This window comes from Lissotriton helveticus, chromosome 1_1 (assembly GCF_964261635.1).
Source record: "Lissotriton helveticus chromosome 1_1, aLisHel1.1, whole genome shotgun sequence".
Classification (NCBI taxonomy): Eukaryota; Metazoa; Chordata; class Amphibia; order Caudata; family Salamandridae; genus Lissotriton; species Lissotriton helveticus.
The window spans coordinates 851432795-851576973 of NC_136057.1; the positions used below are offsets into that span (position 1 = coordinate 851432795).

A 144179-nucleotide genomic window follows, 5' to 3' on the forward strand; every position below is an offset into this window, starting at 1 on the left:
GACCGATGGAGAGACTCCGCAGGGACGTCAATCCACACCACCACCACCACCACCGACATCAACACCATCACCACCACCACCACCACCACCACCACCACCACCACTGACAACACCACCAAGACGCAGGGCAAATGTCCCCTCCCTGTAGGTGATGGAGACGGAGCAGAGGCCAGCACCCACAAATGTTTTCCACCAGTCACATGTCACTCCGCCTGCTCCACACCAGCACGTGTCCGAGTGAGACAGCGGCGCAGGCCCCTGGGAAGACTTGCTGAGGGATCTGAAGAGCCTACACACGGCTATGGTGGGGAAGAGTCCCAGATGCTGTCTGTTCAGCGCCTGCAGGGGAGACACATGGGAGCAATGAACATGAACATAGCAAAATTGGCAAGCAACATGTGCACAATGACAGACGCCGTGCGTCAAATGACCACAGCCGTAGCAGAGGGCAACAGAGACATCAAACAGTGCCTACAGGAGCTAACCCGTGCTGTCCTAGCAGGGCAACACAGCGAGCGCAGGAGGCATCGCCAGAACTTGCTCCATTATAATGCATCTATTCGGGCCATCATCAAGCTCTGCAAAAGCACAGCTGTACTGTCACGAAGATCTGTGTCACTGCAGGTCGACCTGCGTCATTACTGTGGTGATGTGGCCAAGGCTTTGGGCCAAGTGACCACTGCAGTAGAACATCTGCAGTCTGGGACATTTAGTGCCAGCAGTTTGGGAGTGGAGGAGGGTCGTGAGGCTGCATCAAGCGTCAGCAGCGTCTCTGTACCGGAGACCAGCGATAAGAGGCGCAGTTCGCGCAGCACTACAGCCACCGACACACACCGTGGTGATGTAGAGGAGTCACGCGACAGGAGGCTGGCGGTACGTGGAAGGCGCAAACAGCCATGTACTACTGGCTATTAGGCCATGGTGATGTAACCATGGGCCACCTACATTTCGTCAAGATACTCCCGTGATGCCAACAGATATGTATCGCTCACAATGTTTTGAGTCAGCGTCATGTTGACGTATTATTCATATTCACTTGACAAGTGCTCATGTGTATTAAACATTTGCACATCAGAAGATGTAGTGATGGCTCATTCCTACCTGTCTCTAAAGTGATGTTGTGTGATGTATGTCTGCCTCCTTTGACTTTCAGCTGTGTTTGGCACGTGTGCCTGTCGGTGTTGTGGGGGGGGTTGCTCAGCATGAAAGTTGTCATCTCTGGTCACCTCTATTGGTATCCCCCTTCTTGTGGCAATGTTGTGCAGCATGGCACACACTGCTATTATCCGGCAGAAGGTTACAGCGTTATACTGAAATGCACCTCCTGTCTTGTGTAGGATCCGGAAGCGACTCTTGAGGATACCAAAGGTTTGCTCTACCACATTCCTGGTACTGATATGTGCTGCGTTGTAGCGCTGCTCCTGAGGTGTTGCTGGGTTGAGGTAGGGAGTGAGGAGATATTCACACAAGGCGTATGCGCTGTCACCTGCAGGGTGGGGAGCAAAGGGTTAGCGGCATGAATACAATTACAGATGTGATGATGGAGTTAATGATGTACCTAGTAGGTGTCCCTCTCCAAATTCACCGTTGAGCGGATGCCTGTGGATGCCACTGTGTCTGAATATGTAGGCGTTGTGTGTGCTGCCGGGAAATTGCGCTACAATGTCAATAATGATGTGCTTGGCATTGCACACGACCTGCACATTTATGGAGTGATAGGACTTCCGGTTACGGAATATGTATTCGTTGGCTGAGGGGGGACAGATGTGGATATGCGTGCAGTCAACGCATCCTATGACATGGGGAATTTGTGCCACCTGGTAGAACTCCTGTTTGGTCCAGTTCAACTGCTGTGGGGTTGTGGGGAAGGTGATGTGGGTATGTATCATTGTCAGAATGGCATCTAGGAATTTGCTGAAGAAGCGTGAAAGTGCGCTTTGCGATACGCCTCCGGCAACCGCTGCAACCCCCTGGAAACTTCCAGACGCCAGCAGGCTGCATAGGACCTGTATGTGGGCAGGGATGGCATTGGTCCTACGGGTCTGGTGCTGCGGTAGTGGTTCCAGGTCAGCAATGAGGTGCATGATCATGGCACGATTCAGTTTGTACTTGTTGAAGATTAGGTCCTCATTCTGGCCCAGCAATGTAATGCGCACCCTGAATACCCTCTCCTGGATCCTCCTCCTCCGCTGAGCTGCTGCATTGATTCTCATCCTCCTAGCAAGCACGTAGAGGGCAGCCATTTTGGACGACATACAGGGTCTCCAGTGGCATATTTGAAGGGTTTCTGATTGTATCCACCTGTAGGATTTTTTTTCCCTTTCACCAACTTTACCTCCTGGTTGAGATTCCCCTTATTTTGCTAAATAGCGATTTTGGGGATTTTCGGTATTTGCAATTTATGATGCATTCTGTTGCGATTTTTTAATTGCGATTCTGTATTTCCTGGGGCTAATGCTTTTCTCGGTAGTAACGAATCGGTATTTTGCGATTCGGTAATTTAGTGCATGGGTTTATTTGCGATTCTTTATTTTTTCGGTATTGGGGTTGATGCATTGGGATTTCAGGCTTCGTGTTCGGTAACAGCCGGAGGCAAGTTTTAATGATGCATGTGCCAGTAAGAGCTTTTAGGTGCCTTAGAATGTAGGTTTGTAAGTTAGTTGTAATGCTAAATTCTAAGGGTTCTACAAAGTACTATGCTGTTGGCAGGGATGACTACCCCTATAATGTCATAATAATCAGTAAGGAGTAGGGAAATGACCCTCAGCTATGCCCAGGAATTTGTTTATTAAAACATTTGAACATAACACTCTTAATTTTTTAATTCAGTAAAAGATAATCAGATGTGAGAAAGTGTATTGCGATATGAGTGTGAGTGCAATACAATGACTTTTTATAGGTATTCGCAAACATTTTCCCAGGGGCCACAATGTAAGGTCTGTGGTGTGACCGAGGGCTACATGGATGACAGAAGAGTGGCAGTGGGGCTCTATGTTATGCTGTATCTGTGTCACAATACCTGAACCTCACTTTGGGGTAAGCCTTCTCTCTGCGTACTATCACTACAGTGGAAAAGTAAAGTGTAAAAGGGAAGTAGCTCAATTATTGATTTGGAATGAATTAGAATTGCACAATGAATAAGAGAGCGGGGAGGTTTGGAGGCCCGCTAGGTTTCTTTCAATAGAGTGTGCAATACTGTGTTGCCTGATGTCATTTTAAAAGCCAGCACTGCCTTGCAGACTGCTTTTAAATATTAATTATATGCAAATTTGACTTTGGAATTAAAGGTACTTCCAAAGTAGTAAACTACCATAGTTTTACATATAAGTCACCCTACGTTCTTCCCTAGGTGCCCCAGGGGTAGGGTACCATGTAACAATAAACAGAGATATTATAAAAGATGTTTTGTAAACTCTGGTGAGGGAAAAACTGCCAATTTTGTTTTTCCCCATTGTAGATAATAAGCCCAATGGGCTGACATTGAGATGTTTTATTTATCTATATCTATTGATAGCAGCCTTTTAAAAATATACTTCAAGGTATCACATTAATATTTAAGATAAATCCAACAACCTGCTACAGTTAGAGTTATAATAACCATGACAGGAAAGAAGTTATTAAACGTTCTTTTCTGTGAGCCAAAATCCAGCTTTCAGCTGCTCTCTCCTGATTGGCCACTCTCTGCCCAGGCTGGCCAGGCTGCTCTAATGAGGCGTGAAAAGCCCTGCTAGTGAGACAATTGTTTCCTGTGGTCAGAGTAGTACAAGCTGACAAGCAGATGGTAGGAAAGGAGGGAAAGTATCCAAGCTGCTCTTTAAAATGGAGAGTGACACTTTAGGACAGCACAGGCTGACCCCCACATCCTGGCACCCAAGCCACACAGGAGCCCCTGTAATTAGATTAGATAGAAGGTTGGAAGGGGAGTGTTTAGGAAAAGCAACCACACCAGTAGGTTGGGTTAGCTTGATCCAGCTCAGCTCCTCTGGAGAGACTTTCTCCATTTTGAAAGAGAAGTGCTTTCTGGGACAAGAATATACAACACTTTGGAGGAAGTGGTCATACACCTGGTCAGGCGTGCCCCCGTGCTTGATGCCCAGGAACACTAGAAAAATATGGTAGGGCTGCATAGCTACTCAGATCTGCTGCCTGAAACTACAAGGAGAAAAAGGACTGCCCTGCTGGTACCCTGGCCTGTACCCAAAAGGAATGCACTCTGAAGAACTGCACCTGCTGCACACTTAGGACTACAGCCCTAAAGACTTTGCCTTGCTTCAAGAAGGATTAAGGAGTAGACTCCTTGCAAGATGGTTAATAGAGCCCAGCTGCATCACCTCCACCAAGAGTCCCCATCCTGGAATGCGTCCAGTGGACTTTTAAGGATTTGGCTAGGGTCATTGTTGGAATTGTAGTGCATACATCCCAGGGATCATCTAGGAGATGGATTTGTGTTTGGGACACCCTGAAACCCCAAAAGGAACTTCAGGAAGAAGCTCCATAAGGTAACCAGCTCTACGTCGAGCTTCAACCGCGACCCGACCTGGATTTTAGATGCATCCCACTGAAAGCTCCAAAGCTCTAGACTTCCAGAATTTGACCGGGGCCTTTTGGAGAAGCAATCCGGCCATGTTGCTTTGAAATCGGCTTGCTGGAGGGGACTGCTTAACATCAAGAGAAAAATCCTCCGGTAAAGTTTCTAAGTAAGAAGGTAACATTTTGACCAAGGCCTCCTACTTGGTGTATCTGACCAGGGCTCCAATCTTAACTTGGTCCCGGTCAAAGGCGACCAGATGTCCTAAAGTGGCGCTATATATTTCTAAACACTATAAAGTGTTTATTCTTTAAAAATTCATATCTCCAGTCCCCTACAGTGGATTTTTGTCATTTTGGTGTCTATTTGTGAGTAAAAATTTAAGCTCTTTTTATAAATTGGAGTTGGATTTTCATTGTGTATTGTGTCTTACTTATTTAATATATTAGTGTTTTGAAATGCTTTACAAAGCTGTCTTCTAAGTTACGCCTCCCTGCTAGTTGCCAGCACCCAAGTGTTGAGCATGGGAATAATTTATAGAGACCTTGACTGGCCCTTTTATTGTGTTTGTGGCCTTATTACTAGTGGTAAGTCACTACTTATCACTACTAAATATTCACTGTCCAACACTTCAGGGTCATTTGGATAGCGGCCGGATCGCCATCGCCCGTATGGCGGTGGCGATCCGTCTGCTAAAAACCTCCGCCCGTTTAGGATTTCCCCCCTGCCACATTACCATGGCGGTGGGGAACCCCGGTGGACGGAAAGAGTGTCTGCCGATTTTCAACCCAGTCGCAGAGTCGACCGGGTGGAAAAGCTGCTAACATGGTGGCGGTGTCTGGGAGACGCAGCCATCCATATTAGCATATATGCGGGGTTGTGCCTTTCCATGGCGGCGGCAGGTAGTTTTCACCATTGTGGGCCAGTAGCGGGCCCCCAGGGATTCTGGGGGGTGGGTGATGCACATGGGGGGTACCTATGGTACCCCCCTGCAGTTCCATGCACCACAGGTTCATGCCATGTTGTGCATGGAAGTGCATGACATGCCTTCTTGGCATTGCGGCAGGCAGTGCTGAGAGCACCGCCCGCCACAATGTCAAGAATGCAGGATTTGCCCGCCAGTGTGGCGGGCGCATCCTAATGTCAGCAACGGGACCTCCGCACCAATGGCGGGCAGTCCCATTCCACGAAAGGATTGCGGGTGGACAAAGTCCACCCGCCATCCTAATGACCCCCTTTCTCTCTTAAATCACCACATATCTAGTGTCAAAATTGGACTAATATAGCATAATATACACCAACCCTACGAGTAAAATGAGTAAACAGGTGCCAGTCTGTAGAGGATTGAGAATCGGGCTCAAACTGTACTTGCCTTTTTTGCATGGTCAGCCTGGATTTTTTACCTTTTCTTGGATCCTAATTATGCTGGTCTGTGTGCACTATGACACCACCATTTAGTGCCACAATGTGTGTGTTTTGCTCCTAAAACTAGCATTGTAGCATTGGTTTGACCCCACTCGGTTATTTAACTTTGCAGATATGTCATTTTAAGCAGGTGAAATGTTAATTATGCCTGCACAATTGGTGTAATTTTGTAGAGGAAAATATAAGTGTACCGTAACTACAAAGATTACACCATCACACTACTTTTAAAATAAAAATCCTGTTTTGGTCAGAAATCTTAAAGTGAGATGCATGGACACAATGCAATCAACACAAACGTAAGCAGAATCTTGCCAGCTGGAGGGGTAGTTCTTTTAACCTGGCGTATTAGCAAACATTTCCAGTTATTTTTTTTATCTGAGATGACCGCCCAATCATTTTTGGAGCATGAAAATACATTTCTGAACATGCGCAACTCTTCTTTTCATGCAAGCGATCAGAGAATTACATTTTTTTATTCAATTTACCCTCTTTTTTTTAACAGGAAGAAAGTGCCGTATTGATTGGGAGGCTATTGTGCATGCAGTAGCAACTTCCTCTTCCTGTCTTGAAAACTACTCCCTCTGTTTTGTTCAACCATTTGTCATTTTAGATTTTGGAGGGAAAGCATCACTCTCTTTTTGTCTGCAAATCTGTTGCATCCATATTCTTGAAATTGCTACCTTTTGAGTAAAATCATGTCAATTCAAGGCATTCGTTTGGCAAAAGTTTGTTGTTTGAGGGAGGCGAGGCAGGACTTTTTTGTTCCTTTTTTGCTTTTTTATTTTTTTTGTTTGTTTTAGATTGCCCCTAGATTTAGGGATAGGGGCATTTTTGGGATTAAGTTGGTTTAAGGGATAATGTTTTCACATTTTTCAGATGGTGGAGGCCTTGGGTTAGAACTACATTTTATCCATTTCCATTTTTTATTGTATACAGATTTGTTAAACATTTTAGTGTGCTGCTATGGTTTGGGACCTGGCCTGCCTGAAGTAGGCCTTGGTTGTAATTTTAATGCATTTTCCGCATTGTCGCTGCTGCTGTGCTGGTTGTTTTGTAATCCTTGTAGATGATTGTACATGGACTTTTATCAAATACAAAATGTAGGTTATTTTTGTCTGCATGTGCTTATTGGTGGATAGGGTTAGCATGGCTCCTGAGGTCCAGACCCACGCAACCAGATTTGTGCCTTTGTTCTTAGCCATCTTCATCCCCAAGTGCTGCCCACCATTGTTTGTGTATGTGTGAGCTGATTGGTATTGTGTTTTATATTTTTTTCTGCAGCATTTAAAATTATTTTGGAGGGGTAATTGACGTTGCTTTAGGCTAATTGTGGCTGGGGAATTTTGAAAGTTTATTTAATTTTGTTTTCTGACATTGCTGATTAACTGATTGTGGGTAACGTCATTCCCGTGTGTGGCACATCCGGTTAAATGATATATATATCAGCGCAATCATTCCCCAGCAATGATACAAGATTTTGTTTGGGTAACAGGAATGTGCTCAAGACAGGATAGTGGTACAAAACACAATTGGTTCCAATGGCAATATTTTTCTCTAGTACCCAAAAATGTATCACAAACACTCAAAAAATGCCAAAAATGCGAAAAAATCATAGTTTTATCATAAATTTAAATAGCAATACATGTTTATGCCGATATCTTACACAAAATGAATTTGCTCAATGGTGAGCGAGAAGAAGGGAAGTGATTAGAAAAAGTGCTCGTGAAGAGATCAAGAAGGGGCGAAGGTTGAGTAAAGATATACAATATATACAGCAGATGGATACAAATTAATACAAGAGCACCTGGCTGGAACTCTCTTGCAATACTATCATCCACGGTCTTATAAAGCACCTTATAGTTTTAGAAAAAGTGAAGACGTAAATAGTATCTCCAGTACAGGTAGCTATAGTTATAAATATCAGGATAGGGCATCCATTTTATCTGTTCTCCATGTCTCCTTGTTTGCTAGCCATGCCGCAGTGGCCATTCTGTGTAGCCAGTCTGTGTGTTTCTTTGTTCTCCTTGGTTACTTCTTTACTGGCCATGTGGGGATGACCATTTTATGTAGGTACAAAAGGGGGTGTAAGCAATGTGTGTGTGTATGTGGTTGACTTTCTGTTTTTGTTCTCTATGCCGCTGTCTTTGCTAGTCATGCGGCGACCACCATTTTGTGGAAAGAGACGGAGAGGAAGAAGAAGAAGAAGAGAGAGACAGAGAGAAAAACAAAGAGAGAGACAGAGAGAGAGAGAGTGAGTTGGTAATTTAGTCTTTGTTTTACATGCCTGCCGCTTTTCTGGCCAGGTGGTGGATGAGCTATCTACAGCCATTTTGTGCAGTCAGTCTGTGTTTCCATCCTTTTATTCACTTTTAAATGCCATTTTCTAGGTGCAGTGATAGAAGAAGCCCATGGCATTTTTGCTATTTGTTTCCTGATATGTTTATTTGTGCTTGTGGCTGATTGTAGTACAGTGCTTTTGTTTTTGATTTATTTATAAAATTTTTGCCTCCCCTCCTTCTGTAGGGTCTGAATGGGTCCTGGAAGGGCACCAGCTATTATTTAATTAATTTATTTTTTGCCTGCCTTCCATGAGGTCTCAATAGACCCTGGTAGGGTACAATCAATGACTAATTCATGTATCAAATTTTTGCTTGCCCCACCAAAATCCCAGAGGGTTCTCAATGTCCCTGGAGGGACGCCATCAATTATTTAATTCATTTATTTGGCTTTAATGTGCCCATTTTGCCTCCCATGGGCCCCAGATTATGAATAATTGCCATTAGTAATTATTTAATTTGTTTATTTGCAGTTGCTCTACCTGCCTCCCATAGGGTCACCAGGGGCCCGATAGGGGCACCAGCAATTATTTAATTCATTTATTTGATTTTTGTCTGTGGCCCCCTGCCACCATAGAGACCCATGAGCCCTAGATTGGCACTAGTAATTATTTAATGAATTTTTTGAATTTTTATCTGCCTCCCATTAGCCCCCAATGGGCCATGAAAGACACCAAGATAGCATGTTCTAGTGTAATGTCTAGCAAAAATAATTAGTTTATTCATGGGCACACTAAGCATTTATGATGATGATGATTTGTATTACACTGTCTAGATGGCCATAGCCTCACTGACTTTCCACTTTTCTTTAATTGCCGGCAGGTGCACAAAATGTTACAATTCTAAGATTTAAAGCAGTTTGTGAATCAGCTGACAACAATACCAGAGCCCTCTGTTAAGTGCTTAGTGTTAACCTATATAAAAAGTAATTTGATGGCCCAAAGAAGGAAGTTCCAGACAACCAAGAAAGTGCATAGTGAGGAGATGGAGAAGTCCACTGGCCTCAAGCTCTCCTCCTCGTTCAAGAAACGCAACTTAACTCCTGCACCCTTCTCTGGGCAGGAAGAGCCCTGGAGAGGATCACCTCTGAATCAACAATACTACCCCCAAAACCAAATCTCACGTCTCTCAATGGTGAGAACAGTGAGCCTGAAATCGAATTGTCCCAACAGCAAACCGAATCTTCATTGGAAAGTCGGCAACTGGAACCCCAGCCTGCAACACCTGTTTTTCTGGAATAGGAGCAGGACAGGAAGTTGAGCTTGCTGCAGAGGAGGATATTGTTGTGATTACTCTTTTACTGGGCTTCATGAACTGCAGGAAGGAAAAGTAAGAACTCTCCCCCATCTCCTCCGAGCACTCTTTTTTAATGCTCTGGATGTGGATTGGAACCCAGACGAGACTCACCATGAGAGATGAGGGAAAAAAAAGGTTCTTAAAAGTCTTGTAAGGGCGGATGATGAGCCACTGATTGCTAGTCATATAGTTCCACCAACACTGCCTGCTTCCATATTTTCAAAACCCAACACCTGCAGCACCCACCAACCCTAACAGCAGTTGCAGTTCACCCAACAGAAAGGCCAACACAACCACGCAGGTCCACCTGTTGTGTTATGATATGAGCTTTGTAGAGCGCACATCTGCCCCAGCAAAGGGGTGTCCCACTGCTGAATGTTGCAGATATTGAGAGGGCACTGAAAGAAGAAAACTAGGCCTGTACCATAGGGAAAAGATGAGTTTTAATGGCTTGCTGAAATGCAGTATGGTTGTTGATGCTATGGATGTGAACCGGGAGGGAGTTCCAAAGTTTTACAGTGAGAATGTGAAAAGAGCGTCCTCCCTTTCACATTTTACTCACCTGGAGGACAACCACCAGATGCTGGCCCATGGATCGTAGTTGACGTGTGGGTATGTAGGGTGAGAGCAGATTCCCCAGAGATTCATGATTTTGTGAACGATGAAGACTTAAACTCAATGCATTTTGCCACCAGCAGCCAATGTAGTCTGCGGATGGCGTTGGTCATGGGACACATTCGTGGAAGGCCAAGTAGGTTCAGCAGCCACATTTTGAGCCCTTTGCAGATGTAAGATTTCAGACTTATTAGCCCCTAGGTAAAGTAAACTGGCATAGTCTAGCCTCGATGAAATGGAGGCCTGGATGATGACTTGGCGGACTTTGGCACAATAAGAAAGCTCTCATTCCCAGTTTGGGACTTTTTAACACTTAGGTCACATGAGGAGCACATCACAGATTGCTAAATTTGATTGCAAAGGCTTGTTTTGCAAAGCCTGTTAGACGTTATTGTACTGGTGACCAAAAATCAACACGTAATTGTGACCATCTCCTAAACCTAGCTGGTGGTGCTGAGAGAGAAGAAGATGTTCAATTATTAGAAGGAGGTGGTCTTGTGGCAGAAAAAGAGGATTTTAGCATCAAGAGAAGCAGCCCTGTGATTGTCACTTGTAGTGGTCAGTCATCACCCCCAGCAGCCTCCGAATGGTACATGTTTAAGAAGTACAGGCCTATCAATACTTTTTTTTTTAAACTATATTTTTCAATTTTGCAAAATACAAAGGAAGGAACCAACCCCCCCCCCCCCCCCCCCCCCCCCAGGCATCATTAAAAACAGTTGTATACGGATCGACTGACTGACTCTTTATGGCACATCACGGAATAGGACGACTTCTGACAAACAAGGAAGTTCATATGGCACAGCAGCATAGTAAACAGTACATTACGGAACTTGTGAGGAAGACTGGCCAGGTCTCATGCCACGCACCCTGCAAGTAACCCCTCAGTGGTCTGCGCCCAGGCCTATCAATACTTATGTGATTAAAAGGAGAAGGGATGCAACTGCCAAAGCCATGACAATGGAAATGGACAAATGTGGTCTAGTGGTGTATCTGATCAAATTCTTCTGCGTTTTGAGATTATGACACTGTAAGTCAAAAAGAAGGGAAAGCAACAAGTGATCCCATTGTTGCGCCTGCTGCAGGAACATTTGCAAAGGATGGAACAAACATTTAGCAATGTCAATGAAGAAGTAGTTCCCTAGGTCCACTGCTTAATCATTTGCTTGAATGGCAAAGGCTACAAAAAGAGACTGCGTCCTTTCAAGAGTACATATTTGACATTATACTGGATCAACACAAAAAAAGAGCTGGCTACTTACATTCCTTTCTCAGAATTGGATGTTACAATTTACAAGACTTGGATCATCAGGGTAATAGGTAATCCAGAAGAAGAACTCCTTAAAATCAAAGCCAGTGTAGAACTGAAGTGCTTCCTTCAAACTCCAGAGAGGGTGGTGCTGTTGGCTTTCAGTCTATGCAGCAATGAAAAACACCATTGCCGGATTCTAAAAATATGGCAACAACAGCTTCAGGTTTACTGGCAATCTCTGCAATGGTTTGTTTTCAAGTGCACAGGTGCAGGCAATGCAGGCACAGCAAGTGGCAGCACCAATAACGATTAAGAAGATGTTCCAAGACTGTCTGGATGATCCAACCAAGGTGTACCTGGATGAAGATTCATTGACCTTTTCACATGGAAAGAAGGAATGACAAGAATGCAAAAGTCTGGAAATAAAGTATCTAGCATCTCTGGTACTAGTGTGTCTTTGCAGTGTGTGTTCAGTGCAGTTTGGGCAGTTGTCACAGTCAGGAAAACCAGTCTCTCTCTTCAAAAGTTGGAATGATTGACGATGATTAAAATGAACGAACACATCTTACCAAAAATGATAATGCTCCTGAAGACAGTCAGAGTTGACTGGGTGGCGAGAAAGACTAATTAAACTTTAGTTCAACCACAGACTTGAAGTGAACACTGGTATCAGTTATAATGTAAGTCTCCAACTCACAAAAAGAAGATTTTAATGCTTGGCTGGCAGTGATGATTTTTTTTATAAACTGAATTTTTTGTTTAATTTTATTGTTTTGGAAAAAATGATACAACATTGCATAGCCACGCACACATTGGTGATAAAACACATATACATGCATCACCAGATACTCTTCACAGTAGCATTGTTCTATAGCAATCATTTGTATTGTCACCATTTCCCCTATATTTTTTCATGTTTCTTGGAGCAGTCCCATGATACAGAAAGCATATCATCCTATTTGGTACACTAGACTATCACCTGATTCCAGCAAACCTAGAGAGAGGAGGAGGCGGAGTTCCATGTTTTTGCAATTTCTCTACTGGTCAGCCCGGTTCCAGTCCCACCAAGGTTCTGTCTCTCACTGTGTCACTCACTGCATCTAGGACCCTAAGAGAGCTATCTCTGGGGTTGGGTTTATCAGCTTTCACAATGCTCTAGATAAGTTGATGAAGATTACCTGCCAGTATTGCGAAATTTGAGGACAGTCCCATGCCAAGTGGGAAAGATTTGCTCATGGTTCTGGCCAGCTCCAAAAGCCAGGTGTAGCTAATCTGTATGTGTGCTAGAGTCTCAAGGGTTTCGGGTTAGGTGCAGGATGTTGAGTTGAATGAGTTGGAGCCTAGTGGTGGAAACTAACTCTCTCGGTGACATACATACAACCCTTCAGTCTGAGTTGTCTAGGGTGTCCCACCATCTCTCCCAGTCGGACTGCAATAGTTCAAACTGGTCTGAGTAATTAAGTATGAATGTTTTAAAAAGCTTCAAGATTCCCTTTTCCTCTGAGAAACCAATAAGATTTCATAATTCAACACAAAAAAAGTGCTGGCTACTTTCATTCCTTTCTTGGATCATCAGGGTAATAGGTAATTCAGAAGAAGAACTCCTTAAAATCAAGGCCAGTGTAGAACTGAAGTGCTTCCTTCAAACTCCAGAGAGTGTGGTGCTGTTGGCTGTTGATGAAGATTGCCTGCCAGTATTGCGAAATTTGAGGACAGTCCCATGCCAATTGGGAAAAATTTGCTCATGGTTCCGGACAGCTCCAAAAGCCAGGTGTAGCTAATTTGTATGTGTGCTAGAGTCTCAAGGGTTTCAGGTTGGGTGCGGAATGTTGAGTTGAATGATTGAGAGCCTTGTGGTGGCAACTAACTCTCTCGGTGACATACATACATCCCTTCAGTCTGAGTTGTCTTGGTGGTCCCACCATCTCTCCGAGTCAGACTGCAAAAGTTCAAACTGGTCTGGGGAATTAAGTATGAATGTTTTAAAAAGCTTCAAGATTCCCTTTTCCTCTGAGAAACCCATAAGATTTCATAATTTAAGGGGACTAAACTCTGGGACAGTACCAAAAGAATCATGGTGCTGCTCAAAATCATTACATTGTTGTAAGCATTTAAAGAAATTTGATTTGTGAAGGGACTGAAAGTACTTAATATGCGAACCTTGCCATATATCTCCAACTGTGGAGATCCACATTGTGTCCCATGCTCTAAAGCCGACCAAAGAGGACAACTGATGTAGCCATCAGCATGTCCATAGTGGGGTCTCCAGTGTGATCTTGAAGTAAAGTCTGACACGTTTTCTGTGGGTTTAGTGGTTTATTCAGAGTAGCTTCATGTCTCCTTTACAGGGGCCCAGAGACAACTGCCCATTCTGGAATCCCAGAGGGTCTGGAGTTTCACGACGGCACAGCGCTCCAGGCTCACATCACCACACTTATTCCCTTTTACAAAGAAAAGAAAACAAGTGAAAGAGCAATCAAGAACATAATAATAATGCAATATAAGAGGAAGAGGTTTCTAAACAGAACAGCAAATAACAAGTAATAACGTAATCTAAACAAAGATAAAAGTGTAACAAATACATAAGTAAAATACATAAACAAATGCAACGTGGAACCCTTTCCTACCCTTCCAAAACAAAACAACAACAAAAAATTGAAAAACACGTAGTCACAGATTAAGTCTTGCCATTTGCTTGGTGTAAATTTAGGGTGAACTCTTCTTCTCAAGATTCCATGCATATTTCCTTCATCAATGTGGTTGGGTGACTGATTGCAATCGCCTCTGACATCATTGCGAGCACTAGGATCTATTGCAATGCGAGAAGTGTTCCACAAATTTCAATCTGACAATTGGCAGCATTTCTTCTAAGTTCACAAATTTGTATTGGTTCTTTGAATTTGGAACAACCTTTCCCAACTGCTTATACTTTTTTCACTAATGTTTAACCTTTTTGCATTCGAAAGATTAGAATTGTACCTTGCTACATCCCAAGACTCAGTTGCATTAGTGTCCTTTGGAAAGAGCTTAGTCATCCAAAAAGGAAAGAGTTCCGTGGTTGCTTTTCGGCCATGCATAAGTTCAAAAGGAGACTTTGTTGTGACACTGTGAGGGGTTGTTCTATAAAACCATATCAACTCTTTTATTGCTTTCTCAACATCCATGTTACATCTCAGAGGAGATTGAATACATTCAACTAGGACTCTATTGAAGTGCTCTACTTTACCGTTACTTTGGGGATGGTATAACGGTGTTCTTATGTGTTTGATATTACACTTCTCCATAAAAGACCTCATGTCTAGGGAAGTAAACTGTACACCGGTATCGGTTAGAATTTCCCAAGGAATACCTTCTCTTGCAAACACATCCTTAAAAAAGGTAATCACACTATTAGTTGTAGGTTCCAATACACCTCTGACCTCCACCAACCTGGACAAGTGATCGACCATAACAATGAAGTATTTCATACAGTTAGGAAGAATATGATACGGTCTCAGAATATCCACTCCTACACGTTGCCATACTCTCCCTGGACAAGTTGTGAAAGATTCAACTGCTCCTTCAGTTTTCAGCACTTTGTCACTAACCTTGCATTTTTACAATTCTGAATGAAAATATAAATTTCGTTATCCATTTTTGGCCACCAAAAGTCTTCCCTTACTCCTTTTTTGGTAGCTGTTGAACCTAAGTGACCTGAGTGAGCCAGCTCAAATATGCGTTTATGGAAACAGGAAGGAGGAATTAATTTATCATCAGAAACTTTCCAGAATATCTGTAATTTATCAGACAGGCTCTTTTCTTTTGGCCAACCTGATTCAATCATCCGTAAAACATCTCTTAGTACAACATCATTGTTCACTTCTTATATCTATTCAGTCTCTTCCCTGCAAATATTAATATCACCAATATGGGCGACAAAGCATTCTTCAATTTCCGTCTCCCAATCAAACTCACTGGGATCCTCAATTGGTAGTCTGGAGAGGCAGTCTGCTCTCATGGTTTTCCCTCCAGGTATGTACTCCACAGAGAATGTGAACTCTAACAATCTAGCAGAGAGTCTAGCAATGCTGGCAGAAGTGTGTTTTAATTTTCTCCCAGATAAAATCTCTACTAAAGGGCGATGGTCAGTTCTCAAAGTGAATGGTCTTCACCACAAATAAGCTCTGAATTTTTCCACACAAGCCAAAATTTCCTTTTCTATGACAGAATACTTGCGTTCAGGTGGACGCAGTGTTCTGGATGCGAAACCCACTGCTGTTGAGTCAGTACTGCCCCTAAACCATACTCGGATGCATCTACAGTGACAACAGTCTTTCTTCCTTCTACAAAGGATTGCAAAACTGGTGCGGAAGTTATGTTTTTTTTTTAACTTTCTCAAAGGTACTTTGACATAATTCAGATCAAACACATTCTTCTCCTTTTTTAAGCAAGACTTTGAAACATTCAGTGATAGTAGCAAAGTTTCGCATGAATTTCGCGTAAAATTCACATATACCTAAGAATGACAATAATTGCTCTCTGTTTTGAGGAGCAGTGGCATCTACAATGCTTTTCACTAAGCTAGGTTTGGTTTCACGCCCTGTTCTGAAAATACATTTCCTAGAAACTTGATTTCTCTTGTTTTAAATATGCATTTGTTTTTTCGTAGTGTAGCACCTCTTTTTTCCAATATTTTCAATACATTAACGAAGGCACATTCATGTTCATGTTCTGTAAAAGCAAATATTAAAATAATATCTTGGAAGATGACAACATGTTACAAACCCTCAAACATTTCTGTCATAAGTCTCTGAAATACTGCTGCAGCAGAGGCTACACAGAACGGCATTCTGCAGAATTGAAAAACTCCATCAGGGGTTACAAAGGCTGTTAGGTGTTGAGAACTCTTAGCTAATTCGACTTGGTGGTAAACTGCTCTTAAGTCTAGTTTGCTAAACGAGCTAGACTGACCAACCTTGGTTATAAGATCAATTCTGGATAGAGGGTAGTTTTCAACCCATAGGGCTTCATTTACGCTCCTCATATCAACACAAATGTGAAGTTCACCAGTCTTTTTCTTTGCTAAAACTATGGGGTACAACCATACGGTTGCTTCTGTTTTATCAATGATGCCTTGTGCACACATATCTTTGAGCATCATAGAGAGATCTCCCCTTACACTCAATGGAATGTTATGCAGTTTGTGTTTGACTGGTGAAACATCATGTTTAACTTTGATGGAATAAACAAAGTCTGATATTTCTCCTAACTTGTCTTTAAAGACATTACACAATTTTCCATCCAATAAGTTTTTACTGTTGCACACAGATCCTAATCTCTTTTCCTCAAATGAAATAGGATGTTCCAAACCTGGTCTTATTGTAATACCAAACTCTGCTTGGTGAATTAGGCCTAAAACATTGATTCCCTTTCTTGCAACATATACTTTGCCTGTAATTGATTGATCTGAGATTTTGATATCAGCCCAAAAGAAACCAATAAGATCCACTCTGCTGCCTTCAAATGCTGCGGTTAGAATATCTGGTGCAATTAAGGATTTGCCATACCAATACTTCTCAAAAAGATTGTAGGAAATGATAGTTATGCATACGCCAGTGTCAACTAATAGTTGGATTGTGTGACCTTCAATGAAAACATTAAGATATGGTTTAACAATCAGTTTTTCATCATTGGTATTAACATAAAAGTAATTCTCTGCTCTCTTCATAGTTTTCTTCTTCAAAATCTCCATCATGTTCATTCAGGACATAGCGAACATTTGTTGCTCTCCCTGCTTTACACACTTTTAGGAAATTACCTAATTTTCCACATTGCTTACATTGTTGACCCAGTACTGGAGATAACTTGAAAGAAGAAACATGTGATGGAGAACCACACCTATAACAGTACACTCTATGAAACTGTTGTGGAAAATTATTTGGTCTAGAAAATGTTTTCAATCTTGTGTTTCCTGAGAAACCATTGGTGATTGGTTTATTAACTACTGCACTTGAAATTGTGGACTTTGCTTGGGATTCCTCAAGCAATTTTGCATCAATCGGGGAAACTTCGATACTTTTAGCTACATCTATAGCTTTATCTGGTCACTCCTTATAAGGCTCCCAGACTCCTGCGCTCTGACAATGAGCGTCTGGCCAATGTCCCGAGATTCAGGAAGGTGCGCACTGGTGGCCAACGCTTCGCAGTAAAGGCGTCCTCTGGCTGGAACTCACTTCCACGCTGTTTGCGTCTGGAACCCTGCCACCTTCGGTTCCGTAAAGAACTGAAAACTTTCCTTTTTCCCAAATAGGACTTCCTCTCCCCCCCTGGTCATTACAAGTCTTTCATAGCGCGGGGATGCCTTCGGGTCACCAGGCGCTTTATAAATCGCTAAATAAATAAATAATAAATAAATATCTAATGTTGGGTTTTTACATTCAGGCAACCTTTCTTGTATTTTTTAGAGTGGCATCTAGCCACTAATTGATCATGTATTAATTCTGCAGTAAAATGATCAAACTCACATTTGGAAGCTAACATTTTTAGTGCTGTAACATAAGTGTTTATACTTTCATTGGGTTGCTGCATTCTCGGGAAAAATTTGTACCTATGTACGACCATATTTTTAGTTTTTGAAAAGTACTTGTCAATTTGTGCAACTGCTGTCTCAAATTTGTCTAAATCTTCGTCTTCCGCAGGAACATGTTCAGGTAAGTGGTCATACACATTCTATCCTTCTATGCCTAAGTGGTAATACATTAAACTTTTACATCTTTCTGGTCTGAATTTCGGAGCATCAATTGCTACTAGGTAAGTTTTGAAAGACCTTAGCCACAAGTTCCACTCCAAAGGTGCTTCTCCAGGTTCTTTTAGAAACGGAGCTGGCACTTGAACGCTCTGCATATTGATATAATGTTAAAGAAAAATGTTGTCAATTTTATAAAAAAGAAAAGCTGTGAAGAATGTGTTGTAAAGAAAAATAAAGCGTGCAAATTGCTGTGATCTACACTTTATTGTGAACACACAAAATTAAGTAGCTTGAAAACCAGAAAGATAAAGCATGCAAATCACTGTGATCTGCACTTTATTGTGAAAACACTAAATTAAATAACTTGAAAACCAGGAGTAATAAGAATGTATTTGCAGGACACCTATGTGTTTTTATTGCACAGAAGTGTGCAGATTTCAGTTGAGGAAATTTCTTTGACAATGTAGAAAGGTATTGAGCTATGCTTTGAGTGAAACAATTTGGTTGTGAAAAGCATCAGTCCTCTTTCTCTGCTAATGGACTTTGCTTCGTCTCTTCATTTTTTCCCAGAATTCAATATGTCTCAAGAGTGTGAGACAGAAACATAAGGCTGAAAGGACTGAGCTCGTCAGCGCTGGAAGTTGCAGTCAGTATGGATGCCACCAAGCTTCAAACGGTAGGGGTTCCATTATAATTCACTTGAGTGCGCGAGTGAAAGTGAGCACGAGCAATTCAAAACATGAATCGCGTCAATAAAGTCAATCATGCGCTGCGCATGTGTACTGCTTGGTTGCTTGCGCCTGTTGCCTCGCGCTGTAGTCGTTGGTTCCGCCACAGGCCAAACAAGTAAATAAATTAAAGGAAAGTCTCTTACCTCTTAATGTGTAGCAATTTTTTCATTACCCTGGAGATTATCTCGAAGTTATGGTGCTTTCTTGTCTGTTGATTCTCTGGCCCCTGTCGTTTCCCATTTTGTTTCCATTTTCGTTTAGTTCTTTAATTCATTTTTCCATTTCACTTGTGTACATCTTCTCCTTTGCCCACTCGTCGCCAAGTTATTGAAGTAAACTCCGACACGTTTTCTGTGGGTTTAGTGGTTTATTCAGAGTAGCTTCATGTTTCCTTTACAGGGGTCCAGAGACAATTTCCCGTCCTGGAATCCCAGAGGGTCTGGAGTTCCATGACGGCACAGCTTTCCAGGCTCACATCACCACAGATCTGCTTGTCCCAGCCAGTCCACCATAATGCTGAATGCCATGAAAGAAGGACTAAACGGGTCGGCTCTGGAAGGTGCAAAGAGATGGGGTTTCCATAAAGCGTACCTCTAATATTTAAAAGGAAGACAAAATATATTTTGCAATGTACCTTTCCAGATGTCAAGTGAAAGAAGTCAAATATAAAGAGCATGTGTACACAGCAGAAAAAATTATGAAATATACACATGAAGTAATGAAACTTATAGCATATACACACAAAGTATTTTTTTTTAAAATACATCACCGAAAGAGTGTCTTTCAACATTCTGGCAAACCCGACTGGGTAGCCCTCACAGTCAGTCAGAAGTATCGATTGGGACAAATGTTCCCTGTGGAAACACGTCTGCTCCATAGCGTGCTCCTCTCTGAGAGCCAAGATTCCCTGTCTTTAATACATTTTCCTCAACCCATAGAGAGATTTTTAGAAACCTTTTCCTCTTGGTTCTGTTGCAAAATAAAGGCTTGCCGTACCTGTCTGCATCAAGGCCACCGTGATTACTTCGAGGCAGAGCTGTACATTCCTCACATTTCTCTGACAAAAACAATCTCAACCCTGTGATCATGCGTATCCCACACAGTATGTTCCAGTTTACATTGCACAGTGAAGAGCGATAACAGGTTGAGAGCAAAAACATCCCCTCTGCACCCTGCAACTGCGTGAGAGCACAGAAAATGAAGTAATTTATATAAAATGGAGTAGATGGTCAATGTATCTTTGCTCATAGTATCGCACGTATGTGATCCTGGAGGGACGGTTAAGCCAAAAGAAGGTGTTTATCTAGGCAATTAGGGTATGAATCCAGGCGTAAGGAATCAGTAGTGCTTAATTCTGTAGGGTGTACAAGAGATGGGGTAGCGCATTCATCTTGAATATGGTTAAATGACATATTGAAAGGGAGTCATGCCCATCTATGTCTGCTGTAAGCTGGGTCATAAGAGGCTTCAGATTAAGGTTCTAGATTAGTTTGGGTAAAAGAGGTATGCGGAACCCTAAGCAAAAGCTGAGTCTGCAGGTTTTGAGGTGTGGCCACCATGTTATCACTTTTTCCTCGTCTCTCCTCAGGGGGACGAGGACTTATTTGGTCCATTTAGTAGTCAACCCGATGCCTCTCTGTATAGTGTAAGTATCTGAAGCAGTACTGGAACCATCAGGGATGGTCATGAAATGAAGATAAGGCCATTGTTCGCATATAGAGTAATGGGGTCCTCTGTCACAACACCCAAATTGAATCCCAATGTCTGCACGTCGCAACGTATTCAGGCAGCCAAAGGTTCTATGGTCAGAGTACAGAGGATAGGGGATAGCGGGCAGCCTTGGAGGGGGCCGTGGCCTATTGCAAAGGGGGCAAAGAGGATGCCGTTAACTGAGGCTTGGGCTTGAGGATGTGAATATATTATACTTTGATGAACAATCCAAATTTTGGGTCCAACCCCATCTTTTACATCACTTCATTGAGAAATGATCAATTGACAGAGTCAATGGCCTTCTCAAAATTTAGGACGAGGAGTGCTGTGTGATCGCTAAGCAAGGAGAGGTGGATCAGGGCCACATGTAGCCTAAGGAGACATTGCCTGGTGCTACTGTTGAGCATAAATCCACAGTGATTTGGATGGATTGATGGTGGCAGGGTTTTAATCAGTTGGTTGGCCAATATTTTGGCATATATTTATTTTTGAGTTGATGATGGATATTGGGTGGTAAGACACACATTGTTCTGGTGGTCGGGCTCGTTTCAACAAGACCACTATGGTAACTAAATCAAGCTCTGGGGAAAATTATGATTTGCCATACACTTCTTGATATAAATAAAGGAGGTGTGGGATCAAGTGGGACTGGAAGTTTCAATATTATTCCATAGGGAAGCAGCCTGGGGTGTTCCCCAAGTTCATGTCGCGAAGTGCCATAGTGATCTCCTCTGTCGTAATGGTAACGTCCAGTTCGGCCTTGTCATCTCTGCTTATCCTCAGCATCGGGATGTCGGCTGCTAGTGCTCGAGAGGATGCTAAGGGGCAGCATACGTGGAGCACAAAGATTACAATAGTATGCCACAAATGGTGCCGCAATATCGGTGGCTGTCTCTGCTACTGTGCCGACCTCGGTCATAATCAAAGGCACTATCCAGGAGGTGAGGTCTTTTGTCGCCAGTTAGTAGAGCTGCTTCCTCAATTTATGTCCCCAATCGTAGACCCTGTTCGTCCATGCCAGCAAGCATTGGTGGGCCTCCTCGAGTGCCAGTTATCGAAGTGATTCTCTAAAGCCAGGTGTTTGTGCTTGGATTCAGTCATTTCAGCATAGCCAATTCTTTCTAGCGTAAGGATATTAAGTTCTAGATTGATCATTTGTTGCAGTTTGGTCCATTCCTTCCCTTTTAAATAGGAATGTGCAATTTCACATAAGGTGGCCTTAGCTGCTACCCACAACACTGGAGAATCAACTGTGTCTCAGTTTAGTTTGTAGGAATTGCCTGTTTCTTGAGCGAGAAAACCTCTAAATTCACGTTGCTGCAGGTGCCCTGCATTGAGCGGCCACATTGTTCCGGATCTCTCCCTCTGGTGACCAAAGACTAGGGTTACTTGGGCCTGGTCAGAAATTATGTGAGGTAGTATGTGGGAGCCTGCTGTGTGTGTGAAGTCAATTGAGAAGAGTAATATCAAATCAATGCAGGATAGTGAGTTGTGTGCTGTGGAGAGGTGAGTGCATGCCTGTACCCTCCAGGCATCACAGAGTCCCAGACTCTCTGTTCGGCACTGCAGACCTCTGACCACTCTACATTGGATAGTCCCAAGTCCCATGGAATCTAGTGTGGAGGTCCTGATGTTGTTAAAGTCTCCCCAATGGTTGTACGACAGTACAATGCTGGTGAATACATTGCATGCCTTTGCCTTGCATTTTTTTAGTGCAGATGTTTTTACCGCGATCATGCATTTACATCGCATGCCGATACCACGCATTGTTTTTACTTTTAAAATCAATCTATTTGTAGGGGGAGACCCCCCCTAACTTAACTTAACTGCGTGGTATTGGCATGCGATGTAAATGCATAATCGCTGTAAAAATATGCCTGCTAAGAAATCAGAGGCAAAGGTGATGTATTTACCTCATTTTAAAGGCTGTTCCCCACCCAATACATGTAATACTGTACAAAAAGTGAAGAAAGTCTACCTTCAGGTCATACATCGTAGAGCAAATCAAGGTGGGCGGGACATATTTGCTAATAAAAAGGAGTATACATCTTTCTAGGGTGTCCTCAACCACACCATACTGTCCTAAAGGTTCTAGCCTCAAGTGGGAGACAATCAGGGAAAGGGCCTTATGGAGGAGCACCACAGCTTCCCTAGATCCTCATTGGTATCCTGGATGGTAGACTCTATCATATCCATAGTGGGCCAGGAAAGGGCAATTAGTCCAACAGATGGATTTCCTGCAGTAGCAAAACAGCAAGCCGTGGCATTTAGCGAAATCGAGCACCACCCCTCAATTAATTTGGCTGTCAATGCTATTAATATTCTATGTCATTAAGATAACAAAGCCCATATCAGGGGGGAGGAAATGTTATGCAAGGCCAACATGGCCTGCACTGTGGGTCCTCTAATAGTGGTGTTGCGTCCTCTGAGCTTAAGGTGGGAAGACTGTAGGTACTGTGGCAGATGTTTTGGACATGTAGACCAAACAAAACTGCAACTCGATAAAGCGGAACTCAGCTAACATAACAATCATTCCCCTACAATTCCCCTTAGGCGCATGAGCCTCCTTAAACCCCCCCAAAAAACTAGTTTAAACTGAGAAGTAAGTCTAGGTGAGTGCTCCCCACTCAGGTCAGCAGTGACCAGCCATGCAAGAAGGTTACAGGTGTGCCGATAGGGACCTTGAACATGTTGGTCTCGAGAGACTTCAGGCAGTGTCTGTTATGCCCAGAGGAGGATTTGGTCTAGATTGTTAGTTGGTGAGTGCCTTTGGGGTCTTTCTGTGAGTGATGGAGCTTTTGGTCTGAGCGAGGGCCTTCAGAGTCAGAGCACGAGGTGGCTGTTGATGCTCAGCAACAGCATTTTTGTGATTTCTAGTGCCTAGTGGGGACCCGGTACAGTTCAGGGGGAGGAGGTCCCACACCATGATCAAACCCCAGGTGGGAGGTGGTTGCATAGCATGGGTTGACTTTCTGTTGCCCACTTTCACACAGACTCTGGGTGTCAAAGAAAACCGTCTTAGAGTTGTGGATTACCTTGAGTCTTGCTAGGAATTACAGCATGAATTGCAGTTTCCTTGTCCGAAAGTTCCAATTTAACCACTTCAAGTGATTTCCGGAGTCGTTGCACATAACAGGTGTAGTCTGGGAAAATCATGATATCCTGTGATTGGTAGGTAACCTCTTTTGCTTTCCAAGCTTTCTGAAGGATCTTGTCCTGGTCCCAGTAATTAAGGATTTTAGAAATGATCAGGCAGATGGCACCCCTGGGGGAAGGCCTCTGCACCAGGGATCTATCTGTTCACTCAACTACAAAGCAAGTGGATAGGTGAGATGATCAAACCCAGCAGGTAATTCAATTCTCCAGGAAGGTCTCTGGGGTTGAGCTTTCGGTGTCCTCCGGGAAGTCCATAAAGCGCAGGTTGCAAAGTCTGGGCCAGTTTTCAGCATCCTCAGTTTTCTCTTCTATGAGCTTTGATGTTGCAGACAGTGCAGAGACTGTGGATTGAAGTTTGCTCACGGTATCTTTCGTTGTTGAGAGTTGCCTTCAACCTCTGATTTTGCCACATTGCAGAGGTCGTGGCACAGAAGGGAGACCTCCACCCCTCCCTCCCCAAATTTGGATCCAAGAGCGGTGCAGTGAAGATTGAATTGCCAGCAGAATAGCTCCAGTTTCTTCTGAAGGAGAGAGGACATGTGGGGAGGTCCTTGGGCTCCAGACATGTATTTGTCGATCTTATGCTGTCCCTGTGCTGCAGTGGGCTTGTCGCAGCCCTTGATCTGGGGGGGGGGGGGAGGGAGGGGGGTCCAGGAGGGGAAGCCGTCCAGTTGGGCAGCCAAGTGAGACGTCAGGTCTACGTGGGCCACACTACCAGGACCTTCCACAAGCAACCTTCTGCAAGGTGTGGCCACTGTCAGCCCACATGCTCCACCAGGCTTACTTGGGAAGCACGAGCAGCTGCGCTTGAGTACTCACGATTTCTCCCCGGCAGTACCACAGATGGGTCCAGGCCCCGAATGGCAATCTCGTAGAGAGAGGGAGCAGTTCAGCCTTCTCCACCAGCTCCTGCTGGTCTGTCCCCAGTGCCCAGCAGTCATCCTCCATTCACAAGCTTCCCATCTGCAGAGCACTTCCTGGGCATCTGCCTATTAACTGGGAAGAGGATATGGTGTTGCGGGCTTCGGACAATAGAAGCAGCTGCTTCAGTATTTGGGCCGTATCATATCACAGTAGGCATGCGTTTTCTCGCTGCCCCCGGAGAGAGTCATGGACTAGAGCCCTCCCAAGTGTTTCTGTGACACCCCCCTCAGGATGAGGTGGAGAAGGTACTATCCCACCCAGGTCGAAATTCGGGCTGTGAGGGGGTCACTGAAAATGGCAGCGGTCCACCCCACCATCTGTGTCACTAGGCCTCAGGGTGGCAAAAACAGAGCAGATACAACTGTTAGGGCTGCAGGTCGGCCCCTCCCTCATTGCGCCTCAGGCTCTCCCACTGATCCTCTCTGCTGGGTACAGCTCCCACTGACCTTATTGGAGCTGTGCGGTCGTCACACCGGTTGATGTCACCAGTTCTGGACTGCAGGGGAAAGATACAGCCCGTATCCACTCAGGGGAGGCCTCCCAGGTTAAGTTGTACTCCAGCAGATGCTCCCACTGCAGAGGTGGGAGGGGCAACAGCATGCTTCACTTAAAGATGACTGCTGGTCGGTGGCCTGTCACCAAGTCCTGGGGTCCAGGAAGAAGAGTAGGATGAGTGAACACTTCGGGGTCACTGGGCCAGCCTCTTCTCTGGTGTATCTGTGGCTCAGAAACAGGGGTGAGGGACCATGGCAGGTTGTTCCTATTATACACGGCTCCATATTCTCAATGTAGCCACGTTAATCCGCAGTGCTATGTCAGGCCGGCGGCCACCATTGATGGTAGAAAGGGGTCAGAGTGGCAATGTCATATTCAGCGGACACCCTCGTCACAAAAAAAGGGGCGGGAAGGCAGTTTGTAGTGCCCTCACCCTGTCAGCACCAAGAGTGGGGCAGAAGCGAGCCCGACTTGTCAGGAGTTCTGGCAAGGAGTGACCACCATCTCAGCCCGTCAAGCCAAGCCCCTCACCAGTCAAGGTTTTAAAGACTGTACTGCACTGTATTTTGTATTGCTTCTATTGTAAAGAGAAACACATAGGTAAATGGAAATCACACTTGAAACAAGTAACTAGCACCAATGCATACCAAATAATGATGATCGGTGTATGTGGATCTTTACAGGTAAACTAAACTTGATATATTGATATATAATGTTTGCGTTATCATTCTGGATCAATGCTTACCATACACATGTCGCTGAGATAACTACTTTACTTAATTTTCCTTTCTGAAGGAGGTTACCAAAAATTGCACTTGCCACCCTTCAAGTTATACCAAAGCAAGAAGGGGAATAATACTGCAAGGAATAAATTAGAACAATGGTTGGGCAAGAATAGGTAGTGTACACAATATATGCTGAATAGATTCTACTGAAGTAACCTTCTTCTGAGTCCTCTGTGACTTGAAGACTTCTTAATGCTTACCTTAGTAAATAAATCTACAGTACATTGGAAGTTGTTGCTTTATCATGAGAGCTCACTCTCTGGTTTCTATTAGCCTAGTTGCCTGTGATGCAGAATGAGAATCTTTTGGCTAGTTCACCAGCATCCTTCATAACAGGTGAAACTTGTTTTTCCTGTCATGTATTTTCCTGTTAGCAGTTGGCTACTCAAAACCTTTGGAGAACCCTGCTTTCAAGTATTAGATCAATTGAGGGAGGTAGCAGTCATCACTTTTTCTAGTCAGGTAAGAAAAGAAGTTCTGAGGTAGGGAATGAGTGATTGTTGTTTTTTGGCTCTGTGTTGCTAGATGCCATTAGCGGGCAATAGTTACAGAGGGTAGGGAAAGGGCAGTAAGTATACAACTATTACTGATGGAAGGATGGGTTTTCCACTGCAATGGCCTCCATCTTGTGGAGGTGCAGCCAAGAGGCTATCTCCCTCTGGCCTTCCGGAGCATGGTCTCTGACAGAAGCAGCTGGATGTTCCAAGAAAAAAACATGAATTATAGTATTCAATGCAAACACTTGTTTATGTATTCATTCAGCAACATTGCTGGTCCCCTAGCACCACTGGAAATTTCTTTATGTGATTCTTTATCACAGGGCCTTTTTCCCCCATACAGAATTCATATAATGCAGTTCCTGGTATGAAGTATTTCATAACCATCGCCATATTCAAAAATAGATTTTTTTCATGAGGGGACAGTCACTTTTACCACACACCTAATGTGTTACAAAAAAGTGACTGAGCTGCAAAATATAAAAATATTGACTGTACAAAATATAGCACTTTAAATGTATGCTGCACAATTTATTTATATATATGTATATATATACCTACTGGCGATAGCCAGTAGGTATATATAGTTAGGATTTTTGAAAATTCTATGTCGAATAACTTTGGCGTTTGGGGACAGAATTGGCTGAAATTTTCAGGAAAATGGAACATTTTGTTTCTGAGCAGCCCCTGAAAATTTGGGGGGGTTTCGTCAAGGGGGGGCCGAGAAAAAAGGGGGGTCCCAAAACGTGTTTTTCCCATGCAATTTTCCATAGGGCGGTTGGCCTCACTTTTAGCCTGAACGGCTGAATGGATTTACACCAAACTTGGCAAAATTGTAGGGACTGGTAGCCTGATGTGCCTTTGCTATGTCTCAAGATATAGGCTCCAGTGGTTTTTACGAAAATTAACTTTGAAAAATATATATTGGGCTACATTGGGCTATATATATGTTGGAGCCCAAATGTAGCCCAATGTAGCCCAATGTAGCCCAATGTAGCCCAAAGATGGCCACCAGAGACAAAAAAAACAAATGTAGCCCAAATATCAGCCAGATGTAGCCCAACAATAGCCCAATGACAGAATGTCCCAGAGTGTTCTAAAGAACAACTAGAGTGCTAACAGTCCTACTTATTACAAAGGTATGGCACACCTGAAGCCATCTTGATTGGAATAAAGTGGTAACTCTTAAAACATTTAATTTAAAAAGGAACAAAATGAGGGGGTTCATTTTGCCATAGAAAGTATGATTAGCGAATATATGACGAAATCCCGCATACCATCAGTCCGCAAAAAAAATCCCGCATGTACTATTAGGCCGCAAATTAAAATAACGAAAACTTTTAGAACGAATATGCCTTTAGCATACACTAAACAACTAAACTACCCTAAACCCTAAAACACTACCCCCAGCATGACCCTACACTACACAAACAGTACAACACTACCCTAAACCCTAAAACACTACCCCCAGCATGACCCTACACTACACAAACACTACAACACTACCCTAAACCCTAAAACACTACCCCCAGCATGACCCTACACTATGCAAACACTACAACACTACCCAAAACCCTAAAACACTACACCCCAGCATGACCCTACACTATGCAAACACTACAACACTACCCTAAACCCTAAAACACTACCCCCAGCATGACCCTACACTACACAAACACTACAACACAACCCTAAACCCTAAAACACTACCCCCAGCATGACCCTACACTACGCAAACACTACAACACAACCCTAAACCCTAAAACACTACCCCCAGCATGACCCTACACTACGCAAACACTACAACACTACCCTAAACCCTAAAACACTACCCCCAGCATGACCCTACACTACGCAAACACTACAACACTACCCAAAACCCTAAAACACTACACCCCAGCATGACCCTACACTACGCAAACACTACAACACTACCCTAAACCCTAAAACACTACCCCCAGCATGACCCTACACTACGCAAACACTACAACACTACCCAAAACCCTAAAACACTACACCCCAGCATGACCCTACACTACGCAAACACTACAACACTACCCTAAACCCTAAAACACTACCCCCAGCATGACCCTACACTACGCAAACACTACAACACTACCCTAAACCCTAAAACACTACCCCCAGCATGACCCTACACTACGCAAACACTACAACACTACCCAAACCCTAAAACACTACCCCCAGCATGACCCACACTACGCAAACACTACAACACTACCCTAAACCCTAAAACACTACCCCCAGCATGACCCTACACTACGCAAACACTACAACACTACCCTAAACCCTAAAACACTACCCCCAGCATGACCCTACACTACGCAAACACTACAACACTACCCAAAACCCTAAAACACTACCCCCAGCATGACCCTACACTACGCAAACACTACAACACTACCCAAAACCCTAAAACACTACCCCCCAGCATGACCCTACACTACGCAAACACTACAACACTACCCAAAACCGTAAAAAACACTACCCCCAGCATGACCCTACACTACGCAAACACTACAACACTACCCAAAACCCTAAAACACTACCCCCAGCATGACCCTACACTACGCAAACACTACAACACTACCCAAAACCCTAAAACACTACACCCCAGCATGACTCTACACTACGCAAACACTACAACACTACCCAAAACCCTAAAACACTACCCCCCAGCATGACCCTACACTACGCAAACACTACAACACTACCCAAAACCCTAAAACACTACCCCCAGCATGACCCTACACTACGCAAACACTACAACACTACCCTAAACCCTAAAACACTACCCCCAGCATGACCCTACACTACGCAAACACTACAACACTACCCTAAACCCTAAAATACTACACCCCAGCATGACCCTACACTACGCAAACACTACAACGCTACCCAAAACCCTAAAACACTACCCCCAGCATGACCCTACTCTACGCAAACACTACAACACTATCCTAAACCCTAAAACACTACGCCCAGCATGACCCTACACTACGCAAACACTACAACACTACCCTAAACCCTAAAACACTAGCCCCAGCATGACCCTACACTACGCAAACAATACAACACAACCCTAAACCCTAAAACACTACCCCCAGCATGACCCTACACTACGCAAACACTACAACACTACCCTAAACCCTAAAACACTACCCCCAGCATGACCCTACACTACGCAAACACTACAACACAACCCTAAACCCTAAAACACTACCCCCAGCATGACCCTACACTAAACAACCACCACAACTCTACACTACACTAACACAACACTACACTACAAATCACTACACTATCACTAACCCACGAAAAAATTAACACAAACCCACTTACCTCTCTCGTCATCGTGGTTTTCACAACGCAAATGCATTTACCATACATGCCTTTAAAACGTAATTCTTTGTAAAGGCATGCGCGATAAATGCACATGCGTTTTGAAAAAATGCGGGATAATGGTATGCGAGGTCAATGACCTTGCGGGATAATGGTATGCGGACTGAAAGTCTGCGGGATAAAAAATGCAGGAAAATGGCTGCAAACCATGATTAGCAGCAGACTTCCCTGGTGAGCACTAGCTTTACTACAGTGATCTAATGAGCAACTAGAGTGCTAACATTCAGAATTTATGGCAAATGTGTGACACATCTGAATGCCTTCTTGATAGAACCAAAGTAAACAAGCATTGAAAATGCAATAGATCTCGCCCTCGTTTAAGTTAAAGCCATTCTGTTTGTAATGAGGTGGCTTTTTAGTGTTTTTAAAAATTTCATGTAAATAACATGCATATGTATGCATATATGTATATGTATGCATGCATTTATATTTATATAGATATGCAGACTATATATGTTTATATATGTATATTACCTACTGGCGATAGCCAGTGGGTATATATAGTTAGGATTTTTTCTCTATGGGATTTCTGAAAATTCTATGTCTAATAACTTTGGCGTTTGTGGACGGAATTGGCTGAAAGTTTCAGGAAAATGGCACATTTTGTTTCTGAGCAGCCCCTGAAAATTTGGGGGGGTTTCGTCAAGGGGGGGCTGAGAAAAAAGGGGGTCCCAAAACGTGTTTTTCCCATTCATTTTTCCATAGGGCGGTTGGACTCACTTTTAGCTCGAACGGCTGAATAGATTTACATGAAACTTGGCAAAATTGTAGATATGGTATGCCCGACGTGCCTTTGCTATGTCTCAATATATGTGCTCCAGTGGATTTTGAGAATTTAACGTTTAAAAAAATATATATATCTGTGACAGCGCTCCGGTTAGCGCCCCGGTTCGCGTACCTGACGCGTAACGGAACTTCGCGAAGCGAAGCTGATTGGCTCTCCGGTGTCTGTCAACATTCTAAACAGTCCGGAGCGGCCGCAATCTTGTCTCTCGGTACGATCGAGAGACAAGATGTGGTGAAAAATGAAGGGGGAAATGAAGGAAAGGGGGCAAGGTAGACCACTCCTGACCCCCTAGGATTGATGAGGGGGATATTAAAGTGCCCCCTGCGATTTTACGCCGTAGAGGTGCGTCCCGGTACGCGAACCGGGCAGCTCACCGGGCAGCTCACCGGGCAGCTAACCGGCAGCGTAGCTGTCAACATTGTAAACAGTCCGGAGCGGCCGCCATCTTGTCTCTCGGTAGGTTCGAGAGACAAGATGTGGTGAAAAAAGAAGGGGGAAATGAAGGAAAGGGGGCAAGGTAAACCCCTCCTGACCCCCTAGGATTGATGAGGGGGATATTAAAGACCCCGCGATTTTTCGCGGTAGAGGCGCCTCCCGGTACGAGAACCGGGCAGCTAACCGGCAGCGTAACGGGAGTCCGCCATCTTGTGTTTTTGGAGCGTCCGGTTCGCGTACCGGGTAGCGTCCCGGTAAGCGTAACAAGGGGAAAACCAAGAGAAACAGTAAAAAAAAAATTAAGGGAATAGATTTCCAGCAAACTTGGCAAAATTGTAGGGACTGTTTGTTTGATGTGCCTTTGCAAGGCCTCAAGATATGTGCACGTGTGGATTTTGTCTAATTAAGGTTAAAAAAAATATATATATCTGTAAGCGTGCTCCGGCACGCTTACGTTACGGGTTTTGTTTGCGCTGCTGAGCCGATACGTCACGGTTATGCGACGCGGCATGAGGCGTCTCATGTGGCTACGTGATACGTCACGTAATAAAGAATATATTTTACAGCTATAGATATTAGCTTTTAAAAAATCAATGAAATTCACTGAAAAAACCATAGGTTATAGACCATATATAGTTAGGAATTTGCATTTACAAAACCTTCAAAATTCACTGAAAAAACCATAGGTTAGAGACCATATATAGTTAGCTGGACATTTTATTGACATAAAACCAATGAAATTCCATATATAGTTAGTTGCACTAACTATATATCGCGCACCCGCAATCCACTGCTGATGATGTCACATATTACATCATTCATGACATGGTCAGTGACATCACTGATGACATCACTGATGACATCTCAAATGACATCACTGATGACATCACTGATGACATCTCAAATGACATCACTGATGACATCATGACACACCAATACCAGTTACTACATACGCACTCACTGATTCCTACGTCTACACACACATTCACTTATTCACCCATACAATCACTCATACATACAGTCACTAATTATTACAACACTATCATATGCACTCATACACCTATGCAGACACTCACACACTGCCACTCATCCATGGAGTTACTCACACACCTAGTCAGTCCTGTAAAGAATCAATCACACTTCCATTTCCTCATCTATACAGTTAAACACAGAACACCATACTTCAGTGACATCACTGATGACATCACTGATGACTTTTCAAATGACATCACTGATGACATCTCAAATGACATCACTGATGACATCATGACACACCAATACCAGTTACTACATACGCACTCACTGATTCCTACGTCTACACGCACATTCACTCATTCACCCATACAATCACTCATACATACAGTCACTCATTATTACAACACTATCATATGCACTCATACACCTAGTCAGTCCTGTGAAGAATCAATCACACTTCGATTTCCTCATCTATACAGTTAAACACAGAACACCATACTTTTCACACATATACTAACACATACTTACTCTCTTATACAATCACTGATACAAGTACACATTGATATGCACAGAGTCACACACCTCCCAGCCAGCCACACACACACTCAGTCTTCCATACATCCACTCATTCTTCAATATGTAAAACATATTTAAACTTTACAAAAACACACAGACACTAGATGATGTCATCAGTGATGTCATTTGAGATGTCATCAGTGATGTCATTTGAGATGTCATCAGTGATGTCATCAGTGATGTCACTGACCATGTCATGAATGATGTAATATGTGACATCATCAGCAGTGGATTGCGGGTGCGCGATATATAGTTAGTGCAACTAACTATATATGGAATTTCATTGGTTTTATGTCAATAAAATGTCCAGCTAACTATATATGGTCTCTAACCTATGGTTTTTTCAGTGAATATATATATATATACCTCGTAAAGCATTAACTGAGCCAACCTGGTAGGGCAGCATGTTTTTTGGGACAACTACTGCCATGTCTTAACTTCCAAAGGCCCTGCTAGTACTCTACTCACCCCAGAGCAACCCTACACTTACAGTCTTTGTCCATAGCAGGAGAGAAAATCAATTCTCACATTCTAACACTGACAGAGGAGAGAACGCCTTAACTCTGTTGGGGAGTGTCTAGAAGGAAGGATTAGGCTTCTGCAGCTGAGAGAATGCAAGGGTCATTTTAGTTGAGGGATTATACAAGAACGTAGACAGGATTGGGTGTAGGAAATCCTCCAGTTACTCCATAGTGCATAGAATAATGCTGGCACTTCACCACAACATTTTGAGTACATTCTTGGACCCAGGAAGAAATAATTTTGGGCAAAGATGACTCTGCTTGAAAGCTGAAAGAAAGAAGACCCAAGGACTCTTGACTTCTGCCCCAAAGGAATGGAACTGCTCTTCAAGAGTTAAGTGGTCTGCTACAGGGACACATAAATTAGAAGAAGGCTCAGCTGACCATTGTGGGCAGGACCCTTCTAGACTGATTAGGTTGAGTTTTACAGCAGTTGGAGAAATCTGGTGCTTAGTGATTTTTTCCATCTCTAAGGACCGTGGAAAAGTGCTGAGGCTTCTCTAGAAAGGGTGAGTCCTCGGTTGGCGAGGTTCGCTCAGCTCAGAGCTCTTTACTGCAAAAAAAAAATTTTGTGAGATCACATAACAAGTTATTTGACTTCGTGAAGGTCAGCCTTGCCTCACTAATGCACTTTGAGAAAGAAAAAAGTTACCAAGTCTGACCCAGGCAATGTTTCAAATCTACCCTACCAGTGAAGCACCATTGGTGGGTGCTCAAGAATGACATATTTGAGTTTGAGAGACCCTCGCCAGATTAAGCCCCTTGCATTGCCGTCCTGGAGGACTGGAAGGCCAAAAATAGAATAAGTCAAAAAGTAAAAACTTTGACTGTCAGTGTCAAACCGGCATTTTTGCCTTAAAATGCATATCTTCCGTTCCCCTTATCATATTTTGATTGGTTGGTGTCTGTTTGCTTATTAAATTGTTCCTGACTTTTTCAAAATTGGTTTGGAAATTGTATCGTGTTGATTTCTTGAAACAGCTTGGTATTGGTTTAACGTGGGCATATAGAAACATGCCTGCTGCTTGTGCCAGTGGCAGAACAGAGATTCTCTTCAAACTGTGCTGTGTCATAATCAGAGTGTATATATTGCGTTGGTAGGGGTATTCCCTTCCCAAATTGATAAACAAGTTTCTGGCAAGCATTCATCAAGCTAACAATACATATGAGCAAGTATCACCATATCACACCAGGAAGGAATTTTCTTTATTCATTCTTCGCTGAACACAACTTCACATCAAACTGACACTCCTGAATTGGTATCTGAAGATGTGTTTTAAAAACGACAGCACTTTTGGGGTGATGTTAGCCTGAGACTAAATTGCAAAAGCAGTGGTAAGAGTTTTTTGCGCTAGCACCTACTTTTAAATGACAAAACAGGTTCTACTTGATGCCAGAGGAGAAAACACAACGGATTCTAGCAGGACTAGTCTGGTGATCCAATTTCCCCCTGATGTTGCTGATAGTGAGCATGATGAATGCAATGGTGTTCTAACTGCTTCAAGCTGAAGAAAGAGAATGTAGCCAAAATAGCTACTAAATGCTGCATTATTGACCACGTAAGAGCGTATCTCCTACCTCTCCTCAGGTAGTATCATTGGTCTTGGGAATCAGGGTCCCAGTAATTGAATATCACTGTCCCATCTTCCTTTACTTGCAAGAAACTTTGAATTGCATTCACCGACATGGATGGGGACCCTAGGGGTAGATTTATTGGCACTGCAGCTTCCTTTTAAACGATTTGTGTTGATGTTGTCAGTTGAATAATACATATTTAGGATAGAAACCAGGTTGCACAATGTTGAGGTCTAGTCAAAAAAATATAAATAAAAAGAACTATTACAGTGGATGCTCATTTGCTTGCTAATGATCCTAATGAGCTGCAGATAGGCCAAACGTCTAAAAGTATACAGCACTGGCTGGATTGGTCCATCATATATAAAATGAGATCTCACACTCCCAAATCAAGAAAAAAGACAACTGCATAATTGTCATCCATCATCTGCCCATCTCAGTCCTCAGCGTCCTGCCACCATGTTCTCCAGTTCACAACCTGCTCCTGACTGAAATGTGCACTTTGCCCCATAACTCAAAGTATACCGTGTGCAGCTTTGTCGTTCGCAGCTATTGTCCAGGCTAAAGTTACAAATGTTCTCACCCATCCTGGACCTCTACATTCTAAAATAAGTTTCCGGAAAAAGAGTTCCAGGTAAGGGTAAGAATCCATGTGCATGTTTAGATGAGCGGGAGCATGCCTTCCGCAGGGTGAAGAAAGAGCACCGTTAATTAATGCTCTGGTTGAGCTCATATTCAATGCCACACATGCAATTGCAGTTCGTGCTCCAGTTGTCTGTCATGCAGTCCACCTGGAGGTACTGACAGCACACAGACTCTTTTCCTAAGCAACAAGCAGGGGAGAGTCTTTGCAGAACTGTCGCGTTGAACTGGTAGGTGAGCTTCCTTCTGATCTTCATGATCTCCCCCGTCCGACCGTAATTCCTCAGGGCGCGAGCCATTTTCTGATAGGTCATGGGCTTGCGGTTGCCTTTCCGCTTCCCCCAGATCTCAGCCAGCGTCTCCTTGTTCTTGGATATGAACTGGAAGACTCCGTTGCGTTGATCCACCCACTGGATACAGTGGCACATGCAAGGGTCGTACAGAGACTCGTGGAGGTACTCAAAAAGGCGAAGCTTTTTTCTACCTAGAGAACAAAAAAAATGGTCAAAATTAGAAAACAACCAAGATATAATCCAAATACACACAAAGGGGTATATTTACAAGCCCCTATCGCCACCATAATGTCACTTTTAGTGGCGTTGTTTTGGCGATAGCGTCTTCGCCTTATTTACAAGGCGGTGTTAACGCTGCCTTGTAAATAAGGCCCCTTTCATGCTGTACTTAGCGTGAAAGGGGAGGGCAATGGGTGTTGCGGTGGGTGTTCCAAGGCAACACTCAGTGATTTTGATGCTGCCTCCTATTTACAAGGGTGGCGTAAATAGGAGGCAGCACACATAGAAGCAGCAAATTGCCCATATTGAACAATCACAAAAAAAAAAATGTTTTGCAACTGCTACGTGTGCTGCACTAAGCAGCAGAAATACAATTTACAAAACGTCATTTTGAGGAGAGAGACCTTCCTGTACATAAACAATCTTCCCTTCAACGCAGACACCCTTGCACTACGGTGCAAGGGGCAAGGGTGCCTGCGTTGGCACTAGGCTGCTAGGTTTAGCTCCAGCACAGGGGGAAACGCAGGGCTGCACTATATTGTTGTAAATATGGTGTAGCCCTGCGTGTCTGAAGTGACGGAGCAGGGGCGTTAAGCCAAGAAGGATAACGACGCACTCCGTCACCATGTTGTAAATATGCCCCCATGTTTAGCCACTTACTTTGAGTTGTGTGTAGAGGTAGTCGATCAGATCACCCTACACAAATGTGGTATCAGTGTAAAGTGAAAGGAGATAAATTGAAGATACCTCCTATTATCTGTGTGCAATCAACTCCTTTCATATAGACACCTGTCCTTAATCTATACTCTTAAGCACATTTGGGTACATAAAATTTATTTTATTCCGAGTGATTATTTTCCTGCAATATTCATGATCTTGCACAATTACTACATACATTATTAAATGCATTTTTAAGTTTGCAGGCAAGGAACCTTTCGATGTTTGCAGACAAAACAAGATGGTGATTGAACGCTACGAATTGTTTTTCGAAAAAATCTTTTTTGTTGTTTATAATGGCAGAGTACATCATGACATTGATCTTCACTAAGTGACTTAAAATAAGAAAAGCTAAAAGTGCATTCTTAGTAGTGATAGGGAGTCAGTATAGCTCTATTGCACAATACGGGCATATGGATCTGTTTCGTGACCATACTTTATAATTAGATCGCCTGATGTAATGTGCTTGTCAGTAGTAGTGGTAGGGTGATATTGGATGGAATGGGGGAAAGGGATGATGAACGGTGTCGCTCAGCACACACGATGTCCCATAATGCAAGGGTCAGCTCAACGGTGAAACATCATGGAACATCAAGGATACAGGAGGGACACTAAAGTGTATACTGAAAGAGGAAGGTGCAGGAGGATGTAGGAGGGAAGGAATAGCCAGCAACCTGTCAGCAACCTGTCATGTGGGTCATTTAGGATTAGCCCAACTACTTTTGTTCCTCCAGCCATGACCAATTACCAAGTCTCCAGCCTGAGGTTATTGTGTTTGGGGGCATTTTCAAGTGTGAACTAATGTGGGATATTCCTCATAGCTTTAGGTATAGTAATCACTACAATGGGGAAACAACCTTTACAACGCAACTTTTACAACGCACTACCATTACAACGAAACTTTTACAACGCAAAATCCATTACAACGCATGAATTTACAACGCAACCATTACAACGCATGACACTACAACGCACACTACTACAACGCATACCATTACAATGCAGTCATTACAACGCATACCATTACAACGCATAACTTACCATCCAACACTTACCCTACTGTTGCACCCCCTGGAGTTAGAATAGTAATTTTAACCCCTACACTATCCAACACTTACCCTACTGTTGCACCCCCTGGAGTTAGAATAGTAATTTTAACCCCTACACTATCCAACACTTACCTTATATGCAATGTAATGTAATGCATTGTAATGGTATGTGTTGTAAATGTAGTATGCGTTGTAGTGGAATGCGTTGTAAAGGTAGTTTCAAAGTATTCGTTGTAATGTCATGCGTTGTAATGGTGTGCGTTGTAATGGATGTTGCTGTGTAAAAAATGCGTTGTAAAGGTATGCGTTGTAAAAGTGTGCGTTGTAACGTCATACATCCCTACAATGTCCAGGCAGAGACTCCAAATAAGGTCCAACAGCACTATCGAATCACTAAATCTGTATATTATGTGATCACATATTGCTAGGCGCAATAATTTAGATAACCATTCCACCTATGTTGGTGTGACAGGCGTCTAATGTCTGAGGATACAGATCTTGATTTTATTTTTTTAATCAATTTATTGTTTTTTGGGGGCATTTACATATATGATACCGATTTGCTTAATTTTTGCATTGTTGTAGTTACATGTCTTTTAACCATACATATCACTAATACAGATTACATCATATGAGTAGTCTTTCATATTACAGTTGTATGTACTGCAGTTTTGTTGCAATGGTACAGTGCATGTGTCAGCACCCACAATTATCAATGCACATTTGTGGGGCTAGCAATGGCGTAGTCTGTTTAGTTTTTAAGCGCCGTTTACGCATTGTCTGCATTGCAACGTGCACTTTCTGATATGCTAGCTGTGGGTATGGGTTGTAACTGAACGGGGACAACAGACAACATAGTGGGTGGCTTGCTTTTTCAATCCCAGCGTTCTCCTGGTGGATCCAGATCTTGATGACAGACTGTAATGTGGCAAGCCATTGGTGCCAATAGGAGGTTGTGCTATCTCAGTCAGAAATGTCCTGAAGTCGTGCAAGCTTGGCAGACAGTTGGAAGGGACAGACACTCATAGTCCTCAGACATTTCCATATCTCGTGTCAGAATGATGACAGCGCTGGGCAGAACCAAAACAAATAAAAGGAAGATCACAGTTTTGTGATCTAGATCTTCAACAGAGGCTATTCAGAGGCAGTACCAGTCATGTAGCATATTAAAGTATGTGTATTTAACACCTGCTTTATTCAAAGCCCTATTGTGTGGGTCATGTTGGGAGGTCCAGTTGTTATGTGTATTGTATAACTTTAATATGTTCTGTCATCCTAATCTGCCTTCATGTTCCACTGGAATATGCTTCACTGATTAGAACAATGTTAATCCCACAAATCTTTCCTTTGTAATATGGGAAAAATTGGGTATTCTTGGAGGATAAATGATACATTCCCTCTCAGAGAATGCATAAGTTACTGATATTCCATCCCTGGGTGGGGTACGGTGGTATTCCTGACTAAGGCCTTCAAATGATTTAAGAGATTGTCCCTATAGGTTGTCCATAGTGTGTATGCCCTGTAACTTTCCTTTCTTGCCACCTAAACTTGGAACCTCCGGTCACTAACCCTGCATTGTTCCGTATGGAAGAACCATAGTGGATCTGATAGAGTACTTTCAGTTATTATAAGTGCTGTCTGCTAAGAGGCCAGCAGTGCGCCATCCGTCGGGGGAAGAGAAAGGTCTCTTTCTTTAATGCTAGAGGTAAGTATAGCCAGGAAGATACCCAATATATGTCCATTGTATGGCCTCCAGATGGGATGATCTCTACAGTCAGATGTGCTATTTGGGATAATAGGTTTGCTAAGTGGTATGAGAACATTTAAAGGAGTCTCAAGCCACTTGACGTGGTGACAGCACATAATTTGGACAGGCAAAGTTTTGGTTTCCTACCTGTCCACACAAAATTCCTTATTCATCATCATCATCATTATTCTTTATTTCATCATTATTTTGCCATAAAAGATTTTAGCAATAAACATTTCATTTAAAACAATCCAAATCCATTTAACACACTATGATATAGATGATATTTAACATATTTAAAATTAATACATTTAAAAATTATAAAATATTACAGCATGGCTGTCTAATTCAACCAACTCAATCAGTTCTTAACAACATGCAACGTCCCATAGCTTTACAACTTTAGGCCTTTTTTCTTACGAATAAAAAAAATAGAGTGGAGGTATCTGCTGGCACTGAATACAATAATCTGTGATGTATCGGATTTGATTATTCTAAGTGCCGTCATACATGACCTGATTCCTAAAAGATTGCACAAGGATTTAATCCACTTTCTTCTGGCCAGAGTATATGCTGGGCAGAAGAAAAGGACATGCATATCGTCCTCCTTATGATTGCCCTCACACAAGGTACATAGATCTCCTACAGTTGGAATATCGTTAACATTTTTCCTAGACCAGCGTGCAAGAGTTGAATTAGTCATAAGGTTGCCATACCTGAATTTCATAAAAAGGGTTTTTGCAAGTGGGGGCTCAATTTCATCAAGAAAACTCTCAAATATGGGTGCGTCCTTAAAGGCTAGAAAAGTACTAACCAATGACCCACTATTATTGCTGTTAAATACTTGATTATTTATAAAGCCCCAAAAAGCCTTTTTTACCACATTTTTACAATTCGGCGGCAACCCTTCAGGACTTTTCCAAAAATGGGGAAGGCCTATTTTAATAAACCACATTCTGATGTGTGTTAGCCAAACGTTGGAATTAGATACATCTAAGCACAATAACTCTTTTAGCCCATTCCTATGATCAAGCAATTCTGGGGTCTGCCATAGTCTGACCCAGAACATCAGCGGCCGTACAATAGTATAATGGTCGGTCCTCCTGAAGTCCAAATCTAGTTGGAGTGGAACCAACGGCGTACCTTTCGGGGCCCTTACTATGCTAAGCATGAATTTATTGTCCAAAATGTCAAAAGCATCCTTTAACATTGGCCCCCAAATTTCGGCGCCATAAAGAGCTGCTGGTTGTACTTTATGTTTAAAAAGCTCAACAGCTGGTGATACCGCTTTACTAGTACTCGAATTGTGCTTAAGGAGAATGGGTTTTGTATTCTGTGCAAATATTACCATGCTTTTCTCGATCTGTGGGTTCCACGTGAATTAGGAATCAAGCGAGACCCCCAGATAGGAAAACGATTCAACCAATTCCAGCCTTTGGCCTTTCAAAAATAAAGATCCTTTATCAGATTTAATAGGATTCAGAGTCATGCATTTTGTTTTTGTTACATTAATTTCTAACCCTTTTTTGTTACAGTAGTCACCGAATGAATGGAGTAGTGCCTGGAGACCTTTCTTAGTTTGCGAAACAAGGATGGTATCGTCCACAAAGAGTAACGCAGGCACCCTCTCTCCATTCAATTTCGGAGAGTCATTCGAGCAGCCATCTAGGTATTCAGGAATATCGTTCACAAACAGCGAAAATAGGGTCGGGGCCAAGACGCAGCCTTGACGCACGCTGCGCTCGATTGGTATGTTCTTAGTGAGTTCACCATTCGGGCCCCACCTAACTTTGGCAAAGTTCCTAGCATGCAACTCGACTATGTGGGTTAACAGACAATTGGGTAGTCCAGCATTATGAAGGGACCTCCAAAGATGTTCTCGCGGTACTAAGTCGAATACCGCCTTGAGGTCTACAAAGGCGACATACAAATGGCCCTTTTTAATGTGAACGTATTTCCAATAAAGGCAGCAGAACCTAAAGACCTGATCGATGGTACTCACTTTGCTCCTAAACCCAGCCTGGAACTTAGTGAGGACCATCTTGTCATCTAGCCACTCATTTACGCGGGTTAAAATATGCCTTGAATAGATTTTCTGGAGAATGTCCATTAGGCTGATAGGTCGATAATTCAAAGGGTTCGACCTGTCGCCTTTTTTAAAAATTAGGACAATCTCAGCTCCACGCCAGCTATTGAGAACATCTTTGCTACGTGACAGCATGTTGCATAAAAAATGTATGTAGGGTGCCCATATCTTTATGTCGTGTTTATAAAGATCCCCAGGTATTTTATCTAACCCTGGCGCCTTGCCGCTCTTCACAGAGTTTATTGCTGCCTCTGTTTCTTCAATTGTGAAATCAAGTGGGTCGGTAAGGGCTGTGTGCCAAGGTCCTTCAGCGTTAGTCTCGCAGGGATTCCCATCATATTTTTTGTATAAGGTTGAGAAGTGGTTGACCCACGTCATCTCATCGAGATAGACGTCCTTAACAACTCTTCCTACATGATTCCCATTCGCGACTAGCCGCCAAAACCCTATTGTATCCTTTGTTTTTACAGCATCTAGCATGTCGGCCCAACTGCCCTCTTCCCACAGCTTCTTTGATGCAGCCTGTACTCTCTTATAATCTTCCCTTGCAATTCTAACATCTGCTGGTGTTTTGGTTTTGATCGCCAACAAACGTTTCCCCTTAGATACCGTACAAACCTTGTCGTACCAGGGTTTACTGTGTGACATATTGCTCAGATTTTGGTGGCTCTTTTTTGGCATTTTTGTCACCAATACTTTTAATGCCTTAAAAAATTCATTGTGAATAGCGATAAACTGTTCCGGGGTATTTAACTCGGAGGGGGAGTCTATGAAGGCTTCAAAATGCCCAGCAAGCTGTGAGTATATTGCTGCAAGAATGTCGCCGTGCTCTAATATACGAGACCACTTCACTATGCGCCTGTTATTACTAGCGAGGACCTCATCACTGGAACTATAAAACTCTTGTGATTTTGGTGTGCCGTCTTCCAAAACCAAACATTCTTCAATCAATAGATCCAGAGGGAAGTGATCACTCTCTGTCCTATCCTTCACCTCGATGTCTACCATGTGGTGCCAAATGGACAACGAGATAATTATAAAGTCTAAATTACTTTTGCTGTTGTTCCTACAGAAGGTTGATTTTTTTGAGGCGGCCGACGGGAGGCGACCATTACAGGCCCTAAGACCATGTTCCGCAGTTAATTTTACTAATTGTACTGCCAGGGTTGTGCAGTTTACAGATACGATGTTTTCCAGCGGAGGAATATTGTTTGCTTGATCTTCCTCCTCAAAGATCCCACTCAGCCCTTTAACTGGTTCGAAGTTACAGTTTAAGTCACCAGCTATGATAGTCACTTCATTACCAGCTAATCTTCCTAAGAAGCAATCTAGCTTTGTTAGGGTAAGCGATTCCTTAGATGTGGATGCGGGTCTATTGTAGACATTAATTAAGTAAAATAGTTTCCCCGCATCATTAGTGATTTTTAGAGCTAGTAGGTCTAAAGAGCCAGTGTCCATAACTTCGACCTGGACCCTCAGTGTTACTTTAACCCAAGTGATAAGGCCACCTGATGGCCTACCCCTTGTCGATTGCAAAAAACACAGTTGATGGACGGAATGGAGAACAATGTCATACATTCACCCCAGTACAAGGATCTGGGCCTAAATCCATCGTTTTTTTGCACTCCCCACCACCCTGGGTTAGACACTGGCTATATGCAAATCAGTTCTGACCCTGTGCCTCATGGGAACAGTCCAGTCCGAACTACCAAGCCATGTCTTTCCCAGACTGGAATCAAGCATCCAAGGACCGGTTTCTGGCTATCAGCCTTCATTCAGCCTGGATAGCTTGACTCCAGTGGTGTGGAGAGCCTGGGACTCACGTCTGAGCATACCCAGCCCACTCGGGGTGAAAATTGCAAAAAACACGGTTGATGGACAGAATGTAGAACAATGTCATACATTCATCCCAGTACAAGGATCTGGGCCTAAATCCATCGTTTTTTTGCACTCCACACCACCCTGGGTTAGACACTGGTTATATGCAAATCAGTTCTGACCCTGTGCCTCATGGGAACAGTCCAGTCCGAACTACCAAGCCATGTCTTTCTCAGACCGTAATCAAGCTCAGACATGAGTCCCAGGCTCTCCAAACCACTGGAGTCAAGCTATCCAGGCTGAATGAAGGCTGATAGCCAGAAACCAGTCCTTGGATGCTTGATTCCGGTCTGGGAAAGACATGGCATCCACGCACCACTTAGTATAATTCACAACTCGGACATCTTTGTTGATATACTATTTTATAGAATACATAATTTAGGTGTCAAGAATAGAGTAGGAATATACACCCAGTATAGCACGAGTCCAATGTCTTAATTTTTTCTGTCTTTTTGTTTCAATTTTGCTGGTCAATATTGAATATGAAGTGTATGTTTTATTGTCATTAACCTGTTTTAATCAGTGTTAAGTGGTCTCTTAACTATCCACTTTTTAAAATGTTTGTATTACCAATAAAGTGTAAGAATTCTTTTTATACACATGAATCTTGTTATTGTTTTTGACTTTCTAGCTTTAGTGTTATTTAGTCCAGTTCAAGGGAATCTCTCCTTTTTCTACGGGTACATCAACCGCCCATGATTCTTGTAGTAGGCAGAAGTCGCTAGAATCAATATACTCTGCCCAGTCTGGGTCCCTCAGATTTTTGGCTACACCAGCTATATTCCATGATATTAATCTCAGTGTTGCCTCGCTACGGCTTTTTACTGGGGCTATTTCTAAATTTAGTCGCCTTGGGTTGGGGACAATCGCTCCTGTTGAATACACCGTCTGTAAGTTCTCTACAGTAAACAATGTGTCTTGCTCACCATATATATTGTCTATGTGTGTGCCGTTAGTCCCATTTTTCACTACAATGTTGGGATTATCTCTCCCTCCCTGCTTATTCCCTTCAGCCATCACCTTTTTTTGCTCTTCTAGGCGACATACACTAGGATTGTACACAGGTTTAGGACTACATATGCATGGTGAATCAATGGTGCTAATTTTGCGACCCATCATAGACCTCAGTCAATCCACTGCTTCCAAACAGCTGAATCTGTTATGTGTTGGGGCACCTATCCAATGTCTTTGGTTACCTGTCTCTCACCACTAGACCCTCCCTGAGCGTAATGATTAACCAGAGTCCACCCTCCTCCCCCATCGATGCGCTTGTTTGGCGGATAAAAGAAGGAGAGTGGTCTGGTATCAATCTCAAGTGGTCCACTAAAGGAGTTCCACGCACAGATATGATTCACAGTACGTGGATCTTCGAATGTTACAATAACGCAATCACCCGCAATAGATTTGTTTGTGGGGCCTATCCATGGTTTCCTACGAACCATTAGGATTTTGCTCTTAGCGTGGTGGGGTATAGGTCTTTTTCATTTAGCCAGTAAGAGACTTTGTTTTTGAGTGACCAGAATGTTTCCTCATGATTATTATTATTTACTTCAGGAACCCCCGTCAACACTACAACAAAGGGACTAGCTTCCGGTGGTAAATTGATATATCCTCCCCTCGCTTTTTCCCCTTTCTGGATCCCCTTTTGGTTCTGTTGGACGCGCTTAGTAGCATTTGTACCCTTGTGTGAGATTCTTTGGTCTGTTTGGGCAGTGACTGCATGATTCAAGGTCCCTTGGTCTGTTTGAACAGTCGCTACATAGTTCGAGGTCGCTGCTTTTGGGTTATTAGCGCTCTTACCCTTTGTCGGGAAATTAGGTTTGGTCACATGGGGGGCCAGCATGGCCAGCGGAGTCTGGGTAGCACCGGCGGTGCGATTAGGCGTTGGTCCGGCTATGCTAAGGCTTGTTAAGGCTATAATACTTTTTTCCACCTCGAGTAGCTGGTTTTCTATAGATGTCAATCTTGTTTCAAGAGGGGTTTAAAGTTTTTTTATGATGTCACCTATTTCCTTCAATAGGATATTATTCCCGCCTTCCACATTCCTAGTTCCAAAACCTCCCAAATTACCCAAGTTTGCCATGTTTTGCGGGTTCTCAGATATGTCTAAATGTACAACATTTTGGACCTCTTTGTCCCCACTTAATGAATTAAGAGATGCCAAACCAGTCCTATTCCCCTCATTGTTCACCATACACCTTGACACCTGTTCTTTTACTATTTTAGATTTTTTCCTAGCGTAAGCTGAGGCATTATGGCGTTTCCTTTTTGGTATTGCGCCTTCCTGTCTACCAGGCAGATGCCTCAAGCTGGCGTCATCACCCTGAAAATCTGTCTCAATTTGTTTTACTAAAGTGTCACCCGTGACGGCTTGCCCGTCAGAACTTATGTTATCTGTAATAGATTGCATGGTTACTTGTGGCAAGGTTGGTGTTGTGGGATGGGGTGCCGGAATGTTGTGTATATCAGCGTGTATAACAAGTGAAACAGGGCTAGTCGCACGTTCGGGAGTTCTAGCTGATGCAATGTGACCCAATGAAGACTTTTTCGACATTGCAATGTCCTGGGACAATCTCCTTGCAGCTGCTAGATCCACCGAAACTTTATGTTCCATTAATTGAATACCCATGTTTATTACAGAGTTCGATCTAGTAATAAAATCGTCAAGGGTGCCTGTGAGCAATTTCCCCCCTTTGGCGGCCCTACTTCTACTTTCCCTAGTGGCCATCTTTTGTTGTCCTTCTATATTTTAATGGACTCACTAAAGACAATGTTTATATATGAAGTAGGTATAAGGCACAAAGAAGAATAATATGAAACCAAGGGAGGTGGCCCGGTCCGATCTGGATCGGTCAGGAACGGGCTAGAACGGGCCCGCCCTTGGCCCGGGCTTCGCCCGGCGCCGTCCTGTGCGCGGTGGTGGGAGTAGCTAAATAGTAGGAGACGAGGCGGGAAGAGTCTCAGATGCGGCCGGTTGAGCGCCGCAATCACCCCTGGGACTCGCAGTCCCGCTCAAGCCAATGTCCCCCAAGCAAATCAGGGCAAATGTAGAGGTCCGGTATCCAAGAACAGCAGGGAAGCAATCAAAGCACCTCACGCCTTTCGCTGCGACTGCGAGCGGCCCCCGCGAAGCGGGGGCCGCGAGTCGTGAAGAGGTCCTGGGAGGCGGGGCGGGAAGAGTCTCAGGTGCGGCCGGTTGAGGGCCGCAATCACCCCTGGGACTCGCAGTGCCGCTCAAGCCAATGTCCCCCAAGCAAATCAGGGCAAATGTAGAGGTCCGGTATCCAGGAACAGCAGGGAAGCAAACAAAGCACCTCACGCCTTTCGCTGCGACTGGCACCTCAACTTGGAACCTCCGGTCACTAACCCTGCATTGTTCCCTATGGAAGCACCATAGTGGATCTGATAGAGTACTTTCAGTTATTATAAGTGCTGTCTGCTAAGAGGCCAGCAGTGCGCCATCCGTCGGGGGAAGAGAAAAGTCTCTTTCTGTAATGCTAGAGGTAAGTATAGCTGGGAAGATACCCAATATATGTCCATTGTATGGCCTCCAGATGGGATGATCTCTACAGTCAGATGTGCTATTTGGGATAATAGGTTTGCTAAGTGGTATGAGAACATTTAAAGGAGTCTTAAGCCACTTGACGGGGTGACAGCACATAATTTGGATGGGCAAAGTCTTGGTTTCCTACCTGTCCACACAAAATTCCTAATTCCCATGACCATACATCTTAGTACTTTAGAAAGGATCGGAGTGAGCACCATGCCCAGCAAATTGTTGTCCCTCAGAGCTACTATAATTTTACCACCTACATTCCCCCCACCAGAACAATTTTAGAGGCTAGAGCTGAGGACACCCAACCCCATAATGAGGGCCTGTGAAAGAAAGGCACTGAGAGGAGACTTTGTTAACCTGGTCATAAATTCCATGCAGGAAAATGTTGGCATAGTTTACTAACAGAAAATTACCATTTATACATTTGTAGACCGGACATAGTTAGACTCTGGCCTGAATTGAAAGACAATTACGTTTTGCCAGAATAGGTTTTGCAGATGAAAAATGTGGGCAGAATTTGTCATGCCATTTGATTTTGAGTCACTTGAAGTCGGTGAAGTAGTGACTTAGTTATCCTGGGTGGGACAAACACAGGATTAGGGAGCCATTGCTCAAGAACAGATACATGAGATAGTCAACAAAGTAATCCAATCATGAGCAAGGGGCTGACCTATAGTATACTACATAGATATTTGTTGTATTAGAAATCAAAGGTTTGCCAACAGACAGCTCCCTCTACCTGTAGGCGAAAATCTTGAAAAATTAGCTCATTTTAGGCAAACCACCCGCTGGGTTTTAAATTACATCTGTACTATTAATTTGATACAAATTCTTTCACAGAATGCTTTGCTAAGCTAAAGATGGCTATATAGGATTTTTTTATGATAACAAAAAAACTGTAGTAAAAAATGTAATAATTGTTTAAGCGAGCCATCCCCAGGACTCTCATCAGCCCTACCTGATGGTCAGTTTGTAGGACAGAGAGAATTTTTCAGACTAAGGAAACCAGCAGGTTGATGCTTTGACCACTGTAAAAATATAAATAAATGAAACGAATTTCGTTGCGCGCACTGCATCGCATTTGGTAATGCAGTGCCTGCAATGAAATTCATTTTATTAATTTATATGTTTACTTACCTGTTAAGGTCCGTAATCCATACATTACTACCCCCCTCCCCACTTCACCGCCCGGCAGGTACTCCCACTACCGGCCGCGGCTGGTGATTTCCAGTTGGAAACCTTTCCTATATACCAGGGGAGAAGGCATGGCTGCACCCTCTCTCCTCTTTTGTTCCTCCTTGCATTGGAAACTTTGACAGTGGCAATGGGAAGGGGTAAAGGAACAGATACGGCCACTAGGCAGTCCAAGTTACTGCTCTGTGCGGATGAGATGCTAATCCTTAACAACCTAAGTACCTCCCATAATAGCTCTAATAAACTCTTTTTCAGCCTATTCCAGTTATACATTTAACTTGGGAAAAAGTGAAGTGCTGATGCTTTCTAGGAACCATGATAAATTGGTGGTAGAGAAGTTGGTATTTTAATTGTTTCAGTCACATATTACATATGTTGACATACCAATTAAAAGGGGGGTTAGACAATATTGTTATGAATATCAAGACTTGATAATAATAATGAATTTTTATGGTGGTTATCACTGCAACTGTCCTGCAACTGTCCTGGTGGGGAATGCTTTGGAGCAGGGAACAATTAATTCAGATATCGTTCTGTTTGCGTTTAAAAATCAGAAGTACACCAGGAAGTCAAAGTCTATGAAAATGGATGTGATTTCCCTCAAGTTGTATGCACTTCAAATAGTGTCTTTATGTTAATGTTCAGGGGTGTTGTCATTCCCCCTTGCTTTAGTAGCTACAGCGGGGGTGGAGTCCTTTATGGGCGTCTTTTGTCTGCTACCTGGCGGATAAAAGGTCATAATTAACACAATAAGAAAGAAAGGAAAGATGGATTGATAGAAAATTGATACAAAATGAATGGGTGCACAAGTGTGTGAAAGGATGTATGAATTAGTGGGTGAAAGGATGGGTAGATGAAAGGATGGATGGATGAGTGGGTGAGAAGAGGAGTGTATGGATGGATGAATGGGTGAAAGGATGGATTGGTGGGTGAAAGGATGGGTAGGTAAAAGGATGGATAGATGAGTGGGTGGGTGAAAGGATGGGTGGCTGTGAGGATGGGTTGGTGAGAGGATGGATGGGTGGGTTAGACCATGGAAACCATAGCCTCACCCAGCACGTCACTGAACCCACCCACAATGCAGGACACCTGTTGAACCTGATTTTCTCCTCTATTAGCAACATCACAATCAACATCCCACTGTGTCTGGATAAGCATCACAGAAGAGGAGTGGGCTTCTGCCCTCTCCACACACCAACCCAAACACACTAGCAACTTGCTGAAAGTCATCAAGAACCTCAACAGCTAGATCATGTGTCAACATCCTGGCTCACCTCAAGTGCAATTTATGGCAAAAACCTCAACCACAGATGAGTTGGCATACAGAGGAACTCATGCTCACTAAAGGACACTGCAAACAACTGAAGCACAAATGGAGAACAAGTCAAGACACTACAGATAAAGACATCTTCAAATCAGAGCTAAAATGCTACCACAAGCACATACAGAACACCAGGCGCACAGGTCTTGCATATTGCTTTGATGTCGGCACTAACAGAATCAAGGAAATCTTCATCAGCATCAAAAATTTCACAGCGCCTCCTGACACCTCAAGCAGCATCACCTTCTCAAAGGACTCTAACTGAGCAGCAAAGAAATCACACCCATCCTCAACACCTCCGTCGACTCAGCTACATTACCGAAAACCGGGAAACATGCCACCCTCATGCCCCTGCTCAAGAAATCATCCACTGATCCAGCCATGCTTTCCAACTACAGACCCATTTCCATCCTACCACACTGGCAAAGGTTTTAAAGACACAAATAAACGGATGCCTCACCAACCACCTCAGCAACCACCAGCTCCTCAACACCATGCAGTCCAAATTTAGGCCCAAGCTTAATACAGAAACAACACTAATTGCCACCACAGACAACATAGGCATGATCCTTGACAAAGGAGACATGGGAGTCTTCATTTTCCTGGACCTCTCTGCAGCATTTGACAAAGTCTCACACATCATCCTCATCAAGCGCATGCACAAGATGGACATTCAAAGACTTGCCTTCTGCTGCTGGATCTGTTCCTACTTAATGGATAAAACACAAGCTGTAAGCCTCATGCCTTACTCCTGGAAAGCCTGCTAACTATTCTGCAGAGTGTCTCAAGGTTCCTCACTCTGCCCCACCCTCTTTAGTGCACATATGATCTCACTGGCCAATGCCATCAATGCACAAAATCAACATCCTCTCCTACGACAACAGCATGCAATTCATGCTCGCCCTCTCGGGCAAGACTCCCAGCACAAAAAACACATTCACTGCCTGCAGGATGGAAGCTGCTAAGTGGATGAAAGCTAACAGTCTCAAGCTCAACAACGACAAGCCAGAAGTAGTGTCAGAAGTAGTGTTTTTCAACAAGAACAACTCACCATGGGATTCCAACTGACTTAACTTGGGCCCACACTCAACACCCATGCCACAAAAAACCTCAAAATAATCATATACAGCAAACTGGACATGACCACACAAGTCAACGCATCACTGCATCCTGCTTTCACACCCTAGGGATACTGAAGAATATCTTCATGTCACTCCAAAGCAGCACGCCCTAATCACCAGCAAGCTGGACTACAGGAACACCTTCGATGCATGGATCACCAAGCAACTCACTAAAAGACTGCAAACCGTCCACAAGTCAGCAGCCAGACTCATCCTCAACCTCACTCACAGTACTTACATAAGACCACATCTCAGGGAGCTCCACTGGGTCCCAATACAAAAACATACTCACTTCGAACTCCTCACTTGCACATTCTAGGCACTATACAACTTAACCCGCACCCACCTGAACAGTTGCATTTCCTTCCACCAACCACCCAGACACCTCAGCTCTGTAGAACTCCTACTCTCACACATCCCATGTATACACAGAACCAGATCAGGAGGATAGGAGTTCTCTTACATTGCTCCTAGAGTGTGGAACAGGCTCCCACTTCACATAAGAGCCCTCCTCCGCTCTACTTGAATTCTGCAAGAAGATGAAAGCCTGGATTTTCAATTAGACAACCTACCATATGTTATGTTATGCTATGTTATACTGCATTTCTAAAGCGCACGGCTACTCTGAGTGTCCCGGCGCTGTTACACTGAATCCCCCACCACCCGCCTGAGAAGAAAGCCTCACAGAAAAGGACTCAGAGCAAAGTGTAAAAGTGTAAACCATAGGCAGGGCTAGGCACACTAACCTGCTCAGCACCAGAGCACCAAGATGATAGTGCACTTTCCAAATATATAAAACAACATACCTACACATGGGAGTGGATAAAAGGATAAGTAGATGAGTGAGCGAGGATGTGTGGATGAGTGGGTGAGAGGATGGGTGGAATGAGTGGAACGATAGCATAGTAAATGGAAATCTGAGAGGATGTATGGATGGCATAGAAAATGGAAATCTGAGCATATGTATGGATTGCAAAGTAAATGGAAATCTCAAGGGATTGATAGACAAAAAGATCAAGTAAAGTCTTTTTTGATGGATGGGTAAGTCAAATGCTGGATCTATGGGCAGATATATGTAAGGATGGATGCATTCATAGATGGCGGTTGTGTGAATGGATAGATAGAATGATGAAATATTGTTTATCTAGGTGTGTTTATCTAGGTACCTATATCGATACTCCTATTTCTGACCCTTGTCCGATTAATAATTCACTAGTATCCATACAACGGCACAGAAACCCGTTTTCAGATTAAGTCATAGCGCATGCTGTCACATTAAGCAAGCACTATTCCTCCAGCCCCCTAGAAAGCACACCGAGTTCTCAAAACAAACCAAACCTCCAGCAGACCTGGGAAATCCCCCGCAGCTATTGTTTTGATTTCACTCGAGAACTCCTGAAAAGAATGTAAGAACGACCAGTCCTTATGACACTCTTACTGACGTCTTATGTCCATCCTTACGTCAAACCCGGCACCTTTCAGGTATAAATATACCAACGCTGCCCTAAGCAAAGACACGGTGGTGATGAGCTTGGAGCAGCGCTACTTGCCGGAGAGCCCAGCTGATGCAGGAAGCCCACGGACGCTGCCCCTCCCTTTTGACGCGCTGAGAGAGACGCTGTCTTTTCTCCTGCCGAGAAATCCAGCCTCCGGCGTTTTCGGCTTGCCCTCGCGGGTAACTGGGATACCGAGTCCTGAGAACGAGATACCAGCCCTCCTACCTTCTAAATCCCAGGTACTGAACTGACTAACCCCTTACAGAGAATTCTTGAGTCAGATTCTTGGCAAAGCAAACTTAACTTAAACTGCTACTTATTTACTCCCGCCCACGTATTAGGCTTAGGTCAGGTACACCGGGGTAGGCATAGTTAGAAGCACCAGTTGAGTACAATCAGTCAATGTAAATATGTATGTATAACTTTTATCCATTTTAAGTATCATATGGCTAAGAAACCATATCAATGCTTTTACAGTATTATTTTATAATCCTGCTTTTACTGTATGCACTTTACTTAACTATAAGTATTGCAATAATAGCGATTCATTTCTCTTGTATGAGAAAAGAGACTGATCAATAAATGACACCTTTTATTGAACACGCCCGTCTCTTCTTTTCTCTACAAACTGGTGGAACTAAGAATGCACGTACTGACTGAGTAAAATGATTGTCTTTTGTTTTCACACGACTCTAGAGATATACTCTTGATTAGGGAGAGCAAAGTTGTCATGTTCTATGGTTGTCAGACACTAAATCCCTTCTTGTCTATCCAGGGAGGTTAAACTCCTCCTTGCCTATTCGAGAAAGTTTCTAGTGAACTCTGAGCTAGCTGGCACACACAAAACTTTAAGTCTAATATCGACAGTAGAAGACCTAGTTAACCTCTGTCCTACGTCTATACTATTGAAGATATTATTCCAATGCGCAGAGCCTATTGGGATAATAGGAACTACACTACATGGCGCCCAACGGTTTGGATAGGCGATAAATCTAACGCAAGGCATTAGAGTAACTCAGTCGTGCTATTCCACACAGACCCTTTTCTCCCATAAATACTCCAAAGACGTCTGGAGTGGGTCAAAGGTTAAATCCGCCAAACTTAGTAGGAGGAGACTCCTATGTATAGTTTTTGGTTTATTCAACTTTGAAGGATACACTGTTCCAAAATATTGTGCACCTAATCTTTGTTTCCGTAGAAACCTGATCTGCAACAAAAACAATAAACCTTGCTGTCAGTAAAATGTCAGACAGTGAGGGAGAAAGGGAGGCGGCTAGAATAGCAGCTCAACTCCTAAAGGAAGACACAAGTCTCCTGCAAACTGACCCAGGTGCAATAATCATCCCAGTCAGCATAAGAAAAACTATAACTTTAAAACTTATAGAAAATGGACTGACATCAAGAGGTGGTACAGTCATATTCGTAATTGAGGCACATGAATATCGGCAGAGAGAGGTATTCTATTCATGGATAAACTTTCCAGCAGCAAACGCTGTAACAAAGGAATTCCACTATTACAAGATAGAGGAACCTCCGGATGAGTACACCCCTTTCGAGGAGGTGGAAATACCACTAAAATACCAAGAGCACCTGCTCTGGTTTAATGGCGCCCTAAAACATAATGATCACCAGGCTCGGTCCACTAGGTAGACCAGGAGCAACGTGGCCGGTTCTAGCCTGCTACACACCACATCCAGACATTGAAAAAATGTCAAAACCAGAACTTTTAACACAGTTAAAACAACTGATTAAAACACACAGACAATTAGTCCAATATGTAATGCGGACTTCAACAGTCCAACCAGCTATTAAAATTCCACAGCTGACCCCTCATCAGGGGAACACAAATAAAATCACACCACAGAACATACAGTCCTGTCTAGGTAAAGTACCCATTAAAAGGGAACAAATTCCATTCTGGTTAGCACAAAAAATCACTCAAATAGAGGCGGTATTTCCGGATACCACCCCGGTTGAGAAACACAGAATTCTGACTATCTGTCTTCCAATGGGGATCGCACCACATGTGGAGGACTGTGACACTTGGGGTACAGTCTTTGCTTCCATTTACACAAAAACACATGGTGTTCCGTCCATGGCGGTAATACCAGAGGTGCTAAAACAAATTCAAAATGAATACGGTCCAGAACCTGCTTTAACTCTGGGTATGAAATTACTGAAAGACTTCAAACAGGTCTCGGCAATATTACTAGCCAACATAAAGGGGGAAGCAGCAAATGTGGCAATCCGCCAAAGGTTGAAAGAGACAGATATACCAGACCAACCATTTGAACTTGCCAGAATCATAGAAAAATCGTATGAAGAACTAGGAAGAGATAGTTTGGGTGGGAAACCAGTGAAACCCCAACTAATTGAAAATCCTGAAAAGGTATTTATTAAAAATAATCTAAACACTTCAAAAAAGAGCTGGGATGGAAATAAACAATCCACTCCCAAAGAAAAAAGATTCCAAACCAGAGGAAGGTCTCCCCGGCGGAGAGAAAGATCTCCGGATCAAGGACAAAAGTCTCCCCAGAGGGAGCCCTCTGAGAAAAAATACAACCTTAGAAATAGGGATAATCTGAAGAAACCTGATAGATATCAAGATATTGATACACGTCCATCTCGATCTTTTCAGACTTCCACGCAGAAATCGGAAAGAAGAGGATGGTCAGAACACAGGGAAGAGCACGTCAAGTCCAAAGACAAAGAACCTGCTCATCAAAATAAAAAGTTACAATTTCCAAAGAAAAAGGTAGCCAGCATCAAAGTAATCAAACATGCCGAGGATCCTGAGGACTCAGCTGAAAAACGGAGAGTGGGCTCAGACAATGCTAGGCAGAGCAGCAGAAGTGAGCATAGCTCGCAAGATCCTGATGAATCATCTGGAGACAGTGGACACGAATGAATACATTCAGGTGGAAACTGCAGATACCAGAGTTAGCAAACCTCATAAAATATATGAAATAACATTACGTATAGAGGGAGATAAGACTAGGAAAATAAGGGGTCTATTTTGGGATAATCTCTCCAAGGGTTATGACATCCTTCTAGCTGAAAAAGACTGGCCACCAGAGTTTGTCAGGGAGTGCCCTCATGGCGAAGAAATGAATATGCCTGCCTTCTCAAATCACATTCCAATACATAAAAAATATACACTTGCAAGAAAGTGGGCAGTAGCCCAAGCTCCTGCATTATATAAAAACCATGTAGGATGGGATGAGGACTCACCTCCTCACAAAATCCAGTTAAAATCTCAACCAACTGCACAAAGGCAGTACCCAATTAAGCAAGAAGCTAAAAAACAGGTCAGGGAGATCTTAGATCAACTTGAATACCAGGGGATGATTGAAACATGCACCTCACAAATGAACAATCCTTTGTTTCCTGTCTCCAAACCAGATGATTCATATTGTCTAGTTTTGGACTACAGACACCTTAACTCATGCTGCAAAACCTTTGCAGTACAAAACTCACACAGTGCAGCACTAATGAATAGCATAGTGCGCAAAAAATACAAAACAACATTAGACATTTCTAATGGATTCTTTTGTCAAAATATAGCACCTGAAAGCAGATATTTGACCGCTTTCTCAATAAACGGCTCGCAGAAAAATTTCTGTCGTTTGCCGCAGGGGTTCAAGAACAGCCCAGGATTATTCTCAGCGAGAGTAACAGAGTTACTACAAATGTATGATGATGAGGCATTATCTTATGTCGACGACATCTATCTAACAGAGGATGACTTGGATACTCACTTGAAAAGAGTGAACACCATAATATTTGGGTTCGCAGCAGAGGGTTACAAATTCAACTTCAAAAAGTCAAGAATTGCCCATCTAACTGTCCTGTTTTTAGGATATGAATTATCAAGTGAAGGCAAAAGCCTGGCTGACAATTTCCTAGAGAAATGTGCTGTAATCCAAGCACCAAGAACGCTGAAAAACTTACAATCAATTCTAGGTTTCCTGAATTTCGGAAGAACTTACATTATAAATTACGCGGAGAGGGTTAAACCTCTCTATGACCTAATAAAACCAGATTTTAAAAGAATCAATTGGACTCAAAAACACACAGAAATTTTGAGATCTTTACAAACAGACATGTTAGTTAAAACAAAATTGCAAACACGCGATAACACACGCAACCTTGTGATTCGAGTCATCCCAGGAAGATGCGGATTCACATACCTAACCTCTAATGAGGGAGAAACGGTACCAATAGCATATAAATCTCATTTGTACACAGAAGCTGAAAAAACATTCAGCATTAAGGAAAACATTGTTCATGCGGTTCAAACAGCTGTAGCAAGAGAAAAAGACCAAGCTGACGGCAGACGGATTACTGTTGTAACAGCAGAATCAGCTTTTGAGGCATTAACAAGCCCATGTAATTTACCTAATATGGCATTAAATCCAAAATGGTTACAATGGGAAAATTCCCTTGATACAGACAAAGTAAATTACCACTTTGGACCGAACATGAAAAAATTTAAAAATCTAGAATATGAAAGAGAATACCCTCTGCCAATCGACATTCTACCCATACGACAGTACGCCTGTGTAATATATACAGACGGACATGCTCAACCCTAGGTTTGGGGAGAGCAAGCATACAACGCCACATGCGAGATTGTAAAAAACGTGTGGTGCGGAGGTAAATTGAGACCTCTGGTGACAAAATCACACTCGGTAGAAAATAATTCAGAACAACAGACTGAAATAATAGCGTTAAGAATGGCGTTAGATAATGCCGATCGCGAATTCCCGACACTAATAGTGTGCGATTCGTATTACTGCGTCAAATCATACAATAACGATTTACAGAAATGGATTCAAAACAATTACAAAGATGACACAGGTGCCACAATAAAGCAAAAATCGCTTTGGGAACAAGTAGTTCTTTTACAGAAAGAACTACCAAAGACTCACGTGATGACTCGTGAGTCATCAGCGTGATGGCGTTCACGCTGCAGGGAATTCATTGGCTGAGACAGCCACAGCGGAAGCAACTAAATCGGCTTCCATAGCTACAAAAAAGCGTTCCGAAAAATACATTGACGGGGAAACAATGCTAGCTGTGAAAACGTCATCAAAAGGCGACTGCTCAGCGCTACCCATCACATATCCACTCAATTATACATACATAATCAATGCAAACTCCGTTCCTTTTGCTCAAATCCCTGGAGTGGGGGATAGAGTAATTCCAAACACGAACAGGAGAGGCTTGTTAATAGCAGACGCACATATGGGTGAGGGTCTTAGACACCTCAAGCTTAAAGATTCTCTAGAAGAATTGCAATCCACATACTGGTGGCCAGGAATGAGTCTGCAACATCACATATTTGCAAAAAACTGTCCAAACTGCAACAGAGATCGGAGTGGCGACCGAGACGGTGTTTTACCATGGCGGTTCGCTCAAGACGGGATTGAACAATAAATATATAAAACCCAGTATGATTAATGCGTCAAATTAACATATAGAGACTATCAACACTTAAAATGTAGACCCCAGCTCTCGGCTGACGTCTGAACTGTTATATAAAGATTTGCGAGTCTAAAATGGCATATACGCATGGAGCATGCTACATTCTGACCAATGTCCTGCTTTTAGCTCTCGAGCTTGTGGGGGGGCATGGCCAGCATGGGCACTGCATTGCGGGACTCTTGTCACTTCCTTCCTGAGGGAAATGGGATGGTGTAAAGAAAAAACCAAGGCATAAATCAATCTATAACGGCAAAGGTATTAGGTTCGGGAGCTGGGTGGGTCAAACATTTAATAAGTGTCCAACGTAGTCTTAATAACCTGCCAAGAAATTCTCTGAGAGGTCTCAGTCCGTACGAACTATTGCTTGGGACTAGAATGTTAATCCAGGACCTCGATAGTCAAACTTCAGTGGTTAAAGAAAAATGCTTTGATATCAAAGATCGTTTGGCTATTTTACAGGACTTAAACGAAAAGAGAAAAGACCTGAGCAACATAAAGTTGAAACAACAGCCAACAACCACTGAAGAGAAACCACCTGTCCCAGCAAGGCCTGTCTGGATTCCAAAAATCGGGGATCTGGTCAGAAAGAAGATCGCGGTAAAGAAGGAATTTGGGCCTTCTTACAAGAAAAGCAGTACCTGTCTTGTCTGTCAACGGGACAAGATCAGTAGTATAACCGCCCCTTGCTGGTAAAAAGGAGAACCGAGTTGTATCCATCGACCTGGTTAAACCACAATCATGTGGCCGATAACAAGTAGTAGGCCAAGTGGACTCCCAAGAAGTAGTAGAACACCAAAGTTTGCTACAAATACAGAGGTTCAAACTGAGAGACTAATCACAATTGATAAACCTACAGTGAATCAACAAGGACTATGCAACAAAGCCATGGAACTTAAACCTCTTGAAACCCAAATCAAAATCTTACATCAAGAAACACCAATCTACAATGATGTAACCATTGACTATGCTAATGAAACAAAGCAAATTCCAAAAGCGAAAAGGAATCCAGAAGCAATTGAAATAATTGACAGAATAGCATCAGGCTACTTCATCAACTTCGATGATTTTTCTGAGGAGCCAAGTGAACCTGGGGAACAGCCAACACCAAAAACCTTTAAAGACAAAGCACAGGAACTCTTTCACCAAATATAAGAAACCTATCTAATTTCTCCATGGATTGAACTTTGGGTGGCACTAGGAGTATTCATCCTCATACTTTGGCTCATCATGGTACTATGCTTGGGACATTTCATTGAGGGAAAATATGTTACAATGGACACAGCAAGTCAGAAAATCAACTTGGTCCTGAGACCACACAAATCTTCACACATCGAGAAAAGAGAACTTTCTTCAGTGAACTTCACAGTCAATCCTATACCCGGTGGGGTAGCATGGGACAAAACTGATTACGAAATCTATGGTCCGGTTGAGCTGCTGAAGTATCCTCATCAATTCAAGATTTCATTGAGTGACTTTGTAAAATCAAGCACATTCGCTGATGATTGGGACTTTGAAAGTATTAATGATATGATGTCTTATCTAGTGATGTCAGCTAAATTTACAGAACATGATTATTTACAGGGTTCATCTAATTATGACCAGATGTATTGTTTTAACCACTATGGTAACCATTATCTGCATAAATCTGCTCAACCTAGAAATGTTTTAAATTATAATCAATGGGAACATTGTGCAACTCCACCAAAAGGCAGTTCGAAAACTTTTTATGACAAATATTCATACTTTTCAGGGTTCAACACAAGCAATGCAGAAACATTTTATTTTAAATTATCAAATAAGACAGGAATGAAAACGATGCTTACAAATACAAAATTAATCTATTCAGAGACATTTTTTGAAAATATGAAAACATTCGGTTTTGATTTCTGGAACAAAAATATTGAAACAAAGACAATCTGGGGTACAAGAGATTGGCAGGTGCAAGGTATAGAATCATTATTTAGAGCCCGCATGATCCCAGAACAAATTATATTCTTGAATGATACAATTCAACAGACAACCTGTCTTGGCCTAGCCAAAATTAAAGACTTGAACAAACCGTCTATTCCAAAACCAACACCTGACAGTAATAGCACTACAGATGTTGAGATAGACGTATCCCATATTTTAAACCAAAACAGAACACATCCTGAATGGAAAAAATGGTTGATCTGGCCCACAGACACAAATAACTGTCAAGATAGATTCCTGAACAAAATACAGGGGTTCACATTGACCAGGCTAGACCCTAGATACTCCCAAAGACAACATCCAGGGATAGTAACTACTTACAGTGTAGGGAAACTCTGCCTCGAATGGCTACAAACATCCACACTGGCGGAAATTAAGCAACACTTGACTTTACTTAAAGAAGGTGCTGACTTGCGTGATTTCATTATGGGACCACACAAACAGCGTTAAAAACGTTTCATAGCAGCCTCTATATATGCAGCTTACAACGAAGCTTGGAAAGTAACTCAAATTGAAACAGCAGAGAAAATACGGAAAATTGACCGTGTTAATTTGGAAAAATCACTTTCTGTTGTGGACAATGGGTTAATGACTCTGTCTTCCAGAATATATTCACTGGACAGTATTGTATCTTCTGCAATCGATATAATAGAGCAAGACTTACTGATGTTGCAACACGGTCAGTCCCAATTACGTTCTATTGAACAGCTTGGCTGGACGTTACAAAATCTGCGTTCAGGCTATGTGCCTTGGCGTTTATTCAACACAACGTCATTATTCAGTATCTTTAACCTTACTGATACACAAATCAGCTTGGCACAAAAGGGTGCTGATTATACAATTCTGAGCATTGAAAAACTTGAGAGATTACCATTGACAATGTCAGAACGACCCGTCATTGAATGGATAATACACGGAATCATAACTATTCCAATAACGACTTTCCAGTTTCGGTACTGCCAAAAATATATACAGGCAGGCCAGTATGAAAGGTTGGGTAAAGGATACATTAAGTCAACATGGAACTTACCTTATACACACACATGTAATAGTAATAAAGGACGGAGTGTATTTCTTAGTGGTAATAATTGTGAGACATCACTAAGTGGTATACTTCTGTGTAAAGGTATAAGTTTGCATGGGGCCTGTGAAGGAACTTCAAATAATCTTTCATGTCACCAGCTCGGCACACCTGCAACACAAATAGAACCATTCTTTGAAAGACTTTCTAATGGGAGTTACATTCTAATTGTAGATCACAGATGTTGTGGCTTGCTGCCAGAAAAACCTTATCTGGTAAGCGTGACTTCCATGGTCATTTGCTGTGAGCGAGTATTGTTCCCGAATGACACCCCAGACAGGGAGGGAAGGTTATGGCCCAGTTTGAAAATCTCTTCTATTCGAATAGATACTTTAAGCAGAATGAAGACTGTGCTCCTACAGACACCAACCCATTTGACGTCATCAAAAGAAACGTATGATCTCCAAGTTGCAAGGACAACGGGAGAGATACATGCATTGGTATCAACAAATTGCCCCCTACACTTCGCAGAAATGCTAAACGAAATCTTAAACATTTCTGATACAAGTGGTATCACGAGTGTATTTAAGACAGTTTTTTCGGACTGTTAACCCCATTCAAAGCAGTCCTGGGTATTTTTCCAAATTTCGTCCATTCCATCTTTGGCGGACTTTCACTCCTGTTGGGACTCGTAGCAGGCATTATATTTTTGCTACTCCTGCTTCGTTATGGCAAACCATGTCACAGACAAGACTCCAGCAACAATGGAAGAAACGATCCTAGCTATACGCTACCAGGACCGCATAACTAAAGTCCTTGGATTAGCCCGGCTAAGAGATCTGAATATGACCTGGTTTCTTTCGTTCAGACCCATATGGCAGAATTGTGTTATGCCTGTATTGAGATGCATGCTATGCGGCAAAGAATGCGTGTTAGACACCTGTCTTACACTACAATCAGAAGTACCATTGGATGCAGATACTTTGTTGGGTCCAGTAATGGCTCATGCATTGTGCTGTCCCCAGCGGCTACCTATCTTGATGACGGCATTCGTGGAGACTTCACCACTACGATTGAAGGGTAGTGAAGTACAGGATGAGAGCAGCATCGACCAGGTACGACCTTCTGTAAGCAGTTCTGATCAAACCATCCTTGAAAGCGAACATGCGCATGACTGCATGGTAGCGACATTTTCCAACCTAGTCGAACTTTCAGCAGAAGCTGTAGACTGTTTTTTCGAGAGTCTGTCTGAAATGATGTTTTCACCCGAACAGAGAGAATAACTTTAAAACAAACAAACACACAGCGTTCCCTGAACTCTGAATTTGGCCTTCAGCTTTAAAAAACAAAGCTACTGAGAACTTTTTTTCTTCCCCTGAAAACGAAAACTTTTTTCCAATTTCCAAAATATTTACCTTTTTGGCACTTATCTTCTGCTTAGAGTAAAACTATTCCTAGAGAACAGAACTTCTATTCTTAGGAACTCTAGAGACATTACATTACCTCGAACTCTAGCTTATATGCAAGTAATTGTATTTATATGTGATGAAATGGTCTCGCAATTTTTTTTCTGTATTAAGAGCCATTTCATGTGTAATTTCGCAAATCATTCATGCTGATATAAAATGTGCATCTCCTTTTTGAATGATTACACTGCTTGAATGCATACAGTACCTATACTCATTTCGTGTATTTCGCATACACCATTTTTAACCACTTCCATGCTAATGACAAGGTCAGCTCGTCATGGAGTTGCCATTCATTTCAATGGAAATTACAGTAAAAGTCTTCTAGTACCCTAGCATCCAAGTTTAAATACAAAAATGTATTTTGGGGTGGTTCGGTATACACATGCACTGTTAGTTATGTTTACTATTGCTTAGGTTAGTAAATATGTACATAAAATCGTGGAGTGGGTGTAGTGTGTTTATCTAGGTACCTATATCGATACTCCTATTTCTGACCCTTGTCCGGTTAAGAATTCACTAGTATCCATACAACGGCACAGAAACCCGTTTTCAGATTAAGTCATAGCGCATGCTGTCACATTAAGCAAGCACTATTCCTCCAGCCCCCTAGAAAGCACAACGAGTTCTCAAAACAAACCAAACCTCCAGCAGACCTGGGAAATCCCCTGCAGCTATTGTTTTGATTTCGCTCGAGAACTCCTGAAAAGAATGTAAGAACGACCAGTCCTTATGACACTCTTACAGACGTCTTATGTCCATCCTTACGTCAAACCCGGCACCTTTCAGGTATAAATATACCGACGCTGCCCTAAGCAAAGACACGGTGGTGATGAGCTTGGAGCAGCGCTACTTGCCGGAGAGCCCAGCTGATGCAGGAAGCCCACGGACGCTGCCCCTCCCTTTTGACGCGCTGAGAGAGACGCTGTCTTTTCTCCTGCCGAGAAATCCAGCCTCCGGCGTTTCCGGCTTGCCCTCGCGGGTAACTGGGATACCGAGTCCTGAGAACGAGATACCAGCCCTCCTACCTTCTAAATCCCAGGTACTGAACTGACTAACCCCTTACAGAGAATTCTTGAGTCAGATTCTTGGCAAAGCAAACTTAACTTAAACTGCTACTTATTTACTCCCGCCCACGTATTAGGCTTAGGTCAGGTACACCGGGGTAGGCGTAGTTAGAAGCACCAGTTGAGTACGATTAGTCAATGTAAATATGTATGTATAACTTTTATCCATTTTAAGTATCATATGGCTAAGAAACCATATCAATGCTTTTACAGTATTATTTTATAATCCTGCTTTTACTGTATGCACTTTACTTAACTATAAGTATTGCAATAATAGCGATTCATTTCTCTTGTATGAGAAAAGAGACTGATCAATAAATGACACCTTTTATTGAACACGCCCGTCTCTTCTTTTCTCTACAAACTGGTGGAACTAAGAATGCACGTACTGACTGAGTAAAATGATTGTCTTTTGTTTTCACACGACTCTAGAGATATACTCTTGATTAGGGAGAGCAAAGTTGTCATGTTCTATGGTTGTCAGAAACTAAATCCCTTCTTGTCTATCCAGGGAGGTTAAACTCCTCCTTGCCTATTCGAGAAAGTTTCTAGTGAACTCTGAGCTAGCTGGCGCACACAAAACTTTAAGTCTAATATCGACAGTAGAAGACCTAGTTAACCTCTGTCCTACGTCTATACTATTGAAGATATTATTCCAATGCGCAGAGCCTATTGGGATAATAGGAACCACACTACAGATGTATGAAAGAATGAATAGATATGGTGGTTATCATTGGGTAGATGAAGGGTGAAAGTATTGATGGATAGATGCTTGGATGAAAGAGACATGGAAGCTCTTCTGGAATGAGTCAGGCTCACCTGCTTCAATTTCTTGGCACCATTAGAGCTTTAGCTCAAAGTGGGTGGGGGTATTTTAATTATATGGCTATTACCTCGTTAATGATCAGACCACTGGAATAAAAGTTTTTGTAAATAACTGTTTATACATCTTTATTTTAAAAAAATTGACATAATGTGAAGCTTTTTATGATGGATTGGTGGATTTAAACTAAATGAATCACACTTGGCCTAAAACAGTAACAAGGTGTTATATTAGGAGGGCTTGCCATTGCTTCTATTCTCTTCATGCATAGCGTTAACATTAGATGCTCCTTCTCCCTCCTTTGAAAGCAGGTGCACCCAACAAGACATTAGAACAGGCTATTACAACACAATTGTAAAACGTCCAATAGCTAAAATGAAGTAAATCACCACAAAGTCGTAATGGACATGAAGAACAATCATTTCCCTGTCCAGGTATATAGTAATTCAATAAGATCCTTTGTTTCACCTTTTACTCCTTTTTGATGGATAGAAGTGGTAAGCACGGTGTGTATGACTTGATTTCCTTCGACATTTTGTAGACATTGGTTGATACTTTCATCAGGATACAAATCTTCAGGAAAGCTCTGAAAAAGATAAGCAATTACACTGTGCAGTGTGCAGACTTGTAACAGGTAACAATTCCGTAAAGTACAGCATTATAAAATACAACTTTTAAGTTGAGGAGCAACCATGCACAGGTTGTAAAAGACCTGTCAGAAGGTGAATTCGGAAAGCAGATATTATCTTCATGTAAATGTAATGCCTATTTTCCCTTTCATTTCACTGACTCATGTTGTAATGTCTGCAAAACAATTCAAACATGGCTTACTCTGAAAGTCAACTCAGAACGACCAACGTGGATTGATAAAAATCATGGGTAATATCTCTCACTTAAGCTGAGGGACATCATGTGATGGTAAATGAAGCCCCAGCTTACTTATATTTACGTGAAAGTGAGATAGAGAAGAAACTACGTCACAGATAGAAATAGAAACCGGAGCAGAGTCGGTGCCATTGCAAAATTGTAGTGATCAAGTCCACTCAGGTAGAGGTGGGTCAGAGAGGTTTATTCAAGATTATATCAAGACCCCACCAGAAGCAGCCAGCATGCAGCTCAGCCCAGCCAACTGTGCCTATTTGACTCCCAACATTCCATGTTATGTCACCACAGAAAGATTTCATTGGCAGGGCAAGAATAACATTAGAGTCAGGATACAACAAACCTCTTTGTTTGAGCAAGGATTTTTCACAGAGTCATACAATAATTTAACCTTTCCCCATCAAATCTGACATGCCTGGTCTCTTTCCATCAGTGATCTCTTTATGAGAAGAAGGTGTTTATTAAATCTACAAATGTCCTAACTAACCCAACGAATGGATCTGACCGAAGCTTTTGTAGCCCAATTTATGTAAACCTTAGTTGATTGAATCAGCAGGAGTACCGTGTCCATGGGATTCAGAAAATGAAATAAAGTGACCTGGCAGCTATCTCAAAGAAGTTGGTTTTCTCTAGCATAGCTAATGCACTTTGCTAAGATCAGCTCAGCTCCTATTTACGGATCTGGATAGGTTTTTAAACAGGGCTAGCATTGAATAACGTCAATGTAAACGTGAAATTAAATTGCTAAAATCTCTGAAGCATTTATTTTTCATTTGTCCTATCACTGAAGCACTAGATTTAAAATGTTATTCTTCATCACAAACATCATAAAAATATCACAGTAAAATACACAACAGTATTTATTAATAAAACCTAGAAAAGACTGGCATGGTCAAAAGCAACAGTATGCAAAAAAACGAATTGAGATCAATTAATTTGACTGGTATTCCTGAAAACAGTTCATAGTAGCAACAATCACACAATCAGCAAAATCCATTTCAACAAATAATTATAAAGTAGAATCTTATTCCTAATACTTTTGATTTGGTACGTAAAGCCTGGTTAGCAAATCCCATTGCAATATCAGAGTCAAAAGTGGGGGGCATCTGCAAAGAAGCCCAGTTTCCAACAGCCACTCTCTTACCCATACATCTACTTACAAACCCAGTGACTCACCCATAGAGCCATTCACACAGCCACTCAGTCTCTCATACAGACACTCACAAACACCCTCATCCACCCATAGGGCCATTCACACAGCTACTACAATCAGCAATACAGCCACTCACACACACACTCATCCACCAATACAGCCACTCACACAGTCACTCACTACCTATACAGCTACTCACATATCCACGTATTCACCCATACAGCCACTCACACACCCATAAAGCCACTCAGACATCCACTCCCACACTGGTACATACCATCACAGTGCCATTCTGACATATATTAGAAACACTATCAGTCATTAGTAGTAAAATAGGAATAGTCATTTTACTCATGCAGTAGCTTATAATATATCTTAGTATATATCCTTCATTCTGAGAAATGTTTATGAAACACTTACACTTACTGGATGATGTCATCAGTGATGTCATTTCAGATGACATCAGTGATGTCACTGACCAAGCCATGAGTGATGTAATATGTATTCTAATATCTGCTCACACAAAGGCAAGCATTAACTACACAGACTGGCAATGAGGAGACATTGGCAAGTTTGACTTACTAGATGGTCCTTCCAGGTACCACTTGGTTCTTCCACAGGTGCAGCAGAACAGCTGCTTATGTTTGTCATGATGTGAGGGTGGCTGTTGGTGAAGGTCTGGTGTTTTTCCCATTCACAGTGTGATGCAGAAACTAAGAAATACAAAAGAAATTAACATTGTATTGTACTGCAATTGTATTTATATAGCACTTACTCCTCCTTGAGAGGTGTTAAAATACTGTACTCTGAGCTGAGCAATGCTCCATGAACCCAAAGTTAGTGGTTAGACCAGTGTTAATTGGTTGTTGGGATTATTATTGGGCTCTCAAGGAAACCATTATGTCCATTTACTTACAATTCTTTGTAATAGATTAAGTTAGTAGAAGTTAGGTGTGCTCATTTGAAGGGGGGAAATTAGTTCATGTGGATGTTGGTGGGATTAATAAACAAGCTAAAGGGGATGCTGTGGTATTACTTATGAGGTGTGGGTAATTGTCAGAAATGTAATAATAGAGATTAAGGCAAACACACATGTGACAACGTAGGCTCTGTTCAGAGAGAGGATGCGTGCAGAGACAGAAAGTAGGGAAGTGTCATTAAAAGGTAAATAGGAAAGGCGACAATGACAAGTATTAAGTCTAGGTCATTTTCCATAGAGGGTTTCATAAATATAGAGGAGACTTTTTTAAATAGCATACAATTTGAGGCTGCAACATTGTAGAAAGAAACCACATCTGCAAGTGAGATAGTGCTCTACTACGTAAATATGATAGGCACTAGATTAAGACAGTCTGTCTTTGGCTCGGCTACCACCACTTCAGTGGGGTAAGCTGGTGAGCTCAAGAGTTGGAAGGGTAAAGTAATGTCTGGGTGCAATGCTAGAAGGAAGTAGTAACCTTGTAATCATAGCAATTTGAGAGGCTATATGAAGTAAACATCAAAAATGAGATTCTGCAAATGCTGAAGTGGAAGTCTTCTGCCATTCACCATACAAATTTGCCTCATCATATTATTTATAAAAGCAAAGTAGATCCTTTTTGATACCCTTAGTTTAGGATGGATTAAATGGAGGAGATAAGAGCCTCTCTTGTCAAAGGAAATGTATTGCGTTCATTCCTATAGGTGAAAAGTGTGGATCAAGACACTGAAGTGAAGGAGGTGGAGACACAACTACCTTTAGAAATTCCATGAAGACTTTGTTAGTAAGATGATCGGTATTACAAAAGGGGCCTCACAAGCATCTGCAGCCCCTTCTGTAATTTCAAAGTACCACGGGGTGCAAAAAGTGGGCACAACACCAGTTGCGACCCTGGGGCACTAGTATAATATGGCCCCAGATGTTTTCAGAAGACTTGGGACCAGGCAAGGCCGGTACAGGTAACAGCGGTGGGGCAGGGTGGGGCGGGGTATGGCGGGGTAGAGTCAAAAGACAACAGGATAGAGAAAGTCGCCAGCGATGCGGCAAGCACAAGGTAAGTGGTTTAATTTATTTTCCTTTCCCTATCCCTTCGTCTGTTGTCTCTTCCCTGGCCTGCACTGCCCACCGCTGTTACCTGTGTCGGCCGTGCCTGCTTAGGACACAGGTGGAAGCCCCTGTTAATACTGGATATAAGTTCTGATTCAGTTCCTGCAACGGGAAGGACACAAACCTCACTCAAAATCCTACAGCCCAGTCACGTTCTATGTGGAAAAATGCACTGTTGGGGCAGCAACTAACCTTTATTTCTAGTGTTTGAAAATACATGTGGTATATCACTGTCAAAACCAAAGGGGATGCTGGACGGAGTGTTGAACATTGCAAGCACTCACCCCCAGTCAATTGATCTGGGTTTAATCCATCATCATTCCTTAGCTCACTACGCCACTCCAGTTCAGACATGGCCAGATGCAAATCAGTCTGACCCTGTGCCTCATGGGAACAGTCCAGCCCGAACTGCCAAGCCTTGTCTTCCTTGGACCGGAAACAAGCATCCTGGGACCGGTTATTGGCTAATCCCCTTTGGTTTTTGCTTTGTATAAATACTGTCAATCTGAATGTACACTCCCAGAGGTCAGAAATGTACAGAAGCGGCTTCGTTCTAGGCTTAAAGTACATTTTGCACTCTCAGGTGGCAAAGTCATAATTTTAATTTTGCTAACATGTTAAGAATCACACATGCTAAGTAATCGGAAAACATTACATATATTGTTAGTTTTTTTATCTGGAGATTTCTGGGTCTAGTAGCAGTTTATAGCACCTTGCGCTAGAATGGACAAATTTGGCTCACGACAAGCTAATGCAGTGGGCTGGCTGAAAGGTGGAGATGGCTTAGATTAGTAAGGTTTAGGCAAACTGCTACTTGAGCTAAACAAAGTTGTGTCACTGTTATGTTCAGCTGGACACATGACTCTTAGGTGGTTTTTGACCAAGCAAACCTGTAGAATCTTTAGGCTCTACTCAAGAAGCATACGTTAAGTTTTCAAATATATTATGTCTATTGGAGTGACTAATGAATTACAAGGTGAACATTTAAAGTTACAAGCATTAACAACAGATATGTAATATACCAACCCATGTAATCACAGGCATACATATTGTTTATATGCATTCCATGCATGTATTTTGCTTATCATATTGAAGCCAGCCATATGGGCTTTGCCAATCCTGAGAAAAGCCGCATAAAGGATTGTTTTCTGTATAGAAAGCATATAGGAGCTACGTAATAGAATGTGTCAAAAAGTGTCATGATTCAGTGCACCTTTCAGATTTAAAATAGTCCCTTATGAATTCCAATGGAAGTAATTCCGTGAAAGTTGAATGACACATCAAAGCTGATAGTATGAGGCGAGAGAGAATATTTATCTGGGTAGAACCAAAGCCTATTCCATGTATGTAATATTGTAATATGAATTGTATTGCATCATAAATACAAATGATCGCATTGAAAGACAAGCAATTAAAATTATGTACATGGTAAAACGCAGGCCCGGACTGGCCGTTGCGGGCACCGGGCAATCCCCCGGTGCGCCGCAAGGGGGGTGGGGCGGTTTGGGGCCTCTGGGGGCCGATTTTGTTACAGGGCCGTTTTTGCAGCATAGAAATCGGCCCTGTAGCAAAATCGGCCGAGACGCGGCCCTGGCACAGAGCTCGGTCACCCCGCAACACTCTCCCCCCCTCACAGGGGGGGTGGGGGTGGCTGGCCGAGCACTTTGCCAGGGCCGGTTTTCGTTCCCACCAGTCCGGCCTTGGTAAAACGTTGTTAACGATAGGTCTTGCAGACAGATGACAAACCAAACGTATAAATGTCCCCTTTATAAAAGTGCGATGACAGTTCCCCCTCACTTAACAAATAGTCTGGTTGGGTAACTGAAGGTTCTGCATAAAGTCTTTTGGTTCGTAAATATTTCTTCGGTAGACATAATAAAATATTAATTACAATCTTAAAGCAATTAAAGGCAGTCAATATTTAAGAACAAAACCTTAAAATCCATAGATATAAAAAGTATCACCACAGGTTTAAATTAGCTCAAGCAATTAAAAAACAGCGATAAACAAAATACCCCAAATGTGTGAGCTTTCAATGAATGGGGCGTCATTTGAAGAGAAGCAGTATCTAATTGCATCATGTGTTGTTCCACAGTTTGCACAACTGTCAGACTTCAAATACTTTTTTCTTAAGCACAGTGACTTGGGGCCTACAGAAACAATATATTCCAGTGGCTTGATCGGGGTGGCGGGTGGGACGGAGCCTTTCCTCCTCCGGGGTCTTTGTGTAGAATAGGGGTTCTTGGGCGACAGGCACACTGCAGGGGTGGCTTTTTAGATTTTTGCAGGGGTGCAGGGTGGGGGGTGTTTTCTTGTTATTTGGGGGGTGGGCGGTTGGGAAGTTCGTTGTTTGTGTGTTCTGTTTTCAAGGCGACTTTATCCTGTATTTGAAGATGTTTCTTGTGTCATGCTCATTGGTGGGGGCTTTTGACTTTGCTGGGTGGGATGGGGGGTAGCGGGTTGAGATTTGTTTCATGGAACGTTAACGGTCTGGGGGATCGTATCAAACGGAGTGTGGTGTTGAAATGTATACGACGTTTATCTCCTGATATTGTTTTCCTGCAGGAGACTCATTTGGTAGGCAATGTTTGTCATGCGATGAATAGGTGGGGCTATCGCCTCGTAGCACATTCGGGGTTTACCTCGGGTTCTAGGGGTGTGGGTATCCTTGTTCGGGCTTCCTTCCCCCTAGCTATTGATGATGTGATTCAGGATGATCGGGGGCGATATGCTGTCCTCGTGGGTCGCTATGAGGGTCGTGCCCTCTCCCTATTTACTGTTTACGTGCCCCCCGGCTTGCAGACTTCTACCTTTTCCGATTTGGGCCGTGTGTTGTTGGACCTCCCTGTTAGTACTCTCTTTCTGGCTGGTGATTTTAATTTGGTGTTCTCCGGTCTCCACGATCGCCACCCCCCTAGAGATACTCCTGCGGCCCAACAGTGGTTGGGTGGGTTTTTGGATACCTTTGGCTTGGTGGATTGCTGGAGGCTTTTGCATCCTACTCAGCTTCAATACACCTTTCACTCTGGGGCCCATGGGAGTCTGTCTAGACTAGATTATTTCCTGATGCCTGCGGCTCAGTCGCCAGCGGTGCATGAGATTGTACACCTACCCAGGGGTATTTCTGACCACTCTCCGCTCTGGCTCCGTTTTGAGGTTGGAGTGGAGGCTGTGGGCCGGGTGGCTCCCATCAATCCGTGGTACCTTACCTCCCCCGAGACCCGCAGCCTTTTGCTTCAGTCTTTGGACGCATATTTTCTGGATAACGAGGGGTCGGTTTCCTCAGCGGTGTCCCTGTGGGAGGTCTTTAAGACGGTGATTCGTGGGCAGGCCCTCTCCCTTATTGTTGAAGCTAAGAGGGCGAGGAATAGGGAGGTGGTGGACCTTGAGGGAGAGATTTCTGCATTGGAGGATGCTTTGGAATCGGGTGTCACGTCTGCGAAACTCCACGCCCTGGGTCTGAAACAATTTGCCTATAAATCTATGGTCACGGATGCTGCTAAAGTGATGTTTCGGGAGCAACAGGGTCGTTTGTATGATGTGGGGGACAAAGCGGGTAAATTGCTGGCATGGCTGGATAAGAAAGAGAGAGCTAATCGTGTGGTGCCCGTGATTCAGTCTTCGAGTGGTGAGAGTGTGACGGACCCGATTGGCATAGTTGACTGTTTTGCTGAGTACTTCCGTGTGGTATATACCCCTGTGTCTGTGAGAGATGTGGCTGACTCTCGCCTTCTATTGCGTGATATAGCTCTGCCCAGTGTCTTCGATTTGGATCGTGTAGCGTTGGATTCCCCCTTTACTGTTGATGAGATAGCTACTGCCATCCGTTCACTCCGTTCGGGCAAAGCATTGGGCCCGAACGGGTTGCCAATTGAACTGTACAAGTTACGTCCCGACAGAGTGGCGCCTTATCTTCGCGCCATGTTTCTGGAGTCCCGTGAACGGGGTATTCTCCCATATGATCAGCGACTGGCCACGATAGTGGTCATCCCCAAGGATGGTAAACCGCGTGACCTTTGTTCCTCCTATAGGCCCATATCCCTGCTGAATGTTGAGCCCAAGGTATTGGCGAAACTCCTGGCGTCCCGCCTCCTGACGGTCATTAGTGGCTTGGTCCATCCAGATCAATCCGGATTTATCCCGCATCGCAACACGGCTCTTAACCTACGTCGTCTCCACGGTGCGATTGCGAGGGCGGGGCTTCTGACGGAGCCGGCCATTTTGGCATCGTTGGATGCCTCAATGGCTTTTGATACTGTGGAATGGCCTTATCTTTGAGCGGCTCTTGAGAAATTTGGTTTCGGGCCTGAGTTTATTGGTTGGATCAAGTTATTATATGCTGAACCTCTGGCGCAAGTAGTGGTTAATGGTAGAGTTTCGACCCCTTTTACCCTTGGCAGGGGTACCCGTCAGGGCTACCCCTTGTCTCCGTTGCTTTTTGCACTCGCCTTGGAGCCATTGGCTGCATGGCTTCGGTGGGAGCCTTCGCTCAAGGGGATTCGCTGGTCACCGGACTTTGAGGACCGCGTCTCGCTTTACGCGGACGACATTCTTTTATATCTCACCTCCCCGCGTAAATCTCTGACTGTTTTATTTGATGTTCTCGCTTCATTTGGTGCCAACTCAGGCCTCGTTATTAACTGGGCCAAGTCCTGTGTGTATGTTCTTTCGGGTGTTTTACCCCCATTGCCGAGCAGACTTCCTATTCAGGTGGTCCAGTCTGGCTTCAAATACTTAGGGATTTTCATTACGCTGGACCCCTCGCTCCGATTTGAGCGTAATCTCCTCCCCCCGTTGCTTAGATTGCGACTGGACGTGGCCCGTTGGCGTAAGCTTCCTTTGTCTCCTCTGGGCAGGGCGGCTCTGTTTAAAATGATGTCCTTGCCGCGATTCCTCTATGCGCTCCAGAATTCCTATGACGACATCCCCAAGACCTATTTCCAAGAGATCGAGAGTCTTCAAAGGCAATTGATTTGGGACGGGCATCCACGTATTGCCCTCGCGAAACTCACCATCCCTTGGTACGACGGAGGCATGGCGCTCCCAGATATCAAGCGACATTATTGGGCTTCCCAGTTGTCTGCTATTAATCACGTGATGTTTTCACCGGGTCGAAATCCTGCATTCGAGATGGATAGACTCCAGCTGCCGGGTGGGGACTTTAATAGAGCGCTTTATTCTCGATCAGCCGGGCGCCATCTCGTGGGCCCGTCCAGGATTGCAGTAACTGTGTGGCGAGCCGCGACTGTGAGTTTGGGATGGGAGGATCGAATGACATTGGCGACGCCGCTTTATGCCTCGGAACGTTTGGGGTGTCTCTGGTCTTCTAAGGGCTTCGACCGCTGGGATATGATTGGGATATGTAAGGTGGGTGATGTCTGTTCGAAAGGTACTGTGAAGTCGTTCCAGGCCCTCCAGGCGGAATACGGTTTGAATGGTAGGGAATTTTTTCGTTATCTACAGGTCCGACACGCCCTCGCCTCAGTCTTGACCCCTGATGAGGCCCTGCCTGAGTCTTCCCCCCTCGAAGATCGTGTCCTTGATGGGCACCTGCCTGATAGCACTATTTCCCTGATCTATAAGAAGCTAATCAATAATCAGGCGGACTTATTGGTCCGACTTCGGGAGGTTTGGGTCGGCGATGGGTTGGAACTGGACGACGAGGATTGGCAATCGGCACTCTCTTCTCCCAAGGAGGTAGCCATTCCTGCCCGTCTCCGTTTGGTTCAACTTAAAATCCTTCATCGAGTGTATGTCACTGGTCCGCATCTGGTGACAATGGGCTTTTCCCTGGATGGGTTATGTAAGCGTGGTTGAGGGTCGAGTGCTACTTTTTTACACATTCTTTGGGAGTGCCCAGTTGTGGCGGCCTACTGGACTGCTGTGCTTGAGGTGATGACTGCTGTGACTGGTGTTGCCCTGCGGCCGGAGCCACGACGGTGTCTGTTGAATGTGTGGGAGCCCACTGACTACTCTGTAGCCCAGACTAGATGGGCTACCTTGGGTTACATGATTGCGAAACGGGATATTGCGCAACTCTGGGGCGCATCCAGGCCCCCTGAGGTCTTGAAATGGGAGGACAACATGGACTGGTCCATGTTTCGTGAGAAGACTGTATATGTGGCCAGGGGCAGACCCAGGGCGTGGACGAAGATTTGGGGCCAGTGGAATGAATATCGTGGGGATATCTGTACCCCTCCCCTTGTAGGCACTACTGATGTTGTCCTATCTCCCTAGGCGAGCGTTCCCGGAACCTTTTCATACTGTTTTGGAAATTTCCGATTCTCCCCGCTGCTCCCCCCCCCCCCCGACCTTGTTGGAGCCTCAGGGCTCTTGGTATGCTCTCCTGATTGTTGACCATCCCCTCCGTTCTTTGGGCTGACCTTGATTACTGTGCATTCGCCTTTTTAGTGTTTGTTTTTCTTTTTGTATAAAACAAAATTCAATATGCTCTGTGATATGTTGGGAGTAATGCTTGGTACTTGATTTGTGCCTGACCACGGGAGTACATTTCTAATTTATTCCTTGTGCCTTATTATTAGCGGCCAGCCCGTGAGGTTGTAGGCCCATTCTTGTATTTTTCTGTGCTTGCTCAAATAAAGGTTTTTGTTGGAAGACACTTAGGGCATCACTATACCACAGCTACAATCTACCACTTACAACATCAGAAACTTACCATGATAAATATCCATCCACCCTAATAATTCCATCAATCTCAAAACACTATATCCTTACACACACCACGGTACAAGAATTCCAGTGATGCACCACGACCCAACATTTTGCATGAAACAACAGCTCCACTAGCCCTTCGCACTACACCGCCAACCCAGCATTCCAGCCACACCCACCATCACAGCATAAGGATGATTTTACCTCCCCCAAGCACCACACCACCACCTGAAATCCATCCTACCACACCACCAAGCACTACACATCAATGCAAACACTGACCTCTTAATACTACACAAGCACCATCAGCCCTATGCCACTACCTACCACCATTGCACCACAGCACACTCATCTGTGAGCACACCATTACCAACCAGTGCTGTACCAGAACGTTCAGCACTGCACCGGCATCACCCAACCGTCTCTGAGCACCACAGCATTCTTTAGTATCATATTCACATTCCTCATTCCTACTATAGCACCATGACACCAGCACCATGTCACCAGCACTGCACTGATAAACCTCAGCATCAAAACACTAACATTGCTTGACTGCATACTATCCTGGGCACTGCACCACCACTCTTAGCAGTAAACCACCACTTATCAGCGCTGCACTACCATCTCCACCAGCCGACCACTGTCCTCCAGCATCACAGAGCTACCATGAGCAGTACACCATTGTTCCCCTACATCAGAACCCTTTCAGAGCATCACTCTGCCACCCCAAATCAACCCCCCTAATAAAGTGCAATTATCTCCTGACGTCACATCTCTGCCCCATCACTAAACCACCACGTATTAACAAGCATTTGCAATGCAATAGGTCTCGCATGTATTAGAGTTTAAGCTATTGGCATTGTAAATGACAATGCGTTTTATTTATTTTTTTAAAACCAAAACTTAAATAAAAGGCATTGTCTTTTACAATGCCAATAGCTCAAACTCGTGTAAATGCGAGGCCTATTGCAATGCAAATGCATGTGTCTTTTTTGGCATCTACAATTCGAAATGGGTTTACTGTAACACACATTTTAGGAATGTGGAACATATAATTTCCACTGTTTCCAATCTTTGTTCCTTTAGAATAACCTGGTTGTCATGAACTTCTGAAACTAGGGGTACACTATTACTGCTCAATGGTCTTTTCAAAATATTTTGAGTGGGCCATAGATATAAATCCATTATTCACCTTTTTACAGCCACTCACACCTTCTTTATCCATTAACAGCCACCCATATGTATTATAAAAAAGCACAATCAGCCTAGAGAGAGAAAATACTAAACTACACTGACTGCAAGATTTTTACTAATGTGCCACATCAGCATCATTGTTTCGGCGAAATGCCTACAGACAGCGGTCTTAATCTGGACATTTAGACAATTCAGAATCAATTATCACAGTCTTAATAATGACCAGATGCTTGTGGTCACGGTATCATAAATAACAAATAGAGTTTCAACTGTGGAGTACCAGGGAACACATTCCATTGCAGAGAACATTCTCTGGCCACTGTGAATCAATTGAAACGAATGTCTAAACTACCTTGACGTGAGCCAAGGTGCATAATTACATGAACATTTTGATATGCAGTTTTCCCGAAAATATACAGATTATCTCCGAGACCGCCACTTATACATTGAAATCCGTCCTGTCCTGTCGTCAAGGTGTGTTACTGATAATCTAAAGAGTGTTTGTGTGTGTGGCGGGAGGTTTACAATGTATGTATCAAGGTGCTTCCCTTTCAAGTTTTGCGCTCTCGCTGTCCCCCGATATCCCAAGGGTAAGTCTATGTGTAAATCAGCTTCCATGCGTTGCCCTGTTGACTTTGGGCGTTTCATTTGACCACACTCAATCAATCACATAGCCGCTGCAACACCTGTTCAGGCCAGCGCTCCTTTTGAATACACCCGCATGTCTATCAACGGGTGTACACCCCCCATTCTAAACATGTTTTTGTTGATAATACGTGAATTTTATATGAAGAGAGAGGGTGAAATGGCAAATGCCCTGAGGCAGACTGTTCTCTGTGACCTAAACCCACCTGTGCCTTATAGTAAACACTTCTTCTCCCTGTTCTCCTTCCTGTGACCTGTGGGTGGAGGTCGCAGTGTGGACAGACAGCAGACCCAAAACCTTTACAATAGTTCAATCTGCAAGCGCCAACTCTGTTACAATTGTTTTGATTCTGAAATTGGAACTTGTATGAAAACACACACCCCTGTTCCTAAATTTGGGACACAGCTCGCTGTTGAATGCCTGGACTGTGGGTGTAAAACAAGTCAGGTTACAGGAAGGTTACACCCCTCGTGAATGCATTTACATACAAATCAGCTGATGTTTCAATTATACGAGTGGTCAGTCCCACTGGAACTGAAGCTCTCCGAGGAAGTTTTTAATCCCGTCACAAGAAGCTTTACGTGGGGGTGCGCGTGCGCTGCTTTGAGGTTTCCCTTCCCGCAGAATCGCTGATGGTGTTTTTGCTGCCTTGTGTCCCCTTTTGAGACCAACTTTGATGCCGACCGGGGCGGAACTCTGCGTGTCTCTGGGAGCAAGCACATGGGAGCAAGTTGGTGTCCGAGGAGAGCTCCGTTGATCTTGGGAAAGCGAGCATGAGCCGGACAGACTACTATGTTTATCCTATCTCGGATTACCTCTGAGCTACACAGCCTGCGGACGACGAATATGAAGACTTCTAGGAAACCTCGGACAAACTGCACCAGGCAAGCAACAAGCGCGGTGTCCCTGAAGCAGGCGCCATGCTCAGTGTTGTCCGGGAAAGTGAAAGCGCGAAGGGAGCCGTACACGTGCACATCGATTGTCCAGGTGTGCAAATGTTGTGTCTCCCTTCGCGCACCAAAGCCATGACAATAGAGGCTCGCCAAGGCAAAGCAGCGCATGCACTGCGTTCGCTAGGCAAGACCTAAAAAACTACTACCATGGACCCATCACCTCTCCAGGAAAACATTACCACCTGACCACGTTGCACCATTACCACCAGGGCCCCAGCACCACATCTCAATAAGCAAAGACCACCCTCAAATCAACACAACCACGTCCACTACTGCACCATATAGTATAAGTACATCAGCCTAACCTAGTATCACCCACCTGCCCAGCACTGCCTTCAGGTTACGTCAATTGAGAGCCTACCCTAAACATGCCCTCTTCAATGCCTCCAGATTCACTAGAGAATAGTATTTAAAGGTTCTCATAAACAGCCAGGTGGCGCTGGTACCTACTCACACTCCAGTCACCCGCAACTCTGGGAGGGAGAAATGAAGGTGAGCAGTCAGAGAAGCACAGAAGTGGAGGAAGTACAATAGGTCCGGCTTCCCTCCGACTTTCCTAACGTGCGGGTAGGTGTCGTGGCGACGTCCATCAAGCGGACAGGGTACCTACATTTGAGGTGCTCAGCACGGGAGAAGACCGTAGATGCCAACTGTTCTCCTTAGTAGGGTCCCACTAAGAAGTGGCAGGAACCTTTGTCTGCCCCTCAGTATTATGTGGTAGGTAGGAACCTCACCCACCGCAGTGTGTAGATAGCTACTCCTTAAAGGTCCTGGTGAATTGCACTTTATCCTCGGGAACAAGTAGCATGTAACATGTTGACCAATGACCAATAAAACTAAGTAGAGCGTGCTCTCCTGGATCATTGCACCAGCGAGCATCCTCTCTTCACGTATTTTAATAAGGTAGATGACCACAACATTAAACTCATCCAGTGGATTATCTAACCTTTTTTAATCCACCAACCCCCTACGTCTACACTCTCCCTAGGGCCATCACACCCACAGCACACACAGCAGGAACAAAAGATCCCCAGTAAAGAGCCCCTTTATGGGTGACCATCAGGCATTGCACCGCCAGCCTGACGAGGAGCAAACTCAGATGATGAAGCATGGCACCTAGCTTGCTGGGTGTGTGAGGGTTTTAGTTCAGAAAGGGAGGATTCCCCTCCTTTTCCTCCATTGTTGGGGACTTCACCCATTGCTTGGTTCACTTGCTTTGCATGTTCTCACCCTGGGGAAAAGTGTACCCTTCGTTGTTTACACCAGGGCCCCAGTACCCCATCTCAATAAGCAAGGACCACCCTCAAATCAACACAACCACATCCACTAATGCACCATATAGTATAAGTACATCAGCCTAACCTAGTATCACCCACCTGCCCAGCACTGCCTTCTGGTTAGGTCAATTGAGAGCCTACACTAAACACACCCTCTTCAATGCCTACAGATTTGCTAGAGAATAGTATTTAAAGGTTCTCATAAACAGCCAGACCGCGCTGGTACCTACTCACACTCCAGTCACCCGCAACTCTGGGAGGGAGAAATGAAGGTGAGCAGTCAGAGAAGCACAGAAGTGGAGGAAGTACAATAGGTGACCCAGATAGTGACTATCTAAATAATATAACAAGGCTTGTTATTCCTAAAGCATTTGCTGTTTTTTATTTCTAATGAATCCCTGAGGCAACAGATGGTGGACTGACCAGTACTTGACATGATTTTACTTCTTTATTTCCAGAGTATGCAACGCATACAATTGAATCGATGATTATGTTTTCAAACGTGCTTCAGTCATGGTCTTTTATCCGCAGTTTAAAAAGACTGAGGCTCTATCGGTGAGAGCTTCTAATGACCTTTATTCTCACTTTTACTTAATACGTTGGAACAGATGTGCATTGTGGTTTTTATTGTCTGCTCTGGATGTTAACAGCGGATAACACCATTTAGAGAGGGTGCCAATTTCTGTTACTTGTTCGTCCACATTTCACTAATGTGGGAAGAGCAATTGCAAGCTGTTAACGCATGACAACACATGGGGGAATATGGCTTTTAGAATGTGATCCCCTGAAGCCACCCAGTACAGCAACAAAAAAACACTATCTCAACCTGCTTCATGTCCCTACAACTAAACCTATAGCCAAACAACAGTAGTTAGTGCCAGCATTCTAAACATTTTGATTGGCTGAGATAATCTCAACAGTCCACACAGGGTACTAGATTTGATTATTGACAGTGTATGCCTGACTTCTTCGCCCAGACTGATGCTTCCAACCTTTGTATGTATGCTATTTATTTCCAGTCTCAGTTCAGACTCTTATATTGCTTGTGAACATTTGCATTTGGTGTAATACTTGAAATGCTATTGCATTTTTGTCCTCTATCAGAACGCCAAATGTCGATGCGTTCCTCTCCCCTGTCTTGCTTTAAGGGCATCTTACATGGAAGTACTGGTATTTAAAAGCAGCCTTTCATAACTGTTCCATATTGCACTAAGAAAAGTAAGTCTAACAATCTCCATGTGGGTTTGGCATGTTCTCCCTCCCAAGAATATAATTTAAGTATTATTTTAAACGGTTAAAAGATATTGCTTACATAAGGAGTACATTCTACTTTATGCAGGAGCATCATTCAATTCAGCTGAAAATTATGAATGTGCCTACGATACAATTGTGATACACTACCTCGGGCGTCAGGCTGATGGGCTGAGGACACCTCGATCCTGAAAGCCTGCTGCTGCCTCAACCTTCCAGGGGTCTAACTGGTGCCCAATAAGGCCCGTTCAACCCTTAGCACTGGAAACTCTCTACACCATCATCATCTTTGGATGAGAGTGTGGGGGTATAGTTGTAATAGAATATAGTGTTTTAAATGTTGTCGTACAAAAATAGCATTAGTATAAATCGGTAAGTATACACTTACTATTCTTTATTTCATTTAAGTATTTTGACAATTTTATATTGTATACTACCTACTGGCGTTCGTCAGTAGGTAGTTATAGTTAGGAACTACTTTCCATAGGAAAAGCTTTTTTTGGTTTGCTAATAACTTTGTGAGACCAATATTTGTTGGTTGCATTAATAAAGGGGAGGAGAGGGTGTAGGGAGAGGAGGAGTGGTCCAGATTTCCTCACACAGGCTCATAGTTGGGCCTGACTGCCCAGGTTATGGTGGTGGGTGTGGGGTGGGGAAAGGGTGGGGGGAGGGATCCTCAGATGCCGATTAAAGGGATAGGCTCAATATCGTTTTTTTTTACACATATATTACATTTATCAGATTTGTCACATTAGTTGGAAGGAATGGGGCTTTGGGTTGGTGAAACTGTTGTATAGAGATGGGGTGCCAGAATCAGGTTAATGGTACAAGCTTGCATGGGCAAACTTAGAGTCGCAACTATTAATATTTGCGGCCTAAATGACTCCAAGAAAAGGCTGAGGCTAGCGGTTAGGATACAATTGCTTGGTGGCAATATTATCTGCCTCCAAGAGGCACATATTGAAGGGTCACAACGGCATGTAATAAAAACACTTAGATTTAGGGTGATTAGTGCAGCAGCGCAGGGTGCCAGGGTTCGGGGCGTTGTGATATTGGCAAAAGGAGGGGCGATTCAATTCACACGATCATGCTCTGATAAATTTGGCCACTGGGCGATTATGCAGTGCTAATATGGTGCGGGGAAGAAAAAGACAGTATGCACACTATATGGATGTAAAAGTGATGACCCTAGTGTGCTGGATACTATTTCTAGTGAACTTGCCCATTGGCCCTTTCCGCTTATTTTGTGCAGGGATTGCAATATTAACTTACCTAGTGATTGGTCTCTGGAGGCAGGATGGGGGTATATGGGTAAGAAACCAAAAGTGTTTCCGGCATGAAGGAATTTGTGTCAGACCCACGGTTTGATCGACTACTGGCATTCGTTAAAGCCAAATGATCCAGGGTATACCTATTTTTCTAACCCGTATATGACACATGCTATACTGGATTATATGTTCATCTCTAATTCATTAAGCTCGAAATGCCATATAGAGAAGTTACCACGGGTTCTATCAGGTCATAACCCATTGGTTCTGTTGATGTAAAATTGGAGCTATCTAAGCCAAACATAAGACCCTGGAAATTTGAGAGATCACTGCTGCTAAATGTTGAATATTGTACACATATGAGACAGCGGATCTTCATGTTTTTAGAGGATAACGTGGGTAGCACATCAATCGAGGTGGTGTGGGCCACCATGAAGGTGGGTATTAAGGGGGGAAACACTGCGGTACTCCCTAAATCTCAACAAACTTGAGGAGCAAACAATGAAGACTTTACAGGATAATCTGGGTGCGGCGGAGGAGGAGTTGGTAAGGGCTGTTTGTGAGGGTAGGATTTGGAGACAGTATAGGGACGGGTGGCGATAGCTAAAACCGCCCTCACTGACATACTGGCCGATAAGGCAATGAGCAACGCAATAATCCAAAAAGAAACAGTTTAGGAGCTCAGTGAACAGATTGGTCACCATCTGGCAGTTCGCACTAGGCCTCAGACCACTTCAAATTTAATTCCAGAAATCAATGATCCTGTTCTAGGACAGGTCTCTAACCCAGATCTAATTAGGGATGCATTTAGGAAGTATTATCAAAACTTATATACGGCTGATATTGGGACTGATCAGAGTAATATCAAGGTATATTTAGATTCGGTACCACAAGTAAAAGTTTTCGAAGGAGATCAGGAAAGCCTTGACAGCCCACCCCATTAGGCAGAGATATTACTGACAATAAACAGCTTAGCAAGAGGGAAAGCTGCTGGCACAGACGGTATCCTGTCTTAATTTTATATCACCTTTTCCAGCCAGTTATAAGGAATTATAAATTAATTGTCTGTGCATATTTGTAATGGTGTGCGATCTCCTGGATCATGGTCCCTTGTGGTTTTCTTAAAAAAGAATAAATCCCCTTTACCACTGGGCTCTTACCGTCCACTCACCTTGATAACTGGTGATTCGAAAATCTATTCAAAACTGCTGGCCAGTCGACTTGCACCAATAATCCATAAGGTTATCTCGGAAAGCCAACACAGGTTTGTTCCCGGGAGGTCCACAATAAATCCCATCCAGAGATATCACCAATGTTGGAGGAGACCCTGCGGCTCTTATTCTGTTGGATGCAGAACACGCTTTCAATTGGGTCTCCTGGCAATATCTATGGACCTCAATATCTAGGCTCGGTATTAGGGACGGTTTTATTCAAGCAGTCAAAACGTTATATGTTGAACCATCGGCAGCTGTAATGGTGAATGGTGTACTCCCAGAAAAAGTTTCAATCTCCCGTTTGACTAGGCAGGGTTGCCCCTGCTCCCCTCTTTTATTTGTGATTTTTATTGACCCTTTTATTTGCAGATTGGAAAATAATCGCCAAGTACCAGCAATATGGTCGCAGAACTGCGCACCTAAGACCTTGCCTATGCAGACGATATTGCCCTGGTTACAGCAGACCCAACTCTGCCATAACGGTAATCGAAGATGAGGCTGAGCATTTCAGGCAATTCTCTGGATATGCTCTGAATCAACAGTTCGGGCTGGACTGTTCCCATGAGGCAAAGGGTCAGACTGATTTGCATATAGCCATGTCTGAACTGGGGTGGCGGAGTGAGCCAAAGAATGATGATGAAATAAACTCAGATCAGTTGACTGGGGTGAGTGCTTGCAATGTTCAACACTCCATCCAGCATCCCCTTTGGTTTTGCTTTGTTCGCCCTAAGTTGGCAAGGTATGCCCAGACGTGGGTCCCTTGTTCACTTTGCCACTGGATTCAAGTTAGCCTGGCTGATAAGGGCTGTGAACCCGAAACCGGTCCCATGATGCATGTTTCCGGTCCAGGGAAGACATGGCTTGGCAGTTTGGGCTGGACTGTTCCCAAGAGGCACAGGGTCAGACTGATTTGCATATCGCCATGTCTGAACTGGGGTGGCGGAGTGAGCTAAAGAATGATGATGGATTAACCCCAGATCAATTGACTGGGGGTGAGTGCTTGCAATGTTCAACCCTCCGTCCAGCATCCCCTTTGGTTTTGCTGAATCAAGACAAGACACAGGTTGTCCTTAATGATAAGATCAAGATGATCGATAAACGGCTGAAAAGGAAACATATCTGGGTATTAGTATATCTAGACTAGACAATGTGGTTAAAGATAATATGGAGCCTTTAATGGAGAGCGTTAAAAAAGATCTTGCACAGTTAAATAATCTGCACTTATCTATAGGTGGTAGGTGCAATGTAATAAATATGCACTTTTCCCCAAAAATCCTATATCTCTTTAGGGCCATTTGTTTAGAATTCACGTCTCAATGACTCAAAGCAATGGAACACATATTCTACCAATTTTTATGGGCATACGCGCGACCTCACCGAGCCCTTAGGTTTCTTACTGTCCCAAGGGATAGGGTGGTTTGGCTCAACTGAACTTGAAATTATACCATTGGGCTTCTACATTGATTTATAGTCGTGAACTCCCCAGAACAAATACAGATAACATACGAACTGATAAAGTCCCCCCCCCCCATTCGAACTTATGCTGGGGAGTGAGGCTGGAGGATGTTTCTGGCATCAACTACATGACAGTTACTATAAAAAAAAGTTTGCTTTAAAACTCTTTTTAGTGCCTTTCAAGTATGGAGTGCTAGACGTAGAGAACTGGGAATTGCCAGATTATCTTTTTATACACCCTTATCTAATAATCACAATCTTCCAGAGTTTTTCAAGATTTCTTCAAGAGAAAATGGATCAGTGCAGGAATTGTTTAGATTGCCTGTTTTTTCTCCTCTTCAGGACTCCGGTCTTTTGAAGAGATGACAAAGGATTGTTGGAGGGATTTTTTAAAGTTTCTTCAGATCAGAGATTTTCTATTACGAAAAGGAGCTGGATGGGCCAAATTTAAGAGAGTGGAAACTATTGAAAAAATAGTCAAAGATAAAGTAAGCTCTATCGGGGAGATATATGCTCTTATAAATGCTGTTATACCGGATGATCTAGACAAGTGCTCCCAAAAGTGGCTGTTGAAAGTGGGGTTATCAGAGGGGACTTTTTTGTATGCGCATAAGTTATCACAATCTATTTTATTGTCCACCACACTACAACCACAGTTTTATAAGACGTTTTTCTTCTTGTATTATACGCCTGACAAAATGGGGGGCGGGAAAGGCAACATTTTGCACACGCTCTGCACTCTATAATGCTGATATTGTTCATATCTTTGCATAATGTAATGTTCTGCAAAAATTAATTAAGGATATATCAGATTTTTTATCTGAGGTGCTAAATACTGAAATAATGTAATTGTGTTAGGAACCTTTGAAGCATATCTTTTAGGGACAGGACATGAATTGATTTTTATATCTATGGCGGTTTTAAGGATGTGTATTGCGTCCGCCTGGCTGGATCCCAGAGCACCTGTTTTTCAGCAATGGTAAGCCAGGTTATTAGCAACGTATAGTCTGGAAATAGCTATATATTAATGAAAAGGGAGTCACCCGCATCGAAAATGTATGAAAATCTGGAATCCCCATAGCACATGGATTCAAGACCAAAGCCGTATATGTGAGAGCATAAGCATTCATTTTCCCCTATGGTTTTTTGAGTGAAGAATATTATAAGAAGTAGTTTGCACAAGTCACTTTAGGATGTTATTGGTGTCACATTGGCTGTTTTTTACCAGGGTTGTACTGTATTGATACACTGTCTGGAGGATCTCTATCTCTATTTTAAAATGACGTAATGTATTACATTTGATCACTCTTTATTGTTGTATCAAAGTTTTACATGTCTGAGGCAGGGTGGGGGTGAGTGAGGTGGATCGATAAGGTATTTAAAAACAAAATGAATAAAGATTGTTTTTTTTTAAAAGAGCTTTTTTGTTTTGCTAATAACGCTAAGGCAGTTGAATGAATGTTGATTACATTTTCAAGTTTGCCAATCACTTGAGCTGCAGTCAGCAAAGTTTTGGGGTGATCCATCAAGCGGGGGTAGAGAAAAAAAGGAGGGCCCCAAAATGTGTTTTCCCCATGGAATTTCCGATAGGCATTTTGGATCTGACTACAGCTTGAACTGCTGAACGGCATTACACCAGATTTGGCAGACAGCTAGATCTTGGTCCAGAAAGAGTCCTCTATGTATTTGGTGTAAATGTGTTCAGTAGTTTTGGACTTATTAAAGTAAAAGATAAAAGAAGATTAAAGAAACACAGATCCATCACAGATCCTCCATGGATCCGGGTGGATCGTGCGGATTCACAGGCCAACAGCAATGCTGTGATTGACTGGCCGTAACCTGAGACGAAAGTTGCGGCTGCCCTTGTGCTGAGAGTTTCAGTTCTTGGGAGGGGGAAATAACATTTAAAATGTAAAAAAACACATACACCCACTCACAGCCCCACACACCTACTCACATATGCACTCACCCACCCACACAACCACACACACACCCATACAGCCATTCACATACCCACTCACAGACCCACAAAAGCACATACCCACACAGCCACTGACACACCTACTCACACACTTACTAACCACTTACACACAACCACTCATACACCTACTCACACACCCATATAGCCACTCACACACCCACTCACACACTTACTCCCACACTCACACACTCACAGAACCATTTTCACACCCACTCACACACCTATATAGCCACTCACCTCCACAACCACTCACACACCAACACATAGGCAGTGATACACTTATAGACATTGCAATAGCATATGTTTGTATTAGGTGTGTTGTTATTTTAGTATTCAATATGTGTAATGTAACTGGCAGATTTGTCTGGGGATTCACGATGGATCCATAAAATTAATTTTTTTTAAAGAATGACTTGGTGCATTCCATTTTTAGAACTACTGCATAAGTTACCTTAACTTATTATTTTTATTTTTCATTTTTAAAATATATAATAACAATGAATTTGTGAATAAAGTGTATTTATAAACTTGTGAAAATATACATTTGTAAATTGAACTTATAGGCCAAATTGTACTACAATTTATATTTTTAAAAACTGGTGAAATTTACTAAAAAAAACAAAGGTTACAGGGACATTATAGTTGGGAAATAGCATTAAAAAACCATAGCAATTCACTGAAAAAAACAAAAGTTACAGGGACATTATAGTTAGAAAATAGAATTTAAAAATCCTTCGAAATTCACTGAAAAAAAACAACGGTTACAGGGATGTTATAGTTAGGCTCAGATTTCACACACACAAAACAATACAAATGTAGCAGTTATAGTTATAGTTATCTGAAGTAACTATAAATTGTGTCCTAAGTTAACTATAACGTACGCCCTCGCCATGCACTGCTAATATTCCCTCATATTACTTCACTCATTAATTTTTCTATGACACCAGTGATAATTTCATAAAGTTTTTGCAAGTAATATATATTTCTATATATATATTTATGTATTTATATAAAAATAGATGTAGATATATGTGTGAGTGTTTAAGGTGTAACAATGAGAAGTTAAAAATAGTAAATCAATACAAATGCGTTCACCTATACAGTTCTGTGGTAGTCGATATCCTGGACTCAAAATTTCAATATTTTGTAGGACAATCTTTATGGACTTTATTTTCTGACAGACAACCCTCAGGGAGAATAATTCACCAGATTTCCCCCCGAAAAGTCCAAATGTATAATCATTGAGGGTCTAGTGAACATAACTATGAAATGTTTAAAATTGTGTATTCTGCGTTCTGTGTACACTTAAACAATGTATTGTTCTCTAGTCAGGTAAACATTCAATAGGAGCAAAACTGTGGTCAAAGGCATTAATGTGAGGTTTAACTTTATAGCATCCTCTGGGAGCGAATAGGACACTTCACCTCGCACACTTTTACTCCGTTTGCCATTACTCTGCAGTTTTTACACCACCAAATCTTTTACAACGCTGGGCTTTACAACCCAATCCATCACAACACATTCCCCATTACAACACAATTTACTATTCTAACTCCGCAGGGAGTTACTTTGGAAAATGTATTGTAATAGTTTGCAGTGTAAAGCCTTGTGTTGTAAAAGATTCTGCGGTGTAAAAAATGTGGGGTAATGGCATGCGGAGTAATGCATGTGAGGAAAAGGATGTTTCCCTCCAGGAGAGGCATGGGGTTACATATAGGAATGGTCACTGAATGGACATACAGATCAGGACAAACTGACGCAAACTGAAGAACTGAAATATTTCACTTTCTGAAACAATTAGTCCTGTTGCACACATACACCTGGGTAGAAGTAAAGTTGGGAACAGGTACCCTCCTTTCTAGATGTATTTTAACCACCAAAGGTGTGAAGCAGAGCTGTGTCCTAATCAGCCGCGGCCGGCAGTGGGAGTAAATGCAGGGCGGTGACGTGGGGAGGAGGAGGGGCAGGGTGGGGTGTAGTAATGTATGGATTACGGAGTTTTACAGGTAAGTAAACATTTAAATAAATAAAACGAATTTCGTTGAGTACACTGCATCCCAAAATGCGATGCAGTGCGCGCAACGAAATTCGTTTTATTTATTTATATGTTTACTTACCTGCAAAACGCCGTAATCCATACATTACTACCCCCACCCTGCCCCTCCCCCTCTCCACGTCACCGCCCTGCATTTACTCCCACTGCCGGCCGCGGCTGGTCCTAATCCCCACTTTATTCAATGTCTTTATGGTTGATTTTACACCAAGACTGAACTGCTGCAGTTTCCAAGCCCCCAAGCTGGGAGGGTTGGTACTTTCAAATCACCTTTATGCCGACAACTTAGTAATAAGAAGTCACACTCCATTTGGGCTCCAGCACTTGCATGATGCTACTCAAACTTACTCATCTGAGAACTTGTTGAAGATCAACTTAGAGAAACCTGACTCTTGTACTAAATCAAGCAAACAAAAGGGCCCCACATTGGCTACTCAACATCTGGAGACAGTGGCAGAATATAAGTATCTGGGAGTGATAATGGACAGCAATGGATCATTCATCACCGCGAAAGAAACCCTGAGAAGGAGAGGCACTCTCTAGCCCTCACACTAAATAATCTGAAGAAGAGCGTGGTTAGCTCCAGCTTTGCACCACTACTACAGGTGATCCGGGCAAAGCTCGTACTAAAAACTTATGGTAGTGAGCAGTAGCGGAGCAGAGACGTAGGTATCTATTCCGGATGGAATAATGGTGGGCTCATATAGAATGATCTTCTGCCTCCCTAAATTCACTGCATCAGTGTGGATACGGCTCGAGTTCGGCCTACAGAAAGAGACACTTGCCAGAAGGGGCACATACATTAACTGAAGGTCAAGAGTGCACAACCGAACACCTTGAATGCTCACCTCTGGAGGATAACCTTGACAACCAGGGATAACTCCCCTGCAAGGGCCTACCTCTGGGGGTCAATAAAACAACCGGGCCTAAGGGGCTTTTGGGAAATGCCTGCAACCCATGCCAGCTTTAAAAACCTGGTAAATAACACCATCAAACAGATCTCATTGATGGAGGATAAGGCAACATTGGCAGGCAGAGCCCAGGCTGGTTTGTATTGTAGAGCTATGTCACAACAACATCGCAACCCTACTTCCATACAGGGTTCACCAAAGCAGTCAAAGAGGAGTACCTGCACCATCGTCTTGGCATATTGCCCTTGATAGTTCATATACTGACCTGGACACACCGCCCAGCCCAGCCCAGCTGTCGTTTGTGCAGAGCAGGGGGAGAAGATATGCAGAATTTACTGTACATCTGCAAAGAATTAATGGGTGAGCGTGGGGCGTTCTTCTCAAAGAGGAATTTGATCACGCAGACAGGCGGTCATGTCCTGCATTGCCCTGGAGGATTTGCAGCTAAGTTGCCACCTTGTGAGATATCTAAACAAGTTAGAAAGGAAAATGACAGCTAAAACCAACGTTGATTGTGAGTAGGAGAGGTGGTGTGCCTGCAGAAAGGGAACAGTAGTCTACTGTGGCCTATGAAGCTGTGCAATATCTTTTTCGATTCCAGGAGTCAAGGAAAGAGCCAGCTGCATCGAATCTCGTGAATGCCCCTTAAAATCATCAGGGTCATCAACTCTCCAGGCAATTGACACAAACTGGGAATCAGCCCCCACCTTATATGTCTGCTTGTTCTCTTTTCGAAGAACTTACCTCTGATAGGGGACTGGCAGGCACTGGGGACCTGCCTCACCATTGCTCTTTATCTTTTTATACTTGACGCTGCTCCCTACCTGATGACTTTGCACATTCACTTTTGCGTCTTTGCATACCCCGGCTAATGAACTGATCCCGCCAGCAAGTATTTTAGCTTCAGTCAGCATGCATTTTTTCGTTTGTGCATTGTGTGCATTTTGTGACATCTTGTTTTTTAACTGAAGTTGTATTGTGTTAGTATGTTGTTTTAGATATTATGTGTAATGTTTGCAGTGGTTTTGATTAACCAAGCAATAATAAATGTACTTACTTACTTACACCGAATGGACTAACATACATTGCATGTTTGGGATTATGAACAAGTAATTCAGCAGACCTCACACAATAATAATAATTCCTTACCTGGCGGATAGAGAAGTCCAAAGTTTGGCTGCTGCTGTAAAACTTCGAAGGCGTCCTGAAAAGCTTGTCCTATTGTGTCTTGGTCTGGAAAGCTCTAGAGAATGAAAGGTTTAGAAGACTCTGTGATGCAAAAATTGTCTTAAATAAGCAAGAAAGGCTGTAATGGTATATTGCCTTATTCTTAGGCCGCCTCCCCAAACAACTTTAAAGCTTACATTAAGTCCCACGTTCTGATTGGGCTGATAACTAGATGTAGAGATACAGAGGGAGAAACTTTTTCCAACTGGTATCTGCACTCCAGTTACCAGATATTCCAAGTTTTCAGGCCTGGGATGGGGAATTTCAGGCCTGGGTTGGGGAATAACATGATGAAGCTGGTGTGGTGCTGCAGGTGGGACCCCAGTCAAGGCCTGCTTCAATGCACATTTTCTTTACATCTTTGATAGAAATGTACCGGACTTGCATATAAATAAAATTTACTCCCTTAGACCATCTAATGACATAAAATTGATCACTTTAAGTCAAGGAAACTGACTACAGAACATACCTTTGCTTTACTGTACTATGGGACAGACTTTGTGATTTCTAAAAAGGCTGGGAGCAAAACCTTTTGATAAATATCTTTGGCCCACACTACTTCTTGCCTTCAACCCATCTCATGCTGCTAACAACCCACGAATGCATAGCCCTGAAACAAAAAACTGTAGAAAGCACTCTGGACGTGATCTAGGGATAACTGTGGTTATTGTTGCTACCAATGACTTGCCATTTGGCCCCTCTGGTGCTGCCCTTTTGCTCTTAGGGGCATATTTACAAGCCCCTGTCACCACCACAACATTACTTTCAGTGACGTTGTAATGGCACTAGGTGCCTCGCCTTATTTACAAGGCAGCTTTAAGCCACTTAACATGGCTTAACGCTGCCTTGTGAATAAGGCATCCTTTCACGCTGTCTTTAGCGTGAAAGGGGAGTGCAATGGGTGTTACGGTGGGCGTTCCACCGCAACATCCATTGATTTTGACACTGCTCCATATTTTTAAGGGCAGCGTAAATAGGAGGAGAGCCAAAATTAAGACCAGGGAAAACTTTCTAAATGAGGAGGAATGTTTTATTTCTCCTCGTTTTTGCTGTTTCCATGTGTGCTGCCTTGTGCAGTACACATAGAAACAGCAAATTGCCTATGATAGTTTATGTGCAGGAAGGTCCCCATTCCTGCGCATAAACAAACACTTTTAAAAAAATCCATTTTGCAACTTCTATGTGTGGTGCATTTAGCAGCACACATAGAAGTTACAAAACGGCATTTAAAGATTGTTTATGAGCAGGATGGGGAGCCTTCCTGCACATAAATAATATTCCCCCTAAAGCAGACACCCTTGCACCATGGTGCAAGGGTGCCTGCGTTTGTGCTAGGTAGCTGAACTCAGCGCCAGCGCTAGAAGAAGCGCAGGGGTGTGCCGCATTCTTGTGAATATGGCACATTCCTGCATTTTCAGAATGGAGAAGTGTGCGGTTAGCAATGTTTGCTTAACACCACGCATCTCCATGCTGTTGTAAATATCCTCCTTAGTATCAGCCACCATGAAAGCAGGAATATAGTGCAAACAGGGCTTCAAGAGGCCCCTTTAGCATTAAATAAGTGCCTACTGAGCCTTGCAGGTTGCAACAAGGGGTCAGCCTCGTGATTTCACAGGTTGCGTGATGTCACTTTTGCAATTCCCGGCCTTCTGGCCAACTGACGCTCAACACACTTTGCGCATGACTTTAGCACTATGTAAAGAAATTAAGCAATGGTGAAAGGAACATGGTGCTTGATGAGTAATCAGAGCACTGCTGACATATGGGTCAATTTCACCTTTATAACATGTAAGATTTAGGAATCAAAGTCAATTGCTCGATATTCAGTGCACTCTTAAACGAGTTCAAGTGAAGCATTTATCAGCCTGAAGAAAAGCATACAGAGCTGCCCATCAATTGATTTAGAAATGCAATAAATATTAAAAAATATTTTTGACATTATCAGTTGTCTAACCAATCACAGCTTTCTGAGCAGGATCATAATGGGCGTCTCGGTTTAAGTGTTTTCTCTAAGTGGCAGACGTAATGCTGTAGAACCATATTCTGTTGAACCCGCCCCTTTCCACACCACAGTGGCCAACACTAGCAAAGAATACTGGACTGACAGCATATACGTCATGATCAAGAATCACACGAGAAATGCTTCTTGTGAATGTTTTCATTTTGGGTTCTACTAAGGCCATTCACCTTAGTATTTTTTATGTTCTTTTCATCATACGCTGAAGCAATATATTGCACGTTTGAAAAATGCGTTGCATATGAAAAAAAAAAAACTAGATGCTATTACACTTTAGATCACTGCACACAAAGTGACAACATTTCGAACCTGGCCCTTGGGTATTATGAATAAGGAAATAGCAGAAAAACCTTGGAAAAATACAAGAAAAACTATAAGCTCTTACTCACACACAATGCCGGTCAACAAACAACCCTCTTCAATGGTGGCCACAATACACTTATGACTTTATGAAAGAGAAAAGCCACTGGAAATCTGGTTCCACCAGCTCTTCTTACGCATTGCCCTTGTTACATAACACAGTTGTAAAGGAATCATAGAAAATGACCATACTATATTTAGTAAGTTATACCATGGAATCAACTGTAGGCAATGTTTATTCTCCACCAAACATATTTGAAAAGAAAATTGAATAAGCTATGTATTCTTTTTACAGCTTTTGGAGGTTCATTGTTAAAGTTTGGAGTGTCGCTTTCCAGCTTCGACCCATCCAGGTCACCCTCTGCCCTAAGTGCCATCCCCCGGGGACAGAGTTCCCACATATAACCTGCCCTGTCATTGCTACATACTAGTCCGCAGTGTTTGGTACTCACTCTCAGATGACCTCGCTGGTCCAAGACCCCTCCCCAGTCTTGGTACTTCTGGGCAACGTCTCGTCCATACCAAAGAACCTCTGTAGCTTCACTGCCATCGCTTTATTATTAGCGAAAAGAGAGATTGTTCTTCGCTGGTGTCACACAATACGTCCGACTGCTACAACTCCCCTCTGCCTCACCTAAAGAAATTTGGCAGTCACTCCAATCCTACTTATTATCCCTAGATCCAGACCCCTCCCCCCGGATTCAGCCCCTCAATCACCTGCTGCTGCATCCTCATTATGTCACACTAGTCAAGACACCAATACATAGGCCTGAGTCCACCTCCCCTTATGCTCTCCTTATTATTGTTTATCCTTTTATTATTCAATGCTTGTCAATTGCTATTCCTACGAGCTTGTCGTATAATTCCTCCGTATAACTGGGTCAAGTCTTGATCATGTTTTGCTAATATAATGCTGAATGTCTTGCCGTATTGTTTTCTCTTTTCTGTGCTCTACTTGGGAAAATTCACTAAATAAAGATTTAAAAAAATAATAAAAATGTTGAGTGGCAAACCTCACAAATAGCATATGAAACTGTCACATTTTTTATTTTGTACAAAGCTGTTGGTCGTTACATTGTTTACTAGCGAATGTATAATCCGTGGTAGAAACAACATATGACCACTTACTAATCGCTCATAATGGATGTTGAATATTACTTTTGGATAGGTAGATCATGTACGTAAAGACATTTAAAAAAGAAAAACTAAAAAATATACTTGTTAGATACAAATCACAATTCAACTAACATTACACAGCATGTACCAACAGAGAGACAGCCCTTTATAAGAAATAACCGGAATCAACTCAATTGTTACCCGTAGCCGGCCAAGGGGTGTTAAAATAGACAGAGAAAGGCAATTACCACCCCGAATTTCAATGTGAATTCCCACCAGGAAAGTTTCGCACATGTTTCTGTCACTGAAAATGTGCAACCTCTCCTGCTTCACCCCAGCAGAACAGCTAGTAGTTCTTGTAAATAGGGGTTTGTACGTAAGTCTGCCTGCAAGAAACAAAGTGTTGAATGGGTATGGGGGAAAGATCCGTATTAACATTTCTGAGTTTTTTCAGGCATGTACCAAATGTCGCTGTTGTTTTGTTGAGAGGAAATAATCTAAGGAGCTGTTAGTATATTCTGTTAGAATATGTGTTAGAATATGTGCATATTTATTTCCCTCACAGTGCATATAGAAACCCACAACGCTCTCTGCATAGACGTTCTTTCAACTTGTAGCCATTCAATGGTTCTACCTATCTTTTAAGAAGTGTTGGAGGTCATGTTCAGAAATTGTACATCTCAGAACATGCTATTACATTCACCATTTCTTTGGACCGAGTCGAGGTATCGCGATCGGTGTGCTGCTGATTCAATAATTTAGAAAATGTTTGTAGAGTCAGACATTTGTCAGCTACCACTAGAGAGACAAACTTCTAGCCAATGGAACAGTCCTTTGTAGGAAGAACCCTTATACAAGAACTATTTGACTGACATGCACAGTTGCATTGCAAGTAGTTCTACAAAACGTGTGTTTTAATCCAGTCTCAAGATGCAAAACTCCAGGTCGTCACACCTTTTTCTTTTTATGTCGGCCTGCAGAATGCACACATTTTCGAGTTTACTTAAATTTCTTTAAGCTTAGGTTATACTACCTTCTAATACTAAACAAAAATAGTCAACACTAATGATATGATCAAGTAAAAAAGGAAATGGTGTTCCTTATTTATTTCAAAGGTATAATTTTCAGAGGCAGCACTGAACAGAACTGTTCAACATATCTGTGAACCTGCACCAAATTAGCAAATATCGTACAAAGACAGCTCTTAGCAGACCCCTCTTTCTAGACTCACTCCCTTGCAACTCTCACTCATAGCTATATACAGAAATAAACCTTTAAATTGTCTTTAAACCATCTTAACATGTACTTTTTCACATTAGCAGTGTAATACTCTAAAAATATATCTGTACGTTAAAAAGAACAAATGCCAAAGCCACTAAGAAATTATTAGCAAGCAGGGAAAAAACACATAAACTTACCATAATTATTATTTAAAAGGGATGCACCTGTAAAGATATTTCATTCAATTTAGTATATTATAATTACGATGATCGAGAAATGATAATAAAATAATTAACGAAAACTACAACAATTTAGGAAGACAATGCTACTATTCACTAATGTTCACCACATAGCCTAACTTAGATGAACGCATTATGCACAGAGTAGTAAAATGTGATGATTAATACAAAGGAATTGCTTTCAGCATTTCTGCACTCACTAGTAGTAATGTCTGGGTGGCACAAATACAGATGCAATACAAGGAAAGAAATCATATTTACCTGGGTGAAATAATTTCTCCAAGGGGATACCTCCGTAATCCAATCGCAGGTATTTAAGCACTTCTCATTTTCTGACGTCACTCAAAACTTTAAAAAAATGAATTAGATTCCAGCATACTGCCGTAGATAACTTTCAGACTGTCAGCACATAGGCAAATGAGACTGTTGTATAAACAGAAGTTTAGAAAGAATTTGCAACCAGCTTGATACTGTAAACGTGGGAAAACACGAGTAGAACTTCCCATCAGAGGTTGACTGGGCAAACCGAAGCACAAGATTTAATCCAGGAATTTAACAATCGTCGGTTTTTAAAATAGCTTCTTTCTTCAAAAGAAAATGGTATTTGTGTTAGAATAGATTACGTAAGTATGATTTCAGAAAAGGAAGTGTGATGGTGTTGCATCCTATAAAGAAGGAAGTTAAAAGTTCTAGTCCACACATTGCTACAAGGCAGGTAAAAGCGGGATGGGGACAGTGGCTTTTAAATCAGCCCCGTGGTGACCCATTAGCAACATCTTAAGTCACTTTTGTGTCTGTAACAGTCAGAAACACTGGTGGTGACAGAATTCTCATCCCGAGCCGTGATTAGGAAAGTGCGTTAAAGGGAAACCAATGTTTAGCAAATACAAGAAACCTCAAAACAGGAATTACTTTTTATTGTCAGAGTATATGTGGTGATCAGAGGACAGTGTGCTAAGAGGTAGACTTAGAGTATATGTGGTGACAAGGGAACTGTGTGCTAAGAGGTAGCATAAGAGTATACGTGGTGATCAGGGGACAGTGTGCTAAGAGGTAGCATAAGAGCATATGTGGTGAACTGGGGACAGCGTGCTAATAGGTAGAATTAGAGTACATATGGTGACATGGGGACTGTGTGCTTAGAGGTAGCATAAGACTATATGTGGTGACGAGGGGACTGTGTACTAAGAGGTAGAATTAGAGTATATGTGGTGACAAGGGAACTGTGTGCTAAGAGGTAGCATAAGAGTATACGTGGTGATCAGGGGACAGTGTGCTAAGAGGTAGAATTAGAGTATATGTAGTGATCAGGGGACTGTGTGCTAAGAGGTAGCATAAGATTAAATGTGGTGAGCAGGGGACAGTGTGCTAAGCGGTAGAATTAGAGTACATATGGTGACATGGGGACTGTGTGCTTAGAGGTAGCATAAGAGTATATGTGGTGACGTGGGGACAGTGTGCTAAGAGGTAGAATTAGAGTATTTGTGGTGACGTGGGGACTGTGTACTAAGAGCTAGAATTAGAGTATTTGTGGTGACGTGGGGACTGTGTACTAAGAGCTAGAATTAGAGTATATGTGGTGATCAGGGGACTGTGTGCTAAGAGGTAGAATTAGAATATTTGTGGTGCGAGGGTACTGTGTACTAAGAGGTAGAATCAGAGTATTTGTGGTGACGAGGGAACTGTGTGCTAAGAGGTAGCATAAGAGTATATGTGTGAGTGTGCTAAGAGGTTGAATTAGAGTATTTGTGGTGACGAGGGGACTGTGTACTAAGAGGTAGAATTAGAGTATATGTGGTCATCAAGGGACTGTGTGCTAAGAGGTAGAATTAGAGTATTTGTGGTGATTAGGGGACTGTGTGCTAAGAGGTAACATACGGGTATATGTGGTCAGCAGGGGACAGTGTGCTAAGAGGTAGAATTAGAGTATATGTGGTGTCGGGGAGACTGAGTGCTAAGAGGTAGAATTAGAGTTTATGTGGTGACGAGGGGACTGTGTGCTAAGAGGTAGCATAAGAGTATATGTGGTGATGAGGGGACTGTGTGCTAAGAGGTAGAATTAGAGTATATGTGGTGATGAGGGGACTGTGTGCTAAGAGGTAGCATAACAGTATATGTGGTGACGAGGGGACTGTGTGTTAAGAGGTAGAATTAGAGTTTATATGGGGACATGAGGACTGTGTGCTAAGAGGTAGCATAAGAGTATATGCATTGAGCAGTGGACAGTGTGCTAAGAGGTAGAATTAGAGTTTATGTGGTGACGAGGGGACTGTGTGCTAAGAGGTAGCATAACAGTATATGTGGTGACGAGGGGACTGTGTGTTAAGAGGTAGAATTAGAGTATATGTGGTGATCACGGGACAGTGCATTGGCGGCTACCCCGCTATGGTGGAGGAGTGTGCTCCCCCTGCCAGCAGCGTTAAAAAACAATAAATAAAAAGATGATAATAAATCCTGGTTTAATATTGTTTTATTTTGTTTCCAGTCCGAGTCTTGGGGGCGGGGCTAGGGGGATGATAGGCACCGAAGGGGAGTAGTGGGCACTGCTATCAGTGCGTGACAGTTTGGCCGGCCGTCTCAGGCCGCCCTCACCCTCATGAGCACTGAATCTCTCTCCAACCAAGCTGCGTTGCAGGGTTGGAGACAGCAAAGCACAGTGTCCCAATCTCCCTGGGAGCGCAAATCCTCGGTGCTCAGGCCAATCCGGCAACTGTTCTCATGCATGAGAGCAGCTTTAGATTTGGCTGCAGGGGATGTTGGGAACCTTTGCCATCAGTGGAGCCATGAGAGGAGCAAAAGACCGGTGATGCGGCTGGCGGCAGGTGGCAGGTAAGTTCTGTTTTGCTATTGTCGTTGGTACCCCCCTCGCCCCGCCCCTCTCCTCTGATACCGGCCCCAACTGGGATAGTGTGCGTAGAGGTAGCATTAGAGTATATATGGTGATCCGAGGACTGTGTCCTAAGAGATAGCCATAGAGTATGTATGTGATCAGGGCAGTGTGCTAAGAGCTAGCATTAGCCTATATATATGGCGATCAAAGGAATGTATGTTAAGAGGTAGAATTATAGTATATATAATGCTCAGGGGACTGTATGCTAAGAGGTTACCTTAGAGTATATATGGTGATGAGGGGACATTGTCCTAAGAGGTAGCCTTAGACAATATGGTGATGAAGGGACTGCGTGCTAAGAGGTAGCCTTAGAGAATATGGTGATGATGGGACTGTGTGCTAAGAGGTAGACCCATCTGTCTTCAGAGCCTCATCAATACTCTCGGCCTTAATGGAAGGGGGACCCTGCTATAACTCTCTGGGGCAGATTTACAATAACTGGCGCATCCCTCCATATCAGCAAGGATGCGCCAGTTGTTGTGCGTCAATGCAGACTCCGCGGCGTGGCACACCATGGGGCAAGAATAGACAGATGTGTGACGCATCTGCTGCCGTAAAGGTAACGCATTGCTAGAGTTGCGTCGCAAGTGCGACGCAGCTCCAGCAAGGCTCGGGGTGCCCCTATGCCTAACATGCTGCGTCAATCCTTACGCCTGCTTCAAGGCGCAGGGTTTTGACGCAGCATGGCCGCAAAAGTGACTGAGTGAAATCTTGTAGATTTCACTCAGCCACTTTTAGGAGGCGTTCCTGCACCGGAACGCCCCCCCTCCTGTGCCGGAACGCCCACATGTGGCACAGGGCTTTACAACGTGACGCATCTCCCCAGATGCGTCACGTTGTAAATACCCCGCAGCATGGCGCTGGCTTTGCGCCGCCGCTGCGTCACAAAAGTGACGCAACAGCGGCGCAAATGTGTCATACGGGGCTTGTAAATCTGCCCCTGTCTTGTCGTACTCTGTTATTGTCACGTCCCTCAATCGTTTCCTACTTGCCTTACAGTTCTCTGTTGTTTCCAACTAGGGCTACACTTTCTACAAACCAATGAAGCTGCCAAGATGGCTCCCTGTGGCCAATGTTTTCTGCTGATGCCTACTGTGTTGCAGGACCACGCACACAATTCAGCGAAGACATAGCAGACTTCATCAGCCCACACGCCCTCCCCTCCGCCGACTACATCCTCCTAGGGGACTTCAACTTCCACCTGGAGAACAACAACGACACCAACACCACCACCCTGCTGGACAACCTCGCCAACCTCGGACTCAAACAACTGGTGAACACCCCCACCCACTACGCCGGCCACACGCTTGATCCCGTCTTCTCCTCCAGAAAGCACATCTCCTTCAGCCACTCCACCGGACTTCACTGGACAGACCACAGCTGCGACAACTTCAGCTTCAAAAGAACCACGACCCACCACCACCCGCAACAGGCTCCCCGCAGGAGCTGGAACAAGATCACCGACGACCAGCTCACCACCTGCCTCAGCCAGAACCCCCCCGCCAGCCCAACGGACCCCAATGAAGCAGCCAGCAACCTCACACAGTGGATCACCACCTGCGCCGACTACCTCGCACCACTGAAGACCCATCCCAGCAGACCCAGCAGCAAGAAAGCCTCCTGGTTCACCGATGAACTCAAGAGCTCCAAGAAGAACTGCCGCACCCTCGAGAAAGCCTGGAGCAACAACCAGACCACAGACAACTTGACTGCCCTCAAGCACGCCACCCGCATACACCACCAGCTGATCCGCACCACCAAGAAGACAGCGTTCAAGGAATGACTGGACAACAACGCCCACAACAGCAAGGAACTCTTCAACATCGTCAAAGAGCTCTCCAACCCCAGCGCCGGAAACAACGACATCACCCCTTCGCAAGACCTCTGCAACTCCCTCCCCTTGTTTTTCCACAGCAAGATCGCCAACATACACAACAGATTCGACGCACAGACCACGCACCCTACCACTGAGCCAACGCCCCCCACCACCACCCTCTGCGCCTGGACTCCGGTCAGCACCAAAGACACCACCCGCGTGATGAACACCATCCACTCCGGATCACCTATCGACCCCTGCCCCCACCACGTCTTCAACAAGGCCGACTCCATCATCGCACCCCAACTCCGGGACATCATCAGCACCTCCTTCAACACCGCCACCTTCCCGGAGAGCTGGAAGCACGCCGAGCTCAGCGCCCTCCTGAAGAAACCTACAGCGGACCCCACCGATCTCAAGAACTACTGTCCCATCTCGCTCCTCCCTTTTCCTGCCAAGGTCATCGAGAAGACCGTCAACAGTCAGCTGGCCGCCTTCCTCGAGACAAACGGATCCCTCGACCACTCGCAGTCCGGCTTCCGTGCCAACCACAGCACCGAGACCGCCCTCATCGCAGCCACAGACGACATCAGATCCCTGCTCGACAACGGGGAAACAGCAGCCCTCATCCTCCTGGACCTCTCCGCAGCGTTCGACACGGTCTGCCACCGCACCCTAGTGCAGCGCCTCAATAACATCGGAATCCAAGAGAAGGCACTGGAGTGGATCATCTCATTCCTCAACGGAAGAACCCAGAGAGTCCGCCTCCCCCATTCAGATTCGAGGCCACCGAAGTCATCTGCGGCGTACCACAAGGATCATCACTCAGCCCCACCCTCTTCAATGTCTACATGAGCCCCCTTGCAGCCATCGCACGCCAACACAACCTCAACATCATCTCCTACGCCGACGACACCCAGCTGATCCTCTCCCTCACAAACGACCCCGCCACTGCCAGAACCAACCTGCACGAAGGGATGAAAGGCGTCACCGAATGGATGAAGAACAGCTGCCTGAAACTGAACTCAGACAAGACGGAAGTCCTCATCCTGGGATCATCGCCCTCCGCCTGGAACGACTCCTGGTGGCCCCCTGCCCTGGGCACCACTCCCAAGCCAATGGACCACGCTCGTAACCTGGGCTTCATCCTGGACTCCTCCCTCTCGATGACCAGACAAGTCAACGCCGTCTCGTCGTCATGCTTCAACACCCTGCGTATGCTCCAAAAGATCTTCCGGTGGATGCCCACCGAAACCAGGAAGGCGGTCACCCAGGCACTCGTCACCAGCCGACTGGACTACGGGAACACCCTCTACGCCGGAACCACAGCCAAACTTCAGAAAAGACTCCAACGCATCCAGAATGCCTCCGCATGACTCATCCTGGACATCCCCCGACACAGCCACATCTCCAGGCACCTGAGGGACCTGCACTGGCTCCCCATCAGCAAGAGGATCACGTTCAGACTCCTCACCCACGCACACAAGGCTCTGCACGACCTGGGACCCAGGTACCTCAACAACCGCCTGACCTTCTACACTCCCACCCGCCAGCTACATTCCGCCAGCCTCGCCCTCGCCGCCGTTCCACGTATCCGCAGAGCCACCACCGGAGGAAGATCCTTCTCCTACCTGGCAGCCAAGACATGGAACTCCCTCCCCATACACCTCCGACTGACCCAGGACCACCTTTCCTTCAGGAAGCAACTCAAGACCTGGCTCTTCGAGCAATAGCAGACCCCCCCCCCCCCAAGCGCCTTGAGACCCTCCGGGTGAGTAGCGCGCTATACAAATGCTATGATTGATTGATTGATTGATTGCTGTGCCTGTAGCTAGTCAGAATCCGAGACGTTCAGGGCCCCCTGACACTGCGGAGTCTTGCCCTTGAAAATTCTTAAACTCATTCTTTTAAATACCATTTTCATTGGATTTATTTCCAACCTGGTTGATGTGAGAGAGTGTATTACAGACTTTTTGCAGGGAAATGTTGGGTTTATGGTTTATGCAAATTTATTATTAAATGGTTTCTTTTAGATCATAATAGGACCTCAAATATGAGAAATGGTTGGGGACCACAGAAATCATTTGCAGTAATATTAGTGAGCTGCTGCTGTTTTACAATATTGAAACACACGCCACTATCCCTGAATATTAGATGTACACACATTAAGAATTTGGATAAGTGTCCCTCGGCACCACCAATGCCCTTGACAAAGAGGGCATGAAAGAGCTGAAATTGGATCATAAATTCAAAGCAGTTCCAAAAAGGGGCCCCTAAAATACATTTGGCAGAGGGCCCTCGAAATCCTTAGGATGTCCCTGGTCAGAACACAATCCAGCCTTATCTGATGCAGAAGCTAACAACTATTACATTGGGTTGCAGTGACGCCTGATAATTATAGCGTTAGACATGGCAGAAAGCATACAATGCAGTTACTACATATGTGGAAAACCCATCGCAGCAGCGCCAGCAAGCCTCAATTGTAGACCAATCTATTACTACTTCACTATGCAAATAACCATCACGTTGCTTAATAGTAGTGAACCATAAGAACAACGTGTAACTGTGACATGTAGCTACAACTAAACAGTCTTTAATGCATTTACTTTGAACAAGCAATAGTTTTAGATTTTTAAATGAGTCTTTGCCAGAACGAAGCATGTGGAATGTCATTGGCAATCAACTCATTTACATGGACTGTTACTGGCAACATTAAGCTAAACAAGAAACGTAATGTAAAGATCAGGATAATACTGCTGCTCCTTGGTCGCAGAACTGCCGTCATAACTGTGATATATACCTGACGATAATACAGGGTGTCATGATGCGCACACTATGTATATATACGACAAGCAACCACACCAGCCCTTCTAAAGGCCGCAGAAGGCATCTGTGTGTAATGTGCGCTATTGCACCACAGGCTTCACACACGGCTCACGCGGTCTTTGCAAGCGCGAGGCATGACTGCAATGTTATTTATCCAATCAAGGCCCCCTCAGAGTACATTCATGCAAAATGTCTCGTAATCTCGGAGCACTTACCCACCCACGGCAGAAGTTCACCGCAGTGCCAACCCCTGAACTGGCACACCGGGATATGGAAGGAGGGCCGAGATAAGTAACACTTTGGGGAAGTAGATCTGGGGATTTTTGAAAGCACATAGAGCTGTTGTTATTAGCATGCAAAACCGAACGTGTGAATGAACCGTGAGGTCCTTAGGAGGCATCTGACAGGCCTGCTGAGGCTGGGGGCATGTGCCAGTGTGTGCCAGGGCCTGGTATCTTTTCCTCAGAAGTGCAGACGCATTTCACTGTGTTCCCTCTGCAGAAACATACCCATAGCACGCATGCATTTACTAACCGGGTTAGGGACCGCTGTTGCAAAGCTGTGGCGCAGGTCACTTGAATTAAACAAAAGGCAAAATGTATATATACGATATATACAATAGAATGCTTTGATATCAAACATTGGTGACTTTAGAAAGGACAATGCAGACCCGGAAGTACTAGCTAATTTCTGTCCAGTTTCATTCTTGCCCACGGCAGCCAACATTTTACAAAACGTTGTAAACTGCCAGCTCACTCATTTTTTTGCCGCAAAACAAGTTGCCAAACATAGGCGTAGCTAGAGCTTGTGGTGCCCGGGGCTATCCCTCAAATTGCCGCCCCCCCCTTGCTGGGGAAAAAGGACAGCGAGCACTTGAAACAGGTCAGAGAGACACGTAGTATCGCTGCTGATAGTTACCTCGATCATGCAAGTTACATGCACATACATGACACGGTCCAAGGCTACACAGTTGAATACACTATACAAGGGCTACAGTATGAATTAGCTTCCAGTGTAGTAGTGTGATGTTTAAAATAAATGTCCTCTCCTCAATTTGTTTGACACCAGGGTTATATTAATGTAGAGCGGCACAATTGGCCAGGCATTATCTTTGTCACTGCTTGGACCATTTTGTTTCCAAATCTTGCAGCAAAATCAAAGACTGCTGACGAGGACCTTAAGAGCAGATTTTATTTTTATATTAAAAACGGAGACCATGAACCACAGTAGTCACCTAATACATAGCGGAGATCTCCGTATATATTAATCAACTTAGAAACATAGACAGAGCACAACACAAAATTAAGTAAACAGTTGATTGATCCCAACCAGTGAAATTATTTTAATACAAAATTCATGGAGTAAATTCTGTTCAGCAAACAATCTTCATGATAGTTGTTCTGTGGTTACAACATTAATTCTGCTACAGCCGACACATGTTTCGTCGCCATTCGCTACTTTTTCAAGGCTGTTAACAAGATCATATAGAATATTAATTTGTTGTAATTTATCAGGTTAGATGGAGAGAATGCTGAATTTGTATTACACAATTCAATTAAAAAAAATTTCATTTAGAGTACCCCTAATGTGCTTAATCAAAAAGTTCTTCTCCTTCGTGTTAGTGTTCATGCAAAAGAAGTAATCAAGACGAGAAGTCTTTTTACAAAATAGTATGTGACTTCACTCAGTCCAAGAAGTGAAATAATCAAGGACAGGGTGTCAAATAAAAAATTGGTAAAAAAAGAAAGTGAAAAAAAATGATAAAGAAAAAAGAGTGGAGAGAGAAAGAATATGGTGAGAGTGCCCAGAAGAACACCCAAGTCAATGAATCCAGTGAGCAATATTAGAAACAAAAATATTTAAATACCTTCTAGAAAAAGCAAAGAAGGATCAAATATTGCATCCAAAATAGATTAATCAAAGCACAAAAGAGTCTGAATACGATAGTCCAGAACCAAGAATATGGGCTTGTAATGTAAATCACGTCCACACGTCGGTTTCCTTTGCGGATATGAAAAACATTGAATCAAAAAATAAGAACCAGAAACTAATGTTGGCCAGAGTATTACAAAATAATTCCTTTTTCTAAAACAGTCATAGTGGGCTCTGCTAAATGGTAAAAAGTAAATAGCTTCCATTACATATACAGGTTTTAGCCAATTCAAATGTAAGACCTATTCAAAAATCAGTCTCCAAACGCCTGAGAATTTACCTGATCATAAACGTCAACTGTCCCTACTCATGTATTCTATGAGATCACAATCATCAGTCCTACCAAGTATCACGCATCAGGCGTGACACTACCGCATTTCAGTGTGGTGCCCCGCATCACCGCACTGAAATGCATTGTCACGCATGATGCAGTAGTCTCAGCTGTCACAGAAAGCATGCTGCAAACAACAGCGTGTGGCAGCGCGCTCCAGTGCCTGCACAGGCTGCTTCCGTAGGCTTGGGTCACTTTTAGCAGCCGAGAAAGCTCACTCAGCCTCACAGTGGTAACCAGTCAGTGCTGCTACAATGTGTCCAAAGTGTGATTTCCGCGGCACCGCAGGGCTGAGTAGGACAGTCTCAAACTGCCCGTAGTGCCACAGGGTGACGTGAAGTCACCTCCTGCTAACAGCGCGGGGACAGGAAGTTAAGTTACTCCTGAGGGGGCGGGGCTGCGGTGCGAGGAGCCGGCAGTTATGAATTGTTTCTTGAGTTTGAGCTGCTGCCACTGTGCGCACCGCTGTCTGTGTCCAATTGGTCCCTGTGCCTCATCATGCCACTGCTCTGCGATCGGACTCATAGCTGCCAAGGTTTCAAATTACGTATGTGTGACATTTTCAGAATTTAAATGTAATTATGAGTGACATTCAACGACTATGATTGACAATTTCTTATTAGCAAAATCAAGCAACGGAGACGAGTGAAACACATTTATATCAGAAATTACACCCATTTGAGCAATGAGAAACTTTAAGATTATCTTAACACAGCTGCAAAGTACCAGAAATGGAAGGGCAGTGTTCCTCAACAGACGCCAAAAGCAATACCACATCCTCCTTCTGCTTTCTCCCATACACATACTGCTTAAAAACACGAACTCTCTTCTTCAAAAACGGTCTCATACACTTGCATAATCTCCTCTCACCTTACACCTGCTTGCACCGCTTATCTGCAGTGTAAAATAGAAATTCCATGCTACAAAACCTTACCAGAGTGATCTTTAAATCCAAACTTCTTCCTGTAAACTATTGCTTTAACCAGGCAGATAATGTCCAATACGGAGTACCTGCACTACTTTAATTTAGAATGTAGAGTATCTGAACATCTCAGCAATGCAGTAATACATTTAATGGGAGAACAGTAGCACTTCTCTGTTTCCATTTAAAGTGCTGCCTATAACATTTCATAGGTATACGTCACCCCTTCAACCGCATACATCACTCTATCAGCACTCATTGCTTGCCCTTCTGGACAAGCCACTTACCAACTTTCTTTACTACAAGGTTGTTTAGTTGGCAATCCCTGGTGTTGCGCCGATAGCAGCAGGCGCTGGGCCTCTCTGAATTAAGTGCTGCATTAAAGAGTTGACAGTTTGCAGAATACTCTCAGTCACAGCTGCCAGTTCAGGTAATCGACAAGTTACATGCTTTGACCTGTGCCTTTTAAAGCTAGTTCAGCACAGAGCTCGTCTGGCCAGACACAAGTGCCCCACACATGGTGCCAGGGCAGGGGAAGAATGATTTACATCAAAAGCCCACCCAGACGGAATCTCTCCCCTGGGGCCGGGGCTGGTGAGACAGCAGAGGGTGCACAGGAGGACTTAAAAACACTCCTGCCTTTGCCCGTGTGAGCGCAACTTCCTCCGCAGCAGAGCAGCTCTGACAAGTCGTGGACATGGACTGGAGACCCTCAGTTAGGACCCGAAATGATGTTCAAAATATAGTCAGTGCTATAAATCAAGCCCAAGACACCTGAATGGAGCCTACCCTGGGCGGCACCACCCAGACCATGGAGAGCTGTGAGCATAGCTAGAGGGCCGGTGTTTGTCAGGCTGTTAAATTCAAAACGATTAATTCTTCAGTGAGCCAGGCAGCAGCCTCTCCGTGATGACAGTCTGTACTGCAAATTTGAAACCTTGGCAGCTATGAATCATTAATTGACAATCGTCACCAATAAGTATTAAAATCATTATCGATAATCTTTGTTTTACTTACTTCTGTAAAGATGTACCTTGTACATAGGAGGCAGACCCCTTGTTGGTTGGATGCAGGGTATTTATTTATATATACTTGCTAACACACAGAGCGCCGAGCGTGTTCCTTCACACAGCTCCGGCACCCGATTGATCGCGCTCGGGAACGCGATCCAAAGTGGCCGCCATTCACGCTACGTCGTCACGTAGCGTGAACAACTAGAGCGGCGACTCTACATATCTCCCCCTTTTTGTCCAAACAAGTAGCACAGTCTATGGGGGTGTTAGAGCCCTTCGCCCATTTCATAGTCTCGGAATCTGGCGGGTCTCACTACCATGCGCCCGCCTCTGGTGCACCTTACCGGAGTGGATGTAGCTTCCTTCTCACCCTGAATCGTCGACTCCGCCTCCTTATCCTTCTGGACCGACACTCTCCCTTTGTCGTCTGGTTCTTCCTCTCTTCGTCTTGCAATGTTCGTATGTGAGGTACTTTCACCTTCTGATCCCCATCCCGTTTCTGTGCTGTCCTCTTCTCCTGCCTGTTTGTCTGAGTCATGTCCCGATGTGCCTTGGTCCATCACTTCTGGCTCTCGTGACTCCGGGGCCCATTGCACTATTTTATTACATCGAGCCATGCGATCCTGGGACCACACATTCCCATCACTCAGCCTGGCCGCTCGGCCTAGCACTTCTCTAACTTGGAGCGGCCTGCTATATTTGCTGTCCCCTTTCCGTTGAAGTGTGGCCAATTTGACTCTCACCCATTCACCTTCTTCCAACTGTGTGTCCTTTACATTTCTCCTCTTGTTGTAGTGCTCCGAATATATTCTCTGGGCCCTTTCAAGGTTTGCTTGAACCTCCGCAGGAGACCACTTACTGGTCACCGTCTTGTCCTTCCACGCCCTGTTGTCCTTTGTGAACGGATCTCTTCCTCTAAGGATCTGGAAGGGACTGTACCCCGTTCCTGTGGGGGTGATCCGATACGCCCATATCATATGTAGCACTTCCTTCTCCCAGTCCTTCCCCATCATGATGGCTGCTTGGATGGAGCCCATCAGGACTCTGTTGAACCGTTCCACTTGCCCATTCCCTGCTGGGTGGTATATGGACGTGTGTTTGGAGCAGACACCATACCCTTCCATGAACTTTAACCACTTGTCGGAAGTGAATTGCGGTCCGTTGTCACTTATTACACATTTGGGGATGCCTTCCCTGAGGAAGATGGTGGTAAGGAACTTTAATATGGTATCCGTGTCCATCTCTTCCTTAACATGCACTTCTGGCCACTTCGAGTATTTGTCTACTAGCACACATATGTTTTTCGGGGTACCTTGATCGTCCAGGATGGGTCCCAAAATGTCAATGGAGAGCTCTTCCCATGGATTTCTCGGTGTGTCGAATTTTCCTATGGACGGTCTCAATGGTGTCATGGTCTTATCGGCTTGTTGGCATTGGCCACACTCCCTCACATGTCGTTCCGTTTGCGTGTCCATTCCTGGCCACCAGTAGCCTTGTTTGGTCCTCAATTTTGTCTTTCCTATCCCTAGGTGGCCTTCGTGTAGTATGGCCAGCAGTCTGGGGATGAGTCCTTCTGGGGGTACCACTTTGTCCCCCCGGTACATAAAGATTCCCTTGTCGTCAAGTGAGAGCTCTTCTCTCACTTCAAAGTACTTTCTCATCTCTCCACTCAAATGTTTCTTTTCCGGCCATCCTCCTGTGATGTACCCCTTCACCTGTTGGAGGCTCTTATCCGCCAGATATGCTTCTTTCCATTCTTGGCTGCTGATTACCTTCTCTGGGTCCTCCATCAATGCCACCATTTCATCCTCTTCTTCCTTGTCTCCTTCCGCCAATTCCATTGCTGATGCCCTGCTCAAATAGTCAGCAACTTTGTTCCTGCTACCTGGGATGTACTCAACATCATATCGATATTCTAGTAGTTTCAGAGTCATTTTCGCTATTCTCGGGGTGGCACTAGCATGCCCACTGGACGTGAGGACTCGTACCAAAGGCTTGTGGTCTGTTCTCAGTCGAAATCTTGTGCCCCATAGGAACTGGCGAAATCTTCCCAATGCCCAACCCACTGCCAGCATCTCCTTCTCAATAACACTGAACTTCTTCTCAGTGTCCGTCAGAGCCCTGGATGCAAAACTGAGGGTCTCCATCACTCCTCCTTCTCTGTCTTGCATAAGGACTGCGCCGAGTCCCTTGTCACTGGCGTCTGTTGTTACTATTGTCCGTCCTTGTGGGTCATACCCTCTGAGGGTATAGCTTGAGTCACATCCTTCTTGACGCCTTCGAACTCTCTCTGAGTTTCTTCTGACCATGCAAACGCCGTCTTTTCTCTCGTCAGCATCCGCATGTAGTGAGTTTTTGATGCGAAATGCTGTATGAACTTGCTATAGTACTCGGCCATGCCTAGGAAAGACCTGACTTCCTCTTTGCTGGCTGGCGGTGGAGCATCACAAATTGCTTTGACATTCTCCTTCTTCGGAGTGACCCCTCGTTCTCCAATTTCATGTCCTAGGTAGGTGACGGATGCCATGCCTAAGTGGCATTTCTCCCATTCTGCTGTCAGCCCCTTTTCTTCCAGCACTCTCAGTACCCTGGTCAATTTGGCATCATGGTCCCTTTGATCGCTTCCCATGACCAAGATGTCGTCTTGGAAGTATTGGACCCCTTCCACGTCTTTGAAGAGGCGGTGCATCAGCTTTTGGAAGACCGCTGCTGCTGACACTAACCCAAATTGCATTCTGCAGAATTGGTAGCATCCGAAAGGGGTGATGAACGATGTCAACCTCCTGCTCTCCGGGTGTAATGCTATCTGGTGGTATGCTGATGTCAAGTCGATGGTGGAGTACCATTTCTTTCCCTCCGTCTTTGCCAGCATTTCCTCGATGCGGGGCAACGGAAACTTCTCTACTACGATGTTTTTGTTTAGCTCGCGGAGGTCCACACACAGCCGGACCTTGCCGTTTGGTTTCATCACCACCACCAGGGGGGCCAGCCACTCCGCACATGTGATGGGTTCAATGATGCCGTTTCCTTCCAAATCGCGCAGTTCTTGTTGCACCTCCTCCCTCACGGCTATTGGTACATTCCGCACTTTATGCTATACTGGTGTGGCATCTGTCTGGAGGATGATTTTGTGTGAAAACTTCTCCAGTTTCCCCACTTTACCACCGAACACTTTGGGAAAGTCTCTTTTCCACTGCTCTAGGTCTGGCCACTGTTCTGGTTCCGTCAACAGTACCTGCACTGCTCCTCCGGGGTCCAGTTTGATGCCTAAATCTCCCTGGTCCATCCAGCCTAATACTGATGGACCTTTCTCCGTCCCGTACAGTTTGTAGTCGGCGCTGCGTCCCCTGAATTGGAATGTCAAAGGCCGGTAGCCTGCTATGGGGATGCGGTTTCCGAGGTACGTGACCGGTCTGATGTCCGGTGGTTCAAGATGTGGGCCTAGGCGGGGCAGGAATTTCTCTGTCCATACTGTCCTTTGTACCAACGTATATGGTGAGCCTGAGTCCGCTACGATGCTTATTGTTACGCCACCTATCGTCATGTCCAGCACCGGTTTGTTCGATCTTCTACTGCCCACACTCAAAACCTGGTCCTCGATGCACAGTATCTCATCTTCCTCCTCTTGGTCTCTTCCTTCCCCGACTTCCTGGTTCACGTCAACGAATTTCACCGTGTTGTGGGCCATTTTCTTCCGACAAACCTTCTCATAATGTCCCATAACTCAGCAGAACATACACTTAGCCCGGAAGGCCGGGCATCTTTTGTCATTCGCCTCGTGGTTCCAGCTGCCACATCGGTAGCATGATGACTTGCTCCCCTTTGACTGCCTTCCTGGCGGACCTCGCTTCCCTTGCCACTTGTTGGGTCCGTTGTAGTTGGAGCTTGTGTTCCTGTTCCCTCCTTTCGGTTCTTCATCCTCTATTCTGTTGACCATTGGCCTTGCCGTCATTTCCCTTTTCGCCGCCTCCGCACACCTGCGTGCCAAATTTGCCTTCTTCACCATTGCCATCGCTTCTTTCAACGTGGTGTCACCACCCGACCATAGTTTGTCCTGCACCGACTTCATTGTGTTGTGCATCACTATTTGGTCCCTGATGAAGTCATCATGGAGTCCGCCAAACTGACACGTGGATGCCAACTTCTTCAATGCTGCTACATAATCGTCGATAGACTCGCCCGGTTCTTGCTTCCGCTGTTGGAAGTTGTACCGGTCTATGGATACGCAGACCGCTGGCCGGTAATGTTCGTCGAGTTCTTCTAGGGCGTGTGCGTACACGTCATCGTCACTCGATTGCCGCTGCTTGGGTACTAAATTCTTGAACACTCTGATCCCCTCCAGGCCCAAGTTATGTAGCAAAATTCTCCTTTTTCTGACACTCGTGAACGGTTCTTCATTCTCATCCTCCAGGACCTCAATGTAGTTAGTGATGTATTCTTTCCAATCCTCCCACTTCATCAGGGGTTCACCTGGCTTCGGTAGGAAAGGAACTGGCGCCGTCGCCAAGGAGGATTGGGCGCACATGGTTTCCCGCCCTTTTGGCGCAACGTTCTGAGATTTGGGGCTGCCCGGTGCGCCGTTCTCTTCATCTCCGCCCGGTCGGGGCTGGGTCTCGTCCTTCTCACCGGTGTCTGTGGCCCCTGGATCCACCAGTGCTACTGACCGGCCGGTGGTCTAGCAGGGTGAGACGCCTGGGACACCTGGCTGTCTTCAGGCACGTGGTCCGCCGCAGTAGTGCCCCTCTTAGCCCCTTTTGGACGTCCAGTATGTGGGCTCACCCGATGAACCGCTTCTGCCGCGCTCTGTGTGCTCCATGCGTGCTCCCCGACTCCTGCAGTGGCTCAGCCTGTTCCCCGGCCTCTCTGACTTGTGGGAGTGTTGTGGGGATGTATCCAGGGTCCAGTGTGCCTCTACAGTGGGTCCTCTTCGTGTTCCAGATCACCTCGTCGCCATTGTAAAGATGTACCTTGTACATAGGAGGCAGACCCCTTGTTGGTTGGATGCAGGGTATTTATTTATATATACTCGCTAACACACAGAGCGCCGAGCGTGTTCCTTTACACAGCTCCGGCAAGCGAATGTTCGCGCTCGGGAAGCGTGATCCAAAATGGCCGCCGTTCACGCTACGTCGTCACGTAGCGTGAACAACTAGAGCGCCGACTCTACAACTTCGTTTGTTTTTTAAATTCAATAACCAGAGGTCCGCATCACTGCTGGTAGACGTTCCCGCACCCATTATGCCAGTCATGCACAGTACATGCAGCCGCCTCGCCCGTCGCAATCAACTTTGCAGAAGTTAATTCTGCGTGCGACGGGCCTAATCTAGGTGGTGGCGTGGCGTGGCATGCGTGCGTACGTGCGCTGCACGCACGTGGCAGGAATCATTTTGCACTTTAAACGGCCCGCGCGCGCAGCACTGTCGGCCCGTTGCGGTGGCCTTTATAATTTATTTGGGGACACTACTGTAAAGTAGTAGTGTCCCCAAATAAATTATAAAGGCCACCGCAACGGGCCGCCGGTGCCTCGCGGCCGCCACCGCCCCCAAAATGGTGCCACCTGGGGCGGACCGCCCCCCTCCCCCCCCCCTAGCTACATGGCTGCCTCTGTCAGGCTTTCGAGCCCGACATAGCATGGGGGCAGCACTACTAGAAATCTCTGAATCTATTAGGACCAGCCTAGATTCTAGTCTTAACATTGCTTTGGTGCTGTTGGACCTGTCATGGTGGACCACAGCATCTTGCTACAAAGACTGGAACACCTGGGTGTGCCAGGCTCAGCCTTAGGACGGCTAGGCTCCTTTTTTGGAGAAACGAGAGCAGGTACTTTGGATGAAGCCTTGCTCTTCCAAAGCCAAACAGTTGAAATGTGGGGGGGAGGGCTCAGGGCTTTGCAATCAGTCCTACCCTTTTCAATATCTATCTCTCCCCTCTGGCATTCCTGGCCGAATCTTTTGGCATCAAAATAATTTCCTATGCTGACAATATGCAGCTTCTGCGCACCTACGAGGGGCACTTATATAGCGCCAAAGAAACATTTGCTCTTTGCTTGAAGGAGCTACATGACTGGCTCAGGAGGAACAAACTACAGTACAACCCAGACAAGACTGAGATCCTTTTGTATGGGTTGAATCCCCTCCGTGGATGAGCAGGAACCTGGCCTAATAATGCCCCCTCCCGCCCACTGGCGACAGCAAGAAATCTGAGTGTTTTGTTTGATACACATTTTTCCTTTAATTCCCAGGTTTCATGAGTTGCAAATCCTGACTTTGGATTTTTCGCCTGTTCAGGAAATTTCTGCCCCTGATTCCTCATGAAGCTCAGGTTACAGAGGTCAGGGCTCTGATCAGGGCCGGACTGGCCATAGCGGGCACCCGGCAATCCCCCGGTGCGCCGCACGGGTGGAGGCCGTTTTTGTTACAGCCCTGTACCAAATCGACCAAATACCCGCCCAGGCAAAGAGCTCAGCGGCACCCACAACCCCCCTCTCAGTAGCGAGGGGGTGGGGGGGCCGGGCGAGCACTTTGCCAGGGCCGTTTGTGGTTCCCAGTCCGGCCCTGACTCTGATAATATGGATTACATCAATGTTTTGTTCCTGGGCCTACCAGAGTACGTAATCCAGCGTCTACAGGCAGTACAGTATGTGGCGGTTTGCCTACCATGCAAGCTACCTATGCACTCATCAGTATCTCATCTCCACAAGAAGCTTCATTGGCTCCCAGTGCGCAACACTGACACACCAAGCCCTCTAAAACAAGGGTCCCTCATACCTGAATGAGAGGATCAATAAATACAGACGGTGGAGATCACTGTGTTCTAGTAACGCTGGGCTGCTAACAGTCCCCCCCCATAAAAAGCAACGGAAAGGGGGTTCCTCCTTAACGGTATAGGGCATATGGAACCACTTGCCTGGCCATCTGAGATTAATCACAGAATTGAGCTTAAAAAAGCTCTGATAACATACCTTTTAAGTCTTTAGGAAGTCCGGAAGCCTGTTTGGTCTTGTCTCCCCTAAACCTGCTTTTGATGTCAAGCGCCGGCATATTTCTGGAGTAGCCGAGTGCTATATAAATGATACTCATTAATTCATTCATTCATTCATTCATTCAATAAAGTTTACATTCCCTGCTTGCACTCTCCAAGGCAGCAAACACAGCAGTGTCCTAGGGGATGGAATCTCTGGGTCACTGTTTTGATCTAAACCCAGGGTATGGGGTCCCCAGGGATGACCTACGGCTCCGGGATGGTGACCCAATGCCCTCTGCCCCCAAAAAATGCGCCAGGGATGTGATCCCTAGGGCTTCTCTGAGGCACAGGGAGAGGGGTGCGTGCCTCCTAGGTGCATGCCTCCTTTCCATAATTACTGATTTGACCTCGGGGTTGGAGTCTTCAGGGCCTAACACAGGCTCTGGGCTGGGGAGGCAAGCCCTCTCCCCAAAACGTAATATCAGCCCTAGGGTATGGGGTCCCGGAGCATCCAGAAGGTTTGGGCAACAGCAGCACACCCCTCTCTACAAAGCAAGATAGCGCCAACCTCGCCAGGTCCTGGCCCACCTCAGGAGGCTTACTTTTGAAAAAGGCGGAAGCTCACCTTTTTTTCATTGGCACCACAGATCCAAAGACAAGAAAGTTAAGTATTTTACTCCAGGCTCAGGAGGGGTCACTCCTGGACCCACCCTCCACCAGACCTACGGGGCAGGGCATCTTTTCCCTGTCCCACATTATATTTTGTTAACTTTTTGCAAAACAGGGGGCTGAGTCCCCAAGTCCTAAATTGGCTGCTGCCACATCTTTTTTGATGTGGAGGTAGCCCCTCATCAGATGGCATTTTTTGATCTGTTGGATGGGCGGATCCTCCACGGCATGATATATACATGCATATTGAAATTTATTTTTCAAAAACTACTGAACGACTTACACCGACCCAAAAGTAATAATAGTACTAGAAATTATGTTTGCAAAGATCATAGTCTATTAACCACAAAATATAGGTTAAAACAACATTAAAATCACCTAAAAACCCCAGTAAAATACATACAAGATCTTCCTATGCCAAAACAGCCTTTGGAAACCTTCCCACCGCACAAGTTACACTAAAGAACTGCATCTTATGGATCAACCGAATTGCATTGCTTCTTCACCTTATCCCATATTTTATAAAACTGTTTTTAAAATTGAGCACCTTGCAGAAATAAAATATATGCAATCAAACAAAATATGTTCATTAAAATTGTTTCTCCTTACCCCACATATACACTGGCAATCCACAATGGCCAATGACCAATTCAAAATGTTAGTAAACTCATTGCATATGAGAATTAGGTAGGTCTGAAAGATACGGGTACACAGCATTATCATGCCAGGATTCCAGCAATTAAAGAGTAGAGCTCTTAGTAACCAAGTATCTAAGGTCGCTTTGCCTGGACTCCCTTAAACAAATTCAATTTAGTTCATTCTTTGAAAAAAAAGGAACATCTTCGACTTTAAAATCCATAATATAAAAATGGTTGGCAATCCTGGTGACTTGTGCCCCTACATTTCTGCTCATAGAAATTCACCATAAAAATGTCTGTAGTGCTAAGAGTTAATATTTTTAGCTTGGGTGCAGATAGCTGCTTATACCAGAAATGCAGGATGATTTTCAAAGCTTTGTAACTCCAATTTTAGATGCTGATTTCCACTCTTACCACTTGAACCATCGCCCATAAGGGAAGCCCTAATACCTTTTTAGACATTTTCCTTTAATCTTTTCCCGGTCTGGTCTAGAGTCCAAGCATAACATTTCAGCCCCATATGTAATTATGAGGAGACCAATACTTCAAAGGCTATACATAGGGGTTGAAGAGAGAGTCCAACAAAATCCTTTTAAAACTTTGTTAAGCCTCCAGCTGTTGTCATAGCATGTGACTTTAAGGTGTCAAGGTGCAATTTCCAGTTTAATTCTTTGCTAAAAGTTAATATCTAGATACTTATAAGAAGTGTTTATTCCAATAAAGTTTTCCCCATTCGACCATGAAAAGGACTTGCTTTTTTTCTCAAATGCCACCATTTTAGTTTTCTTCATATTTATAGGCAATTAATTTTCCACCCAATATGTATTAAAAACATCTAATTTTCTTTGGTACCCCACTTGCATCATATCTGAAATGACAGGTTGGCTGCATACAATAAACACAGAATGTGTCATCTTTCCATTCTTGGGGATGCATCTCCCATAGAATTACTGGAAAATCGACAAGGTACAGTTAAAAAAGGTGGGGGCTAATATGCATCCTTAGAGAAGAACATTTCCTATTGGGATTTTACGCAATAATGAGCCATTCCTATCTAATACCACTGTAGCCCAGTTCTCTCTATGATGCTCTTTCAATATTGATAATAGACAGGTGGGTAGGTTTATGCTCCTTAGTTCTGCCACAAGGTAGTGTGGTTTATTAAATCTAATGCAGAATGAAAATCAACAAAACAACAACATAAATTCCATGTTTTTTTCTAATGCTCTCTGTCCCATTGCCCAAATACTAAAGCAATGACCAACTGTAGAGTGCCTCTCCTTAAAGTCACCTTGTTAAATCGGGACTAGGTCATTGCTCTATATAAAGAAGGATAGCTTTGGAACATATTTTTGCCCGACTTTCAAGCTGATTAGGTGCTAGTTTTTAGGATTGGTAGGATCATTTTTCTTGAGACTCGGTTTAAGAATTGCATGTTTCCAACTGTTTGGGAAGCTACCCATTTCAGTGATTGACTGTAACACTATTAGTAAAACGTAGACCACCCACTTGGATTTTTTTAATGACTGCTAATAGATTATCTGGATCTGCAGCCCTTGTTAAGTTCAGAGAGGTTATTATCTTTTTACCATATTAACTTTCAGATAAGACAATAAGTTCTCCTCTGGCCTAACCAACGCTCTAATACTGGGATTGCTATCTTTTTTATAGATGTCACCCAAGTATTTCACCCAGACATATTCAGGGGCCATACACTGGGTATCACTAATATCCGTCTTAGTGCGATTATCCACAAGCTTCTAAAATGTTTTTGTGTAGTTTAAAGATATAGCATATAACATTTGCTTCATATTTGCTCTGTGATGGCACAACTTGTTTTTCATGCTCAAAGCAGCAAATTCAGCTCTAGTTTTTCTAACATTTTAAGTCCACTCATACTAAGTAAGTAATTCTTTATTGCTTTAACTAAAACATTAATTGCAGTTACGACTATTGAAACATTATTACTTATTTTTAAATCAAGCACCATAAAATGTTTTGCATTAATTTTTTTAATTTCTATTTTTTAACTCACAGCACTGGGAATCATACCAGGGTGGATATTTGTGGATCTTGTCTCTGCACCCGTATAATTTGCATTTTAATTATTGAAAGTACCAATTTATCATGCCCTCTTGTTGAATAACACCAATGGTAAGAGATTGCCCTAGTTTCAATTGTGCCAACAGTTTGAGATGCTTTTCATCTACTCTTCAGAAAACACATTTTTAGTGAAAGGACACATTCCGTTGGGTAAAATCAAGAAATAAGACTGCCCTTAAAGCCCAATAATCACTCTCCAAAGCTTTTATCACCATAAAGTTATTACACAGCTCAAAGTACCAAGTTTGTTGATCTGGTATCTCCCCCTAGCCTTCCCTTGAGGCAGATACACCCTGCTTTTTTTTGCATCTTCTGTGAATTTTGCCACATAGCACACTTAGGAAATACGGTCTGCAGAATGCTATAGGCTTCCAAGACATCCATCTGGGCTTTAAGCTACAAAAAAGAAGACAAAAGAAGATTACAGTACCTCAAAACTAAATCCAGGGTAATTTGATACAATCCACCTAGTTTTCGCATATCACTAACGAACAGCTATAATTGCTTTGTAGTGTAGTTCCTGTATTCCCAATAGGCGCTGCGCATTCGAAATAATAAATCCTGTAGTTTAGACGTAGGACTGAGGTCGACTAGGTCTCTAACGAATCTATTAGACTTAATTGTGAGTGCCAGCTAGCTCAGAGGTCACTAGAAACTTCCTCGAATTCACAAGAAGGGATTAGTTTCTGACAACTGTATAAACATGACAACTTTGTTTCCCAAGAATAAGAAATCAATCTCTAGAGTCAAGGAAACAATAGATAGCTATTTTACTCAGTCATTCGTGCATGCTTCGTTCCACCAGAGGTGCTGAGAAAATAGAGAGACGGGCGTTTCAATAAAAAGTATTTATTGAACAGTCTTCTTTCTCAAGCATAAGAAATGTACTGCTACAATCGTAATACTGGTAATAAAGTACAGAGTATATAATACGAACAGTATTATAAAGTAGTACTGTAAAAGCATGATAAGGTTTCTAAGCCATAAATTGCCTTAAAACGGATAAAATACATACAGTTTTAAAATGATGGCTAAAAGTACTCAACTGGTGCTTCTAAAATACGCCTACCCCGGTGTACCTGACCTAAGCCTAGCACGAGGGAAGAAGTAAGTGAGGAGTAGTTTAAGCTTAGTATTTTCTGCCAAGAATCTAATCAGGAATTCTCTAAGGGTTTAATCAACTCCGTACCTTGGTTTAGAATGAAGGAGGTCTTGTATCTCTCTCTCAGGACTCGATTTCCCACCAACCCGCAAGAGTAGCCTGGAAATACTGGAGCTGGATTTCTCAGCAGGAGAAAAGACAGAGTCTCTCAGTGCGTCAGCTGGAGGGTCGGCTTCCTTCGGCACTTGCTGCTGCAGGGCGTCGGGCAAATAGTTAGTCGATCTGCTCCAAACCACCATGTGTCTGCATGGGCAAATCTAGGCATATTTATACTATGAAGGTGCCGAGTTTGACGTGTGATTGGACTTAATAACATCATAGAGGACTTAGTTCTTCGAAAACTCCGTGATTTCCTAGATAAATTAGTATTCAGGCAAGGGGATGTCCCTAGCTGCTGAAGGCGGGTTTATCTAGGAAATTGTTGCTGATTCTTAAAACATAGTGGAAGTAGCCAACTAAGCACTGCTATAGACTCTGTGGTGTATGACTGAAGACCATACTGTCCCATGAAACTTACACTCGGGACGAGAGCAGGCGGAGAGGAGCTGACGAGAGCAGGAGAGCGGCCGAGAGCAGATGAGCGAGTCGCTTCCACCCGTGCCGCGCATGCCCGTTTGTCAGGAGTGAGAGGCGAGAGAGCGGCGGAGAGCGGAGAGAGAGTGGCTGCTGCCGCGATCTGCGTTTGCCGGAAGCAGTGAGCGGTGCGAGCCACCCCCCGCCACCCTCGGCTGAGCCGCCACTGTCTGGAGCGGTGAGCCGCCATTGTCAGGACGCTATCCTGAGTTACCTGATGACCGAGTGAACTGCTCCCGATCCAGTTGCTGCGTCTTGTTCCGAATGCCGGCATCGAGTGGGACGCGGAGGTGCAGCGGCTGAGCTCACGGCTCCCAGCTCCTGGCTCACGGCTACATGCTCCCGCGGACTCTGGCTCCTCGCTGGGAGTGCTGACCGGTTGCGGCCGAACGTGGTTTTCGGCCCCCCTTTGGCGCTCACCTAGACGGGCATTTAGCTACCGCTGCGCCGACCTCCGCCTCACCTGTGATTTTGCAACCTGTGAGCTGGCCGCAGCCTCCAACGATCTCCGGTGTACTTCAGCGGTGGAACTGCGGCGAGCATAACAGAGATAATAGGGGCAAGGACACAAAGAAGCGGGTGAGAACTGCTGCCCTGTGGCCCCCGCTCCCTGCTCCCTGTTCCCAGCCCCCGGCTCCTGGCTCCCGCACTCTGGGAGCTTGGTAAACTATTCCCTAGTAGCTATTAGTACTTATTAGTACCTCTGAGCGCCCCAGCTGTGTACCGCTGGAGAGTAGGGGGAGCAGGGGAGTGACTGGAGAGTGGCCCATCTGTTGGGCAAATAGCGTTGTGAACAAGGCTGTGGGCTGCGGGCCAAGGGGTGGGGGGCAAGCCCAGGCAACAGGCAATAGCGCGCCACAGTAGTCTGGTAACAGTGCACGGCAGAGAGGAGGGAACAGCAAACCGAGCAGTGAAAGCAGAGGGAAACGCACTGCTTGCTGGGGTGGACCGGTAGTGGTCAGCCGTGGCTTTTAATCACCGGCCACAGTACCTGCTCCACCCACTCACACCCCCTGTGAAGACAAACATTGCTGCTGTTGAACAGCTGAACGGAAGATCTGCCCACAGCCCGTGCTCTTCCAGCATCTCAACTCAGTGAGCTGAATTCTGATAAGGAAAATCAAAATTAAAAAAGCCCATAAAGTGGTAAATAAACTATTATAACTTAGCCACCTGCCCTCAAAGGATGAGATCAGGCAGGGTCAGGCGGACACCGAAGCAGCCTCAAAAAACCCAAAAGGCAAAGAAATCCCCAATTGTCGACCAGGGAAAACCAAAACAAAATAAAACGGTATCCAACTCTACGCAAACAAAAAAAGGACCAGCAACAGCGTCACACACTCCACTAATCTCCCCAATCGCAACCATGATCAAGAATAAAAAGCAGGACGGGAGAGAGAAACTAGGGATTAACAAGGCTTTCTTTTTTTTGAAAAACCCAGGAGCCACCCTCCTCATGACCCCACAAGCCTTGCCAGGCCTGCCCGCGCCTCTAACTCCCGAGAAGGCAGTCTGTAACAAAGGCCTAATAACTACATTTAGTGCATCAACCCCCCATCTTTCTCAGACAAACCAAATCACTTTAATTCGCCAAAGTACACACCAGGACGAGACAACAGCAATTAACCAACTGCAGAAGGAAACTGGCGAGAGACTCAATTGGAGAGCCACCTCCCCGCAAATGCGGAGTATAGGAGAAATCTCTACTCTGGGCCAGAGTAAAATACAGGTGACTGGAGCAACAATCGAGGTCGCCTCAGATAGCAAGAGGATGAAGGAGGAACGGATGCATGGAGAAAAATCAGAACCTAGCGCAACACCTACCACAGCACTAACTTTCTTCACAAAATTCTCAAAATCCAAATCACTGAGCCCCTTAACAAAGCCACAAATACATGAATCATTTGGCAAAGAGATACGGAGATCTGAAGCACAGATACACAGGGAACAAAAGACAAGCCTCATGGAATCAACAATCAGAATATCTCCGAAACCTCATGGCTGAAGCTTCTAAGCACTACATCAAGTCCAATAGCAAACAAAGAATTGCTACAAGACAAAAGTAAAACTAAATATAAAGAAAAACAAAAACCTGCAGAAAAAAACGTGCAGCCCAAACAGAGAAGGGCAACTCATCCAGTCAAGGAGCCAGGAAAAAATACCGGAAAAAAACAGAGCAGGAATAACCTTAACCCCAACTTCTAGCAACACCTCGCTCCATCAAGAATGTGCTGACTTCTTATCCTCCCAAAAGTCTGAACATAGCGCCAGCACAACCCATCCGGGGCAGCTTCACTCAGTAATAGAAACCCTTCAGTCATCAGCAAAGGTACTAAACTGGCAATCCGATAAAATGGATATTCAAATAGATCTAAAGAACACCATAGCCCACTATATTGTGGGGATTGATACCAAACTTGACAAGTTGAATAATTTGATAACAACAGCCCAATCAAAGTACACACTGGAACAAAGCCCCTCCTCCTGTGGCGCTCTTAAAGAATCAGGCTCGCTTCCCTCCAAAGTTAAATCAGCCGAAAACAACACACATCATTATCCCGTTAAAAAAGTAGAAAAAGAAATACATAAAGGGAAGAACTTGGAAGAAGCAAGTCTGACGTCAAATATATCAGTCCCAAACAAACAACCTACATTAACTAGACGTAAAAAAAACGGGAAAGGAAATCAAGGAACAAGCAAATAGCAGGAAACACGGAGGAAGGGGCGGAAATGTTCCCTATATTCACCACAGCTAAAAGAAAGGGGCAAACACTAAATATGACAAGACTATCTGATGATCTGATTGACCAAATGCCCAAATCACCAAGACAACAGCTCTTACCAAAAAAAGGAAGGGAGGTCCTACTTGCAAAGGGCAAAAACCACCTCTCTACGCGTAATGCAGTAGACCCCCCAGGTGACATAAGTGACAGAGACGTAAGCCTGAGGTCGAGCGTGGGCTACTCCACACAAACAAATGGCGTTGCGGCAAAAAATACCCGCAAAGGAAGCACGAGTTCGCCCCAAACAAGTGGACTCACAGGGACCCGTTGCAACTCGGAGACAACTCCACAACACAGAGAGGTAGGGCAAAATAAAAAATCTACATCAACTGGGCCTAAATTCAACGTTAATCTGGAAAAGTGGCTCAAAGGGACTAAATGTTCCTCACAAGGCAAAGAAGAATCAAACCCTAGACAAAGCAGGATTCAATGCATGGCACATGGGACCAACAAGCAAGTCCAACTTGAAAATGTAAGTAACAAGCAAGAGGAATTATCCAAAACCGTTAAAGGTGCTGCAAATTTGAAACTTCAGGCAGGGGGAGAAAAGAGCCTACCCCCAACCGCCGACATAAAAATTCTACTACATCATGGAGGCCGAAGTGTAAATATAAATAATAAGGAGGACACCAACCCTGAGGAAGGAGCTGAGGCGGTCTGTACCAGAACCTCCCCTACCAACTTAGACACAAACGGGGGACTGGGGAAAGAGAGTAATCAGTCCATAAGGCCACCGACATCCCAACCTGCAGAATCAAGTGATAAACAGGCAAGCGGTATGCACGTAGCGCAAACATCCGCCTCGATAGAGGCTCACTACGGAATCAGAACGGACTGCAGACCCGAACCTGGAAAAGGTCCTGGGAACTGGACTAGCAAAGATGACCAAAATCTTAAACAGCTGCTCTTCACTCCAGAATATGAAACACAGGGGATGTATGACATTCCTAACAGGGGCAACATATTTAAACTCTACGCCAACATTCAAGGGCTACAACACCTAACCACAGCAGACCTACTTTCAGTCGAATTCCGCAAGCAAGAAAATAACAATATACCGGAACAAACACTCACAACATGGTGAACAGAGGAGATCGCACAGTTAATATTATCCTCAAGTGAAAGGTTAAATTCATGGGGCATAAGGCTTTCAAGACCGGCAAAACCACACTACCCAGGCCCATTCAAGGAACTACTGGTGATGAAGGGCAAAAGGAAACATTCGCTATACAAAAAAGAGCAGGCTCACTCAGTACTACGTAACGCAAGAGGGAATAGTCCACCACCGGCAAATCATCCTTTGACCAACTTAGGAAAACAAGCAAACACTAAAGACGACGCCGATTACTGGCGCTGGCTAACTGGTACATTGAACAAACAGAAAGACAACTGACCATGCCAAAAACCATCAAAGGATAAGACTCAAGAAACCTTCCATTTACTATCATGGAACATAGCCGGCGCCAGGAAATGGCTGGAAGAAGGTCAACCCCTCTACAATTGGGCATCATGTGACATCATCGCCCTTCAACAAACATGGGCACTAGAGGGGCTACCACTCGTCGGGTACACACACTTTAACACTCCAGAAGGAAAAAACTGCAAATATGGTCGCCCAAAAGGGCGGCTATCAGTCTACATCTCGACGGTCATCAATATCAGATCAGAGCAAATTGCCCCGCATGGGCCAAACATGCAATTAATAAAACTGTCTCTTCCTGGACGAGCGACCCTGGTATTACTAGTGAACTCCTATATACCTCCCTACGTGAAAGAGAAACAAGCCCAGCTAAATCAGCTAGTAACTACAATTAGTGATATTCAAAACAACAACCCCACCTGGTAAGTCATCTTAACAGGTGACTTCAACTCAAATCTAATCCATACACCAGAGGAGGATGAGAAGCTAGTTGCAGACAACGAATTCTGGAACGTGACACCACAAAACCATCTTAAAACAGAGCGTCATGATCCAGTTGGTCAACAACTGGTAACAACCTTGGAAAATCTTGGACTACGATTTATTAACGGGAGAACTCCTGGTGACAACCCGCCACAGCATACTCATCTAGGAACCTCGACCACTTCTAGACTCGACTACACAGCAGTTTCACTTCCACTATTGCCCTTCGTTCAGCAATTCTCAATTGAATTTACATCAAAAAGTGCCCACTCATACCAGCATACCTATTTCAACTTAAAACTTACCAAACATCGTAACACCAAGACAGTCGCAGAAAGCTCCTTCTCCACCAACCTGAAACGATTAAATTGGACAACGGCCAACATTGAAGATCTTCAGGTAAAAGTACAGAGATTAAAAATGGGGAGTGAGACAACTACAGGTAACCAGATACAAAAATGGGAGAACTTCACGGAAGAGTTAACAACAATTAAGTCCACTTCCCCAAAAAAATTACGGCAATCATCTCACAATATCCCACTTCCATAAAACCTGGTAAAGCTCAAAATAGAAATAAGGAGAAACGTGAGAGCATTAAAAAAGACAACTACGTCATCAAAAGACTGGGCCCAAGGACAGAATCTTAAGAAAAAGTATAAAAAGAAAATGTGAGAATATAAAAGATCTCTGAAAGACGACTTCTGGGCAAAATTACTTTGCACGGCAAAGAACACCAACTCAAGTGCATTCTGGAGGGTCATCAATGGCCTAAACCATCCTGCAAACCCAATAACATCAAATGTCCAAGAAGCAGACTGGGCTGCGCTATTAATACAGAGATTCTCGGATATAACACAAGATCTGCCTAACACATGTGCAGAACAACAAAACAATAATAAAAAGGTCACACAAAGAACAACAAGCTCCATAGCTAGTGGCGAACATATAACCCCCCGTACGAATGAAGCATACCCGAAGGAAGAATGCAGTACAACTCAACCATCAGACGGGAACCAATGGTCATCAATGTCCCATCGAGAAGATGCACAACCTTTGGAGAACAACGAGACAGCAGACACGCTCAGACACCCGGGCTTCTACGAGGACGACATAAGAAGAATACTAAGGAAGAGCCGCGGCAGTGGTGCCCCAGGCCCCAACGGTATTCCCCCAATAGTTTTTAAAGCTGACCCGGACTTCTGGAGTGGAAGTTTAAAAAAACTATTCGATGAGGTAGAATTTAAAAATCAAATTCGATCAAGCTGGCAAGGCTCAATAATTTCACCTATTTTCAAAGGAGGAGACCGAACATCTCCAGCAAATTATAGACTGATCACTCTCCTGGATGTGGACGCGAAGTACTATGCATCCTTACTCCTTGAAGATCTGATAAGCTGGTCTGACGCCACAAAGAGAATCCCGCCGAATCAAACAGGCTTCAGGAAGGGGAGCGGGACAATGACAAACATCCTGTCGCTCTCAGTGCTAGCTGACAAATACCTACATAGGAAACAGCAGCTCCATCTCTGTTTCATTGACCTAAAGGCGGCCTTCGATAGCGTAGATCGCAATATCCTATGGAGGAAACTGTGCAGCTGGAATATTCCGGAAAAAACACTCAGAGGAATTCTACTCCTTTATTCCAACACATGGATGGAAGTAAAACTGGGGAACGGAACACGGCTCTCAAGAAAAATCAATAACAGTAAAGGCCTTAAGCAAGGCTGTGTTCTGGCCCCGCATCTCTTCAATCTTTTTATGGCAGACCTAGCATCAAGCCTTAATAAGATCTCATCCCACCCACCCAAACTAGTCTCCTTACCTCTAACTCATTTATCTTATGCGGATGACGTCGTACTGATGAGCTTAACTAAGTTTGGCCTTCAAAGGTCACTTGAGGGGCTGGCAGAATTTATAACCATTAACAACTTGGAGGTAAACACAACAAAAAGCAAAACAATGCTCATCACCAGACGACGGATACTCAATCAACACGTCCAACTGGAGGGAAAAAAAGATAGAAGCTGTGCCTAACTATAAGTACTTGGGCTTTTACTTCGACAACAGACACAATACCCAGCAGTAAAAACCTACATTGTCCAGAGAGCAAACGCGTTCTCGTTTGCCTTCAGGTCTCTAGCAAAAAAGCTCAAGGGGCCATGATACAAACCTCTACTGGCAACAATAAAAGCTAAGGTGCTCCTGACGCTGTCATATGGCAGCGTAGCCCTCCGTTGGAAAGATGCGGACCTGCTGAATAAAGTACAGATGGCTATCTACAAATCAACCTTCCAAATTCATCAGGGAGCTTCACCAGCTCAGACCAGATTACAATTTGGAGTACTAAATGAAACACTGGGAAGGAAGTATGCAACTATCAAGCATTGGTATAGCTTGAAACAGAATACAGCAGCTTCAGACTTGCACAAAGCACTGTGGGACGAAATAAAAACTGATGCAAAGTCCCCATACAATCAATTCCTCGAGAAGGCCTTAACAGACACCTGTACAAGAAACCTCTAGAAAACCAATCTGCCTTACCCGGCCTTAAAGCAAGCCATAAATAAGTCAGCAAAATTCAATTCACTTTTAACTGACAAAACCACCTTCAGCACAAGAAAACATGCCTGGATGGTTATATCCAAACACAAAACACTCACTACAGCCCCATATCTAACAATCACATTCCCGGTCCATAGAAAACAACAGCTAATGGCGCTAAGACTGGGAAAATTCCCTTCCACCATGGACCAACCAATCTGGGTTCACGACGGTCCCAAATTTTGTAGACTATGTGGGAACAGCAAGGAGGACCTCATACATCTTGTTTGCATCTGCCCGAACTTAGCCCATGCTCGAGCCATCTTCATAAAAAAGGCCATGAATGATCGAGGCATAAGAACGTGCAGATCGGCGATTATGGCAACCCTAAATCCAACAGACACTCGTTTGTACTGCCTTTTAATAAAGTTCCTTTTGGCTCATGCTCAAGCGCTGAAATGTAACCTGGTACCCCGCCAAGAATTGGGTAATAGGATGGTTGACCCTGCGGCAGAGGGCTCTCCTGAACTCAACAAAGAATAGTACCAGAACCTTGGGAGTCATATTTTACATGGACCAACAAATGTCTTTTGATCGATTTTTAACTTGTATATTGTGTACACTAAAACGTCTATATTTAAAAAAAAGAAAATATTTGCACTAGATACAGAATGTTTTAGGATTAAGGGAAACAGAATGTAGACCAATATTAAGAGCTTCATTTGTAGTACTTGATTTTATAAAATGTATTGTTATGGTTTTAATTAACTGAAACAATAAACTTTCTTACTTACTGTTACTTACTGTAGTGGAAGTAGCCATGCCATATTTGGGCTGCATAGGCTTAGTCTAAATATGGAAATGATTTCTATGCCTATATAAGGATAGGATAATCCGTATCTATATAAGGGCATGAATCGGGAAAATTTACACTAGGGTCCTAGATTCATTTACAACAGCTTCAAGTTATAACAATTATCACTAAAATTGACATACACATTTACCAAAATTAGTGCTTCTATGGCTACATTCCTTCTGAATAATTTTACAACACAAGCTTGTACCCAATTACACTCACTGTTTATTTGTATAACACCTTTGGCAAGCTTACTGGAGATTAAGATTTAAAAACCCAACAGAACGACGCCCTGAGCCTAACTGAGGAGTACAATCCCCAGCATAACTTTGGTTAACACCAGAAAGCCAGGTTTTCTGGAAGCAAATTATTAAATTTTTGTCAAAGTGGTAAAGTTTATAAGCCTTCTTAGACCATGTACATTCCAGGTGTAATCCTCCAGATTACCTCGTGAACTGTTTATCTAATATAAACAGCTCATATTAGACATACCTTCAGCGTCGACACTTCCGCTATGGCGGAGGAGCATCGCCCCCTGCCAGGACTTTTAAAAATGTAAAAATAAAACGATAATAAAACCTGTTTTATTATGTCTTATTTAGCTTGTGCCAGGGCTTGAGGTGGGGCCAGGGTTATGATAGGCTGGAGGGGGAGTGGTGGGCTCTACCTACCCTGCGCATGTAGTTTTGGGCCGGCCACCTCAGGCTGGCCAAAAACCACATGCGCTGTGACACCTCTCCAACCCCATTGCTGGGGCTAGAGAGAGCAGTCACAGACTCCCTTTCTGTCCTGGAGCGCACATTATCAACACTCAGGCAAATCCTGAAACTGCTCTCATGTGAGAGCGGCTTCAGGATTAGCTGCAGGGCAGGCTGGGAGCTTGTGCCTGCCTGCAGCGGTGCAGAGGAGTGGAAGAGCGCAACGCGATGCTGGAGAGCAGCAGGTAAGTTTTATTTTTAATTTTTTGGGAATTGTTGTCCCCCATACTCCTGCCTCTTTTGTCAAAAAGTTTTTTATTGGATGGGGCGTGGCTTAATCACGTGGCAAGATGGAGGCTAATTGCTGAGCTCCGTCGCCTCATGGAGCTCCAAAGGAGATTTCAGCTGTCCTAAGACCGCGTCTTGCATCTTCCTTGGTGTGTGAACCTTCTGCTATATGGTGGCACACTTTTGCGCTGCAGGGTGAGTCCATAACTCACCTTTTGGCTGATTTCTTCACACCTTTGTCTCTCTATTAATCTATCTTTTATAGCTTGTTATAATCCCGGCATCCCAGTCTCTGGGATCTGGATGTGTCACGCATCAACATAGTGACTGTAACATTTCCATATCATCGTTGAAGTCTACACAGCTGTGCACATATTTTTATGGGAAGGATCTCTACTCACAAAAATCTCCCTTCTCGGCAAGTACATTTTATCAAGATGGCCAGTGAACCAATCTCTCTTGTGAAGACATCTTCATCTGGCACTAAACCGAAAAGAGCAAAAAATAATCCTCCATCTCCGGTCCAGTCATCCTTTAATCCAGTCTTGGACTCAATTCCAGAAGAACTACATGCTTTAAAACCTTTCATGACTACCACCAATGAAAAATTACACCTGATTGAGGACCGATGGATCAACATAGAAGGTAAAATGTCTGAAATGGAACAACGTATAAGTAACCTTCAAGATGTGGCAACTAAAGTCCCTTTGCTGGAGCAAGAACTTTACAAGCTTAAACTCCATACAGAGGATTTAGAAAATCACAACAGAATGAACAATCTTCGGCTGTATGGACTACCTGAAAATGTTGAGGGTCCGGATCTTGTTTCTTTTTTGAAGAAGGTTTTTTCAGACCTTCTCAATCTTCATTCTTTGACCCCTCTCAACATAAAGCGAGCACTTGGTCGTCCTCAGCCTCATTCCAACAAACCACGTGGTATTATTATGATTTTTCTAGAATTCACTGACCTTATGCATGTGTTAAAAGTTGCCGGAGAAAAGCGCCGTCTTGTCTGGTCTGGTCATAACATTTTCATTTCACAGGATCTTTCCAACACTTCTAATGCTAGACGTGAAGAATTCCTAGCTCTTCATCCACAATTAAGATCCATGAATATCAGTCATGACATTCTACACCCTTGTTTTTGTAATATTACCCATGAAGGTTTCTCCCGATCATTTGATTATCCTTCTAAACTAAAACAGTTTTTGCATTCTATTACTAGAGTACCTACGGACACAAATGCTCAGTGTTCTTAAAATTGTTTCCACTGTTAATGCTTCGTAATTTGTTATTTCTTGTTGCGGTCTTTGTTCTTTATATCTTCACTATGGTTTATACGGCCTTATTATCTTATAGTATCTTACTTTCTTTATTTATTTATCTCCTTCAGTTCCATTCTCTTGTTGTTGATCTTGTTCTTGAGCGCTGACATGTCTGGTTCTTATTTATTTTTCTTTATATTTCAGATCTGGCTCTTTGTCCTTGATCTGTCACTGTTTTTCTTTATCTCCTCTAGTCCCTTTCCATCTTCTCTTTCCTTGTATCTTCTTTCTTCTTTCCCTCTACCTCACCTGTCTTTCTTTCCCCCTTTCATATTGCTATGAATGATCATTTTATTAGCTTCTTTATGTTTTTAATAATTTCAACATGTTTCCCAATTTTTATGACCAGCATCTTTTGTCTCCTTTGTAGTCTTTTGCAGTTGATCATCATTGAGAATATTCCTCTGTTTCTTAAACATTATCATGTTTAAAGTTGTATCGTGGAACGTTCATGGTTTAGGTCATCCTGTTAAGCGTCAAAAGGTACTTTCCCATTTATCAAAACTTAGTTGTCAGATTGCTTTTTTGCAGGAAACCCATTGTAAGGATGTTGAATCTCTTAAACTCAAGTGTCAATGGGTGGGTCAAGTTGTTTTCTTTCCAGCTATCAACCATGAAGGTGGTATCGCCATCCTTTGTCACAACAAATTATATGAAATGAAAATGATACGAAAGGACGATGGGTAATACTTCACGCCACGGTCCATAATAAACATGTCACCTTTTTAAATATTTATGGGCCGGTTAAACCTGATCTGAACTTTTGGCACAATATTAAACTAATTCCTCAATTACTAACCCCAATATTATTGTTGCTGGAGATTTTAATATTTGGCTTGATCCTTTTTCTGATAAGAAATCAGATTGTAAATTTAAACCTGACACATCTCATAAAGCATTTCAAGCTTCTATTGCCTCTCGTCCACTTTATGATGCCTGGAGAACTAGTAATCCTGATAGTTATGAATTTACATTCTTCTCCAATTTCACCATACTATGTCTCACATTGATTATGTTTTGTTTTCAAAATCTTTACTTTCCTCACTCCAATCTTCTGAGATTGGTTCAATTTTTATTTCTGACCACGCCCCAGTTTCAGTTTCTCTTGATTTGTCCCTTGCCACTCCCAAACAGACCAGATGGAGATTTCATAATTCCTTATTATCCGATTAAACCTATATTCTAAATGTTACGTCCTTTATACAAGAATTTTTTCAATTCAATAAGTCAAGTGACACCTCTGTTCATAACAATTGGGATGCCTTTAAAGCCTCGTTCAGAGCTTTTACCATTGCCTACACTGCAAGGAAGAAAAAGTAATTGAACTCTCAATACAACTCCTCTCTCAATCATATTAAGACCTTGAACATTCTTAGTATACCTCCAAATCTCCTGTTCACATCCGAGATCTAATCAAGGCTAAATCTGATCTAAACAAATTGACCACAACTGATGCCTGTAATATTTTACTTAAAATAAAATCTAAATATCATGGGGGTCAAATCAAAGTGGGTAGAATGCAGGCTAATTATTTAAAAGTCAAATCAGAAAGGAAAGTCATTGGCCCTATTCATAATACCCCTACCAGTACTTTATTACATTCTGATTCAGACATTGTCAATGCCTTCCAGACTTATTACCATTCACTGCATATGGATGACACTCACAACAATGTAACCAACAGGCAGTCCTTTTTTGATGGCCTCCCCTCTCCTAACTCTCATCCAGATGCTATGGCCCTCTTGGAAAATGATATAACTCTCCAGGAGATTTCAAATGCAATCAAATCCTTAAAGAGAGCTAAGGCCCCTGGCCCTGACGGCTTTTCTATTGAACTTATTTCTTCTTGTTCTTCTATTTTTGCTCCGCACTTACTTGAGCTTTTCACCTCCTTTCTTTTACATTCTAAACCCAAAGGCTCCTTTCTTGATGCCCTTATTGTAATTCTCCCTAAACCCAATAAAGATCTCTCCCTTTGTCAAAATTACTGTACAATCTCTTTAATCAATTATGACTGTAAAATATTTGCAAAGGTTTCTGCCTCTAGATTTGAATGGGTTATTCCCCTACTTATTAAACCTGATGAAACTGGTTTTATTATGGGTAGACTCTCCTCAGACAATGCTAGAATATTCTCTAATATTATTAATCTGGGGAAAGGTTATCCTGAAGCCAAACTATCCCTTGATGCAGAAGAAGCTTTTGATCGCATAAACTGACAATTCATGTTCAGAACTCTCCAGTGGTTTGTTTTTGGCCCCAAATTTGTTTTGTTCATTAAATTACATAGAGGTACAAGACAAGGCTGTCCCCTTTCCCCTCTTTTGTTTCTTTTATGTCTTGAACCATTTCTTGAGCGCATTCGCTACAATCCTTTGATATCTGGCTTTCTTCATGATTTCACATGAAATAAAATGTTCTGCTTATGCAGATGATATCTTGATTTACCATTCAAAACCCTTATCTTCCTTATTTCCTTTTTGTTACAGGAAATTGACTTATATTCTAAAATATTTGGCTATATATGAAATTTTTCTAAAACTGAAATTTTACCCTTAAACTCAAAATGTTATCAATTCATGTTTTCTGACACCAATTTTAAATGGTGTCCATCCCCAAACTCTTACCCATCATTTTAATGCTTTGAAAATTAAAATTCTAAACTTACTCGCCTCATGGTCTACTCTACATTTGTCCTGTTGCGGCAGATTGCATACCATTGTGGTGGGGTATTTACAACGTGACACATCTGGGAGATGCGTCACGTTGTAAAGCCCTGCACCAGAACTAGGCGTTCATGCGCGGGGGGCATTCCGGCACAGGAATGCCTCCTAAAAGTGTCTGAGTGAAATTTACAAGATTTCACTCAATCACTTTTGAGCCCATGCTGCGTCAAATCCCTGCGCCTGCTTGAAGCAGGCTTAAGGATTGCTGCAGCATTGCAAAGATAGGGCCCCCCAGAGCATTGCTGGAGTTCCAGCAATGCGCCGCCTTTACGGCACAGATGCGTCACGCATCTGTGCTGTTTTTGCTTTTTTGCTGTGTTTGTTTTTGTTTTTGCCCCATGTTTTTGCGGCGCATTCAAGGTGGCGGAGCCGTGGCGCACAATAACTGGTGCATCCCTGCTGATATGCAGGGGTGCGCCAGTTATTGTGAATCTGCCCCTCAATCTTTATTTTTATTTTTATATAACATAGCTGTTAGGACTCCAGTAATTTTGCACAAAATTAATCCTTCGTCCTCTCCTCTTTGCTTTCCACTAATGGTACATTATTGCATTTAATCTTTCACTGTCCCAATGTCCTAAAATGTTGGAATTCCATCTGGGCCAAATGTCAGTAGATTCTCATGATTCAGTGTTAAAGTTGAAACTGCTTGATCTTTTTATTGCTCTTGCATTTTAAGTTATTCTTTCCTGCTGAAAAGACAATTCCAAAATGTCCCTTGTCATATCGCGCCTGGATTTTTCTAATTCCCTTTATCATGCACTCCCACGTTTTCTTTTACACCGTCTTCAGGTGGTCCAAAACCAGGCAGCCCGCCTCATATTCAAGATCCCTAAGTGGCAATCGGCAAGGCCCCTGCTTCGCAGGCTCCATTGGTTGCCAGTGAAGGAGAGAGCGGCCTTCAAGATGGGCTGCCTGGCATTTAAATCCCTTCACTGTCCTTGTCCTGCTTTTCTGAAATCCCGGATTACCCTGTATCAACCTGCCCGTTTCCTTCGTTCAGCTTCCCATCACTTGGTTGTCATCCCCAAATTTAAACTTCATAAATTTGGAGGCCGTCGTTTTGCTTTTCTTGCCCCCTGTTTTTGGAACTCCCTTCCTCTGACTATTAAATCCAGCAACTCCCTTTTTCAGTTCAGGAAACTCCTTAAGACTTTTCTGTTCACCCTTCCTGAATAAATTATTTTCTGCTCATTCACTTGTCTCTTCAGTCAGCGCCAAGAAACCTTCGGGTGTTAGTGCGCTCAATAAGCCCCAATTAACATAACATAACATAACATAACATGATGGAATCTTATTTGTGACGAGTATAGAATTTCTACTGTTTCATCCCCATCTGTATCTCAAACAATTACGTCTGATTTACTTTGGTTACCTTTTACTACTTTTCTGTCTTCCTATCCTTCCTTACAATAATTTTTTACTTGATAATTCTCCTTCCCTCTCTTTTCTCCTTTTTATTCCTTTCTTTCTTCTCTTTTCTATGCCTTTCCCCAGTACTGTTTTAAAAAAAATTATTTAATTAATTAAATAATTTAACCCCTTCCGTGCTCATGACGGCCCCCAGCTGTCATGGGTCACGGTGGGCGTATACGCACGATGGCCGGGGGCCGTCCAAGCCACGCCCGCGACCGGAATGTTCATCACCGCGGCGGAATTCGCACCGTAGCCAAGGTGTTAAGAGGTACCCCAATTGTTCTTGATTTTAATTTGTTATATAAGGTTGTACTTTACAATGTCTTTCTTCCTTATACTGATTTATCGCTTTCATATATTGTGTACACTGCAATGTTACTTTTTTCCTTATGTTGTTTCTGTTTTTGGTACCTGTTTTATCACCCAATAAATTTTTTTTTACTAAAAAAAAAAAATGTTTTCTCTCCATTGTCCCCATCCCTCCCCCCTCCCGGGCCCCTCCCCAACCCCGCCACATTTCTCCAGTACGTGCCGCTCCTGCATACTGTCCTTATGTAGAGGACATAAACAAGCAAAACAATTGTTGGTGGGCTGATCTTTGCATTGCCTATCGCTAATAGTTCGGAGGACAGTGGTTTTTAGACTTCCTCTACTAAAACACACTGATCTCTTTTGCACTTCTCACTACTCATCTTCCAGGGGAAAACGTATTTATTGACCACTCTACCCCACATGAATATTTAAAAATTTCTTTTCTTGCTCTAGCTCCTGTTAATGAATTTCGTTGCGCCAGCGCACTGCATTGCATTTGAGGATGCATTGCGCGCAACAAAATTCGTTTTATTTATTTAATTGTTTATTTACCTGTAAACCTCCATTATCCATACATTACTAACCCCCACCTTGCCCCCCCCCTCGCCCTCCCCACGTCACCGCCCCGGCAGGTACTCCCCTAACGACCGCAGCTGATTCTCATTAGAAAATACAACAGCTTCTAAAATCCCATGTAATTTTTTTGCATTAAAAAGAGGACATCTAACATCAGAATGGATACAGCTGCAGAGATCTCCGAGATGGAAGGCAAACACACACTCTCACAGTCAAAGGTCTTCAAGGCTTTCGCCGTTCCAGCCCTGTCCAATTTTTCAATGAGGGCTTTGCCAATTTGCTTGGATGATGCACCGGCTACAGATGCCTTCCTTCCCTCCTCCTTGTGTGCTCCCTGCAGCCAGGCCCTGCCTCCATCCCCACTGAGGAGCAGGGCCTGGCGTAGCCGCAGGGCTGACTATGTGTAGCAATAAAAAGGGTGCCATTTTATGAAAGGCAGACATACTGGCTTTGTCAGTCACCAATAACTATAGTCAAATGTATTTTTCATAGATTCAAATATTGAAATGTTTAATTAAAGTGATTGTCCATAAATATTTGGAATAAAGCCTTTTAAAGAAGCATTAACATGTCTTTGAGTCATGGGGTCCCCAGGGCCTCCTGAGGCTCGAGACGCATGCCCCCTCCCCTTTATAATTAAAATGGCCCCGGGGGATGGGGAACCCAGGCTGTAATCGGCTTGGGGCGAGGGCTCCACACATGCTCCCCTCCCAATTATGTTAAATTAACATAATTATTTGACTTCTGGGCCCTAGCAAACCCCACTGGGTAACAAACACACACACAGACACACACACACACACAGACACTGTATTATTATACTAATGTAATTGGCCTATTTTTTCTTTTTTTAATATTCATATTTTTTTATTTCCTTGTACACAGTAAATATAATGTATGTAATATGCATGTGAAATATATATGTATGCAAGTATATTATATACATAGATATATTTCACATGAATATTATATTATTTTGTGTTTTATTTTAATGTTCTGTGTGCTGTCTCTTACCAATGTTTGCTAGAGTGCGTTTAAATAAACTTGAAAAGTTGGAATTTTAATTGTTATTTTATGGTTGGACAGTGTTCTGTTTTCTCACAGGTGCCCCACTGCTATTAGAATGTTATAATAAATACATCTATTAATTAAAACGGTGAAGGAGATTAAAAAAACACCTTAATATTTGCCGCTGAGTGAACACCTTGAACACTTGCCCTGATTACCTCATGTTGCATGTGTGGTAGTATAAAACTCTTACTATTCTTTGAACTTACCGTGCAAAGGGTGGTGACTTTTGTTTTTGCAGTTTTACATAGCGCAAAGTCGCCCGAAAGTATTGGAGCACTTTACATGAGACGAGCTACATTACACAAGGACACATTCACTTTTATTGGAAGACTGAAAATAGCTAATTTTCAATTCTGTTTTTTGAATTGCCCATTTGGTCTTTGTGTAAAAGGATGGAAAAAAATTACAAAACAGGAAAACATAGGTCAATAAATGCCACGTGTATAATAATGAGAAAAAACATTTATTGAAGGAAAAATAGGGGTTTGAAAGGATAAAGAATAGAAAGGTTTTAGGCTGGAGACTTGAATACCTTTAGGTTGCACTCCCGTAACCCTCCCAAAAATATAATAGCCACATTCATTCAGTACACGGTGTCTGATGCGATATAGCTACTTTTCCACGTGTGTATTGATTGCTTCCTCATACACCCTTTAGATTTTCACTCCCTACCCTACGATACAGTAGAATAACATCAGGCGGCCTTTCATAGATCAAAATGTAAGCTACAGTAAGTACTGCCTTTCAAAAGTGTCAAGTATTGACAATTAAAAGTGGCAGTGATTGCAATAAAAATGTGTGTCCTCAAACTTTCTCAAATTAAAACCAGAAAGACTAAATGCATTCTCACTAACCTAACACATCAGCAAAAATGTAATTTAAACTTACTTCGGGAACAGATATGGACGGCTTTTCTCCCGAACTGACAAAAGATGTAAAATATCATAATTTGTGGTTTACTCGACCTTCTCCATGAAAACACATATAAAATGCATGATGAATTGAGAAAGACCAGCCCTCTTTGCCTTAAAAAGTCTACTTCCCCTGCTCCTACCACCCTCCCCTGAATCTCTCCCCTTGCCTGCTTTTTCCATTATGTATATGTCCTTTTTGTTTGTCTCGACCTTACATGTAACTATGTTGCTATGCTCTAATAACTGTGTAATCTTTGTAACAATGTAACCTGCAACTATGGTCTGATACTGATGTAAAGCGCTCTGATACCTCCGGGTCTAGCCAGCGCTATATAAAACCTTTAAAATAAATAAATAAATAAAAAGGCGAGACAACATTCCACTGAAGGATGCCATAGTTCACCATTTGATACTCCCTGATGGTTTTTGTGAAATTAGGCCATTGAATAGGTAAGGAATTAAAAGGTGATGGGTGGAACGCTTAAGTTAACTTCAGCTCCTAGCAAATACTCTAAGCCATAAACCAGTCCATCCATTTTTTTGTCTAACATGCAACCTTAGGCAATGCTCAGCCGAATGCAAATCAGCCTTGATTGTGCTCCTGTAGGAACATTCGAGCTCGAACTGCTAGGCCAGGTCAATTCTGAAATGGAACACAAGCAACTCAGACAGGTTTTGGCCTTTTAAGTAAGGTGAGGCTTGGTTCCAGTGGAACAGTGAGCACTGGATCCACGTCTGGGCAAATCCGTTGCACTTAAAGTGATGCACTGAGGAATACAAAAAAGTGATGGTGGGCTGCCAGAATTAAGCTCAGCCAATGGTAATTATTCTCAGCCGCATCCCAGTCCATTATTTAATGCCCACCATGTCACCTCAGGCATGACCTTGCATATGGAAATCTTGCTCCAGTGGCTGGGTGCCTAGTGGCTGAGATCAATGCAAACTTCCTATCCATTATTTGTTTTTTTATTGGAATTGACGCAACATATGCAATGGATATGCCCAGACATGAATCTTGTGCTCAGTACTCCATAAGACTCAGTATGCATCCAACTGACAAGGATGAAAGAGGCTGAAATCCGTCTGGGGTTGCTTGTGGTCCCTTCTGGAGGGGGCCTTGCCTTCCAGTTCGTCATGGACTCTTATAATAAGGAGCAGAGTCGGTGCGAGTATGAATTGTTTAAGCGGACCTCTCTCTAGAGTGGCCTGATAGATGAAACACGAGGAACTGAAATGAAACTGCAAGCAATCGCCAATGGCTGAGATTAATTCAAGCATTCCATTTATCACTGTGTTGTTTGTGGGAAATTAAAAGGTGAGGGCAGCTTGGATCTGATGATGAAAGGAGGTGAGTCTCCAGGTGCTGGGGTGCATAACCAAAACACCATAAGATTTGCTCCATTGTCAACGACAAATTGAACTGATCTCCCAATAGATTCAGGCTTTGTAAAATGTGTAAGAGCCCTGTCTCACCATATGCAAATGTCCTAACCTTGAACTTGACCTCCTCGCTAAGAACCTTCAGGGAAATTTCTCGGCTGTAACTGGAATAAAGCACTATTATTGAAAGCAGACATCTCTTCGGCAGTATTCTCAGCTTCTATGCAGAGAAGCCAAGTCAGCACTATTAGAAACACTGATAGGTTTTGCAAAGCTGTTTATGACTGACTGACTGACTGACTGAAATACTTATAAAGCGCTCAAATGCCGCGGCGTCTTGGCGCTATAGTGACAGAGAGAGCGGTGAGAGCAAATCTTAATGCGGAGAGAAAAGCCAGGTTTTCAATGCCTTTCTAAAGCATAATTTAGATTTTTGTGAGTGCAGTGCAGGGGGCAGAGAGTTCCATACTCTGGAAGCTTGGTACGAGAAGGACCTGCCACCCCATCGCATTCTTCTTATTCTTGGCTGACATATTAAGTCATGATTCGCTGATCTCAGCGTACGCGATGGCACATATCGAGGAAGGAGTTTGGAAAAGTCGCCTGGTCCCATACCGTACAGGGACTTGTGGACCAGACAGAGGGCCTTAAACTGTATTCTGCACCTAATTGGGAGCCAGTGAAGTTCCTTGATGACTGTGGACGTTGGGTGGCGATAGGGTAAATTCAGAAGAACCCTGGCTGCGGCATTTTGAATTGCCTGCAGTTTGTTCAGTTGTTTTTCTCCTGTGCCCAAGTAGAGTGAGTTGCAATAATCCACTCGGGACATTATCAGGGCATTGGGAAAGCTTTGGGAAAGCCCGCTTGGACATGTTACAATCTTGGCAAAAGTCACAGCCTGGCTGAAATTCAAAGAAAACAAACGTTCTCACATAAGCCCGAAGGGGTGGCTCTCTGTGAGACAAAGGATTCAATTTTGATCAGCTAATCTTCAGAGCATAACCACATCTTCCTGAATAATTGACCTTTTCGATCCTAAACCCTTAAGCTTTGCATAGCAAGGGTCCAGAATACATGATTGTGAAAGTCACTTGGACCAGTCAACGAAGGCAAGTTGTTTCCAAGGAAAGGCTTCTGACCCAAAATCTAGATGCTTAACCTTAAAGGAGCGTTGGAGGTATGGGGTCAAAAGCTGTGGGACAGAGCACAGCAGGAATTCGAGATAAGGATTGGTCTAAACTTTCTAGCTCAAAAGGTGGAAGTATATTGACAAGGAAAATTAATTTGTGTTTTCAAGGCACACCTTCCAGAACTTTCTTAAGCATTGTCTGGAGCCAGTAAACCATGCAACAGAAACTGCATTAAATGAAATATAATTGAAATAAAATAAAAGTATATTTCGGATCCCATTTGTTACTTTATGTTGATTACTTTTTCTTGAGACTGATCAAAAGGCTAGCTGTTTCGTTTCACTCTGTTAGGCACTGCTTCTGTGGTTTTATGTTACAGAACAATGAATAGATTGTAGCAGTGTGTTTTTCTTATAGATAGACAAAATCTTAAAATACAGATTCACAAAGACCGTTGCCCTGGCACAATTTTGGTAATTTTTTTAAGTAAGGGAGAAGTAAACAGATGTACGACTTTGTCTTCCTGCACATTTTAGAAACAAAAACGACACATCAGCAGACATCTGCCATGGCAAAGTAATCCACAATTAATTGATGTCTACCACAATATCATGTGAAGACATAAAAATTGCACTTTGATGAATCTATGTAAGTTCTTGGTATCTCAACAGCGCAAACTAACCAAAAGTCAGTGGGGTGTGGTACATCGTCAAAGCAAGCATAAAGTCAACGAGTAATAGGAGAGGAAGCTGGGTTGTGAACGGTTAATGTGTTGTGTTGCAGTGTTCTTTATAGAGATGAGCCTTCAACTCTTTCCTAAATTGGAGCAGCCTTCGGGCGCTCCTGATGGATACAGGGATGTCATTCCGTATCCTGGGTGCATAGACGGAAAATGCCTGCTGTCTTGTATTGGATTTTTTACACTTCTTAGTCTTTAGTTTGATGATGTCCTGACCATGGGTGTAGCGAGAACCACCAGAAATGCTGATCTTGTCTGCAAGATGGAGTAGGGCGCTGATAATGATGGCATTGTAAATAACGCAGCTGGTTTTGAAGATGTGCAGGCTGACAAGTAGGATGAGGATGGGGTAAAGTGATCATATTTTTTCATGCCCAGGATGAGACATGCTGCAGCATGTAGGATGCCCCTAAGGGGTGCCAGAGACTAACTTTCAAGCTCACCAATTTTTGACTGCTCTTATGTATGCAACAGATGTTGAACCTTGCCTACCTTGCCTGGAGGAATAAGACTCAGAAGGTCATAGCTACTGAGAAAGTCTTTAATCTTGTAGAAATAGTTTTGGGACTAGTAAACTGCTGTGGTTCCACACAAGTTGTGTCTGATTAGTTTTGTTTTGTCAGAACCAACCCTTCGGGATTCACTAGTACAATATATTAATATTGCGGATAGTTGTGCAACACTGCTGCCCAGTATTTGTACCTCCAGGGAAAACTTTGACTTTTTTCATATGTTCTTCAAACTTGCGTTAACTGTATTTTTGCTAGCACCTAGCTCTAGAAAAAAATAATGATTGAGACATCTGTCTGTTAATCATTTAAATTCTCAGGAAAAAATAGACAATCATATTTTTAATGTTTTCTTTGATTGATACAGCAAACATTCATATGCCAACAATACATGCTGAAAAACCTTGTTGTGGGAAACCTGTGGAGCTGAGCCTTCCCTGCAAGTTAGGGGACCTACAGTCTGTTCACAACTTGAATACGATAAATGAGATACTTCTATGTACAAATGTTCAAATGTTATGTATCCCAATCTAGGCCTATGTGCTGAATAAATGTTGATCAGTTTCCTTGAAACGAGCCTCATTTATTATGCATGAGGGTTCTTAGAAAAGTCCCCTTCACATGACATACATACCAGGATTAACATACTCTGTATAAAAATCATGGTCCTCTTCATCCTAGGGCGAAATAACTACTTTGCATAATTCCAGGTATTGATTTAGGCTCATTTACATATACGTACTCACAACATATCAATTGGGTTAGGAATCCCAAGGCTATCTTTACGGTATAAAAGAATCATACCTACATTAGACAGAGTAGAATCTACCATTCTGCCACAAAACACCCTGGCTTGCAGAAGCTACAACACGCAGCAGTCTGACATCCCTTGCGCGGTGTCCAACTCGAGACCAGGACGGGGTACTTCATTCTCTCCAATCAGGTAATGGGGTTGGCTCTTTCCTAGGGGATTCTTGGCTTTACACCCACATACATGCTAGGTACACTTAGGTAGGGTTGCATCGTAGGAGTACGCTTGATTACTGTCATATTTATATACCTGCATATATTCACTGTTTTAGAACCATGGAAGAATTCTACTTTGTATTTAGTCTATTGGTGCATGTAATCATTTACATTTGCTTCTGTACAATGATTGTCGCTGCAAACCTGGTATATACTAGAATGGAGCTGGTTCAATTAATGCTTATTGAAAACGCCCCCATTGTTTATTCTGTGTATCTCTCTGTGACTAAGTGAGTAATATTGACTGAGCAAAAAGCACTGTACTGTTTCCACGATCCCTGAAGGATCAAGGGTTGTCATGTTCAATAGTTGCCAGAAACTATTCTCTCCTTGGTAAGGTTAGGGGGCTTATGGTGACACTGTGAGCTAGCTGGTCTAAAGGCTAACTTATCCTTTGGGGGTTTACGGAGTCAGTCTAGACACCAATCCCTTAGTACATGTTGTCTAAATGCGCAGATTCTATGTATCTTTAGGAACTACACAACACAATCTTTGATGACTGGCAATGCCTTTGTATTTTAACAACATGGCAGGGATAGCCTGCAATACTGAATTGCAATAATACAGTCAGAAATGTAATATAACACTTTAATTGCCAGAACTTTTTACCGTATTTATAACTTTTTCACATTTTATAAAAAGAAGGGCCTGCTTATGAGTTTGCCAGTATATTTTGGCCTGTGCGTAAACCCCTGTTTACACACAGGTTGAACCTACCAGTTGGTAGGTATTTAATTCATTCAATAATTACTGTATGCTTTAAATACCTCAGCCTTTGTTAAATTTTGGCAAGTTTGCCTTTGTTAAATTTCGGCAGGTCAAATCTACTGAAATTGTAAGGGGAACATCATACGGAATTTACTGTAACATGAGGATTGTGGTGTGTTAACATCAAAATATGCATGTTATTCCCCACTAACTCATTAACGTTGATATAATTATTCTCCCAAATAAATTACATACCCAGTGGTACCGTTATTTAATAGGTGTGATAACTAACACCTAAACTCCTAGTCGGGGCCAATGTTTATATTTCTCTGACCAGATACAATTAGTCTGTTCAGTAGTAAGAAAACTGAGAATATATTACATTTTGTACTTTATAGGTTTCAAAACAAAGCCTTTTTTCTTTACTCTTTGGAGTCCATAATTTAAAATAAATGGCAATGGCTATGTTAACTAATACATGAGTCAGCTTGAATGTTGGGAGGGAAGCTGATAATGCAGTAACTTTAACTTCCTCACCATCTGTTCAGAGGGCTCTTCGGATGTATTTACATTTTTGTAGCTCTAAACATATTCTGTGGTTTTAACTCTCTCTCTCTCTCCCACAGAGACACACGATCATGAACTCAAATAGGACTCGATCTTAATGACCTGAATTCTGTAGGGAAGACGTCTCCACAGATACCAGATACCAGAAAAGCAGTGGTTCACAGACAAAGCCAATTGCATTCTGTAAAGATTCAGCATTTAGAGAATGTTTCTAGTTGCTTTTCCTCAAGGTTTTATTATTTTTACCTTAATTCATTTGTATAGTGGCAGTGCAGCTCAGAGATAACTTCAGAAGCTTTGCAAGGGATGGGAAAGAAGGAGGATGAAGTGGACGGAATGTTAGCAAACTAACAATAATGTCAGTAGGTCACTGGATCGTTTATTTTTGCATTGGGAAGCTAAAGAAACTGAACGTTGTTTTCAGATTTTTAGCAATGAAACGACTAGAAAAACACGTATTTTACGTTTTAGAGCAAAACCAATTTGCTACATTCTCTGTTAGGACAGCTGCACAATAATTGTAAAATAAACCTAACATGGCCCAAGTCATATAACACCGGAAGCGCTTTGCACATTTGTTATAGAGTAATAACACTACATACAGCAAATTTAATATATATCAACATATTTCAATATCCCATTGAGTTTCTCCTCTACATGAAATAAAATACTTAAGCAGCAAATGCTTGGTAGTGGTTCGTACTTTCTGTGTCTCCGGAAAGGATGAAGAGAAATTGTGTGCAAAAATATATGGTGAAAACAACTTTAGGTAGTTTAATAAGACAACTGCGGCCACGGCCGGCAGTGGGAGTACCTGCAGGGCGGTGACGTGGGGAGGGGCAGGGTGGGGGGTAGTAATGTACGGATTATGGAGTTTTACAGGTAAGTAAACATTTAAATAAATAAAACGAATTTCGTTGCGCGCACTGCATCGCATTTGGTGATGCAGTGCACTCAACGAAATTTGTTTTATTTATTTAAATGTTAACTTACCTTTAAAACTCCGTAATCCATACATTGCTACCCCCCACCCTGCCCCTCCCCTTCCCCATGTCTGGACAACTGATCAGTTACCTTAATAAACCATCCGAAGTTGGCTCCACCGATTCCAGAGTGAGTATTATTTGTTTTGGTTTTGAGACTCTTGACTGGCTTGCTCTTACAGGTTTCACACTTCACCCCCACCAGGTAGAGGTTTCTCTTAGAACATGTTGTAAAGACTGAAAGATTGAAAATATATATATTTTTTTTCCACTGGAAAAACAAAGGTTAAAGTAACGTCATTGCTAGGTATGATAAAAAGATCTGTTTTTGTTTAAAAAACCAACGCACAAACTCGCTGAAAGGCCAAAGGTTAAAGTAACGTTATAGTTTGGTGAATTTGTCAGTGCCAACATTAACAGTTTGATGTCATTTGAGATGTCATCAGTGATGTCATAAATGATGCCATAGAACATGTCATGAGTGATGTAATAGGAGAGGTCATAAGCAGTGCATGGCAGGGGTGCAAGTTATAGTTAGCGAAACTAACTATAACTGGTGAATTTCTATGGTTTATTTAGTTCAAAATGTTGTCACTGACAAATTCACCTTACTATAGCTTTACTTTAACATTTGTTTGTTTTCAGTGAACTTCTTAATGTAAAGTAATATTTAATTACCATATGTAAATTCAACTACCGCCTTGTTCGGCCCTAGGGCCCAATCCCCAAAGCCACTCAGTTCAATAAAGGGGAAGGAGTAACACAGCCCACTCTCTGAGCCTCTTTGGGCCTTG

General features: G+C 43.5%; 2 protein-coding genes across 3 annotated transcripts; both read right to left on the reverse strand.

Moving 5' to 3' along the window:
- Positions 1–34160: 34160 nt before the first annotated feature.
- Positions 34161–102943, reverse strand: SPIC (Spi-C transcription factor). Of its 2 annotated transcripts, XM_078655844.1 has the most exons (7): positions 102844–102905; positions 95358–95444; positions 95055–95081; positions 90066–90159; positions 66538–66668; positions 64389–64506; positions 34161–35892 (listed from the first exon to the last, which is right to left on the reverse strand). In XM_078655844.1, exons 3-7 carry the CDS (start codon positions 95055–95057, stop codon positions 35474–35476), a joined length of 765 nt encoding a protein of 254 aa, XP_078511970.1. In that variant the 5' UTR covers positions 95058–95081; positions 95358–95444; positions 102844–102905; the 3' UTR covers positions 34161–35473. The 2 variants fall into 2 exon arrangements, with proteins under 2 accessions (XP_078511970.1, XP_078511979.1); XM_078655853.1 differs by lacking the exon at positions 95358–95444 and having other exon boundaries at positions 102844–102943.
- Positions 102944–109038: 6095 nt separating this feature from the next.
- Positions 109039–109455, reverse strand: LOC144762982 (uncharacterized). The gene has a single exon (XM_078648299.1). The coding sequence runs from the start codon at positions 109453–109455 to the stop codon at positions 109039–109041; it is 417 nt and encodes a 138-aa protein (XP_078504425.1).
- Between the last annotated feature and the right edge of the window lie 34724 nt (positions 109456–144179).

Coding starts and splice junctions, on each gene's coding strand:
- SPIC (XM_078655853.1), bottom strand. Junction 66,669..90,065: donor TGGACTTCTCTATCCGCCAG/GTAAGGAATTAT, acceptor TGTATTTCTTAG/TTTCTGCATCACACTGTGAA. Junction 64,507..66,537: donor GTACCTGGAAGGACCATCTA/GTAAGTCAAACT, acceptor TATCTTTTTCAG/AGCTTTCCTGAAGATTTGTA.
- LOC144762982 (XM_078648299.1), bottom strand. CDS start 109,455: ATGGGAAGCGATCAAAGGGACCATGATGCCAAATTGACCAGGGTACTG.